Raw genomic sequence first — 135,540 nt, forward strand, 5'->3', positions numbered from 1 at the left:
CCAAAGTTTTCTTGGCGACACCAATCCTTTAGCCAAACATTATTTCTCTTCTTGCTAATTATCATTGTGTTGGGCATTGCAAAGGGCGGGGGAGTGGAGGAAAAGCACTATAAAATTTGGCTTTTACACTGCTCTCTCATGAGTTGAATTCTGGACAATCTTCCATTTGTTCATTCACCCATCTGTAAAGCAAAGGAAAGCTGAAGTAAAATCATAAGCAGATGCAGTCAATTTTTCACTTAGCAACCATTTCACCTAATAGCCAAGTTGCTATTCACCTACTAGCCAATTGTGATCACTAAATGAGGACTACCTGCTTACCTCTGCTTGCTTTTTTCTGGAAGCAAAGTTTTGATAATTGTGTTAAATATTGGAAATCAGGAAGCTTGAGATTATTCCTAAAATAGGAAGACAATTATATTCTTATGTAACAAAGATTCCTCAAGAAGCTCCAAATTCAGAATCCACTCTACACAAATCCATTGGAGCAAGCACAAGTAAGTCAGTTCTATCAGAATTTACTGATATCTAGGGAAAAATTGACCACAGACTTTCACTTAGGAATCAATGGACAACAGAATATGTTGTTTTTATAGCAATTGTTATGTCTTTCATGTTCAAAGCTGGTTAAATTATCAAGGGGCAGATTTATCTTTGTCCTGACAATTCTATGGCCAAAAATAATTATATATTCAACATTAAAAGTAAATATTTGATAGTGCAATAGTGCCACCTAGTGGGCAAACATCTTATAGGGTTTCTTTTTTAGCAAATATACTTAACTTCTTTGACTGAAAGAACCAGTGGAAGATATTATAAATATCTACAATAGCTGGCTGACATTGCAAAAAATGTGATAATGTATTACAAATAATTAATACAAGCAAAGCATTTCTCATTTTTCATATCACTAGGCCAATCTGATCACTTCTGAATACAATTACATCTTTGTTAAAAAATAGTTCGATTAAATCCAATTTTTCATAAGGGTATTATTAAGATCTGGATTTAACTGGAAAAGGGCAACACTACGAAAACATTCTATCACAGTGCTGTTGTGAAGGCAAATAGAAAAGAGCACTATGGATATTGCCTTGAGTTCTTTAATGCAAGATGGAATATAAAACTAAAACATAAACAGCTAATAATACAACCAAGTATTTTGGACATACAGTGGAGATTCTTAATGTATTTAAAACTCTTGATGCATTTGATGCTAGATCAAAAATCAGTCTTTAAATTTAAATCTGGAACTGAGTCTTGAAAGTGCTAAAAGACCAGCTTTAAAACTCCAAGTGTCAAGCTACAAACCCTCCCGTCTTAGGACCCCTACATGCTTCTAACTTGCCAACAGTGCAGGAGGGAGAGAGGGGAGAATTTTGAATCCACAGGTCCTTATCAATGTGAGAGCCAGAGCTGTTGAAAAGTTGTTTTGGCCAACTAAAGTTTCTTCTCATAATAATTACTGAATGATGTATTGGACAATGTGACCCGAATCTTTCAGAGAGTAAGAGGGAAAGCTCCATCCTTTTAATTAACTGCTTCCTGCCATTTACTCAGAGCTAGCTTTCCTTTAACCCTGCCGGTTTGTATTTGCTCAATAAAGTATACATTAGAGAACGCAATGGCTCTGCTGTTTTGCTTTGGTTCAGCTTTTCAGCCAGAGGTTGACACTAAGCTAGCTCTCTAAACAATTTAATTCCATTGAGGGGTCCTGAGCCCCTGCACCCCACTGGAAGCCTCCAGGGGGGTGGTGAAGACTCAGGAGGAGATGCCTGAATTGGAGAAGCCAGCTGGAACCAGCTTGGGGTCAATCAGTGGAACTCAAGCTGGAGCTGAGTTCTGGTAACTCCACCAGCCTCAACCTGACCCAAGGAGCAAGTTGAATGGAGGGAGCCAACCCCAGAGTAGATGGGGGAAGTGGCGACATTCAACTGGCCTGATTTGGAGAGGTGGAGAGAGGAATTGTGAAGGGCCATTGAAGTTGAGTTCTGATTGTACTGCCTCCAGCCTGAAGGAACCAAGGGATTGGAGTGGTAGAAATACCCAGGGAGCACCATCTACCAAGGTGCAGCAGCCAGTGGAGCACCTGAGGCAGCAGTGCAGAAGACTGGAGGTCCATGGAGGAGGGTCAGTCCCACAACTGAATACCAGACCTTAATGCCAATCCCTTCATCCCAGAACTTGGTGGGAGTGGCAGCTGCGATGATGGTGGGGAACAGTTAGCCTGCTGCCCAGGCTGCCTTCCCCACTGGGACCCAGTCTGGGATGGAGTGCCTGCATCCCACCACCAGCGCCTGCTCCTGAGCTTGGGGGAGTGGGGTGGCAACCCTTGCTGAAGCACAGTATGGAGCACAGCCAGGGATGTACCCAGACCACAGAGCAAGGAGGCAGTGGCCACAGCTGGAGCCGGCACCCAGGTCACCTCCACCCCCTCACTGAGAGCAACATTCAATGGGAGACCAGAAAAGCTGGCATTTTTCCTCAATCAAGTATGGACCCACCTAAATCAGCACAGAGATGATTACCCTGACAATGTGGCCCAGGTGGATGTCATCGTGGCTAACCACAAAGGGGAGGCAGCAGAGTGGGTGACCATCCTCCATGATGAATGTGCCCCTCAGCTGGTAGATCCAGACACTTTCCTCTGTGGACTCAGAGCCCGGTTTGGGGACCCCACACAGACCCAGCAGGTGGAGCTGGAAATCTGGAGGGTGAATCAGGAAATGAGACCCATGGTTGAGTATATTCGAGAGTTCAGACAGATCACGGGATGGCTGAGACACTGGCCAGAATAGCTCCTGACTCACTACTTTTTAGAGTGATTAAGCCAAGACCTATTCCATATGTGTCTAGCCCAAACGATCCTGAATCGGCCTAGTGACTGGTACCAACTAGTTACTACCATGGAGATGGACCTGACAGAGTATAGGGGCAGTGGGAGTGTCAGCCCATATCTGAAGAAGGTCCAGGAAAAGACAGCCTTGGGGAGAAAACAATCGGCCACAGCAACCCCTACACTGGTCAAATTGTCCAAGTGCATACCCATCATGTGCTTTCGAGTTGGTCAAGAAGGCCACCGAGCCACAATGTGCCCAGTGCTGACACCCCAAATGGCTCCCATGACACCGACCCTTTCAAAGCCAAAGAAGCCACCCCAAAAGGGGAAGAAGTCACAGGCTGCAACTCAGGTAATTGAGCATTCCCCTCAATGGAACTCCGACTGAAGAGGAACTGATGGTCCTTTTTAACAGCGAGAGCGGGAAGAAGATGACCCAATGATGAGTGGACCAGTTAACCACCTTGAGGTTAGCATGAGCATCAAGGCATCCCATTCAGAGATGAGGTGAGCGGTTAAAGCCGTCGTGGACTCAAGTTGCCTAATTAGTGAGGCAGTGGTGCAGAAGTTGGGGTTGCATGTGAGGAAGCTTAACAAACCTGCGAAGTTCGAACAGTTTGATGGCTCTCTGATAGGGGGCAGGGCCACTTCCCATCTGACTGAGACGCTGCAAGTGGAATTAGGGGAGCAATAGGAAACCATTCACTTCATGGTCACCCCAAACTGCCCTGAGTCCTACGGGAATAGGGCGGTATATAAATGTAAATGTAATAAATAAATAAAGATGGCAGTGGACATGAACCTGGGCCTAGCTTAGCTAGTCAAGTGGGGGCCCTGAATCTACTGTGAGAGAGGCATGAGGCAGATGATCATGGGGAAGCAGGTCCCAAGCCCCCAACAAAAAAAGAGATCAGCCCAAGAAGGTGGGAGGGGGGGAAGAGAACTCCTGAGTGCAGCAAGCGACCATCAGAGTAAGGGGAGGGATTGCAATCCATCCAAGAACTTCTGGAAGCATTCAGCGAGAAGGAATGTGACATTATGCCTCCCCCAATCACCGCACGGATTGTGCCATAGAGATCCTGCCTGGGGCAAAAGTCTCCAAACCAAAGATGTATTCCATGACTCTAAAGGAGATGAAGGAGCTGAGGGAGCACATTGACAAGAACTTAGCAAGGGGGTTTATTCAAGCTGCGAAATGTCAAGTCGTAGCCCCAGTACTCTTTAAAGAAAAGAAAGATGGGTCGCTTAGATTGACCATGGATTTTTGTTGAATTAACAGAGATGCATGGAGAACATGTACCCTCTCCCCCTCATGAAGGACATGCTAGGTGTTCTGAACCAGCCCTCTTCTCGCAACCCCTAATTAAAAGAAGAGTCTGGAAAGCGTCCAAGGCTAAAAGGCTTCTGCCAAGATTTAATTACGCAGTTAACAAAAACACAAGAGCTTGTCTTCTCAAGCGGAAAAGTTGCTTTCAGCAACCAGCCCCTCCCCAAACACTTCTTTTATAGAGAGCTCAGGGCGTGGTCTCCCTGTGCCTCCTCCCGAGGAGTCCCATAGTCTTTCTTTGTTTGTCCCTGCTCGTCTGCCTCCTGCGTCGGGCGTCCTTGAACAGGGCCAGCTGTGGGTCATCATCCTCCGCACTCTCGGGCTCACACAGCTGAGAAGAGGTCCCCGGCTGAGGACTCTGCAAAGCCTCCAAATCATCATCAGCCGGTTCGTTTCCCTCCTCCCCCACATCTGAGTCCTCCGATACATCGGAGCCGGCTGTCGGACCCACAGGCTGGCCCTGAGTCACAACACTATCCCGCACCGCAGGGCCCTTCCCCCGGGTCTGCCGATCCGGATGCGGTCGGGATGGGAACTGTTCGTGAAAAGCAGTCACCAACGCAGGGGCATGAACGGCGGTCGCGTCTTCCCATGTGAAGTCCTCCGGCCCGTACCCTTTCCACTCGATCAGGTACTGGAAGCGACCTTTCAGCCAGCGGGAATCCCTGATGCTGGCGACCTCGTACTCGGGGGTGCTGCCTCCATCACGAGTTCCTGATGGTGGAGGTTCCGCCTGGCGAAGTGGACAGGCCGGTCGTTCGGGGACCAGCAAGGACCGATGGAAGACGGGGTGCACGCGCAGGGAACGTGGCAGAGTTAAACGATAGGCGACCGGGTTGATGACGGCCTCGACTGGGAACGGTCCAAGGTAACGGTGGTCCAGCTTCCTCGCCGGCCGAGTGGATGGCAGGTTCCTGGTGGACAGCCAGACCCGATCCCCCACCGATAGTGGAGGCGTATCCCTTCTCGACCGATCGGCGAACCTCTTGTAGTCGGCCTTGGCCTTCTCCAGCTGCCGTCGCACCAACCGATGGATTGCCTGTAACTCCGCCATGAATTCGTTCGCTGCCGGCTCCGGTGAGTCCACGGGAGAAAGGGGGAAAAACCGGGGGTGATAACCCACGTTGGCCACGAACGGTGTCATCTGCGTGGAGGTGTGCTGCGAGTTGTTAAAGGCAAACTCGGCTATGGCCAAGTAGTCCACCCAATTGTCCTGCTGCAGGTTAACGTAGCAGCGCAGATACTGCTCTAAAATGCCGATGACCTTCTCGGTACCCCCGTCGGTCTGAGGATGATGCGCGGACGAGAGGCAAACCTTAACGTCCAACGCCCGCATCAACTCCTGCCAGAAGCGGGCTGTAAACTGGGCCCCCCTATCGGAGACGACTCTATTGGGAAGGCCGTGCAGCCGGAACACCTGTTGGATGAACATGCGACTAGTGGCGCGAGCTGACGGTAAGCCGCGACAGGGGATGAAGTGCGCCATCTTGGTCAACATGTCCACCACCACAAACACTGTCGTGAAGCCGGAGGATGGGGGTAGATCCGTCAGAAAGTCCATGGACACAGCCCCCCAGGGTCTCTTGGGCGTTGGCAAAGGCTGCAGTAAACCAGGCGGGGCCCCTGTCGCTGACTTGGCCTGCCTGCATGGGACGCAGGAGGTGACATAAGACTGGACATCGTGTCGGACTCGGGGCCACCAGAAGGTACGGGAGACCAGGTTCAGAGTCTTGAACAGGCCAAAATGCCCCGCAGCCGGGTTATCATGACATTGGCTGAGGACGAGTCCCCTGAGTGGCCCTCCTGGAACATAGAGCCGGTCACGATAATACAGGAGTCCATCCGTGACCGACCAAGGCGAATCTGGCCCCACCTCTTCCTTCCGCTGAGCCACCCACGCCTCCTGCTGCTGCGCCTCCCGGATCCGAGCCCGTATATCCACCGGCTCCCGTACCGCAGCAAAAGACTCGACGGGGATCACTGTCCTGGGCGGAAGCTTGTCTTCCACTCGGGTGTACTCGGGCTTCCTGGACAGAGCATCCGCTCTCTGGTTGTGCCCGCTTGGTATGTACCGCACCCGGAAGTCAAACCTCGCAAAGAAGAGGGACCACCGGATCTGGCGTTGGTTCAAATTCCGAGCGGTCTGCAGGCTTTCCAGATTCTTGTGGTCCGTCCGGACCTCGATCTGATGCCGCGCCCCCTCCAAATGATGCCTCCAAGCCTCGAACGCTGCCTTGATGGCCAGCAGCTCCTTCTCCCAGATGGTATAGTTGCGCTCCGAGGGGTTCAATTTCCGAGAGTGATACGCGCAAGGGAAATGGGTACCGTTGGGCGTCGCTGCCTGGAGTAACACGGCCCCAATGGCAATGTCGGAGGCGTCCGCCTCCACGACAAACGGCCGTTGCGGGTCAGGATGCTTCAAGATGGGCTCCTTCATGAAGGCGTCCTTCAAAGCTTGGAACGCCTGTTGTTCGGGGGCGTTCCACTGGAACCGAGTCTTCTTCTGCAGGAGCCGGGTGAGGGGGGCTGTCAAGGCAGCAAAGCCAGGGATGAATGTCCGATAGTAGTTGGCAAATCCAAGAAGTCGCTGAACATCCTTCACGCGACGCGGGGGTTGCCAACTCTGCAACGACTCAACTTTACTTGGATCCATGGCGATGCCCTCAGGAGAAATGCGGTGGCCCAAGAAATCAATGGTCACCTGGTAGAACTGGCACTTCTCCAACTTGGCAAACAGCCGATGTTTCCGGAGGCGCTGCAGGACCTGACGGAGATGCTGATGATGCGCTTCACGCGACGGGGAGTAAATCAGGATGTCGTCCAGGTAAATCACAACAAACTGGTCCAACAGATCCCGAAAGATGTCGTTCATAAAATGCTGAAACACAGCGGGGGCGTTGGTCAGGCCAAACGGCATCACCGTGTACTCGAAATGTCCATAGCGAGTACCAAACGCTGTCTTCCACTCATCACCCGGCCGAACCCTGACGAGGTTGTAAGCTCCACGCAGGTCCAGTTTCGTGAAGATCTTAGCCTCCCGGAGTCGGTCCAAGAGCTCGGGGATGAGGGGCAGCGGGTAGCGGTTACGCACCGTGATAGCGTTGAGTTTCCGGTAGTCACAGCAAAGCCGTAACTCGCCCGACTTCTTTTTGACGAAGAGCACGGGCGCAGACACTGGCGAGGACGAGGGCCGGATGAATCCACGAGCCAAGTTCTTTGTCAGGAAGTCCCGCAATGCAGCCAACTCGGGCTCCGACATGGAGTACAAACGCCCCACTGGGAGAGGCGCATCAGGGACTAGGTCAATGGAGCAGTCGTAGGGCCTGTGCGGGGGTAATTGGTCCGCCTCTGACTCGCTGAACACGTCAGCAAAGTCGGACAGTACGGGAGGCAAGGAAACCCCTGAGGAACCCTCCACCTGGCCGGCACAGATATGGCGGGTGTGGTCCACGCACTGCAAACTTGGGAAGGTGACCAAGTTCTGAGACCAATAGATCTGTGGATCATGCGCCCGGAGCCACGCCAGTCCCAAGACCACGGGGAAGTGCAGATCCGAAGTGACGTAAAACTGAATGGCCTCCACATGAGTACTGATGGCCATACACACGGGTTGCGTGGCGGCCGTGATAGGCCCGGACAGGAGCACTCGACCATCGATGGTCTCCACAAGCATGGGCGGATCCACCGGACACTGGGGAACAGCCCATTTGGCCACAAAGGCCGAATCCATAAAGTTAGTGGTAGCCCCAGAGTCAATTAAGGCATGGACCGGAATCCCCTCTGGCTTGCCAGGAAGGATCAGTCGTGCCTCCAAAATCAAATGCCGTGGAGGTTCACAGGCACCGTCGGAACGGCGTCGCTCGGCGTGATCGTTGTGGGTCGCCCGATCTTTCACACCGTCTAGATCGGGCTCGGGCCGTTTCCCGATAGCAAAGCAGGGGACTTTCTCGGGGCAGGCTTGGTCACTGACGCCCGCTGACGCTTCTTCGGGCAAGAAGCAGCCAAATGTCCAGGGTCCCCACAGTAAAAACACAACCCCTCCGATCGTCGTCTGTCCATTTCCGTCACCGATAGACGGGACCTGGCGGCACCCAGCTCCATTGGCTCCTCCCTCTGGACTGGGGGCTCACGCACAACAGGGGCGGCAGGGGTCTGTGGGGTGGCACGGCGACTCTTACGCTGCTGCAGCCGGGCATCGATCCGCAGACAAAGATGGATCAGCCCATTCAGGTCTGAGGGAATGTCCACGCGGGCCAGCTCATCCAACATCTCCTCTGACAAGCCATCCTGAAAGGCATCCACGAGCGCAGCCTCATTCCAGGCGGAATCCTGGCTAAGCAGCCGGAAATCGCTGATATAGGCCTGTAGGGGGCGCAGACCCTGCCTCAAAGCTTTCAGACGTCGGGTGGCGGTCTGCGCCTTAATCGGGTCCTCGTACATGAGGCGCATATGGTCACAAAACCCCCCAAAGTTATCCAACAAAGGGCTAGGCTGTGCCAACAGAGGCGTGCCCCAACGAGCTGCATCTCCCGACAGAAGGCTCAACACGAATCCCACCTTATCTCGGTCAGTGGGGAAATCAGCTGCTCTCACGCTGATATAAAGCTGGCATTGTCCCAGGAAGGCAGGAAACAGTTCTGGTTTACCAGCAAATTTATCCGGCATAGCTATCTGACATTTCCTCCTGGGTGGGGGGGCAGCATGTACCTGAGCCTGCAGTTGTGCCACCTGAGTGGCCAGCAAGGTGAGTTGCTGGTTGAGCTGGGCATTCTCGGCAAGAAGCTGCTCCATCGTAGTATTAAGGGGTGGGTGGCTGAAAGCAAACTGTTCTGTACCAGCCCTCTTCTCGCAACCCCTAATTAAAAGAAGAGTCTGGAAAGCGTCCAAGGCTAAAAGGCTTCTGCCAAGATTTAATTACGCAGTTAACAAAAACACAAGAGCTTGTCTTCTCAAGCGGAAAAGTTGCTTTCAGCAACCAGCCCCTCCCCAAACACTTCTTTTATAGAGAGCTCAGGGCGTGGTCTCCCTGTGCCTCCTCCCGAGGAGTCCCATAGTCTTTCTTTGTTTGTCCCTGCTCGTCTGCCTCCTGCGTCGGGCGTCCTTGAACAGGGCCAGCTGTGGGTCATCATCCTCCGCACTCTCGGGCTCACACAGCTGAGAAGAGGTCCCCGGCTGAGGACTCTGCAAAGCCTCCAAATCATCATCAGCCGGTTCGTTTCCCTCCTCCCCCACATCTGAGTCCTCCGATACATCGGAGCCGGCTGTCGGACCCACAGGCTGGCCCTGAGTCACAACACTAGGCCACATGCTAGACCTGAGGGAGGCGTACTACCGAGTGAAAATTAGAGAAGGTGATGAGTGGAAGATGGCTTTCAATTGCCCCCTGGGAGCTACCAGTTCAATGTGATGCCATTTGGACTATACCCCCCCCCGCAGTCTTCATGCAACTCATAAATGAGGTGCTGCATGAGCATCTTTACAAGGAGACCTTAGTATACCTTGGCAACATCCTCATTTATACTGAGACCACAAATGAGCAGCAGGTGCTAAAAAAGCTATTGGATGCTAAGCTATATGCCAAGCTGTCAAAATGCAAATTTCACAAATCTAAACTGGACTACTTGGGCTACTGTGTGTCGTGCGATGGAATAGAGATGGACCCTGGGAAGGTGAAATCTGTCTTGGAGTGGCAAGCCCCTCGCACCCACAAAGTTTCCTGGGTTTTGCAAACTTCTACAATTAATCCAAGATTGCTGTGCTGATCACTGACCTGTTAAAGACTGGGAAGGGGGGAGCAAAGCCTCGGCTGAATCAGCCCTTGAACTGGACAGTGGAATGCCAAGCAGCATTTGAAAAATTGAAGGGGCTATTCTCCACTGAACCAGTGCTAAAGCACCCTAACCCACAGGAACCTTTTGTGATTCAGGCAGATGCCAGCGATGTGGCTGTGGGAGCCATCCTCCCCCAGCGCATGAGGGGAGGACTTGCAGCTGTGCGCATACACCTCCCGAAAGCTTAACGAAATGGAGCAGAGATGGGCAGTGTGGGAGAAAGAGGCTGTTACCCTGTGCTGGGTGCTACTAACCTGGAAGCAATTCTTGGAAGGGAGCAAAACCCCCTTTGAAGTGTGGACTGATCACAAAAACGTAGAGGCCCTGAAAACCCCCCGCAAGTTTTCTCCTAAGTAGGTCAGGCGGGCACACTATTTCAAGAGGTTTGACTTTGAACTGAAATACATCCCCAGAGGAAAGAACTTCCTGGCTGGTGCCCTGTCCCACATGCCCCAGTACAAAAGCACTCGGCAAGAGATGGTGAGTTCCGTAGTTCCTGATAGGCAGCAAGCAGTGCAAGCCACAACCCAGTGACAGGTGAGAAAAAGCTTGCTCTCCACTGATGCATTTGCCCAGCAACTGAAGCAGGAGCTGCAAACTGACACGTTTGGGGATCATCAGGCCGAATTGACCATGAGGGAAGGGTTGGCATGGAAGGGGGACAACCTGTATGTCCCAGACTGCCTGCAGCTTCAGGTCCTACAATGCAGCCATGATGCCAAGCAGGCAGGTCACTTTAATTTCTTGAAAACACTATACCTGGTAAATCATCAGTTCTGGTGGCCAAAGATGAAGGACATTGAGAATTACGTGGGGAGCTGTGCTGTTTGCTGCTAGCAAAAGACTGGCAGGGAAAAGTCCGGGACTTCTACAGCGGGTGGCTGACCCAGCTAGACTGTGAGAGGAGATAGCCATGGTGTCATGGTTCTGATAGATGAAACCAGTAAAAGAACTTCAAGGCAAGAATTCTTCCTTAAAGAACATTTTATTTGGAATAAAATTATCGGCACTCACATAGTTGAACCCAAAACTGAGATTCCCTGCCCCCAGATACAAAGTAATAAGTTGCAATTCCCATCCCACAAATGCAGTCATAAGTCACATTCCCCAATTAATGCAAAACGCAGGCTTTTCTCACAGGCCTCTCAGCCTGCCAAATCTTATGAGACCATGTCCTTGAGTTCCCCCACTTCTACCTTGTTATGGCTAGCTAAACCCTCAAGCATTCATCCCATCCCCCTTCTACATCTGAACTCTAAAAGAATAGAAAAGGCACATTACAAGCAAAAGTAAAAATGGCTGCTGATTCTCATGTGTCAGAGCGATGACATCCATTGTCAGTGTTGACACATGGACTATAATAGAGCTACCAGAGAGTGATAGACCTGTTTTCCAAACAAGCCGTTTTCATCACCTGTACCCGTCTCCCCTCAGCCCAGAAGCTGGCGAAGATGTTCTTGCAACACATCTACCGATTGCACGGAGCTCCGAGGTGAATCATTTCAGATCAGGAGGTCCAGTATACAGCCAAGTTCTGGAGAGTGTTTGTGAGGATGATTGGATCCTCCCAGGGGCTCAGTTCTGCATTTCATCCGAGTATGAATGGATCTGCAGAAAGAGCCAATGGTATAGTGGAGCAGTACCTGCGTTGCTGCCAACTACCAGCAAACTGTGATGAGTTGTTGCCAGTTGAGGAAGTGGTATATAATAATGCAGTGCACAGTAGCACTGGGTTCACCCCTTTTAAGTTAGCATCAGGGCAGATTTCATGCCAATATACCGGAGTGCCCACAGGAGCCTCCCTCCTCAAGTACCCTGAGTGATTGGGTAGGTTCGTTCCAGCAAGTGTGGAGTGATGAGAAGAAAGCTTTAGTCAGAGCAGCCAAGAGTCAGAAAAGAAAGGCAGATAAGAATGTAGGGGATAAAGTGTATTTGTCTACAAAGTATCTTAAGCTGAGACAAAGTTGAAAGAAGTTAAAGCCAAAGTACATAGGCCCTTTCCCCATAGTGAACGTCATTAATCCACAGTCCCCTCCAAGCTGGCAAGCACAAATCTTCACCACTGATGCTCCTGAAACATTAACCCAGTCACTGCCCCTACAGGCTGCTTGCCATATCCACCAAGAGTTCATCAGTGCATTATTTTGAGGTGGTCACACAGCTATGCTCTCTTCCAACCCACAGTCACTCCATGAGGGCTGGCAATATTGGAGCTTTCACTTATTTATAGGGAGCCTTGGTGGAGCAGTGGGCTAATGCCTCCTTAAGTAACACCAGCTGCCTGCAATTAGTGCAGGTTCGCATCCCACCAGGCTCAAGGTTGACTCAGCCTTCCATCCTTCCGAGGTAGGTAAAATGAGGACCCAGATTGTTGGGGGCAATTAAGCTGACTTTGTAATAATGCTGCTTGGGGTGTGTGTGAAAGCCCTAACAAGCAGGCATATACATAGAATGAAGGCTACTGCTAAGCTTGTAAGCCGCCCTGAGTCTTCGGAGAAGGGCAGGATATAAATGTAATAAAAATAAAATAAAAATAAAATAATCCGGTGACAGTAGAACTAAAATTGTCATGGTGACTGCGTAAAGTGCACCAGGTGTTCCATTGTAGCTTATTGAAGCCATACAACGAATCCACACTGAGGCCACTAGGTACAGCAGCTCCCACCCCAATAGTGGTAGAAGGGAAGACACATTACAAAGTGAAGCGAATCCTCAATTCCAGAATCCACAAGGGGATGTTGCAGTACTTAATCCAATGGGAGGGTTATCTGATGTCGGAATCTAGGTGGGTGAAAGCAGAAGATGTAAGCACAGATTGTTTGGTAAAACAATTCCACAAAAAGTACCCCCGGAAACCAGGACAGGCAAAGGGAAAGATTAGTAAGCATTAATGTGTATTCTTTCTGTTTTTCAGGTTCCCTTTCCTTCCTTGGGGGGGGAGGGCGACCTGTCAAGCTACGAATCCAAGTCTTTAGGACCACTACATGCTTCTAACTTGCCAACAGTGCAGGTCAGTGTGTGTGTGGGGGAGAATTTTGAATCCACAGGTGTCCTTATCAGTGTGAGAGCTGGAGCTGTTGTAGAGTTGTTTTGGCAAACTAAAGTTTCTTCTCATAATAATTACTGAATGATGTATTGGACAATGTGACCTGAACCTGTCAGAGTGGAGGGAAAGTTCCATCCTTTTAATTAACTGCTTCCTGCCATTTCCTCAGTGCTAGCTTTAACCCTGCCGGTTTGTACTCAATAAAGTATACAATGACTCTGGTGTTTTGTTTTGTTTGGGCTTTTCAGCCGGAGGTTGATACCAAGGTTTCAAATTTTTTCTACTTGCCACAAAGAAGAGGGGCTGCCACAAAGAAAAGGGAGTCAAACTATTCTCCAAAGCACCTGAAAGCAGGACAAGAAGCAACGGATGGAAACTAGTCAAGGAGAGAAGCAACCTAGAACTAAGGAGAAACTTCCTGACAGTTAGAATAATTAACCAGTGGAACAACCTGTCTCCAGAAGCTGTGAATGCTCCAACACTGGAAGTTTTTAAGAAGAGACTGGACAGCCATTTGTCTGAAATGGTATAGGGTTTCCTGCCTGAGCAGGGGGTTGGACTAGATGACCTCCAAAGTCCCTTCCAACTTATTATTATTATTATTATTATTATTATTATTATTATTATTATTATTATTATTATTATTATTATTATTATTATTATTATTATTATTATTATTATTATTATTATCCCAGAAAGTGCTATGAAAGGAGGATAGAGAGCAGATTATGTCCTGGAGAAGTTCCCCTCCTACTGAAGCAGCCTAACTGAATTTAATAAATTCGGAGAAATTCTTAATAGGATTTAGTGGCTAGATATACTAATAGGAAAAGAAGTTCAAGATAAATCAGAGTTCCTATAAAAGCGTTGCTAGACATTACACCCAGGGTACCTTGCTGATGAAATGTCAGAATATTTATCTTTCATCTTTTAAAAAAAAATCTTGAAAATGAATAACATGCATGGGAATGAAAGTAGCTATATGTGCTTCAGAAAGATTCTGGGAAATTCAAGCCAGATCTGAATACCAGAGAAAAAAGATTAGTAGTTTGTGTGAGGCAGAGGAAATCAGGAACCAGGGTTGTTCAAATGAGTAAAAGTTTATTCCATGCTATCACTCTAGATTGTCCAACAGAGGGTGCAGAAGTCTTCTTCATAAGTCTGGCAATGTTTGATGTACTCATTTTTCAGCCAACAGTCTTAGAGTAAAATCCAAAATGTAAAAAGGAGCCAGCTGCTTTAGGCCAAATCCACCTCCAGTCGAATCTCCAATGTAAAGTGTTCACTGTCTCCAAATAGTTCGTTTAGTTATAGCCAAAGTCAACAAATATAGTTATGAGAAGTCTTTTCCCTTGTAGACTCACGCCAAGGCACTTTGTTTATAGCAGGTGTTGTTCAAGGTCAAATATTTCCAAAGATTTTTTTTAGTGTTAGTACTGTCGTTTCTTATTTCACCAATAGATGTCCTCATACACTCATTTATCCATGTCTGATTTTAGAAAATTTTCACAAGGTTTTTCTTCTAAAGTTCTTTATAGGTTATTTACCCTTAAGTTTATATATAAAAGATTTTCACCTCTGTAGATTAAATAGTCAGTCCTTCTTTGAATCAATCTAAATTAAATTTTTTAAGTTTTTCTTATATTCCTTAAGTATTTTCCCCTTTTGTAGTTGCTCTCCGCTTTAGGATTTAATCCTTCTGGGGTCTTTGCTTTTTAGCTCTTCCCCATCAGGGGCTCAACGTCTTATAATCCAAGAGGAAAAGGAAAAAGCACTGGCTCATCCAGCTTCAGTACGCTGTTGACAATAAGCTGTTTAGCGGAGCGCTGCGGCTCCTCGCTTTCCTTCTAGCTGGGGACTTGGGCTGCTTCGGCTCACCCTGCAGCCTTTCCTCCATCCTTTCAGAGGATTTCTTCAGTCTGCTTTGATCGACTGCCACCTGATCCGAGCTCCTGGAGTGTCCCTCCTTCTTTGTTGCTCCTCCAGGGCAACTTTCCAACCCTTTAAGGGTCTCTGGGCAAAGCAAAATTGGACTGGGAAGCCGGAGCCCCAGCTTCTTCCATCCGTCTCGTCGGCCACCAAATGACACACCTTGAATAATCTCCTAATTTTAATGTACATGTGATGTATGATTTAGAATGCAGCAGGAAATATGTAGGAGGCAGTTAGAGTGTAACCTCACAGCACCTCAGCCAATGGGGAAAGAGGGATGTGGCGGCTGAGATAGGATTGTATAAAGAGAATATTTTGGGTTCAAACTTTGGAGACAGCCAAGTTTTGATAGCTTCTCTCCCTACTTATTGTAATAAACAAAACAAAAGGCCTTCACTGTGTCTTGGCTGGTTATTGGTCAGGCAAGCTTGCTTCTGGTCATGAAGGAAAATAGCCAGGAGCATATAACATGCTGAATGTGGGGTTGCCAATTAATATTGAGCAAAAGATTCCTTTAGATACAATTAACAATTTTTAAAGAAAATTTTATCCATGTTATGTTTCTCATCAATACATCACCATTAATGCATCACAACAAGATTATGAAATTTGGATTTTATTATGTAGAAAAATGAAACATGTAGGTTAGTGATTCTTATTTTTTTTCTTTTTAGCAGAGTTCTAAATCATCATATGTAAGCCCACAATCAGAAACATGATGCCAGTGAGCACCTTGGCTCATGCAAGTCATTCAGAGGACGTTCACAGGACCCCAAATCTCAAGATTAAAATTCTTAGCAAAGCATGGTGTGCTCGCTCAAATGTTTACAAGATTTCCTGCAAGGAAGCCAGTATCTTGGTAATCTTGAGATTTGGGCTGTTAAAATAATTGGTACTACAGAAACTATCTACAATAGTATGCATAAGATCTCCAAATTTTAAAAAATTAAATGGCCAATATTTGTTGCTGAAAATTTAAGTGATATTTTACAATTTGATTAAAAAGAACCAATCTAACAGAGAAAATGTTGGGTTATGGTTTATAAACTTTTATATTCAGAAATCTTTATGACTAAAGAAAATTTATAAATATATGTCCATTTGTAAGTTACTATTATTATCTGATGAAAGCAAATTCAAGTTTGCATCTCTCAATTCTATTCAGGTAAGAAAATATTAAAATAATGGAAAGCAGAAAATAGTCATTTGACAATTCTTCAACAGAGATTTGTAAGCTCTACTACAGTTCTTGCAATTAGCAGGCTACTCCATATTTTTAGATCAAGAAAATGATGTAAAATAATTAGAATTACAATATCAAAAAAGTCCAGTTAATTGAGCAATTTTTTCTTCTCTGGATGATATATAGCTGTTCACTGTCCTGACCATATTTTCATGGTATTTCTCCAAACCAACCCTCAGGCTGAGGTAGATCTCCTTAAAGAGGCAGAAGAAAAGATCAGCAGACATTATTTTTTTTATAAGAGACATGAGATCTAGGCATATTAATATACATTCCCTTAAGTGATGTATTTTTCATTTTTAAGAAGTATAAAGAAAAGACATTTGCTAAACCTATCAAACCTCTTTTATTTTTTTAAAAAAAACATTTTGGATGAAAGTGTTCAGAGTCTCTTACCCTTACAACTTCTCAAGAGCCGAGCTGTTTAATTTCTTTAGGCTTAAGAGTTCAACCTTATCAAGGACAACTATACCCAGGGTACATTTTGGCTAGGGGCTACCAAAGAGTTTTAAGTGGCAAAATGGGTTTGATAAGCAATTCCAAGTCATACTGCACATATTTGCTCCTTTCAAACTTTCCCAGCTACATAAAAAATGCAAAAAGAACTGTGCCCCAAGTGTTTGACTCCTATTTTATCTGTGCCTCCAGGGCAAAGAAATAGAATGCTGGTGCCACATGAAGTCTTGTGCAACACTTTATCTTTGTTCTAGAGCCATTTAAGGGCTGGCTGTACATGTATTGCGAAACTTTAAAAACACCAGCCATTCGGGCATTATGCTATGCTAAGCACTCAGCAAATGAATGGCCGGATAAGGCCGGCCAATGTTACTCAGATGATACTTGCCCCCTGGAAGGATTGGCGCACTCAGTCTTGATGTCTGCAGAGAGTGAAGCCAATGAATATACAGCCCTATGCATAAAGGCTTTCCTCCCTGCAGATGACATTAGCAGGCTGGATGACATCATGCCTGGAGGAGCTTTAACAAAAGCCACGTCAGCATGAGTGTCTGCTGCATTCACTCACCTTCTCTTTTACCTTCTCTTTCCCAACTTTGTCACTGAGCTGTTGAATTAAACCTTTGAGTTGCATGATTTCTGTCTCTGTTGTTGTCAGTTTTTCACAGACAGCTCCTCTTTTCTCTTGAAATTTATTGCAGTATCTAGAAAATAATATTTTTACTATTTAAAAGCATCACCTGCAAATTAAGATTTAATTAATCTTTTCTATGCAGAAAAAAGTAGGTCATAAACATTAAAAAAACTGGGATCCTATGGTTTATTATTTAATGGTTAAAGGCAATCCTAGTAAGTTCCATTTCTTCTATGAAATTTGGGATAGGAAAACATCAACCATCCCTAATTCTCAAAAGTAGACAGGACTGGAAAATGGTCCGAGTTCCTTCCACTTCACTCTGTACAGTAGGGTGAGTGGAACAAAAAAAGAGAGAATGGTACCAAATATTTCTGGATAACAAATCTGTATCTTACTGATCAACTCCATGAAGTATCAATGGCAATAGAGGATAGCTTTTCAGTCTCTTAGGAATGTTATCTGAATACAGTAGTATCTTCTGTTGTAAATATTGTCATGTGCCTCTATTAATGGCAAAACTATCTAGGATCAAGCATAATTTTCCATTTGTTTGCATTCCTTTGGGATCCAAATCCTAATTTTGAGTTTTTTGATGAGAAAAACTACAGTGGAATTGTGAATGATTCGGAAATGACAAATGGATTTTACTAAAGTCGTTGCCATTATTAGTTACTTTTCCCAGGGAGCTAAAGGACGGAAAAGCAGCATGAAGTTCTTCAAGAATATACCTATTTTCCAGAAAGCAGTATATTTTAGTATGTTCTTTCCAGATTGCTAATTTTGAACTGCATTGAAGATGCTAGCAAAATAAGCAGAATTAAACAATCTAACAATATTCATACTCAGTTATTGCCTGTTTCTGCAGTTCAGTATTCTCATATATCTTTTTAAGTTTGATTTCAACAGCAGCAAGTTTTTCACGTTTAACTGTGACTAATCTCTTCAATGACATTTCTTCCGTCTTAGCATTCTTGAATCCACTTGTGCTATTCTCAATCTGATCCTCTAACGTTCTGATCTGAAAAACAAGTTTTAGAATGCAAGTAGTAGACATATCACTAATTAGCGAAAATACTACTTCAAATGCTAAACAAGAGCTAAACAAATGCAACATCTGAGCAAGCCACATTTAGTAAACCAGTTTATTTTGCAAGAAGAGCTTTTGAAAGAGGTGTAATATTTACATATTCTTGCAAAGAGAAAAAAATAGACTAAACAGAGATATACGCTATTGTTTTCCCAAGGTTTCAAAGACTGATTTTCAAATGTTTTTAAAGTTTTTCTATTATGGGTTCATAAAGAATGTGCTGTTCTGCTCAGAGTAGATTGGCTCGACATTAAATGAGCTTTTTATGCAATATGAAAATTCATGACAATGTGGAAAACTTGTTAGCAGTTTGTTTGCATAAGTTGCTGCTAGTAAAATTGGGGGTCTCAGGCAAAATCTGTGAAAAACCCCTTCAATGATTCTTTTCACTTTCTAGTGGGAGGTTTTCCTCTGCTGAGAGGGGGGCTTGTGGCAGTACTTCCTGTGCTTTGTTCTTCAACTTTGATGTGTATCTTTGTGTGAAAAGGAGAATGGAATGTGCCAGGGTCCATATGCCTTATCTCCACCCCTTTGTGAAATCTGGAGAAGCACCTGGGAACCACCCCTTATCAGCTCTGGTTCCCATTACAACTTTGCATCTGTGGATTGGCTGGATGCAACTGGGCAGTTGGGCTCTGGGGTGGAGTTTTGTGAAACAAGTTTTAATGTAGCAATTAGTGCAGGAAAACTTTAGATCTTGCTTTGCTCTCTTGCTATCACTATCTCTCAATAAAAGTTCCTTTTGAAACAATTCCTGTTTCAAGAGTTCTGCTTTCTTGGGTGTAGTCGAGCCAGAACCTTACAAAATCTTACTCTGCCTCAATGTATCTTAAATATAATTTTGCCTTCCAATCCATTTCCTGCAGGAATATAATTTTCCCAGTTCAAACTTAAATTGAGAAAAATGGGGCTAGGTAATGGGTTTCCATTACTTTCCTCTAATTTGAAGAGGAATTGGCAAACTTCAGTAAAGAATATGTGTCTTTATGAGCTCTCTGCTAACGCTGTGCTGAATCCATGATTTATTTTGGACTACATTCTACCAAGAATAAGTACCTCAAAATATTTTATCAACAATAGATATTATATTTGAATAGCACAAACCTGGGCCAATATATTTGATAGCTTATCCATATTTGCTCCTTGTGTTTGCATTTTCTTTCGGTACAATTGGACCTCCAGTTGACATGATGGAAACATCTCTACCAAGTCTCTATAAGCTTCATACTTCTCAATTACTTCTTGCTTTATAATTAAAAAAATCAGAATTGAGATGGTGTGGGTAAAGCTGCAACATTCATAATATACCTATATCCACATGAAACTGTCTAATTAGTCTTGTGTTCTAAATCTGAAATACTATTGCTGTCAGCAATTCCTTTCTTTCAATCTTTTATTTTGTAATTTAGTTTTCTACTGTGTTACAGATTATCTTACATTTGATATAATAAATTTTCAGATACCAAACAATATTTCACATCTCAATCATTGATATTTTATAATCCTTTTTTCAATTTAGTTAGGATAAAAATGGTCTGGGGAAAAAACACCAGATTTTTCCTGTGTTTTTCTCTATAGATTCACTAATATCTGAGCTGGAAATAAATTGATTCAAGTAATGAAGAGCTAAATATTTGGAACCATGGTTAGGGAACAATACTAATCCTGAAGTACAGCTGAGTGACAGGGAGGACATGGATTTAAATATTTTTGTAGACATAGAAAAGGTAGAACAGTTGAGACACTTGTCAAATTTTGCAGTTCTGATACATATTAACTGGCTTTCATTATTACAACATATATGTAAGATACAGTTAACTGTATTAATTTTGAAAAATGTACGTATATTCTTATGAAACTATGGGAGGCAAATCTGACAAATACTGACTTTATCAATTTTAATTGCTATGATAAGGCAACTAAAGTGCCTTTAATATTAAGATTCACCTTGTCTTTTTTAATCTTCTGCAGTGTCTGCTTCATCCGTTCCCTGCAAGTAGTGAGTTTCTCTGGAGACTCTGTAATCCTGGACTTCAACTGCTCTTGTTCTTGTTTTAGGTAACAGATTGTCAGTTTCAGATCGTTCTGTTTATTGAGAATACATTTTTTTTAATCCTAATGCTTTCAGAAGTTTAAAATCATTTGATTATCAAATAAATCTTAAGCAGCTAAATTTTCAGTGTTAGTGTATACATTTTGGAGAAAAAGAATAAGAGCACAACACATAGTCCATTTCTTTTAACATGAATGAATTGCAGGACTGGTAATTTTCCTATAAGAAATACACAAAAAACATACATAAAATAGATAGCAAGGCATTCTTAAATATAAAGTTCTCTATTTGACCAGATTTAAGATTGCATTTCACTGTTTAATACTTAAGATATTTTGTCAATAAATATTTTCTCTCCAGATTTAGAGGCTGGAAAATGTTGTTGCCAAAATCAGTTACTTATTTATCCTTGTACTCTGCATCATTGCAGTTTCCTGTATCTTTTTGTTAATGGACTTGGAGATTGCAGCACACATTCCCAAATGCATAAAAGATTCTATTGAGATTGGCCTCCAAGAAATGGATTAGGCAACTGTAAGGACAGTTGCAATATTCTATGATGCTGCTGTCAATAGTATATTTTGTCTGTAATGGTTTGACGTGTTTGCTGCAGGTTTTATTTCTTTCAAGGGTTACAGGAAGATTTGTTGTTGGCTGAAAGAATATGAATTTGATTCTGCTCATGATTACTCTTTTTCTGATATGTATACTAAATAGTAGTTACGATAAAGTTAATTTACATTTAGGAAAAATGTGGTTCCTAAGGCAAGTTACTCAGTCTGATAGAACGTAAATAGCTTTTTTTGACAGTCACCCCAGCATCAGGCTGCTGAAAAGGAAAAGAAAGCAACCCATTTCTTTCAATACAGGGGTAGATGTTTGAAAGAACATGATTCCTCTCCAGTGATCATTAGATGGCACCAAAGAGACAGGATATTTTGTTATGTCTTTGCTGGGGATCTCTGGGAATTTTGCAGTTTCAAAATTCTGCTGTTGCAATATCCGGGACTTCCAAAACTGTTCTGGAAAACATGGAAGAGACAGTAATGGATACTGCTCTATTTCAAAACCAGTAAGTTCGAGGTCAGGACAAATACGTTGACCCTGCCCCTCCCTGTCATACGTAGAGAATAAGTGAGGCTATGCATACTGATTTAGGAATAAGACCCACTAAAGTTACTTCAGAGTAAGAGCATGTATATTAATTCTGTCAATATTAAATGTTTTTGTCCTTGCCTTGCACTTCTTTGTTCTTACACATGGAGGGGGTGGGGGGTGAAATGCAGTTTGGTTACTCCAACTCACAAGACAGGGAAACCAGGCAACAGTCAGAATAAACTTGCTTCTCATTCATTTTCATGATGGGGAAGGAAATATCATTTTACATTCAGAGCTGACTTCATTTCTGATAAATACCATACTGGGGGTCTTTTTGTTGAAAATTTTAGGCCAAGTCTGGATGATACTGGTGGGCTTCATGTATCACTGCCATTTTTAATACAATGTAGCTTGTGTTGAAAGAGTACTGTTTCCATACCTGGTGTGGAATTATAGACCATGCTATTTATAAAGCACACCAATACTAATATAGTATGCAGTGTATAACATCCCTCATCACAAAGAGAAAAAAATGCCTACATTAGAACAAATCAAGTCTATCAGTGATGTAAATGAAGATGACAGATTTTATCACAACTTAAAAGTCCTTTTTTATCAGCATTGCACTGCCGGTCTTTTTCTTGTGTTTGGTCTAGGACTGTCAATAGATTGAAATTGATTGATGGCAGATAAAATAGAACAAAAAAAGATAGATGGAAAGGAAATTGGTCTACCTCTGTCCATGCACTATTTTTGAACTGTGCATTATGCAGAGGGAGAAGTTATTTTTCAAAAGATTAAAACACCTCCGCACGCTTATTAAAAAGATGTGCAGTAATTTCAATTCAAAGGGGGTTCTTAGGATCATACAGGGATGTACATGTTAGTACATGTCAGCAAATTGTTAAACCAAATGCATATCTTGCCAAGAATGCAAAGCAGCTGCATGATCTTGATATAAGACTTGACCGTTTCAAAAAGTTGCAAACTGGTATTACATGCACACCCGTACATGCTTTCAACTATCTTTTTGCCTTTGAATCCAAAGTGCTGATTTCTGATGTATGACTCAAAGAGCTGATGTGTTCCAATCTTCAAAAAGCAAAAAAAAAAGTGTTTTGCTTGATGCACAATGCAAATCCATTCTATCTGGAAGCTTACGTGGACCACTTTAGAGAGGACACAGTCTCACTTATGCAAAATGGGTGGAAATAGGTTTCAATCAAGAAAAATAAAAGGTGGCTTAAGGGATAAATAGGGCAATGCTGGTATAACATGTTTTTCCCCTCCTTCTCCCCATCTCTACATAGCTAGCTTTCCTTCCCTCTGACCCTAAAATACCTCTGTTACAACAGACTCTGGGCCTGAGACCAGCTTGCACATCCCTAATGTAAAAAAAATCTCACTTCAAAAGTAATAAACATAAAGTGATATAAAATTTGACAGCCTTGAGCACTGGGCCCTAGCTAACAAAATGCAGTTCAGTGGTAGGAAAAGTAAGGTCCTGCAAAGAGGCAGGAAAAAGTCAAATGCACAGGTATAGAATAGGTTGTACCTGGTTCAACAATAGGGCGGTATACAAATCAAATCAAATCAAATCAAATCAAATAAATAAATAAATAAATAAATAAATAAATAAATAATAGTAACTATGAGAGGTATCTAGGTGTCCTAGTGGATCATCACTTAAGTATCAACCAGCAGTAATCAAAAAAGTCAATATAGTCTTGGGCTGCATCAACAGAGGGGTATCATCAAGTTCACAAGAAGTGATAGTACTGCTTTATACTGCATTACTAAGGCCATGCTTGGGATATTGCATCCAGTTCTGGTCACCACAAAACACAAAAAGATGCTGAGACTTAGAAAGAGTGCAGAGAACAGCAACACAAATATCAAAGGGTTTGGAGGCTAAACTGTAAGATGAATGGTTAAGGGAACTAGGTATGTCTAGCCTATTGAAGAAAAGGACCAGGGATGAACATGATAGTTGTCTTCCAGTGCTTGAGGGACTGTCACAGAAAAGAGGGCTTGACTTATTCTCCAAAGCACCTGAGGACAGGACAAGGAGTAATGGATAGAAGATCATTAAAGAGAGATCCAAACTGGAACCAAGAAGAAATGTCTTGATAGTGTGAACAATTAACCAATGGAACAGTTTGCCTCTCAGAATTGTGGGTGAACCATCACTGGAGGTTTCAAGAAAAGATTGGACAACCATTTATCTGGGATGATATAAGGTCTCCTGCTATGGGCAGGGGGTTGAACTAGAAGACCTCCAAAGTCCCTTCCAGCCCTTTGATTCTATGATTTTAAAATAAAGCATCTCTGAAATATTTTTCAAAGATACTCACATTATACAGTATGTAAACTATTATGGATAAGCATACTGAATCTTACCAGTTTTTGTACAATTACTGAACTTTGCATGAATGCTACTTACTAAATTTTTATTCTTTTCTGCAATTTCCATTCTTTTTTGGTGGATCACTTCTTGCAAAACATTCTACAAAAAAATTGCATAACAATTAAGAAAACCTATTTCCAACGCTTATAATTTGTCCCAATCCCAGAAGATTTTAAGTGGCAAATAGCAATACACAAAATAAAAATATTGAATTATAACATCAAAACTTTAAATATAAAGGATAAATACTCCGATGATCTATGGACCAAAAGGTTGCTAAAACAATATAGCCTCAGCTTGCTTACAGAATATTAACAAGGTATAATGTGGAAAGACAGAATTTCAGAAAATGTGGCTGCTACGGGCATGGAAAATCTAGATGACTCAAATGAATGGACAGTTTCAATCCTGCCAAAGTGTTGTATAATATGTCATGGTGCTACACCATATACATCTTTAACGATAATGACCACTACATGGTCATAAAATGGGTCAGTCACATGACCAACACAATTTTACCATTTTTTTGGACCAGCCATTAATAGAAACACCACAAGTCATTAAGCAAACCAATGGTTCACTAGGGCAGGGCTTTTCAACCTTTTCATAGATTGTACCACTTTTAAGACATGACAATATTTGAGTACCGCCAGTGCTTAGGTGTCAAAAACTTGATGACTAAAAAAAAAGGGGGGGGGGGATTTTGGGTTTTACTGATTCATTTGTTGTTATAGAAATGGCTAGCTACACTTCTCTAGACAGTCGCGTACCACCTGCCACATGCCAAAGTACCACAAAAGGTACGTGTACCACCAGTTGAAAAGCCCTGCACTAGGGTCACAGTTTTGTTGAAAACCAAAAGTAAATGTCACGTTTTGGCAAAAGCTTTGTGGCCACAAAACGCTACAAACGACTATAAATGCAATCAGGGCGTGTGTGTGTATATGTGGGGGGAGTTGCAACCATTGTTACTTCGAATCCAGGTCATAAGTAGCCCCCTGGTCGGTCCGACATCATTTCCAATAGTCTTGTCATAAGTCCAATAGACTTGTCATAAGTCAAGGTCTACCTGTATATATTTTACAACTTCCCTTAAGCCAGGGCTGTCAAACTCAATTTCACTGAGGGCCACATCAGCATTGCGGTTGCCCTCAAGGGGCCGGGTGGGTATGGCCAGGGTGGGCATGGCCTACTGGGTGGGCGTGGCTAGAGTGCGTATGGCCTACTGGGTGGGCATGGCCAGCTCTACATCATTCGCATCAAGGGTGCCTATGGGGGCCTGGGCAGGAGTGGGACAGATCTGGGGGTCTCTGGCAGAAGGAGGGTCTCTGGGCCAAGGGCCAAGGCAGTGGGGGCCATTCTCTCACTGTTTCCAGGATGGCTTCATGGGCCACATGAAACCAGTTTGCGGGCCGCATCTGGCCCCCGGGCCTTGTGGTTGACATGTCTGCCTTAAGCTGTTGTGTAATGGACAGCTAAACACAGCATAGCTTGTGGACATCACATGAACTTTAGTAAGAAGAACACATACTGTTTTCTGCTGATATTCTTGACTGAGTTTATTCTGTAGTTCTTGAATTTCTTGAGACAGCTCCTTGAACTCTACTTGTTGGTCTAAAGGAATAATACTGAGTATATAGAAATAGTGCTCAGTTTAGAGAAAAATGAATTTGACATATAAATATAACATACAAAAAAGCTGCTTCTTTTTGATAAAGCTACTTGGCAATCTTAAGTTCTGCAATATATTTAATGTAAAATTTTAGATATGTATATAAAACATTTTTCTATAGATATTTGCTTAGACAATTTCAATTCAATACACAAGATTTTAAAAAATCTTAATTTGGAGAGGACGAAATTTAAAGCTCTTGCATGAAAATGGCACGGGAGGTAAACCAATATGATAGACACAAAGAAACACATGACCCCTTATCAATCCAAGCCACATCTAGGCAAGGAACTCAATTGTTATTTGCACCTAAAATGGTGACTGGAGCTCCAAGAACGTGGCCCAAGAAAAGCACAATCTCATTCCTTTTTTAACTGAAATCAAATCCCTGTAATGTTGAGGCTATATTATAGAAACGGAACCAATTTGGTTCCAATAAGCCATTGGGAGAATGTGTCCTTCCAAAAACATTTCAACCATGCTTTCCATTGGGAATCAAACACACACACACACACACACACACACACACACACACACAAAATAAGCTATTTTTTTCCTTATCCATTAAGAGGCATGAGCAAAAGAGGATAGGTATATGTAATGGAAAAACTGGAGAAGGAATCTTAGTGACTTTCTCCTTGGGAGAAATAAGTTAAATTTGAGAAAACATAGAAAGAAATCACTATTTCCTTCCTCTGACCGTGTCCTGACTCGTCATGTCATGCAGGCTTTAATTTCATATTATAACACTTGCTCCCATAAGTGACAAGAAGTAATAAAGAACAAACCTATTGAAGGACTGTCCCCAAAATTTCCTTATGAGACATACTTCAAAAGAGCTCCCTTGCAGCACCTGTTTATCAACAGTCTTAAGCACTGAACATCCTGAGCCAGTTTACAACACTCCCAGTAACAACGTGCTATGGCAAATCTTTGATTCAAATGCCATTAACAAGAGAATCCATGGGAAAAGCATGTTAAGCGGAATTCAGACATGCATTCTTCAAAATATTGCTACAAATTCTATGCCCAGTAGAAGGTTCTTCAGTCCTATGAACTGATTCTTAATAATTTTAATAGGGGGAACTTATTGAAGTTATCTTACTCCATCTTTTCAAGCTTCCGTGTTGCCTCCTGGATTGCCACCTGAAGTTGTTGCTCTTTATCCATTGATGTTTTCTTTGAAAAAGAATTTACATTACATGCAATTCAACATATTATAGAAAAATTGCAACTGACTATAAAGTGAAATTATACTGGTCAGAGTATATCCTTATTTAATACATTTATGCTGAGCTACAACTCAGGCAGTAAAAGCTCCAGGTTTTGCTACAAAGTCTGAATGGACAATATTGGCTACAGACACATGAAAGCAAGATATAGTGGCTCCATGATTAATTAAACTAGAGAGAAAAGGGAGAGAAATGTCACTTTCTTAATAGCAGCAGATCCACATCTCAAAAAGCTTTTTTCTTCAGCAGGTCAGAGTATTAAGCAGGTGAATGTTCTTTAAACCTAAGGATAGGAGGACTTTCAGCAAAGTAATTTAACTTTTAGAGAATATTTGTAGCTCAGGATTGAAGTGAGGGGTCCTTGATGCTCTTTCAGCTTGGTTGTTTTCTTGCAGACATTTCTTTACCCAAACTAGGTAATATCATCAGTGCCAGTAGTTTGCTCTTGTTTTGTATTCTAGTGGCATGCCCTGTCAGTACTGGTGAGTGGTCTTGATGGTTATTTTCTTGGGCTGTTTATTGTTAGCTTGTTTAGCAGTTCCTGGATTTGGGGTACAGATTGCTTCTTGATCATTAGTCTAATGTTAATCTTGGTGTTCTCTATTCCTCTGGATGTTGATTCCTGGTGAGAAGAAATGTTTTGGTCTTTTTGTTCCCTTTTTGTCTCATTGTCTCTTTTGAATGGTATATGAATAATTCTTCTAAAAAGTGGTATTATCTTTGCTTGCGTACCTGATGCCTAGATGATTGATGAATTCCAAGTGGTAATCTAGTTGAGGAGTCCTTGCTGGTCTCTAAGCTTGCTTGTTTTCATGCAGATATTTCATTACCCCTTACAAGGTAACATCATCAGTGCTACTAAGGAATGCTGTTTGCTGTCAGTTTATATTCTCGTGTCTTGCCTGTCTGTGTGGGTGAGGGCAGTCTTAGGAATTTTTTTGGTTGGGCTGTTTACTAATGGCTCTTTGGCAGTTTCTTGCTTGGGGTATTGCTTACTTGATTGTTGGTCTGAAGATGACCTTGGAGTTAATCTGTGCTGATCTGAGTGCTGATTACAGGTGGAGAGGTGCTGGAATCTTTTTTCTCTTTTGGGCTGGTTAATGGTCTATTTTGCATAGCCTATTAGATGTTGTTAATGTCTATATGTCTATTGATGGCTGATTTGTCAGAGTGCCAGGCTTCTACATATTCCCTAGCATTTTTGGATTTGGCCTGGTCAAGGTCAAGTAAGCAATACCCCAATCAAGAAACTGCCCAAGAGCCATTAGTAAACAGCCCAATCAAAAAATCCCTAAGACCACCCCCACTCACACAGATAGGCAAGACACCAGAATATGAACTGACAGCGACAGCACCCCTTACTAGCACTAATAATGTTACCTAGTTAGGGTAATGAAACTTCTTCAAGAAAACAAGCAAGCTCAGAGAGCATCAAGAACCCCTCTTTTCAACCCCAAGCTACAAATGGTTCTCCTTCATTAATAATCTAGTTATACAATTTTTTAGTTTTAAGAATAAACATAACTGATATTATAGGCAACATGAGACAGCAGCAGCTTTGCAATGTAAGATAGTTTTACTACTGAGAAAAAAAGGAATGGATCCAGATTTTACTTGGCCCTTTTTCTTGCAGATTTATATATCCTTTCACCAAAAAGCTACATAAGACTCTTCTACTTTCTTTTGCACTTTTATCTGTCAGGAAGGTTGCAGAACAAGTTAAAGGTTAGCTCAAGATCATCAAATAAGTTTAACATTATTTAGGTAAAGGTAAAGGTTCCCCCGCACATGCGTGCTAGTTGTTTCCGACTCTAAGGGCCGGTGCTCATCTCCATTTCAAAGCCAAAGAGCCAGCGCTTGGCCGGCATGACTAGACGCGAAAGGCGCACGGAACGCTGTTACCTTCCCACCGGAGTGGTCCCTATTTTTCTACTTGCATTTTTACGTGCTTTCGAACTGCTAGGTTGGCAGAAGCTGGGACGAGTAACAGGCGCTCACTCTGCTACACGGCAGTTGGGATTCGACCCGCCAAACTGCCGACCTTCTGATCGACAAGCTCAGCATCTTAACCCACTGAGCCACTGCGTCCCTAGTAACATTATTTAGAATTTGACAAATACTAAAGTTTGGCTTTTTGTTGAACTGGCTGAATTTGTAAACAGCCCAACTAGTATATATTGTTTCTTTTAAAAAATACTATTGAAGTTTTTATTTAATATAATAAAAACTAATAGAAATGAAACTAGAAGCAAAAAGTAATCTCATGCACATTCTAGACAAGGGTAGCTAAACTGTTTACTAAAGTGGCACCAAAAAAAATCATTAAATGCATTTAATCACACATGATGTATAACAGATTAACATCTAGAAAGGTAACAATGTGAAACAAAAGATGCAAGAAACTGGAAGAAACTTTCTGCAATACACTATTCTCAATTTGTCAGAATTATCATTTCTGAAGATCTGACAAGGAAAAAAACAAAAATTAATCTTACATGTGCACTCTGGATTTCCAAGTAGACTTCACGCCGTGAGTTACAGAATAATAGAAAATTAAGAATACCACTCAAAAACCGGCTTGTCTTCTTTGCTTCTACAAAATGAAACAGTTAAAAGACACCCATAGTTTAATAATTTTTTCAGAGAATTATAAGATTTAAACTCTTATCTGTCTGAGAACAAATCAACCAAGAGATGACATCTGGCAACTAAGGAATCAATGAAAATGTTGAGTGTTTATTGAACTGTGTACCAGAAATGTACTTTAAATTATTTCAGATAAGTTGTATTGGGAGCTGATCACATCTGAATGCAAGTCTCATGCATATGAACAAAGGCAGGTACTGCAGAATGCTGACATTCTTCTTTGGTATTCATAATGAAACATATAATTGAATTTGTAACCTTTGCATTTAAAAATCCATTCCAGATTTCTATTTTTATATCTAATTTAATACTTTAAGACTTTTTAAAGAGGAAGGTGGCTTGAGTGGCTATTATACAATTAAGGATCTAATTCATTATCAAACCACTGCAAAACATCCAGATGTTTACAGCAAAGAATCTCATTCAAATCTATTTTGGAATTCATTTCTAAGAACAGTTGTTTCCAATTCTGAAATTGAACATAGGTGAGGCTAGGATTCTGAAAGTTTCATACAAGTGTTTGTTCTGATATTTTATACAAATTAGAAACTTTGTCAACTCTTTCATATGATTTTACTAACCATTGCTCTTGAGAAAATTAATACTGAAATGTAAACCTAACTATAAAAAATAAAATCTAGCGAGCCAGTTTCGGGTAAGTAAAAATATATGACCCTTTGAGCTATGAAGCATACACAAACCAAAAAATTTTGTAATGCTTACTTGGATTTATAAGGTCTGAAATGTAGAAGTCATTGATAAGACAGATCGGGAAAAACCGCTGCCTGTCAAAAAATTTACATATTCTTTAATTAGATTAGTTACACTATTTACTTCACCACTATAATTCACAATGTAGTTGTTTCCTTGGTATTATATTGTATAGGAAAATAATAAAGGAAACAACTATAACCAGAGTTTTAAATGTTACAGAATAGTGCTGCAGAGTCCTACTATTTTAATATTCCCTTTGAATTAAATGAGTTATTCATTTTTTAAAATTTTTAAAAGCAGAAAGTCTAGGAAAAATATGTTAATTACACTGTAATACTACATGACAACTTACATGTTAAAAATATAGATTCTTTTTCTGTTAGTACTTATATTTATTGAAGTCTTCCATCAGTTCTCAGGTGTTTGCTTGAACAAAGTTACCTTTGCAAAGCAGTACAGCACCAAAAAGAATATGAATCTTTGGAGTCATTAAGTTCTATCAGTATGTATAATTACAGAACAGAAAGGCAATGCTGCATTTCAGACCAGTTAAAACAATCACATGATTCCAGAAATATTCATTTGGTTTAAGGTGTACCAGGGAAATACTGTTGCATAATCTGGGATACATTTTTACTTTAAAATCTAAAGCAGTATAGTATATACTATATAGCTCTAAAAATAATATAATCAATTTCACTGAACACAAAATGAATTCTTTATACTTTTATTGCCACAATAAAAGAACCATCTAATCTAGTTAAGTTTTTTAATAGCAGAGAAACACACTCCCACATTCAAATTCATACAAACGAAACTAAGCCACAAAGAAAACCAAATATAAAACATGATTTCAGGATACTTACATATTAATAAATAGATTTCCTATGGGTAGAAAGCCTTCAAAAATCTGAGGATATGCTGTTTCAAATGCCACTGGCATCTAATTGAAGAAAATCAATAAGGAGTAACTAATGAAATATATATTTTTTTCATCCAGTTCCTCTGATAATATAACATTCATTTATAGCAAGCTATCCATGTATAGTGGGGTATCACAGTCCACATTTTCACAGGACTGTGTACCCCTCCAATAAGTTTCAGGACTATACATTTAATTCCAGAACACTGTAATTTTACAATAATCAACTGCATAGGTACTGCTTTAATCCATCTTCAGAAGGGTATAGAACTAGAGTTTGATCATTATTCCATTTCTAGTAAATTATGATACAAATCTTCACCTACTCATGAGGAATCTAAAAAGTCACCACATTGTCTAGATTCTTCATTTATATGTTAACTATATATCTATAGATTAATTAGATATCCCTATATTAACTGGTGAACATTCTATGCTCTAAATATAAAATTTTAACAGACAAAATTATATGTAGAAACAGCATATTCTTAAAGGAACCAAACTTTGGAAAACACTCTGGAAAAATTCTGGGAAGTTGTTACTAGTCAGGCTATACACCTACTCATGCTTTTTATTTGCTTTCAGTTTAGTGTCATGTATAAACTAGATTACAACAATGGGCTTAAAACCATCTTTAAGAAATTCTTGGGTTCCTGTGATGTTTAAACCCAGCATAAAGCTGTCATTACTCCAGAACAGCATGCAAAACAATTTCATGTTGAATAATCCAATGAAGTGCTTTAGCTCTCTCATTTACTATGAAAAAAAGAACCATCAGGCAGAGAGAAGGCACATGGAACCACATTTATCTTGGATAACTAAGCCAGGGAAAACTTGTATAATTATTTGCCAGCCATCTTGTGACTTAGGAGACCATATGTTTTTTCCCATCTCCACAAACTGTAAAGATCATGATTGCCAGATATGGAGCTATTAATTTATTGCAATAAACAAAATTCATGGTAGCAGCTTAAAGACCAAAGATTTTGTGTACTGTCAATCTTAAGACAATAAATATAATAAATCTGTTAGTCTTCAAAGGCAAAGTAAAACAATATAGGGAACTACTAAAATTCCACCTCATTCCAGTTTCAATGCATTCCCCCCATGACTTAATATATTCTTACCATGTAAAAATGTTCCACACGGATTCCATACACACTTTGCAAAACTCTTATGAAAATCATATGCAATATCTCAGGCTAAAAAGAGAAGTACAATTTAACATAATTTACAATAATATATGAATTTTATTTTACATAGAACCTATTTAGTTTGCTTACACTACCAGAGTGAGAACTCTGCAAAGTTCAAGATACGTTCAAGGCAAAAATTTAAAATACGTTAATGTATATTAAGAGTGCATTTTTATATCATTCCTGGTTACAAAATTAACCCTGTGGGCAAATAAAATATTCCTAAATCTTCTTCACGTCTAATTGTGTAGCTGATGGAAAAAATACTTAAATTTACAGCAAATGTAAATATAACATTCCACATTTTTTTAACAGACTGGAATATGCTTTCACTTAAGAGGCTGAAAATTACTTGTCTACAGTAGTGGCCAAAATTGTGGAAACCTTTTGGGAAAAGTGTACAGTGGAAATGCTACCTTTGGTTAAGTTTCCACCAATTTTTCTTCTAATTTCTTTATAACTGTAGCCTTGTTCACTTAATAATACTATTTTACCTCGCTTTCTGGGCAACCAGTCAACTCTTTGCATCATTACTTTAATTTTATTACGTTTTACAAGCTCACTAAATGAAAGAACACAAAAAACCCCAACCATCTTAATAGCAATCACATAACACACTGATAAATGTCCTCCTCTCAGCTTCAATACATGACATCAATAACTGAATCCTACTGTGATCTGATTGGCTCGCTGCCAAACCAAGATGACACATGATTGGCTCTCTAAACACTCATGCTCATTGGCCACAGTCAGATGAAGGAAAGCTACCTGATATCAACCTAAGCAAGTTGTGCTTCCTTTTTCTGGTTATGTGGCTATAACTTTTCATAGAATACAGTACAGATAATTGAACAGACTTTGTCGCATTCCATTCCATTGATATATAATTTTATGGAACTACTCCAAAAAAAAGTGGTATTAGCCATCAAACCTCAAAAATACACTTTTCCCAAAAGGTTTCCACAATTTTGGCCATTACTGTATCAAGTCAAGTTTAGGCATTGTACTGTATTTAGAATGTAAGACACAGCATTGTGAAGACCCATTCAAAGCCATCCCTCAATATTGCAAGCTCAGTTGATGACTCAGTCATTCTTAGTTCAACCTACTGCACAAGATTATTGTTGTGAGAAATGCCATTTTAACACAAGGAAGAAAGGAGAATGTCTGGCAACTCTAAGTTCTAAGGTTCAACTGTTCAGGAAAGGACATATTCTAAATAACTGCTGATTGCCCACTGCAAGTCACTGAGTAACTGTTTTCTTTAATTAGAAAATTAATTAGTAAAAATTAATTATTTTAATAACATTCCTCCTACAGGCAGGTTCCAGAGAGTGGGCTCATTGGACAAAAGAACATGGAGAACAAAAGGATGTTTGCCAATGAAGTTTGGTAAAGGAATTCTCTAACAAATTTTCCTTCTAAGTGAAGAGTATGGATTTCTGAGAAGTGAACAAGAAAAAAATTAAAGCTTTGATTGCTAGAGCCAATGAAGAAAAGTAAGATCATTGGAGAGAAATCTATAGTCATAATATGTCACACTTGTGATTCTTGGAGGGAAAAACTGATGACTCATTAGCAGTACTTCATTAATGAAAGATGAAGATTTACCATATAAAAAAAGGAGGGAGTACCATATGAGAGGGGTGTTAATATATATGAACAATAAATACAGACGTAACTTGGAAGTCAGGAGGAAAGAATTGGAGAATGAAATTAAGGAAAAAGAAAAGGCCCTAATTTTGAATCCATCGGATGTGAAGATTAAAGAGGTTATTAATTTGTTAAGAGGACAATTTGATAAGTTGATGGCTGATCAGGTGGCAACTAACCTACGGTTTGCTAGGCATAATACTTTTTGTAATGCCAATAAACCAGGTAGATGGTTGGCCTACAGGTTAAGGAAAAAGCAAAGGGCTTCTAACATAGATAAAATAGAACATAAAGGTAAGGTTGTGTATCAACAGGATCTTATTAAGGAAGCCTTTGTGGACTTTTATTCCAAATTATATGCTAAAGATAAGATTAATGAAACAGACATTGACGTATATCTGAAGAATGCCAACATCCCGGTTCTTACACAAGAACAAAAGGAAGAGATTAATCAATTGATAACAGAAGAAGAAATTCTTTTAGCAATTAAGCAATTGAAGGTGGATAAAGCGCCAGGTACTGACGGACTGACTGCGGTCTATTACAAAAATTTACAATCGGAGGTGATAAAGCCATTAAGGGAATTGTTTCAGACAATTCAAAGGGGAGGAGGGGTGCCTCCGTCCTGGAGAACTGCTTTTATTTCCCTGATTCCGAAGGAAGATCAGGATGTTACTCAAGTAAGAAATTACAGACCAATATCACTTTTGAATACGGACTACAAGATATTTGCTAAGGTTTTAGCTAATAGACTGATGAGGGTTTTGCAACAGATGATTCATGGGGACCAAACTGGGTTTATTAGTGGTAGACAAATGAAAAATAATGTGAGGCATATAGTTGACTTGATGGAGTTTTTGGAAAGGAACAACCAGATCCCTGCAGCGTTGATCTTTTTAGATGCTGAAAAAGCTTTTGATCAATTGGATTGGTAATTTTTGATAAAAGTTTTAGATAAAATGAATTTTGGGGATAAATTTTTACAACCAGAGCATTATATCAAAAACAAACTGCCCGAATAATAGTAAATAATAGTTTGACTGCAGTATGCAATATTGAAAAGGGCACAAGACAAGGGTGTCCGTTATCACCTTTATTATTTGTTTTAACATTGGAGATATTATTGATTAAAATACGGAATTCGGAAAAAATTAAGGGTATTCAAATTAGAGATCAGGATTACAGACTGAGGGCGTTTGCAGACGATCTGGTTGTTACGGTGACCCAGCCAGAAAATTCTGTTGTGGACCTGATGGAGATAATAATGCAATATGGGAAGGTTTCTGGATTTAAGGTCAATGTACAAAAAACTAAAATACTAGCCAAAAATATGACAGCATCGCAAAAGGCCCTTTTAGAAGGGTTAACTGGATTTGAGATTGTTAAAAGAGTTAAATATTTGGGGGTGTATTTGTCACCCTCAAACGCAAAGTTATATAAAAATAATTATGAAAAGCTATGGGGAAAAATTCAAAAAGAATTGGAGAGTTGGGAAAAATTGCAATTGTCTCTATTGGGAAGAATTGCAGCAGTGAAAATGAATGTCTTGCCTAAATTTTTATTTTTATTTCAAATGATACCTATTCTTAAAAAAGATTCAAATTTGGAGGAATGGCAACGGGGTATCAATAAATTTGTATGGGCAGGGAAAAGGCCACGAGTTAAACTTAAGATTATGCAGGATACGCGTGAAAGAGGTGGTCTTAAAATGCCCAACTTTAAATTATATTATGAAGCTGCTGCATTGTCAAGGATAAGTGACTGGATTAATCTGACACAAGGGAGATTATTAAATCTTGAGGGCCACGACTTGTTATTTGGCTGGCATGCATATTTATTGTATGATAAGAAGGTAGATAATGTGTTTAAAGTGCATATTTTAAGACAGGCATTGCTGAGAGTTTGGAAAAAATATAGACATAAGTTAGATTACAAGATACCGTTGTGGGCAATCCCGAAACATGCAATAGAAAATATAAACGTTGGCTTCAAACATGATGTGACTACATACAAGGAGATCTTAAGTTTGGAGAGGAACGTATGGTGTTTGAAGCCGTATAATCTTTTATGAGATGAGAAGATTGTTCAAACTTGGTTTCAATATGGTCAATTACGGGCCAGGTGGAAAGAAGATCAGAAAATTGGTTTTTCAATGACTGATGACAATTTGGTAAAGCAAATTAGAAATCAGGGTCCAGCACATATCAAACGGATATATCTTGCATTGATAGAAATTGATTCAGAAACAGAACTTGTTAAAGATTGTATGATAAAGTGGGCTCAGAATATTCAAGAAGTTATCACAATGGACACGTGGGAAAAGATTTGGGTGAGGAACGTAAAATTTACACAAGCTCAAAACTTAAGAGAGAACTTTTATAAAATGTTTTATAGGTGGCATTTAGATCCTAAAAAGCTTGCAAGTATGTATCCGAATTATCAACCTAAATGTTGGAGATGTGGTGGCGAAGATGCAACGTATTTTCACATATGGTGGACCTGTAAAAAGGTTAAGGCTTTTTGGATTAAAATCTGGTGGAATATGCAGAAGATATTTAAGCAAAGGATAAAGTTTTGTCCGCAATTGTTCTTATTGGGCATAATTACAGATACTACTGTTGTGGACACTAAGTTGATGTTGAACTTAATTACAGCAGCAAGACTTTTAATAGGTCAATATTGGAAAAAGGAGGAACTTCCGACTATAGAAGAATGGACTCTAAAAGTTTCTGACCTGGCGGAAATGGCAAAGATTTCGGCTTATTTGAAAGATCATTCGCAACAACGTTATATTATGGAGTGGAAAAAGTGGATTGATTATATCCAGAACAAATATGGGACTAAAAAGTTTCATTTAGCATTTGAATAAGTTTCTTTTTTCTTTTTTTTAGGTTATATTAGTATTGCTTGTAGTCATTTCATATGAGCTAGAGTGCGATAGACTTAATGGTTTATGGTTGTTAGCATATGGTTGTTTATGACTGATTTTACTTTTATACCTTGTATTTAGCTCTGGGAAGTCGGGGAGGGGGGAAGGGGAGGGGGGAGGGTTAGGGAGGGCTAGGAAGGGTTGGGTGGGGGGTGGGGGGAGGGATTGTTAAAGATAAAATGTATTGAAAAACTTTTCAATAAAAAAAAGGAGGTAGTACTAAAAAGCGTACAGAGGAAGCAACTGGCTATAAGTATACAAAAAAAGAGCAAATACAGTAAATGGAACTGACAATCAAAAGCAAGAGATGTAGAATTCTGTACTCAAAACTGAGGAAAGGTTTTCAAGCCTTTGTGACAAAAACAGGTTTTGGCTGTCCACGAGAAAAGACATTGCAAAAAAAAAAAAGGAGATAAAGTAGATTCATGAAGAGCAGAAGGGATGACAAAGAAAACTTACATTGGATCCAGTAGCCTAAACTCCCTTTTCATCTCATATAATCATAACTCATATCAAGTTTTAACATCTGGTGGCTAGACTGTTAAACTGATGAATAATGCAGTTCTCTGGCACTGTCCTCCACCGCAGGTAGACAGGATCTATTAGATTGGTCCACCCCAGGCAACTGATGTACACCTTTGGGCTCCAGAGTAAGCTTGGGATTGTGTCTGAGGATATGCTGCTAAATCCAACTGAGGAATGAGAGGGTTGCAGAATATCTTGATTGGATCACACCTGGGGCCTCCCCTAACTCAAGGATCTTGGAAGTCTTCCTGACTTATAGAATAGTTGAGGGAGATGAAGCAGGTGAAGCAAAGCCTGAATTGCTGGAGATGATGCAGTGCGAATCTTACTGAACATCTGTTAAGGACTATGTTATGGTGATAAAGCAGAAATCGTTCAACCCAATGGATGTAAAAAAAATGTCCTTTTTCCTTGTGACCAAAAGGCTTCTGATTTTTTAAATCCACTGACAGCTACCCCTTTCTAATAATCCATATGAAAATAAAGGGATAATTGTCACTGGACCTAAAAAGTCAGACCTAAGTTTCCCAGTGATTCTTTAGAAATGCATGGTGTATGGGAAGAAGCAGGAAGTGAAAGTTTTAATGCAGGAGGGAAATATGATTTAAGTCACTGAAATTTGGTGGGTTGAAATGCAAGACTAGCATGCAAGGATTGAAGGGTATAACAAATAGACCAGACATAGGGGAGATATGGTGATATATGTGAAATACATACACATGTTTAAAGATCCAGGAATCTTAACACAATGGTTCAATGAAGAGCATTTGGATAAGAAAGAGAAATAAAAATTCTATTACTAGGGGTGACGTAGGCAAATTACAGAATGCTAAACCAAGATTTGTTAATAGATACCATTCCCTCCTAAATTAGATTGTAGAACTTTCTTGGAGACAGCATTAGAGATTTCATTAATATCTGTTAACACATCTGTTGAATCTCAAAAATTAGTCTTTCTAGTGTTTCATTTCTCCAGAAGATTGAAGAAACAAGACCATAAGTTTTAGACACAAAGCCAAGAGGGCCAGTCTCTTTCTCTCATCCTAGGCAGCAGGCAATGGCAAACAACCCCCCAAAAACCTTGCCAATAAAACTTCAGGGACTAGTCTAGGCAGTTGTCAGAAGTCAAAAACTGACTTGAAGACATAAAAAAACCCCTTACATGAGTTCCAATTCCACTGAATATAAAAACTCTTACCTTCACGTTTGGAAATAAATCACTTTTTGAAAAGTTTTTAGCCTCATTTCCACTCAGTAAAGAGTTGCGAATGTGTACCACAATGTCATTGTCACTGTATCTTGGAAAAGTACAATTATCCATCCTGCAAAACATTAAAATATTATGTAAATGTAAAAAATTGCATAAGCAAACAAATCCTTGTGTGTAGCAACACTTGGCCAATCTTGCCTGAAAAACAAAAGGGACAAGTACAAAAAATGGAAAGAGGGACACATAACTAAGGCAGAGTATCAGCAGATAGCCCAAATCTGCAAAGATGAAGTCGGGAAAGCAAAGGCTCAGAATGAAAGAAGCTTGCAATAAAAGTCAAAGATACTTGGGAAAAGATTTGGGTGAGAAATGTAAAATTTACACAGGCCCAAAATTTAAGAGAGAACTTTTACAAAATGTTTTATAGGTGGCATTTAGATCCTAAAAAATTAGCAAGTATGTATCCGAACTGCCAGCCCAAATGTTGGAGGTGTGGTTGTGAGGATGCAACGTATTTTCATATATAGTGGACTTGTAAAAAGGTTAAAGCTTTTTCGATTAAAATTTGGTGGAATATGCAAAAGATATTCAAGAAAAGGATAAAGTTTTCTCCGCAATTGTTTTTATTGGGTATTATCACAGATACCACCGTTGTAGATATTAAATTGATGTTGAATTTAATTACGGCAGCAAGACTTTTAGTAGCGCAATATTGGAAGAAGGAAGAACTGCCGACTATAGAAGAATGGACTTTAAAAGTTTCCAGCTTGGTGGAGATGGCAAAGATTTAAGCGTATTTGAAAGAATAATCGCAACAGAGATATACCGTGGAGTGGAAGAGATGGATAGATTATATTCAGAATAAATATGGGACTAAAAAGTTTCACTTAGCATTTGAATAAGTAGCGGATTTATATGATGTATAGTTAGCTTGTAGTTATTTTATTAAGAGTTAAAGTGTGATAGAATTTAATATCTTATTGTTGTTTGCATATTTTAGATTATGTTTGTTTGTATTTTTATACCCTGTATTTAGCTCTGGGAAGTAGGGGAGGGGGGAGGGGAGGGGAGAGTTGGGGAGGTTTGGGGAGAGGGAGGGGAGGGGTTTTGTATTCAAAAATGTACTGTAAAACTTTTCAATAAAAAAGTCAAAGATAATAAAAAAATGAGTTAAGCAGTTCTGCTTTCTCTCTGCTGCCTGTTACTTCCTTACCATCTTCTCTCTTAAGTGGACTTACTGTTTCCTTGACTTTTTTTGTTATTTATATTATTTCAACATATAAATAATAGGCAGCAGAGAGAAAGCAGAACTGCTTAACTCATTCTTTGCATCAATCTTCATGCAGAAACTATAGCCCAACCTACCAAAAACCTAACTGTAAAAGACAGACTAGAAATAAAAATTAAAATAAACAAGAAAATGGTTAGAGAATACCTATCTGATCTTAATGAATATAAATCGCCAGGACCTGGTGGATTACATCCCAAAGTTCTGAAGGAGCTGGCAGATGTTATCTCAGAAGTCAGAACCATTGTACCATATCTTTTAAAAATCCTGGAATACCAGGGAATTACCTGAGGATTGGAAAAGAGCTGATGTGGTTCCCATTGTCAAAAAAAGAGACCCAAGAAACTACAGACCAATCAGCCTAACATCAATACCTGGGAAGATACTGGAAAATAAAATTAAAAACAGATCTGCAAACATGTAGAAATAAATAAAAGTTATAACTAAAAGCCAGTGCAGATTTGTTAAAAACAAATCATGCCAAACCAGCGTCATTTCATTCTTTGTCAAAGTAACTGTATTAGTAGATCAGCAAAATAGTGTGAAAATAGTATACTTAGACGCAGTGGCGTAGCGTGGGGGGGTGTAGGGGGGGCCGGCCGCACCGGGCGCAACATCTGGGGGGGCGTGCTCGCACTCGCAGCTCTCTGCCCCTGCCTGGCTCACTCACTCTCTCTCACTGCAGTGCTGGCTGTGCGAATCCGATCCGAGCCGCCGGGTCGCCGCCCTCTGTGGAGGGGGGGGTGCAAATTACTTGCCTTGCCCTGGGTGCTGACAACCCACGCTACGCCACTGCTTAGACGTCAGCAAGGCATGCAACAAAGTAGATCACAGCCTGCTTCTTGGTAAGCTAGAAAAATGTGGAATAGACAGCATAACCAACCAGACAGATTTGTAATTGGCTGACAAACCACACTCAAGAAGTCCTTAATGGTGCTATGTCTACATGAAGGGCAGTAAGCAGTGGCATACCACAAGATTCTATCTTAGGCCCAGTACTCTTCAATATCTTCATAATTTAGATGAGTTAGATGAGGGAATAGAAGGGGAACTCATCAAATTTGCAAATGACACTAAGCTGGCAGGAATAGCCAACACCCCAGAAGTCAAGCTCAGGATCAAAAAAGATCTTGACAGACTTGAACAATGGATCCTATCCAACAACATGAAATTTAATCTAATTTAATTTAAGCACAAAGAAGAGCAACTAAGATAATTAAAGGCCTGGAGACTAAAACATATGAAGAACGGTTGCAGGATTTGTATTTGGCTAGCCTAGAAAAAAGGACTTAGGGTGGACATGATAGCAGTATTCCAATATTTGAGAGGTTGCCACAAAGAGTAACAGGTCAACTTATTTTCCAAAGCACCAGAGGGCAAGACAAGAAACAACGAATGGAAACTAATCAAGGAGAAAAGGAACCTGGAATTAAGGAGAAACTTCATAACAGTGAGGACAATTAGCCAGCAGAGCAGCTTACCTTCAGAGGTTGTGAGTCCTTCATCACTAGAGGTTTTGAAGAAGAGACTAGACAGCCACTTGTGTGAAATAGTATAGGTCTCCTGCTTGAGCAGCAGGTTGGACTAGAACAGGACTTTTCAACCTGTGGTATGCAGCACCTGGCTGGTGGTACACAAGCCCTAGCTAATTGTTGTGGGCGCTACAGCTGATACAGCCACCCAGAAGCACAGATCAGCTGTAGCCCAGCACTGATCCTAGAGCTTCAGTTAGCAAGCAGCATGTTTTCCAGAAGTGCAAGTGAGCTGGGCAGGAGCCCAGGATTGGTGTGTAGCTACAGCTGAGCCGCACTTCTGCGGAGCCACCCAGAAGCACGGATCAGCTGTAGCTGCACACACCGATCCTGGGCTCCTGCCCAGCTCACTTGCTTAAGGAAAACATGCTGCTTGCAAGTTGCACTGTCCTGGGAGGATCACGTGATCCCCTTTTGCAACCTTCTGAGAAGCAAAGTCAAGCCGGATTCAATTAAACAACTCTGGGACTAACAACTGCAGGGATTCACCGAACAAACATGGCAAGAGAAATTCATGAAATGGAGCAAAACGAGGCTGCGAGCATGCGTGCAAGGCTCTCAGCGACGGCGGCTTTTGTGTGAAGCTTGTGGTGCCGCCACTGCCAGGCTCGCGGCAATGCTACCACCAGCGCTAGGATCGTGCCATGGTCCACAGCAATGTCGCCCAGGTGCAAGGATCGTGCCACTGCCCCCACGCAAGGATCACGCCGCAGCCCGCAGTGATACTGCCCCGGCAGGAGGCTCACACCACTGCCTCTGTGTGAGGATTGCTCCGCGGCCCACCTGCCGCTGACACCACCTGCACAAGGTTTGCGGCAATACTGCCACCCTTGTGATATTAGTGGCACTGCTGCCGCCCACACAACACTTGCAGCAACGATGGCACAACGGGTGAATACACATGCACATCCGCACTTCTGGGCGGCTGTATCAGCTGTAGCCCGGCACTGATCCTGGGCTCCTGCCCAGCTCACTTGCTTGCAGAAAACATGTTGCTCGCTAAGTGAAGCCCCAGGATCAGCGTCAGGCTATAACTGATCCTGGGGCTTCACTTAGCAAACAGTATGTTTTCTGCAAGCAAGTGAGCTGGGCAGGAGCCTAGGATCAGTGCTGGGCTACAGCCGCCCTTCTTTCCTTCCATCCCTCCCTCCCGCTGTCCTGCGCTACGCCACCCAGACCCCAGCCTGGTTTTGGCAGGCAGTGATGCATTCTCACCACATGGAGTGGCCAGGCGAAGTGAACCAAAGGCATCACGGCCCTGCCTGTGCGCGCACAGAGGAGAGCGCATGCTTGAAGGTGGCTGCGCGCGCACCCCTCCTTTGCCCGGGGTTGTCGCCCTAACAGAATACATCAAGAAAACATCTCAATCAAATGCAATGCAGATTATACAGCTCCAGACAAAATAACAGATACTGTCAAATTTGTGTACCTTTTGAAGATATATATACAAGGGATTTCTCTCAATCTAATTTATGAGCCAAAATAGAGGAATTAAATTGGAAAATCAGAATTCATGGAACGAGTCCACTATCTTTTATCGTGCAAAGTTACAAGAGTTGTGAGTTTTCTTGGGAAAAGATTTTGGAAATTGTTCTTAAATCAATTTAAATCTTATAAGTTTTGTGGGAAGTCAGCCCCCATCTTAAAGAGGCAGAAAAGCATGCCCAGTTTTTTCTTAATAGCCCCAAGACTTCCTCTCCCAAGCAGAAACCAGCTCTGTAGAAAAGCAGATGTAAACCATTCAGGAAGGTTGACACTAGAAGATTAAGAAGACAAAGACACCTAAAATATACATACCCCACCCAAACTCTAAGACAGGACACAATAGGATTAACCCACAGATGCCAAAGGGCACACTCAGACTCATGTCAAAATACATGACACAGGAAATACAAAGCCTCAAACAGGAACAGGAAACAACCTCAAGAGCCCCAGGGGGTATAAAAACCCACTCTCTACATGTGCTCTCTCTCTTTCTTCCAAAGCCATCTTTTCTGTCTGGCACTCTTCAATAAACTACAACCTTCTTTCTAAAGCAGTCTCCATGTTGTTTATTCCCAGCTTGGAATGAACCATGAAGAAGACTTTTCCTTCAACAGTTTACTTATAAGTTTAAATTACTAAGTAAAAAATTGCTTTAACATTGTATAGATGCCATTTATTTCCGCTTACGAAGCCGCCAGTTGACATATTTGATGATATGAGAATGGAGAACATTATATTAGTCCATGGAAAATGCTACTTTGAATTAGATGTAACGGCCAAGTAAATTCAAAGCTTTATTTCAAAGTTACTTATTTAAGCACTTTATGCTTTCCCCTTGGCTTTATGATGATTTCATAAAAAATAACCAACCCAGAATGCAATAGACTTAGAAAAGCCTATTTTGAAAAGACAATCCAAGTTTTATTACATTAAAAAAGAAAACTCAACATGCTATTCCTACTAATCGTAATCCCAATGCTATATCCCTGTATGCTGTATAACAGCTGCTTGATAATCACCAAAAGGTTACTCAGTTAGTAGAGGAAATTCTTAAGTTGCCTCAGCAAGTTCAGATAGCATTATCATCCCTCAGGAGTCTCAGGGGAAAAAAATAGCATTGGGGCACAGGGGCTTGTTTCTAAAAACTTCAAAGCCTCTTGCAGTTCCTATGCCAGACAAAAAGAAACTAGAGCAGACATGTCAAACACAAGGCCCGGGGGCCAGATCCGGCCCGCGAAGTGGTTTCATGTGGCCCGCGAAGCCATCCTGGAAACAGTGAGGGAACGGCCCCCACTGCTTTGGCCCTGGCCCAGAGACCCTCCTTCTGCCAGAGACCCTCAGATCTGTCCCACTCCTGCCCAGGCCCCCATAGGCACCCTTGATGCGAACGATGTAGAGCTGGCCACGCCCACCCAGTAGGCCATACGCACTCTAGCCATGCCCACCCAGTAGGCCACGCCCACCCTGGCCATACCCACCCGGCCCCCTGAGGGCAACCGCAATGCTGATGTGGCCCTCAATGAAATTGAGTTTGACACCCCTGAACTAGAGAGTCAGTGTGGTGTAGTGGTGAAGCTGGACTAGAAAGCAGCAGATTGTGAGCTCGTCCTCCCTTGACCAAGAGAGTTGGCTGGGTGACTTTGCCGTAGTCATTGTCTCACCGTCAAACACACCTCAAAGGGTTGTTGTTATTGTTGTCACTGCAGTATTTATTTATTTTATTTTAATTCCATTTATATCCCGCCCTTCTCCGAAGACTTAGGGCGGCTTACAAGCTTAGCAGTAGCCTTCATTCTATGTATAGGTGAGAGTATTAAAGTATATTTGCCCCCTTGAATTATATATTAAAAAGTTGAGGTGAAAAACCCACCTGTGAGGAAAATAGGAGGCAGAAGTATGTTTGCCACCTTGAGCTGTTCCAAATTAATGTTACATTTAATAACAGCAGCTAGACTTTTGGTGGCACAACATTGGAAGAAAGATGATTTACCTACAATAGAACAATGGACACTTAAAAGTAATGGATGTGGCTGAAATGGCAAAAGTTTCAGCATATTTGAAAGAACAATCACAAGAAAAATATATTTTGGAATGGAAAAGATGGATTGATTATATTCAAAACAAATATGGGACTAAAAATTTCAAATAGCTTATGAATATTTTTTTAACAATTATAGATGTGTTATTATAATTATCTTAGTTTTGTTATAAGGGAGTTAAAGAGTGGAAGGTTTGTTCATGTTTTAATAGATATTTCGCATATGTTTGCATAAGATTGTTATATATAATACCCTGTATTCTGCTTTGGGAAGTCTGGGTGGGGGGAGGGAAGGGGGAGGAGGGGGGGGTTATTATTAAATTTTGTAAAACTTTTCGATAAAAAAGGGGAAAAAATAATAAAGGCGGGGTAAAAATTAAGTAAACAATAACAGTTGCGGGTTACGGTTGTCGAAAGAAAATGCGTATTTTGAGTTTACGTAAAAGAGCGACTTCTTCACTTTCCATCAACCACCAGACGACCCCCATCGTTAGAAGCGCTACTGCTTGTCCTCCACCAACCTCACCCCCCACCCCCATCCCGCAACCCCAAGCCGGATCCTCCCAAGCAAGTTTAGGAAAATACAGCCATCCTCTTCAAGGCACGGACGCCCATTTGAAGGGCGAAGGCTGTTCTCTACCCCTTTTCGCAGGTCACGAAAGCCTGGCCTCCCTGCCGGAGTTGCTCTTACGTGGAGGCAGCCTCTCTTCCTTCCCCGGAGAGAGCTACGCTGATAAAAACCACGGACGACGGTCGAGCAGAAGGAGGAAGCTCTCAGCAATCCCCCCCGTTACCCCAGCAAACGGAATGCGCCTTTCGAATTTGGCGGGAGCTCCACCCCCTTCCCGTACGTAACGTTGCGTTGCGGCGAAAAGGCTGGTGGAGAGGTTAGGAGTCTCTTGGCTTTCGGCCATTTCGTTGGACTGACGAAAGCCTTACGCTACCGGGGACCGTGGAGGGAGCAGAAAGCCGCCTGCCGGCTGCTCCTCTTCTTCTTCTTCTTCTTCTTCTTCTTCTTCTTCTTCTTCTTCTTCTTCTTCTTCTTCTTCTTCTTCTTCTTCTTCTTCTTCTTCTTCTTCTTCTTCTTCTTCTTCTTCTTCTTCTTCTTCTTCTTCTTCTTCTTCTTCTTCTTCTTCTTCTTCTTCTTCTTCTTCTTCTTCTTCTTCTTCTTCTTCTTCTTCTTCTTCTTCTTCTTCTTCTTCTTCTTCTTCTTCTTCTTCTTCTTCTTCTTCTTCTTCTTCTTCTTCTTCTTCTTCTTCTTCTTCTTCTTCTTCTTCTTCTTCTTCTTCTTCTTCTTCTTCTTCTTCTTCTTCTTCTTCTTCTTCTTCTTCTTCTTCTTCTTCTTCTTCTTCTTCTTCTTCTTCTTCTTCTTCTTCTTCTTCTTCTTCTTCTTCTTCTTCTTCTTCTTCTTCTCCTTCTCCTTCTCCTTCTCCTTCTCCTTCTCCTTCTCCTTCTCCTTCTCCTTCTCCTTCTCCTTCTCCTTCTCCTTCTCCTTCTCCTTCTCCTTCTCCTTCTCCTTCTCCTTCTCCTTCTCCTTCTCCTTCTCCTTCTCCTTCTCCTCCTCCTCCTCCTCCTCCTCCTCCTCCTCCTCCTCCTCCTCCTCCTCCTCCTCCTCCTCCTCCTCCTCCTCCTCCTCCTCCTCCTCCTCCTCCTCCTCCTCCTCCTCCTCCTCCTCCTCCTCCTCCTCCTCCTCCTCCTCCTCCTCCTTCTTCTTCTCCTTCTTCTCCTTCTTCTTCTTCTTCTTTTGTTGTTGTGTCCGACAACGTTCCTCCTCTTAATGTATACCGACTGCTTTTCTTGAAGCGCGGAGCAAGGCTTGGATAGACGGCTTCCACCCACCCATGTAAAGCAAGAAGAAAATCGGCATAGTAACTTCCTATAGCCAATGGCTGAAGTCCAAAAATTGGAGAACCGGAGATCTCTAATGTCCCCCCCGCCATCCCGTAAATCAGGGGGTCTTCAAGCTGGGCCCTTTTGCGACTTGTGGACTTCAACTCCCAGAATTCCTCAGCCAGCGTGCCTGGCTGAGGAATTCTGGGAGTTGAAGTCCACAAGTCGCAAAAGGGCCAAATTTGAAGACCTGCGGTAAATCCTCCGTGTCTTCACATCCCAGTGCTGCTTCCAGCTTTGAGTTAGCAGCTGGGTGGTTCCCAGTGCCGCCACTTAATTTACCTCGACTCGTGTCTTCCACTTAACCCTGACATGTGAAAAAACTAGGGCTCTTAAACTGTGATGTTGCCATTCTGGAGATTAAAAAGGGATCAATAAAAATGAATATATTTTAAAAAATATTAGCCCCCTTTTCTTATATTGTACAGGCAGATCACCAGACTTTTCAGCCTATCTTTTTCTCCTTGGAGAATAGGTCGGTCTTGTCAGAGATTTTTAAAAAACAGTTATTAGGAAAGAAAAGCAAAATCAGCTGGATAAAACCTTCTTAAACTTTATCCAAAACGCAAAACTAGAAGAGGCCACAAGATGGTGCTAATCTGCTACAAATAGAGAACCCTGCGCTAAAGTCTCTGTAACAATGAATAATTTTAAATATATTAATAAATGATTTCCATAAAGAAAAAAAAATCTGGAATATGGTAGAACCTGAAATAGGAATTCAGCATTCAGTTTCATATACTGTATTATAAAAAAATATACAGTTGAACATTGAACATTCAAGAATATCACCTAGGTTCATGACTAGACTTTTAGTAAAATTAACTATTAAAATTCCCATTAAACAGTTGTCCAATTATTTTGGCATCCCCGATTCCAGGCAAGTTCAAATTTTAAGTTTTAAATTCCAATTTCCAATTTAGCTCAGTGCTTGCAACTCTAGTTCCCATTTTCTTCCTCTGTTTCCCGCTCCAATTCTGCTTTTATTTAAAATGATTCTAAAATATCTTTTCATGGACAAAGTCAAAAGTTGCTCATGTTATCTGCCATAATCCCAGGACTTCCCACATTTTGAGAATGGATGGGTGGGTGGATGCATGGATGGATTTCTGGCATAAGGCTGACAGATTGCAGTATTGTGAATGCAGACTGATATTCATAATACTTCTGTAAAAAAGACAAGAGAATCAGTGGGGACTTGGGATCACTTATAACATCCAGGAATGCCTGCATGCAAATGCTGAGATTTTATTTTAACATGTTATAAAGAACATGCAAATAGGACAACATATGCACTAGATATCAATGCTGCTAACATCGGATGTTTTTGCTTTGACAACATAGGAAGATGCTGTCTTTTTCTTTCTTAGCTTTACTCTTAGAATGTGATGGGAGTTAATTAGACATAATTCTGGAGCTTTTGAAATAAGAGATGATAAGAAATGGTGGGTTGGAAACAGGAGGGAAAGCTTGCATTTCAAACTAATTGGAGAATGTGATTTATGACTGTAAATTAGGGGAGTGAATTGTGCTTGATACTATGTGTTTAGGGGAGGGGAATTCAGATTTCAGCTTCAACCATGTATGTGCCGAAGCTATGCTTTTCTATTAAAGATTCTTTAAGGTAAACAATGCCTTGAAATTCTTTGAAGAGTTTCATTTGTCAGAACCATGAGATTAGATTTACTTCCATCCATATAAGAAACTTCATCAAAATTCTTAGTGACCGTCTTAGATGCATGTTTCAGCGTACTTCAGTTGCCTATGAGCTGTGAAGCAGTGCACCACAAAGTGGCACAATGAAGATGTCAGCCACAACCGCTGGCAAACTAGCAGAACAAAATACAACTAGACCACAGCTATTCAGCCACAGTTCATGACTGTTTCATTATGAGGCTATGCCTTTTACAAAATCAGCAAGGCATCTTCATGATGCAGTTGGCAGAATGAGCCCTTAGTTTTTGTCTTTCTATGAAACAGGAAGACAGTGGCATCTGCCAATAAAAATAACATCATGGTTCAGTATGATTCAACCCAAAATGAAGCAAAAATTGACATTTTTTTTAAAAAACGTAAATTATATTTTAAAGATCTCTTGTGAAACCATAAAGTTATAGACCCCTAGGAAGAAAAAGAAATAAAAAATAGCAATGGCTTTGAAATTGTACTTTATGATTTATAACTATTGTTCATTCTTCCTAACAAGCATACCAAATGGACTTAAAAGTTCAGATCGCAGATTTCGTAAAAAAAAATCATGTTTTTATATATTTCTCTTTTTTTTAGTTTCATAGTTTTTAATGTGAAAAACCTGTCCTTTTATTCCTCTCTTGTTCACATGAGAGAAATCTTCCAAATGGGGAAGCCAGCAGGAAATCAGAAGTTGGTCCTGCTCTTATTTATTTATTTATTTTATTTATTGATGGGATTTATATCCCGCCCTATCTCCCGAAGGACTCAGGGCGGCTAACAATAAAACATATAATAAGTACATAGCTCACTAGTGTTGGCCAGCAGCACCCCCCACACCCTACCAGGGCACAGGGAGCGCCCGCACAACTGCCCACACTTAATAACACCTGTGCACAGCAACTCCCTCGGTCACTATTTACAAATATTGCATTGCAGGGAAAGTGAAATTTCTAGAGAAGTTCCAAGCAACATTATTTGTATAAGTTACACTTAGGCAGATTATTTTGCTTTACACTTAAGAAAATGCATTGTCATCTAGCAAAACTGACTCACATGAATAGAAGGACAACAGAAATATACGATAGACAGAACTTTATTTTGATCATTGACCAATAAAAGTAAGAAAATGCATTCTCATCCAGCAAAACTGACTCACATGAATAGAAGGATAACAGAAGTATACGATAGACAGAACTTTATTTTGATCATTGACCAATAAAAGTACAATCAATAAAATGAATAACACAAAACTGTTCCCTAACAAGAAATGTTAACAATCATTTGCGGGCAAAGCATACACATAATATAGTAAAATTTTGCTTCTTTTCAGAAAATAAAGTCTACCTGTTTATATGTGCAAACTTAATAGGTAAGTTATTAAAGGCACAAGGATGAAGTCATAATGCCAGTATCTATGTAGATTGGGATTGGATTAGGAGGATAGGACTTTTGTGGACTTAAAAACAAGCCCAAATTGCAGCAAACAGAACAAGAAGGCCAACCAACTTAAACAAAATGGGCACTGAGGCATTGTCTGATTGGGTAACTGGCCTGGTTCTCAAGGGTTTCAAAATCCGTTCATGCTGGGTCAGGATAGCTTTCCTGGCTCCCTCCCATTTTCCTGGTCCTTGCAAGCGATATTGATATGGAGTACATGGCCCAAAAAAAAGCTCCCGGGCCAGCTTAGGATCTGTGATAAACCGGGACCACACGTTGGGCTTGATCCCAATCAGAGAAGCTAGTTCATCCATATAGTCTATGTAGTCCACCTGGATGGTGTGGCGTTGACTTTTCACATACCTGAAAAAGACAAGCAAGTGGACGAATGATTAACAAAGCAGCCCAGCTCTACGATGATTGGATGACTTATAGTAAATACAACGACAAAATACAGTCTAAAAAGCCCAAACATCAGAAGAAAGAACAACCAATGAAAAACAGTACAGCACAGAAAACCCAAGGTTTGGAGAAAGAGACAGGTTTTCAAGGCTCTTTTAAACATGGGAGTGGGGGCAGATGTACCTTAGGGCAGATGTTCCAGAAGACAGGTACTGCAAGGAAGAAGATACCTAGAAGGTGCCTGGCCTAGACATTAAGAGCTGTTCTGAGTGTGAGACAGATGAAGGGGAAGGAAGCCTAGTTTTATCAGAGCTGCATTTCTAAGCATAGTTACTTTAGATAATAATGTAATCAGAAAATACAAACCTTACAAGGAGCACCTAAGCTAGCAAAAAGTTTTCATAACCATGATTTTCAGTATTTCCTGAAGTGAAATCCCATTTCAATCTGTTTTCAAGGACCACCCATCCCTTGGCTGCACCCTTGGCTGATGGTTTTTATGTGATCTCTGGCTTTGTGATTGGCTAGGGCCTTGGTGGCAAAGCTATGGCACGCGTGCCACAGGTGGCATGCAGAGCCTTCTCTGTGGGCACACGTGCCATCGCCCCAGTCCTAGGCCTTCAGCTGGGTTTTATAAAAGCTTTTCACTTGAGGCCTCCGCTACCATGTGCAAAAAAAAAGGTTCAATCATACTTCTCGCAGGGGGAAAAAAGATCTCACAAAGTTGGAATTGATTGATTGAACTTTTTAGTCCCACCCAGTCTGCCGTTACCACCGCAGCCATGCCCACCCAATGGGCCACACCCACCCAATGGGCCACACCCACCCAATGGGCCACGCCCACCCGGCACCTGACAATACATAAGTGGGTTTGGGGTTGCAGTTTGGGCACTCGGTCTCTAAAAGGTTTGCCGTCACTGGGCTAGAGGGTCTTCGAAGAGCTTCTGAAGTGCAGCCATGAGACGGTTGAAGTTTCTCAGCTCTGGGGCATCATTGTTGTGGAGGGTGACCGTCCATTCAGCTGCAGCCCCCTCTAATGGTCATGCACTACTCCTTAACCCCTTTAGTGGCTATTTCTGGACCATATGCTTGCTTGTATGTCCAAACTTGTGTCAGGAAGAACCCCAATTGCTTGGGGTCTCTGTTGAACTTTACTCCCAGGGCTGGTGTTTTGCATCTTCTCCACCTTGCTGGCATTGCTCCTGCAACTGATGCAAGCTGGGCTGCAGGGCCAGGCACTGGGGTGGTTACGGTTGCCGAGGGGCTGACTGCTGCCATTGTGGTGGCAGAGGTCGTTGGCCCCCTGCTTGCCATGGCTAGAGTTGGCTGCTTAGTGGGATGTGCTGCCCTTCTCAAGCTTTGAGATTACCAACCACCCCCACCCCCAGGAACTTTGTGGCTTGCTGCACCACTAGTCTTCTCATTCTGGCTCACCTGCACTAGGTTTTTTCCTCTAGTTCCTTCAGTTCTGGCTGGTGTCTCACCTGTGGCTGCTATGGCCCCTATGGGTGAATGTCAACCCCATGGGATTCTCTTCCCATTCCTCCTTTTTCCTGACTCAAAGGGACCACCTTGGTGGGTTGTCCTCTCCCAGCCATCCGGATAGATCCAGCCCTCCAGGAGGGGTGGTAAAGATGCTTCCCCCCAGGCCTCGATCTGTTCCTGGTCACTCCTTTGAGCCGACATCGTTTGCATAGTCCTCATGGTAGAGGCAGTTTCCTCGCTGGGTTGACCACAACTGCTGAGCTAGCCTAAGGTCAGATCAGCCCCAATCCAATCCCTTAGAAAAGAAAAGCCTTCAATTCAATTTGCTTAAAGCAAAGGGTTCTTTTACTAAGGATGTTAGTTGCAGTAAAGTCAAGCCAGCTCTGAAATCTGCACTCACTAGATACAAAAACAAGGTGTGGGTTTGCCCCAGCCCATCCCTCCCCCTGTGACCAGTCTGTTTCCAGAAAACTGGAGCTTGCCAAGATGTTTTGAGAACTCTGAGATGTTTGGAGGTAATCTGCATATTTCTCAGGGCCAGACATTCCTGGCCACGGGATGCTGCTACAATCAGGATCTGGCTGCTCTGGTCCTTATCACCTGTCATTCCCCCCTCCCAATTTGCTATCACATTTATTGCCCTTTCATCCTTTCCCCTCTGTTCCCCTTTTCATCCTTCCCCCTTCTTCTTTTAGTGGCAGGGTGCCTGTGAGGCACCAAGCTGAACCAAGCTGAGCTGACAAAGGGTGCCATTTCTGTTATGTATTGGGCTCAGTTGTAACACCACGTGGTAAGCTGGAGTAGCTAACGGCTCTCCAGCAACCCAAACTCCAGGTCTCCAGTGCTGCTACTGGCTGTCCCTAGGCGGCAATGGCTTGCTTTAAACCTATTGGCTGCTGCCTAGGAGCCAGGCTATAAATTGCTGCAAGCTGCAGCCCAATTCTCAGTTCAGATCCTGCAAGCAATAAACCATGAGCTTTGTTGAACTCACTTGCCTTGTCTCCTTTCCTGCACGAAGAACTCACTACACAACACTGGCGACGAAGGTGGGATCCTGCTTCTCCAAAAGAGCTGAAGTTCACTAGGGGAGAGGCAGCTCACGCCTGGAGGGAAAAGGCATTTCCCCCACCCCTATGGTCAGCTAGCAAGCCACGCTAGCGACTACATGCTCAGCGGATTCAGTCCCTGGACCTTGGAGAAGCAGGATCGAAAACCACAGGAACCAGCCGAAGACAGAATGCCAAAGATCGGAAGACTTCGCGAATTCGATGTCAAGCATCCAGAGGGATGGCCTTCCTACAGTACTTGTCCCAGGTAGAAAACTACCTCCAGGCAAACCAAATCACAGAAGTTGGGCTGAAGGCCGCAACGCTGCTTTGCATGTGCGGCCCAGCCACTTTCGACCTGGCCGAAAACCTCTTCGCTCTGACACCGCTAGAATCGATTTCCTACGCGGACCTCAAGAAGAAGTTGGGAGAGCATTTTCAGCCAAAGATGTCAGAGATTGCCTGGTGCTTCACGTTTGATCAGCGAGTGCAGCAACCCGGCAAAACAGCATCAGAATTCATCGCGGCCTTGAGGCAGGCCACACACTTCTGTAAATTCTCGAACCTTGAAGAGTGACTGTGAGACCGGCTCGTCTGCCGCCTGCGGAACCGAACACTCCAACAAAGACTTTTTGCCAGACCGAACTTAACATTTTCAGAAGCTCAAGACGAAGTTATGGCAGATGAGGCCACTGGGGATGCAGTCCAAACAGTCCAGCCCACCAAAACGACGAAACATGAAGAAACAGTCTACCACAAGGATGCCAAACGCTTAGAGGAATCTTCGGAGGAAGAATATCCTGATGTCAACAAGCTTCACAAGCAAACCGATGCACAGCAAGAGAACACTTACAAAGCAGTTCTCTTACCTAGATGTAAAGGGTGCAGCGGCAACCATTTTCACGCCGATTGCAGATTCTGGACAGCCACGTGCAGGGCCTGTGGCAAAACATGCCACATCACAGCAATCTGCAGAGCTCACCAGAGGGACCGGCCACCCAAACAACAGTCGGAAGATCTGACCAGGAAAGGTACCAGGGCCCAGGGTCCATTCAGTGTGGGGTTTTATAAAAGCCGTAGAAGCGTATGCTGCACAGGGGCCCATCACCCCCTCAAACCTAAACTCAAACTGCAGGTAGAGCTACAAGGAGTCCCTTGTAAAATGGAGTTGGACTCTGGCTCTGCTGTCTCCATTATTTCCCAGGACACCTTCAATTTTGTGTGCAGGTGAAGTAATAAATGGGCCAAGCTGAGGCCCTCAGACGTAATTTTAACTGACTTTCAAAATGCTCAAGTCAAAGTTAAGGGACAAGCCACCTTGGCTGTAAAATTTAAGGGGTTTTATGGGCACCTGGATGTCATAGTAGTAGTGGGCCAGAGAACGAGTCTCATAGGAGTCAATTGGTTTGATGCCTTAGGCATTCAGATAACTGGTATCAACTGGACACAAGCTGCAAACCTTTCATCAGTTTGTGAGGACTTTGCAGACATTTTTGATTCAGCCCTAGGAACATACACAGGACTGCCTATCTCATTCAAGCTAGACCCCAACGTAGTTCCCATTAGGGTTAAGCCACGAAGGGTCCCTTTTGCCCTCAAACATAAAATTGACTCAGAAATAGACAAGCTTGTAAAACAGGGTGTTTTACAACCAGTTGATGATGGGGAGTGGGAAACTCCTATAGTCACCCCCCTTAAGGCCAACGGGGAAATTAGGATATGTGCAGACTATAAATGTACAATTAATAAAGCCCTTAAGCAACATGCTTACCCTGTCCCAGTGGTCAACCACATTTTAGCTTCCTTGCAAGGGGGTACTATTTTCGTTAAATTAGATTTAGCACAGGCCTATCAGCAATTGCCGGTTGATGAGGCCACAGCCGAGGCTCAGACGATTGTGACTCACAGGGGGCTTTCAAAGTTAAGCGTTTACAATTTGGAGTCAGCGTAGCTCCAGACATTTTCCAGGGGATCATGGAGCGCACACTTAAAGGCATTCAGGGCATCTGCCCTTATTTTGATGATGTTCTTATTGCTGGGGAATCTACAGAAGTGTTAGCCAACAGGCTCAGGGCTGTGCTACAGAGGCTTCACGAAGCAGGCCTCAAACTAAAAAAGAGTAAATGTAGTATTGGGGTCCCTTCAACAGAATTTCTGGGATTTCAAATTGATGCTAACGGTATTCACCCTGCTGAATCCAAAGTGAAGGCCATTAAAATGGCTCCCAGTCCTAAATCCAAAGGAGAGCTACAAGCATTCTTGGGCATCCTCAACTTCTACCATGCCTTTTTGCCTAACAAGGCTGCATTGGCGGAGCCTCTTCACAGGCTCTTAGATAAGAAAGCTCCATGGAAATGGACCAGCATTCATGAAAAAAGCTTCCAGGACTTAAAGGCACTGTTGTCAGTTAAATCCACTGTAACTCATTTTAGGGAGTCTAAACCAGTCTGTTTAGCATGTGATGCATCTCCTTATGGGGTGGGAGCAGTCTTGAGTCATTTAGAAAAGAATAGAACACAAGTCCCTATTGCATTTCATTCTAGGACACTGTTCTCTGCTGAGCATAACTACGATCAAATTGACAAAGAGGCCCTAGCCATTGTTGCTGGAATAAAAAAAATCCATGACTATTTATATGGCAGGGACTTCACAGTCTTTACAGACCACAAACCACTGTTGGGACTTTTCACAACAGACAAACAAATCCCCCACATACTTTCTCCAAGAATGTTGAGATGGTCTATTTTCTTATCTGCATACACGTTTAAATTGGTTCACAAACCTGGTAAAGAAATGGACCATGCTGATGGCCTCTGCAGACTCCCACTGCCACTAACGGAACCAGACCCGGCCCCTGCAGCCAGAATTCTGCCAATTCAGGACCTGCCAGAATTTCCCCTCCATGCTGGGGACATAGCTGCAGAAACAGCTACACTTAGTAGAGTGCTTTCATGGGTACACACATGGTGGTTGGATAAAAGCCCAGGCTCTGAGTTTCAGAGTTATTTTGTCAGAAGACATGAGCTATCAGCTCACAGGGGGTGCATCCTATGGGGAAACAGAGTCATAATCCCCTCTTCACTGAGAGACAGGGTTTTACAGTCATTACATGAGGGCCATCCAGGCATTGTCAGAATGAAAGCTTTATCAAGAAGCTACCTTTGGTGGCCTGGCCTTGACAAAGACATTGAGGCACAAGTACATGGTTGTTATACATGCCAGCAATCTAGGCCTGAGATGCCACATGCCCCAGTTCACAGGTGGGAAGAAACGCACACTCTCTGGTCTAGAATTCACATAGACTACGCTGGGCCCTTTCAGGGACAGCTCTTCCTCATAGTGGTGGACAGCCACTCCAAATGGCTGGAAGTAATCCCAGTTGCAAACATGACTACTGCTAGGACCATCCAGGTGCTGAGAAAACTCTTTGCCACACATGGGTTGCCAGATGTTTTAGTTTCAAACATTGGGGCTCAATTCACTGCTGCTGAATTTCAGGCCTTCCTAAAAGCAAATCTTATCAGGCATGCAACATCTGCCCCTTTTCACCCATCCTCTAATGGTCAAGCTGAACAAATGGTGAGGACCATGAAGGAATCACTCAAACGCATAGAAACAGGTGACTGGCATCACAGACTGGCAGATTTTTTACTCTGCCAACATTCTACACTGCTACAGGCAAAAGTCTTGCAGAACTTCATTGGGGGAGGCGACTGATCACTAAACTGGACAGGTTGCATCCAGATAGAGTGGCAGCAGAAGCCTATTGACCAAAAGCCCCAAGGGGGTTGCAAGTGGGCAATTGGGTATGGGCCAGAAACTATGGATCTGGGAATCTGGTCCCCTTTCTTATGAAGTGGGGCTGGAGGGAGAGCGAGTTGTCAGACACCACATTGATCAACTCAGAAAATGGTTTCCAGAATGGCCACTTAGTGAGGACTGCGTCATAAGTCTCTCCCAAAGTCCCCAAACTTGCAGCCAAGCCAGCCCATAAATGGACTCTCAAGCCTCTTCCTTCTTAAGCAATGAGGAACTGGGCATAGAGGAGGGGAGTCCAGAAGTGCAACATGGATCCCCTGAAGGAGCAAGCCAACCAGACTTTATCAAACGCTTTGCCAACTCTGCTGGTCAGTATGACTCTGGGATGGGCCAACCTGGAGAGGCCAGCCAGAGAGCATCTAATTCCTTTTGACTCAGGTGCATCAAGGGACATTGGTCTACCTGGACCGATGGGTAAGTTGGTAGACCAGAAAGTGACTGGAACCCCAAGGCGTTCCACAAGGGCACGCAAGCCTCCTTCTTATCTAACTGATTATGTTGTAAAATAAAGGAACTATAATGTTGCCTGTACTGTAACTTGTCACTGTACTGAAACAGTATTGGAGCTATGATGTTAACTGTCTCGTGTGTTATAATGGAAGTCTATTCATTCAGGCTAACTGATGCTATAATGTAACTTGTATTGTTTTACAAAAGTTGCTATGATGTTAAGTCTTGTAACTTGTACTGTTTGCCAGTTATTGCTATGATGTTGTCTGATCTAAGAGGGGAGGGGTGTTATGTATTGGGCTCAATTGTAGCACCACGTGGTAAGCTGGAGCAGCTAACGGCTCTCCAGCAACCCAGACTCCAGGTCTCCAGTGCTGCTATTGGCTGTCCCTAGGCAGCAATGGGTTGCTTTAAACCTATTGGCTGCCGCCTAGGGGCCAGGCTATAAATTGCTGCAAGCTGCAGCCCAATTCTCAATTTAGATCCTGCAAGCAATAAACCATGAGCTTTGTTGAACTCACTTGCCTCGTCTACTTTCCTGCACGAAGAACTCACTACACCACAATTTCAATTTATTTTCTTCCCATTTTGATCATTTTCTTTTACATTTTTCACTGCATTTTCTTTTTCAGTATGAGTCCTCAGATTGTGATGATGGTACTGTAGCTGCATTCAATCAATTAAATGATGAACTGATCTAGCAAACTCATTATAGCTATGAAAAGAAAATCTGGCATGACTGACAGCAATGGAGATATTAATTTGCACTATATTTTTTCTCAGATGGTGATAACTTGATTTTCTGACATGTATAATTGAGGGAATCAGTCAAAGCTTTGGCAGATTTTGGTCCAGAACAAGCTCTGCTTCTCTCCCTCAGCTCACAATTATGACTCTCTGTTTTTCTCATTGTTATTTACTTTTCATGTAGTCTGAACCCAATTTAGATTTGCAGATTTCAGATTTGCATAATAGCTATAATAACTTTGCTATGGCATTGTTGCTGAATTTCTTGGGACTAGCAGCACATTGCCCACATGAGAGTTGATTCCCACACAATCTCTGCAACTAATGTGGAATTGATATGTTTCACTAAACACTAAACACTAAACATGACATGAATTGCAATCACCTCTGCTGTCACTTTGGCCTCTAGATCATTCAGACTCTCTACAATTAGCATCTTTGGTTTTATCTGGACTAAATATAAATTTATTTGCCTTCATCTGTCTTAAAAATATGAGTATTTCCAGATAGCTCAACAATTCCCAATCTCCATGAAATAAAATGAGTGGAAAGCAAAAGTAAAACAGCATTCTGCCGACACCACAATTGCAACTTATACATAATTTCAGCCACCAGTTTCTGTAAATGATAAAAATGGAGAGCTTTTTCAAGGAAAATCCTAAGGAAAAAAATATCCTTGGCAGATCATAAAGAAACAGCCCTTTAGCTTTGTATATCCCAATAAAGAATTATGTGCCATGATTTTTTAATTATAACTTTGTCCCATTAAAGAATGCACTAATACCAAATTGCCTGATCATACCAGAGTGAGTGCCTGTTACTCGTCCCAGCTTCTGCCAACCTAGCAGTTCGAAAGCACGTAAAAATGCAAATAGAAAAATAGGGACCACTATGGTGGGAAGGTAACAGCATTTGGCGTCTAGTCATGCCGGCCACATGACCACGGAGACATCCTTGGACAAACGCTGGCTCTTTGGCTTTGAAACGGAGATGAGCACCGGCCCCTAGAGTTGGAAATGATTAGCACGCATGTGCAGGGGAACCTTTACCTTTACTAAAATGTACTTTTGGTTAAACAATGGCCCAGGAGTCTTTCTTTACTAGCTAAACAGTTGACATTAAGCCACCTGTCATAGAAACAACCTACTTGGACCCCACCGGAGAGGATGAGCAACAATGTCAGCTCCAGAGAGGGATCAGGAGCAAAAGAAGAAATTGGGGAAAACCTTGACCTGGAAGCCACGAGTCCCTCCTAGGGGAAGCAGACATTCAAGCTGCTGGAGTGCATTTGAAAACTAAAGCTGAGAAACTGGAATAGCAATCTCTGACTTTGAAAGAGCAAAGGGACAACACCACCGCACAGGGTGGTTGTGGGGGGTGGGGAAAAGCAGCAGATGCTAAAGACCCCACCACATAGGTCAACATGGTTGTGGGAAGCCACTGGGCTTCCACTGGGAAACAGAATGGGATGACCCCACCAAGTGGAAATTCCAGGCCATCAACCCAGGCCCAGCTGTGGAACTGTTGAGGGAGAAGTTTAAAGGAATGGAAGGTTGCACCTTGGCAACACCAAGAAACACTGCCCCAGTACTGGGACCTATCAACACCCTTTGTAGCGCATCTGCTGCTGCTATTCACCAACCAGCAGGTCAACCAGGTGGCTGGTGGGGCCCCGGCTCTGGGATTTTATCTGGTTGCCCATTATGTGGGTGTCTGAAATGCTTAGCCCATTTCTTAGCCCAGGCCTGGCACCACATGGAGTGCTATGGAACATTATATCCAGATGATATAGCCTACATCGATGCCATTGCTGTCAACCTGGAGAAAGATGCCTCAAAGTGGCTGGTGTCACCGCACAATAAGGACACCCTAAAGTTACTTGACCTTGATGCTTTTATGCGAGCCATGTGAGAGCTTTTTGAAGACTCTCCTGCAGCCCAGTGCACAGAAATCCACATCAGGACCATTAAGCAGGGGAAATGGCCAGTAACAGAGTACATTCAAGACTTCCACCAGCTGGCCAGCTACCTGGGAGACTGGCTTGAATACCTGTTGATCTCCTATTTCTGAGAAGGGCTGAGAAAGGAGGTGTACCACACCTGCCTATCCCAGGGGATGCCATGAACCCTACAGGCATGGTATTGTCTCACTAATGAAGTGGAAATCAATTTGATGGATTTCCATGAGCATGCAGAACAAGAGAGCTGGGATCATCATTCACCCGAGAAGCGAGTGGCCCCAAGAGGAGGAAGAGGAGGCACAGCCCCTGCCAGGATGGGCAAAACACGCCAAGACCCTATCAGGTGTTTCCACTGCAGCTAAGAAGGACACATTACACCTGATGACTGCTCCCCAGCTCCAGGGCCAACCAAGGAAGGGGAAGAGCTTACCAAAACTGAAAGAAAGTGGTTGCAAAGGAATGGAGGTTGTAGAGTTCAAAAACTATGTGGCCACTTGTCCAGTGTGTGCCTCGACCAAAAGGCAGCCAGGGAATGGAATGTCTCTCCCTTATCTGAGAGAGCCAGAAGAAATTAAAAGTGAGAAAAACCTTGAGGAACCCACCGAAAAGCCCAGCTACCAAAACACCATGCCACTTGTGGATTGGCTGGAATTCAAATGAACACTGAGACTCTGGGGGGGAGGACTATTGAATGTGGCATTTAATATGCTGCTTTGCGGGTTTTTCTCTCAGACCTTGCCTTAATTCCCTGCTGTCACTAGCCCCTAATAAAAGTTCCTTTTGAGACAATGCCTGTTTCTAGAGTTCAACGTCTTTTTTCTATTGCAGTAATCAAAACTGGATGCAGATTCCAAGTGTAGTCTTACTAGTGCAGTATAAAGTAGTATTGACACTATTTCCTTGATCTATAATTTAATTAGTTTGTCAAAGAAGGTAAAGTTTTATCTGGCACGATCTGTTTTTAACAAACCCACACTGGCTTCATCTAATTGCTTTGCTTGTTTCTACTTGCTCACATATCTGCTGCTTATATTTTCCTATCCTCTTATAGTTCCCCTATGCTCCAGGAGCTCTGAAAGATTTTGAACTGTGGTTCCAAGATCACATCTGCCAACTTGTTCAGAACCCTGGAATGCAATCCATCTGGTCTAGGCAATTTGAATTTGTTTAGACTTGATTGGTACTTTCTTACTATTTTCATGCCTATATTGACTTGCACTCCGGTTCTGTCTTCTATGGTGCTGCTGTTGATAGGTTATATTGTTGTTTTTTCTTTAGCATGAAGACAGATGTAAAGAATGAATTAAGCAGTTTTTTTCTCTCTGCAACCCATTCACCATCTTGCTGCCTTCTTCCATTAGTGGACTGATCATTTCCTTGAATGTTTTCTTGTTCTTTACATATTGAAAGAAACTTGTTATTATTATTCTTGGCCTTTGTTGCAAGTCTTTTGAGCCTCAGCTTTTCTGACTCCATCCTGATAGATTTGGGGCTATTTGCTGGTATCCTGTTTTAGATATGTCTTCCTCTTTGCACATACATACAAATATATATATACATAGCAATCACCTACCCAATCTATATGTTTACCAATTATTATGCTTAAAGTATGAATATGCATATTACAATTGAAATTACATACCTTTTTGCCATGGAAAACTTCTTAACAACAATATCAGATATCATCTCGCTTGTTGATGGCAGCTCAGCCAGCCCTAAAAAAGTGGGGCAAAGATGAAGAGAAAACACTTTAATGGACCGAAAGGAAGGAAAGTTTCTAAAAAAGGGAAATGAAAATAAAGAATTTCTGGAAACACTTTCATCTAAATTAAATCATTCTATCAAGAATGGATGGAATAATAAGACTGTATCAGCAGAGTCTTATTAAGAAGACTTTTGTTGATTTTTATTCTAAGTTATATGCTAGAGATAAGATTAGTGAGGCAGATATTGATGTATATTTGATGAATGCTAATATTCCTGTTCTTACACAAGAACAAAAGGAAGAGATGAATCACTTGATAACTGAGGAAGAAATTTTTTCAGCAATTAAACAATTGAAAGTGGGTAAGGCGCCAGGTACGGATGGATTGACTGCTGTGTATTATAAAAATTTACAGCTAGAGATGGTAAAGCCATTAAGGGAATTGTTTCAGACAATTCAAATGGGAGGAGGGGTGCCCCCGTCCTGGAAAACTGCTTTTATTTCTTTGATTCCGAAGGAAGACCAGGATGTCAACCAAGCAAAAAATTATAGGCCAATATCACTTTTGAATACAGACTACAAGTTATTTGTTAAGGTTCTAGCTAACAGATTAATGAGGGTATTGCAACAAGTAATTCATGGTGACCAAACTGGGTTTATAAGTGGTAGACAAATGAAGAACAATGTGAGGCATATAGTTAATTTGTTGGAATTTTTGGAAAGAAACAATCAGATCCCTGCAGCATTGATCTTTTTGGATGCTGAAAAAGCCTTTGATCAATTGGACTGGCAATTTTTGTTGAAAGTATTAGATAAAATGAATTTTGGGGATAAATTTTTACAACCAATTAGGGCACTATATCAAAAGCAAACAACCCGTATAATTGTTAATAATAGTTTGACGGAAGTGTGTAACATTGAAAAGGGTACAAGGCAGGGGTGCCCGTTGTCACCTTTACTATTTGTTTTAACATTGGAGATATTATTGATTAAAATACGGGACTCGGAAAGAATTAGGGGAATTCAAATAAGAGATCAGGATTACAGACTGAGGACGTTTGCAGATGATTTGGTTGTTACGGTAACTCAACCTGAAGATTCAGTTGTAGAACTGATGGAGATAATAATGCAATATGGGAAAGTTTCTGGATTTAAGGTTAACATACAAAAAACTAAAATGTTGTCTAAGAATATGACAGTATCACAAAAGGCTGTTTTAGAAGAGCTAACGGGATTTGAAATTGTTAAAAGGGTTAAATATTTGGGGATATATTTGTCACCCTCAAATGTTAAGCTATATAAAAATAATTATGTAAAGTTATGGGGAAAAGTTCAAAAAGAACTGGATAGTTGGAAAAAACTACAATTATCTTTATTGGGAAGAATTGCAGCAGTGAAAATGAATGTTTTGCCGAAATTTTTATTTTTATTTCAAATGATACCTATTCTTAAAAAGGATTCAAACTTGGAGGAATGGCAAAAGGGTATTAATAAATTTGTCTGGGCAGGGAAAAGGCCACGAGTTAAATTTAAGATTATGCAGGATACGCGGGAGAGAGGTGGTCTTAAAATGCCTAATCTTAAACTATACTATGAAGCTGCTGCTTTGTCAGCGATAAGTGATTGGATTAATTTAACACAAGTGAGATTATTAAATCTTGAAGGTCATGATTTGTTATTTGGTTGGCATGCATATTTATTGTATGATAAGAAGGTGGATAATGTGTTCAAGGTACATATTTTAAGACATGCTCTGTTGCGAGTTTGGAAAAAGTATAGACATAAGTTAAATTATAAGATACCTATATGGGCAATACCAAAACACGCAATAGAAAGTATAAGTGTTGGGTTTAAACATGATGTGATTACATATAAGGAAATGTTAAGATTGGAAAGGAATGTATGGCATTTGAAGCCGTATAATATCGTAAGAGAAGAAAAGATTGTACAAACCTGGTTTCAGTATGGGCAATTAAAGGCCAGGTGGAAAGAAGACCAGAAAATTGGTTTTTCAATGACTGATGAAAATTTGGTTAAGCAAATTAGAGATCAAGGTCAAGCACATATTAAAAGGATATATCTTGCATTGATAGAAATTGATTCAGAGACAGAACTTGTTAAAGACTGTATGATAAAGTGGGCTCAGAATTTTCAAGAAGTTATTACAATGGATATTTGGGAAAAGATTTGGGTGAGAAATGTAAAATTTACGCAAGCTCAAAACTTAAGAGAGAATTTTTATAAAATGTTTTATAGGTGGCACTTAGATCCTAAAAAATTAGCAAGTATGTATCCAAACTGCCAGCCTAAATGTTGGAGGTGTGGTGGTGAAGATGCAACGTATTTTCATATATGGTGGACCTGTAAAAAGGTTAAAGCTTTTTGGATTAAAATCTGGTGGAACATGCAAAAGATATTTAAGAAAAGGATAAAGTTTTGTCTGCAATTGTTTTTACTGGGCATTATTACTGATACTACTGTTGTGGACACTAAGTTGATGTTGAATTTAATTATGGCAGCAAGACTTTTAGTAGGGCAATATTGGAAGAAGGAAGAACTGCCGACTATAGAAGAATGGACTTTAAAAGTTTCCAACCAGGCGGAAATGGCAAAGATTTCAGCGTACTTGAAAAACCATTCGCAACAGAGATATATTGTGGAGTGGAAAAAATGGATTGATTATATCCAGAATAAATATGGGATTAAAAGGTTTCACCTAGCATTTGAATAAGTATTGATGTGATATTTATATTGCTTGTAGTTATTTTATAAGAGTTAAAGTGTGATAGATTTAATAGTTTATTGTTGTTTACATAAGGTAGATTATGATTGTTTGTATTTTTATACCTTGTATTTAGCTCTGGGAAGTTGGGGAGGGGGGAGGGGGAAGGGAGGGAGGTGTTGGGGAGGGTTGGGGAGGGGGGAGGGGGTTGGGAGGGGTTTTGTTTAGTTATAAAAATGTATTGTAAAACTTTTCAATAAAAAAAAGAATGGATGGAATCATCTTTTATTCTGTGATGTTCTATGCATAATTAAGCCTGGCTAGTCAAATGGAAAGGTTTCTGAAGATAGTCCATATAAGGAGGTTGCTCCAATGGCAGCTCTCATTAGATAAATATTTTAATGCCAGAAAATAAATGCCCAGTACCATCTAAGTATCCATTTCTAAGCATGGTTTGTAATTTTCATTCTAAAAGTACAGCTGATTTCAGTTGATGTATTGTTCAGACTGTTATAATTCAGCTGGCATAGTTGCTTATCATTTGGCATGTTGTATAAACACAGGCAATTGGATTATTAATAAATTATTATTAATAAATTATTATTAATAAATTATTAATAAATAAACCTGCAATCAGTGCAGGTTCGAGTCCCACCAGGCTCAAGGTTGACTCAGCCTTCCATCCTTCCGAGGTAGGTAAAATGAGGACCCAGATTGTTGGGGGCAATAAGCTGACTTTGTAATAATGCCGCTTGGGGGTGTGTGTGTGAAAGCCCTAATAAGCAGGCATATACATAGAATGAAGGCTACTGCTAAGCTTGTAAGCCGCCCTGAGTCTTCGGAGAAGGGCGGGATATAAATGGAATTAAAATAAAATAAATAAATAAATTTCAGTACATTTCAGTTAACTAAGATATAGTGTAAATCCACTGTCCAAAATTAGTACATCAATATCCAGACAAACTTTGAAAGACCTTACCCTTAAAGACACGTGTGGCCCAGCGAGCTTGCATTTCTGCAATGGGCATGATGGCCCCCAGTGGCTGCACAAGACCAATGATTGCTAGTGTGGGTTTCTCCAGATGAGGTGAGAAGACAAACTTATATAAGGAGATCTGATTTTCAACAACCCTCATAAAGTTCTCAAGGAAAGGAAATGAGAAACTGTATCCTGTAGCAAAGATAACACAATCTATATCCTCTTCCTTAGAGCCATCTTCAAAGATGGCAGCAGTATCAGTAAACTCAGTGATGTTTGTTTTTATGACAACTTTCCCTGAAATAATGCAATTTGCGAGGTCATCATTGATGGTTGGATGCTGGCTGTGAAATCTGTAAAAGCAAAAACAAAATGTTGATAGTGATGCAAAGGAGCTAGAACAATATTAATAGAAACCTTGCCAAAAGCAAAATTAGAAAGGGTGATCAGAGAAAATACAACTAGCTAACCTATCAAAGCACAGGTTAGCAGAACTACTACAGGGACACCTATATTGTCCATAGGACAAGTCTTTCTATGTAGGGTTTACTCATGGTTTGTTATGGGTCAGCTGAATATTCCACTGATCTCTGGCATCTCATTCTCTTAACTCTTAGGTTATCTGGGACAATATATTCCGTCACTGAAAAAGGTTGCTGGGCAAAACTTACAGAGGGATAACTTATTTTGCAACTTTATCTAAGAGAAAAATAAAGCTGAGAAGGGCACACACAAAGCTTCAGAGACTAAAATAAAACACCAAGGTCATGAAAGGGCAAGGTACTGCCATATAGGAAAGGTATGCTAAATATTGAAGACTTTGGCACAATGACTGGATACTGGTGAGATCTCATCCACTATGTGAGTGTGCAGCCACTCAATAAATTAAATAGCTAACACTGTTCTCAGAATAGCTTGAGGCAGATTATATGCCACCTTACATGCTACCTTGGGCACTTATAAAAAGATTCTGTGCCTTTCATAAAATTTTCATATTATCATTAAGATGGGATATCATGGCACCATGGTGAGAAGGGTTTAAAATGCTTTAATTGTTTTACTGATTTTGTGGTGAGTCATGTAGGATTATTGTATAAGATAGGCAGCCATATCAAACTTAAATAAATACTTTAAAAACCCACTTGTATAAATTTGTAGTCCTAGAATCAGTGAGAGCTAAAATGAACTTGAGTGTTATTAAAACTATCACTGTAAAGCTGCCAGAACTAGTACTCTGAAAAGCAGCATCCATTTTTTCAATCAGGAAATGAGATTTAAAATAATTACTAGATATGTTAATACCTGTCAATTAAATTCTAGATAAGGAAAATGCAGCGTTTTGGCTTCAAGGACAACACAAATTACTTATTGGTGTCTTGAGAGCCAGTCCTCCATCATACATTGTCCACCCTCCCCACTCCAACCTATCTAAGGTTTCTATTCCTCCAGTAACATTATTTCTGTTTGCTGATTTTCCACTGCACCCTGACAGCAAGAATACAATAATTCTGAGTTGCACAAAAAAGGGAATTGGTTTCTTCTTTGCGCTGCTACTTCAAATAATTGCAAGGGATGAGAAAACTGTATCTGAAATTCTGCTTCCGACTCTGGGTTCCAAAAAGATGGGTTTTTATCAGAGAATTTATCCAAATATTAGGATCCAGTTATTTCAGGGCAAGCAAGAGCTCCGGGCTTCTTTCAGAGGTTTGCAGTCCAGTCCAGAACTGTTAGGTAGCTGAGGCCCTGATGACTTGGATTAGGCAAACTGAAAGCAGCACTTCTCAGCCCTACAAGGTAGACCAGACCAAAAAACAATTGCCATGTAGGCCTAAATCTATTTTTATAAATATGCTTCCTCTCCTCTCTCTTTTACATTTTAATTCTTCCATTCAATCCTATCTACCCCATGGAGACTGCCTGGACAAGTCCCTGCATTTTCCTTGGCAAGATTTCTTTAAAAAACGGTTTGCCCTCACTTCCTTTCTACACAGGAGAAAAAAGTAACTGGTCCTAAGTTACCGAGCTGCATTTACCTTAAGGTGGACTAGAATTCACAGACTCCCAGTTTCCAGCTTTAACCACTATACCAAACCCCCTCTTTTATACATTAGAGGAAATGCCTGTCTGAGATATTTTTGTAGCCTTTCCTCCTAGTCTGGGCTTAAGCAATATCGCTTTACTCTTTACACCACCACAGAGAATGTGGGTTATTGAGGGTTCATGCTCAGTGACAAAGCATTGAGCAAATAGGCGCCCTAATAAATAAAGTTTTCTCAAAAATCTAAGGAGCCATTCTTTGCCCATAGCTGCTGAGCATCATACCTATTTGGACATTCCTGGCCTCAGAAAAAGTCAACCTCAGAGTTGGTAGTGAAGAAAGAAAAACTGATTCCCAGCTCTAACATATCCTGTGTAAACAGAAGAGGTAGCTAGTATCCAAGAATTTATGACAGATATTGTAGCCACCTATTTAACTAAGGCTAAATAATGGACTGGTTGGTATTTAGTTGGCATCAATGTACAGCATCTTGATCTATATGTTGAAAGAAATGTGAGACACACTTTTTTTTTGAATTAAGAAGGTAAAATAGCATATTACTGTAGAATACCTGTGTTTAGGTTTCAAGCCATAATGAGAATGATCGAATCTGCTATTTAATTTGTTCTGTATAAATTGTTCAACCATGGACAAGGGAAAACATTGCTTCAGGAATAAATGAGCTCGACTACTTAATACAGTGTCAAGTGGATAGCCTTTATCACCAACACGGCCTAATATCCATGCTCCTCGGCGAGTGCTGAGGAAAACCTGAACAACATAGAGAAAGACAGTATCTTAAACTAATAAATCCACTAACAGTTTTTTTTCTTGCTAGCATTTTTTTGCCATTCCCCAAATCATTATTAAAGTATTTGCTAGATGCCTATGTACATAAAGTGAACACCGTGTTTCCCCCAAAATAAGAGCTGGCCTTATTTTTTTTTCGGCCTCCAAAAGTGGCACTGTGTCTTATTATTGGGGGATGTCTTATTTTTTTCATGTACAGGAGGCAGAGAGTGTGGGGACTGATGGGAGTGGGAGCGCTGCTACACCAGCCTTGCCCTCTCCATCCCACAGTCTGCTTGCCTGCAGCCGCAACGAACCAACCCCTTGGTGCGCCCTGGCCTCCGCCTGCCCTGCCTGCTGCCCCTGCTGCCTCTGGAACACTTATCGGCCGCGGCATGCAGGGAAACAAAAAAAAGTTTGTGGGACTAAAAAAAAAGTTCAACCAGACCTTCCAACTTTGTGAGATCTAATTTTTTGGGGGAGAAGTTGGAAGGTCTGACTGGACTTTTTTTTCTTTAGTCCCACAAATTTGTTTTCTTTCCCTGCATGCGATGGCAGAGAAATGCAATGGAGAAATGAGATGAAGCTGGAAATTAGGTTAGTGAAGAAACACTTGGGAGAAGCAAGGGCATATGGGGGTGGGGGTGGTGCAAGATCTCCAGCTCAGCATCCAGGCTCAGCAGCCCAAAGGCAGAGGTGCAGATGGCGTGGTTCCACCAGCAGTCACTGGCGAGGGGGCCCTGGCAGGCTGATAGTGGGGGAGGTGCTCTGGAGATTGTATGGTAGATCTGGGTCGACTTGCCCAGTGCCTGGCAGGGTGGCTCAGAGCAGTGCGGCCAAGAGGGCGAAAAGCCCCCAGAAGGCCAGAAGCAACACGGGCAGCCAGTTGGCACTCACCACACCTGATAAGTGTCCCAGGACCAGAAGGGCCAGCAGGCAGTGAGGGTGGAGATCAGCATGCACCAAGAGCTTGGCCCACAGGTGCCATGAGTGGTGACCAGAGCCAAGGTCAGGCAGGGCAGCAGCAGATTGTGCAGCAGCTGCATGGCCAGTGCAAGGAGTTGTTCCTACCGCAGCCCATCGGCCTGGCAGAAGAGCAGCCTAGTGTGGGTGCCATTGGCTCAGAGCAGCAGCAGGTGCAGCAGGCCCAGCAGCCCAGCCTTGGGGCCAGCCAGGCGGCAGCGCAGCAGCTTCTGAAATTGATCCAGGGAAGAACGGACAGCTGAGGAGGCGCTTTCTTCCCTTTCAGCCCCTTCTGCAGTCCCTTAAAGAGCCATGCGGCAATTGCTCAAGGAGAAAAGAAGGTGAGGGGGGGGGTATGAAGAAATATTCCTCACACACACACACACACACACACAGGTGCTCCTGACCCAAGCAACATCAGCTGGCCATGCTGCAATTGCTCAAGGAGAAAAGAAGGTGAGGGAGGGTATGAAGAAATATTCCTCACACACACACACACACACACACACACACACAGGTGCTCCTGACACAAGCAACCTCAGCTGGCCATGCTGCATTTGCTCAAGGAGAAAAGAAGGTGAGGGGGGGTATGAAGAAATATTCCTCCCCCCCCATACACACAGGTGCTCCTGACACAAGCAATGTCAGCTGGCCATGCCCCCATCTGCCTGATGATCTTACTGTAGCTTGGGCTTATTTTTGGGGTAGGCCCACCCCCAAAAACCATGCTAGGGCTTATTTTCAGAATAGGTCATATTTTGGGGGGAAACACGGTAGAGATGGAAAAGAGAGTATTCTTTGACCCTGGATAAATTGTTGTAGAAATGATTTCCAATACTTTTCCTGTTTTATTTTCAGTTTTACAATATTTAATTCTAATCAAGAATACAAAGATGATCTAATTGAAGATAATGCAAGTTTGGGTTACTTTTATTGTTTTTCTGTCTCTTTGCTAGTTATGTCTGATGATTGCCACATCAGCTGCACATTCCCCACTAAAGAAATATGTACATTTATATTTCCTGCTTTTTACCCTTCAGTGTCTTGATAGATTTTCTAATGAATCTCGTTTACATCACATACACTAAAAATCCACATCAAATTTTTCTTCCACTGAACCAAAAAGTGGGAGGGAGGGTAAGGAAGAAAGGGGGAGGGATAGATGCTATTCCGAATTTAGGGTATCCAATGGGAATCTGGATGTATTTTCAGTACTGGAATGGGACAACTCACCATGGCCAACTTGCCGGGGCCAACTCACCACTGCCAATTCATCATGGCCAATTCACCGTGGTGAGCTCACTATGGCCAACTTGCTATGTACACTTCACTGTGGACACTTCACCATGGAACAACTCAGCGCAGGACAATTCAATAGTTTTATTTAATTATTTAAAATAATTGAAATTATTTTAATATTTGTCATTCACATTTCATTTTGTCCCTCCTTTTGCACTCTTTGTTTAATGATTCTATTTCATCATTTCTTCAATATTATGTAGAAGTCAGATCTGCTATCTTCAGCTTCTATGCTTTGCTGGCCTCCTGCCATAAAATGGAAGGAAGAAGGGGGAGAAAGGAATTTAGAGTAATAAAGTTGGGGCATGGGAACGTGAAGACAAACTGTGGGAGGGAGAGACAGCCTTGACAGAAACCAGAAGTGCCAAGCCAGAGTAAAAATGTACTTTTTGACTGTTTAGTCCCATAGACTCTCCACTGAATTATATGTAATAATCCTAATTTTAGTGAACATTTAATTAATTCTTGAATTATAACATTTATCAAAAACATTGTCCCCAAAATTTCATTATTTTTCATTTGTCCATCAAAATGGAGGAATGTCCCTTTCTATTTATAACCCTTCCAACATTTTGCTGGATAATTATATTTGCCTCACCTCTTAATTTTAAAAAAAAAACCCATCAAAATATTTCATTAAACCTTCTTTACTAAAAATCCAGTAAGGACAACCACATATATTCAATTTTTTATCTCTCTCTCTCTCTCTCTCTCTCTCTCTCTCTCTCTCTCTCTCTCTCTCTCTCTCTCTCTCTCTCTCTCTCTCTCTCTCTCTCTCTCTCTCTCTCTCTCCCTCCCTCCCTCCCTCCCTCCCCCTCTCTCTCTCTTTCTCCCTCTCTCTCTTTCTGTCCTTGGTCTGCCAGTCCTCTTCCCCCACTCATTGTGTATGTGTGTTGTGTTTGTGAGTGTGTGTGTGTGAGAGAGAGACAGAGACAGAGAAAGGCACTTGCACTTCCCTTCTCTCTCTCTTTGTCTCTCTCTCGCTCCCCCCCCCAATCTTCTGCTCACCTCACATTCTTCTCCAAAAAGCTGATTGGCCTGGCTTTAAATTGGCTCTCATCTCCTGCCCTTTGCTGTGTCTCCCTCTTCCTTCCTGGCAGCTGGGACTCTGGTGCACCTTCCCGGCCAGCAGGGTCAACAGTAGCACCAGCTGGGGATCTCAGGGGCTGTGTTCCCTCAGGGCTGCGGCTTGTGGGAGGGCTGGCCCACTCAGCACAGGCTCTGGTGGGCTGCTCCCAGGGGGGATCCCAGGGCTGCCCTGCACGGCTCACCAGCCACATGCACCTCGGATGGGCCAGCCTGGGAAAGGGACTACCTGGCTGTGCTTCTCCCAGGGCATGGGGCACCAGGCTGCAGGGCCAATCAGGAGCCCTGCAAGGGGGCAAGTCCGCATGCAGAGAGAGAGAGAAGGGAAGCACAAGTGCCTCTCTCTGTCTCTGTCTCTCTCTCTGTGCAAATGGCAGAAGAGGACTGGGAGTTGCTGAAGGCTGAAAGAGCTGCATGCGGCTCCAGAGCCATGGGTTGCCGACCCGTGGTCTAGCCTAAGCTGCAAGCAACTGAAGTCAAAAGTACTATTTAAAGCTGATTGTAAACAGCGCGTTTGAAACTGGTAAGAACATTGATTTTCTCTATCCTACTTATCAACTTTCCTGAGGGAAAAAAAAATCCCAAGAAGCAAAAAACCTCAGAAAGTGATGGAGAGGGATTTTTGCCTCACCCTTTTACTAATGGAGGTGGTGAATTAAACCTTTTATGGAGGACCAAAACATATTGAAATGAAATGAAATGACTATAAAACCTAAATTTGGATAAGTTTGAAGTTACTGAATGGTTAAGATTCTCATTTTAAAGGCAATTTGTTCATTTTGAAAATTTGAAAAGTAAACCAGTGCTGACATCTAGTGGTGGATGAAGACTACGACAGCTATGGCTTTCATGCAGGACTTGGCAAAATCTGGAAAAAGCTAATCTCTACTTGTGACCTTCAAAGCTCTAACAATAGAGAACAGCTGTGACAAAAAAGAAAACAATCTGGGCTGCAGACAGAGTGAAACTTACAAACTTCAGGGAACAAAAAAAAACTTTTTTGAACTTTCTGGATTACAAGTATCTAACTCTGACCCCAAAGCTATTTGCAGAGAAAAGAAAAATTGGATTCTTGGTCATCATGGAAAATCAGAGATTTAAAGAAAGAACCTATCAAGAAAAAAACCTTTTCAAGAGGAGACATATGATATGTTGCGACTAATTCAAATAACAATGATTTCAAACCACAAAGATATCCAGAATAACTTTGGAAATATAAACCAATTCATCTCCAATTTAACTTTACAACAACAACAACAAAAATCTCAGGAAACAACAACAGAGAAGGAACAGATAAAACAGACAAATGAATACAAATTTGAAGATACAGACTTAAAGATGGAACCTAACAAAACAAAGAAGTATGATTTAACCCAAGTGGGGAAAAATTACAAGAAATACTGGATTTGGAAAAGACAACTTATACTTTAACACCACAAAAAAAAATTGAGGATAAGAAAAAAGATTGGATAAAATGGACTGCAGAGTTGCCAGGAAAAACACTAGAACCGGAGAGTCAAAAAATGATAAGAGAAGCAGAAAAAGAAAGAAAAAGATTTTCAACAACATTGAATGGGCAAATGCCTCTCACAAAGATATTGTACTTGACTTACCTTTTATATCTATAGTAACACCTACAAGAATGTGGAAAAATTCTTTCACTCAGCAGAACATATTGATTAAGAAAGATGCTTGGCAAAAAAAAGGCTGAAGTGAAAATTAAGAAAATAGACGATGGGGCCTATCAGAGAGAATATTTTAAAAAGAAACACCTGTTCAAATATGGTTAAAGAAATAGAAAATTTTTGGATGTGAATTTAACGTTAAGAGGGAAGAGCCCCTTAAGTAACATAGTACTTTCTTTTTCTTTTTTCTTTTCTTTTTTGATATGAGTAATATAACAGAGTTGGAATGTCTTATATAAAGGAAATGTTTTAGATAGCTAAAGTTGAGTGACTTTAAGAAAATTACAATAGATTAAAAAAGTGTTTTGAATAAGAGTTAAAAGACTAGATGACTAGATTTATTAAATGGAATATTTAAAGATTAAATATACTTTTAATTATGGTAAAAAAAGAATGAATTTTTTTTTGGAAATAAATATGTATTAGCTTATAGGAAATAGAGATTTTAAGTAGCATACTATCTTTTTATTTTTTTATTCTTATTCTTTTTTCTTTTTTTAGTCTTATTTATTCCTTAAGAAGGGTAAAAGTATTGGGTTGGCCTACATGAGAAAAAATAGACTTAAATATTTAAATGTAATTAACTTTGAGAAAATCTTAACCAGTAAGAATGTTTTGAACATTGTGGGAAAAACAAATGTAAACAAGAACTGTAAGCAGGATCTATGATAGGCAACCAGAATAACAACGTAGATAGAAAAGAAATATTATATTGATGTGATTATTATCTGTAGAAATATTAGAAAACTTTTATATTCAATCATTATTCATTAAAACAACAAGAACTGTATTAACTTAAGGTTGGTAAAAGAGAACATTATGGGAAAAAGAGGAAATCAAGTAAAGTTATTATGTGGATTATAGATTATAGAAATCAACTGTTAGTGAATGTTTCTTAAATGTAAACCCAGACAACACACTGTTTACCTAATATTAAGATGATTATGTTAAAAAAATAATAAAACATTATTATTATTATTTTTAAAAAAGAGAGATTTCACAAAATCAGTGTACATTCACAATTTTCAGAATAGGGTCCTAATTCCTTGACCTTCAGTAATAAAAAGCAAGACATGTAGTTCAAAACCTGTTGTGCTGTGTGGCTTATCTCCACCGCAAGGTCCACTCCTGAGTTCCCAATACCAATCACAATGACTCTTTTTCCTGTAAATGCATCAGGACTCTTGTAATCACGGCTGTGTAAGTAGCAGCCCTTGAAAGTGGTGATCCCTGTAACAAAGAGTAACATTGTTCAAGTTGCGTGTGTATGGCTGTTTTCACACTGGGCTTATATGCATTTTTCTGTTAGGGCAGGGATCTCCAACCCCCCGATCTGTGGACCGGCACGGACATGCCAGAAACTGGGCCACACAAACAAGCAAAACCCCATCTGTGGGATGCAGTCAGCACTACACCCCTTCTGGTCCACGGAAAAACCTCTATTCACAGAATTGGTCCCTGGTGCCCAAAAGGATGGGGGCCACTGTGTCAGGGTAAAAATTATAAGTTCAGGAGCACAGCACAAATTGTATCCTAGATTGGGAGCACCAGTCAATCAGCAAAAAGCTTGCTCTTTTTTTCCCATATCCATGGGGGTGTGCCTCTGAGGGGTTTTTTGTGCATTCTTGTGTCTTTCAATCCATCCTGTGCTAGGGAATTGGTGGCAATGATGTCTTGCTGTTTTACTGGGGTTGAGCAAGAGATAATTCTTTCAATTCTAATTGAAGAAACTTTCTGATGATAGAAATCTACAGTATGATTGTGACTTTTTCTTCTCTAAAGGGGAAAACAAAAAAGGGTGCCTTCGGATGGAGTTAGCTATTTGTTTCATGTAATGATAATGAATTGATTTGTGGCCACCATCTCACAAGAAGTGATTCTTCACTAAGTAACCTCTTAATGCAGGAGACAGGAAGTGAGTTGTCTGATGAAGAATTATGTTAAGAATTTTATTCTGGGGGAAAAAAGTCAGTCAAAGTGGTCACTTAAAATCCACACTGATTTAATAGCATATTATAAATCAGTCGATTGATTATTTTATGTGAAGTACGTTAACCCAAAATGGAGGTTAAATTTATTCATTAATTATTTGCTGATCTTTATATTTTCTTTTGGCCACATGGGTGAAAACGTGTTCAAAATTCTGGAAAACTACTGCAGGTAATTTCCAATTTAATTTGCCCCTAACATGCTCTTAGTCAATCCTTAGATCCATGGTATACATGTATACTACTCAGTATAATGAAGAAGAAGAGCAACAACAAAAGAGCATGATTCCCTGTAAGAGAAGATGATTTTATGCAATAGCCATTGTTGTTTTATGAAGTGGAAAAGAGCACGGCTGCAAATGCTACACAAGCATATTTGTTACCTGTCTAATTTTGATCTATGTCAGTTATCCACATGGAATATATTAGTTTGCTTCGCCCCATTGGTCACCCATTGAAATGGCAAACTAATTGTCACTTTAACCTACATCAAAAGCATCACTGGGCTACAGTTAATTCCATAAGAGTAAGAGTGGTCCTGCCAGCTCTTAAAGAAAAAGTGGTGCACTCTCTTCTCAAAGGACCATTTGTCAGAGGCCTGCCCCAACTTGGTCCCTTAGTAAAGAAAGACCCTAGACTCCATTTGTAGTGAAAGATATACTTTTACTAAAAGCCAAAAGGATTACAGTGTAGCAAAACCAGAACTAAAAAGTCAGGTACCAAATTTCCCCAGTTACCTTTCGCTGTCCACCTCCTCCCCAGTTCCTCCCCCTTGATAGTCCCTTATTGTCCAATTATATTTGAATAGGTTGTTTTGGTAACTGTTTCTTCAATGATAGGCTGGCTGGTTAGCTGTTGCATTCTATTCCCAGGGCTTTGACCTTGAGACGGTGTTTCTGGAAGGCACAATGAGTAGTTACTCCCCCACTTCCATCTGGCTCCCTCTTCCCATGTCTATGGGAGACTGGCAACTAGCAAATGCACAGCTCAGGATATGATGCCAGTTCTGACACCATTGTTTGGCCCAGCTAGACTAGACAACTAAAATCTGGTTTCCAATCTCCCCTTTCTAGGGAAGGTGGTGGAGAGAATGGTCACATGGCAGCTTTGATGAGGCAGATTATCTAGACCCATTTCAATCAGTGTTCAGACCAGGGTTTGGGACGCAGACCACATTGATCATGCTTATATAAATATTGTTGTGTATTGGGTTCTTTTCTTGAAGCAAGAGACGAGGCGAGTGAGTTCAGGCAGGAACATGCTTTTATTGAAAGGCTGGAACTGAACTGGGAAAGAGGGCTGCAATGTAGCTATTTATACTCTGGCCTCTAGGCGGCGGCCAATAGGTTTAAAGCAACCTATTGCCGCCCTAGAGCTAACCAATGGCAGTCCTGGAGACGGACTGTCTGAGGAGCTGGTGACCGTTAGCCAGCTCCTTGCTTAAACAGACTTCCCTCATTCAAACCCACATGGTACACTCAAGTTAAACAAGGTCCAATACATTACACATATCACGACCTCTGGTGAGTGGAGGTAGTGCATCCATCCTGGCTCTTCTTAAATTCTCAGTCCCACTTGATATTATTTATCAGGTAGCCTTCTGGGCCAGTTTTAAGAATTAGAGGTGAGTGGCATTGTACAATGCTGGTTCTCCTCCTTTCCCAGGACTGGTTCCAGTCAGTGAGGATAGAGGAAGAGAGATCCAGCTGACATCCCCTACTTTGTGGAAAACCTTAGGATTCTGTTTTTTCTCCCCCTCTATTTAACATTTACAAGATGCCCCTGGGTGAGGTGATCTATCAATATGGAATGAGATATCATCAGAAGACACCCAATGTAATGATCTCCCTGGATACTGGCTTAGACGAAGAGCTGACTCCAGGGACTTTGAAGGGGGGCATGGAGGAGCAGTGGGAAAATGCTGAGGTCTCTGTGCTAGGTTTGAACGGGCCAGAGGAAAAAGACCAAGAACCTTGGGAGGCCATTGGGGCTATAACCTGATGAGAACCTGACTGAAGAGGAAAGGGGAGAGAAACAACTGCAATTGGGGAGCTTGGAGACCCAGTCAGAAGTGTGTCGTGGAGAAGGATCACCCTGCTTAGCAGAGACGAGGAGGAAGTGCCTCCTCCACTGGATCCCAGGACATGCAGGACTGAGTGGAGGGAGGCACAATGGAGGTCAGCAAGGCTACTTGCCCCTCCTAATGAGTTACATTGGTGCATGCCTACTTACCCCGACACATGGAGCAAAGTGATGTTGGAAACAGCCACCTGCTTTTCCTACTGAGCATATACTCCAACTTTGTGACTCCTGTTTCCTTAACTCCAGACCTCTGCTTCATTTGTTCACATATTTGAACCTTGGACTTGCTTGTTGGATTCTGGACTTGAACCTTGGCTTAATTACCATTACTGTTCCTGGATTTCAGACTTTGTCTTTGTGGATTTGTGGACTTGTGTCTTTGCTCTTGGACTTAGTGAACTTGTGCCTAAGCTGACTAATACTGAGCTCAATAGAATTTTGCATTGGATGCAAGTATACTCACCTGGGGAATAACACTAGGGTTATTATATTGCCTCAGTATAAAGTCCTTAAACTCCTCAAATGTATGCCCATGGGGGACTGGAACAGGACACCCAGCTTTCTATCTCTATTCCAGGCCATTTGAGTGATGCTGTGGATGTCCTATCCCAATGACTGGAGGCTGTTGGGGACTAGATGTGCGAAACAGCTCTTATTCAAGCCTAGCAAGGCAGAGCGCCTGTGTATATTTGGACCTCCCTGGAGACAAGGGTATCCTGGTCTCTTGTTCCATTTGGTGCAACTCTGTATTTGAAAAAGGAGTGTCATTCTCCTAATATTTCAAATCATACCTGGGAAGGAGTCCAGGGGTAGATATGCATTGGTGTGGTGACCAGTGCAGACCAAAACTGCATCAAAAACCGATGATTCCTGCTTCCCATCTGACTCTGTGGTAACATCCCACTGGCCGCTGGTAGAGAAATCTGAGCGTTTTGTTATGCTGCAGACTTTAGTCTAAAAGCACAAAGTCAGGAAAAGAGTAAACCAACACATGGTTATTTCTTTGCTGAAAAAAACTTTCACCTGGCAGGTTGTATGCATACGACTTGAAAAGCACTGTTAAAAAAAACTATAAAAAAAAGTGTAGCAGGGGATGAGCTAAAGAGGCAGCAGCACCGCACAGGTCTGTAGGAAAGTCAGCTGGAGCTGCGGTGTTGCCGGGGCTCTGCTGAGCACCCAGGATCTATGTGGGGCTCCAGCTGATTGGCGCTTCCAGGAACAAAGTGCAGCCTGTGACAGAGGAATCAGCTGGAGTTGCACCAAAGAGAAGGGGAGAGGAGAGGAGAGGAGAGGAGAGGAGAGGAGAGGAGAGGAGAGGAGAGGAGAGGAGAGGAGAGGAGAGGAGAGAAGGGGAGAGGAGAGGAGAGGAGAGGAGAGGAGAGGAGAGGAGAGAAGGGGAGAGGAGAGGAGAGGAGAGGAGAGGAGAGGAGAGGAGAGGAGAGGAGAGGAGAGGAGAGGAGAGGAGAGGAGAGGAGAGTGGTGTGATTCGGCCAGTTCGCAGCAGTTCAGCAGAATTGGTAGCTAATTTTTTGTTGCCCAGGCCCAGAACGGACCTCCGGAAGCGGCATCCACACAGAGAACCGGTTGTTCACATATTTGAATCCCACCACTGGGAGAGGATATAAAAGGAGGAGGTTTCGGTGGGAAAGGGAGAGAAAAAAAACACAATGGGGAAAGAGAAGGGGACGGAGAAAGAGAGAGAGAGGAAAGCCTTCTTTGAGACAAGCAGAGGAAGAGAAAGGGATAGAACAGTGCAAAGATTAATGTCAGAGAAACAGGCACAAGTTTCCCATTAAAAATGTGATACGTGGGTGTACAGATAGTCCTCAACCTACAACCACAATTGAACCCAAAATTTATGTTGCTAAGTGAGAAATTTGTTAAATAAGTTTTGTCCCATTTTACAACTTCTCTTGCCACATTTGTTAAATGAATTACTGCAGTTGTTAAATTAGTAACATGGTTGTTAAGTGAATCTGGTTTCCTCATTGACTTTACAAAAGGGGATCACATGACCCTGAAACATTGTTACCATCATAAATATGAATCAGTTGCCAAGTAGCTGAATGTAATTCATGTGACCCTGGGGATGCTGCAACAGTCATAAGTGTGAAAAATGGTCATATGTCACTTTTTAGTGCCATTGCAACAGTCACTAAGCAAACTGTTGTAAGTCAAGGACTTCCTATACTTTATCACTTTTTTCCTTTTTTTTCGTCATCAAGTTTTGGACACCTTGCTAGGCAACTGGTGTTACTTGAATATTGCCATATCCTTAATGTGGTACAATCTGTGAAAAGGTTGAAAAGCTCTGCTCTAGAAAGCTGTAGATATAATAAGATTTATTAGAGATGGGAATGGGGATTTACTTTCCAGTAAAAAGGCAACCCTAAATTAAACCCTAGGATCAAATGCTCTCTTTTTTTTTTCAAAAGGAGTCTGCTAAATAAATAGGTTAAAGCAGGGGTGTCAAACTCAATTTCATTGAGGGCTGCATCAGCATTGCGGTTGCCCTCAGGGGGCCGGGTGGGTATGGCCTGGGTGGGCGTAGCCTACTGGGTGGGCGTGGCTAGAGTGCGTATGGCCTACTGGGTGGGCATGGCCAGCTCTACATGGTTCGCATCAAGGGTGCCTATGGGGGCCTGGGCAGGAGTGGGACAGATCTGAGGGTCTCTGGCAGAAGGAGGGTCTCTGGGCCAGGGCCAAGGCAGTGGGGGCCGTTCCCTCACTGTTTCCAGGATGGCTTCGCGGGCCGCATAAAACCACTTCGCGGGCCGGATCTGGGCCCTGGGCCTTGTGTTTGACATGTCTGGGTTAAAGGGTTAGAAAGATAGGTCCCAACATTTTTTGTCCTAAAATCCAAGGAGAGTAGACTACAGTATTTCTGATGGAAACATATCCTGCAGTTTGGAAATGACACAGCACAAAGCACTTTTACTGCACCTGAAAAACAGGTCTCTGCATGTATCAGTTTCATCCTACATACTTTAATAACTGAACAAAATATTCAGAAAGACAATCTCTAATAAATTTCTGGATCTCCTGCATGAGATTTACATGAAGATGTGGGTGTGCTTTAGATACAATTTAGGTTGGAATTTTCCATGCACCTTGGCTAAGCAAGCAAGCAGGTTACACACAGACAGGAACCACCTATTTTGCTTGTACTCAGTAGCAGTATGTGACCGCTCTAACTTCCTACAATGGTTGTGAGAGAAATCTGAAGACATTTAGAATGAAAACTATGCCTAATCCCAAGGTATGACAAGAATCAGTGCATTAAAAAATGATAAGGAAGTGGTTCAGTCTAGACATTAAGCAGAACTTCCTGATTTTATTTATTCAATCAATAAATATTCTACAAATGCATTATTTCTCATTTTAATACAGTAAAAATGGATAAATATAACCCACACAAATAAAAGTTATTTTGGGTTCTTCAATAATTTTTAATGTGGGAAAGAGTTTGGAGAGCAAAACATTTAAGATATACTTAGTGGATCCTGAACAGATCAATGGGATGGCCTAGATCAGTGCTTTTCAACTTTTTCACAGCTTGTATCACTTTTAGGATATGGCAATATTCAAGTACCACCAGTCGTCTAGCAAGGTGTCAAAAACCTAATAACCCCTTCTCTTTCTCTGTTGTCTTTTTTTTCTCCCCCTTTCCCGCCAAAACCTCCTCCTTTTATATCCTCTCCTCTTTCTCCCCCTCCTCCTCCTTTTCTCTTTGGTGCAAATCCAGCTGACTCCTCTCCCCCAGGCTGCACTTTTCTCCTGGAAGTGCCAATCAGCTGGACCCCGTGTTGATCCTGGGCACGCAACAGAGCCCTAGCAACACCACAGGTCCAGCTGACTTTCCCACAGGCCTGTGCAGCGCTGCTCCCACTGAAACCCCGCTACACTTTTTTTTACAGTGCTTTTCAACCCATCATACACATGCCACCTGCCAGGCCCGAAGTACCACCAGTGGTATGCATACCATGGGTTGAAAAGCACTGGTCTAGATGACTTCAATGGTCATTTCCAACTCAATGATATGATATTTATGATATTTCTGCAGTTGTGTAAGTGGAAGGATTAAAATCAGTTCCTAAAACACTAAAATCCCATCTATATGTGAACATATTGTGTTTCCCCAAAAGTAAGACCTACCCCCAAAATAAGCCCTAGTTTGGGGGCGAGGTGCATGCCTAAAAATCAAGCTAGGGTAGAGGTGGAGGGGTGGAGGGGTGGAGCTGCCCCACGCGCCCCTTACCCACTTACCTTGCAGCCAGGCCTCTCCTCGCCGGTCCACTTTTTCTGTGGTGTCCCCATTCTGCGAGGCCTCTGCAGCCAAGAACTGAGCTATGGATTGAATCCACAGCTCGGTTCTCAGCTGCAGAGGCCTTCTGGAAAGGCCTTTGACTATGAAATGCAGGCCAGAGCTCCATTTTCAGGGGCAGAATGAAGCTGCTCCTTCAGCCACAGAAGAAGTGGGCCAGCTGGGCAGGGTGGTCGGTGCTGGAGGTGAATGGAAAAGACACCCACCCCCAAAAAATAAGGCCTGGTGCCTCTTTTGGAGGCAAAAAAATAAATAAGAACAGGTCTTATTTTCATGGAAACATGGTAGAATTGTGCTGTCACCAAACATGCTAATTTCAGGTAGTTCTCAGCTTATGACCACAACTGGGATCAGAATTTCCATTGCTAGCAAGGCAGACATTAATTATGCCAGATTTTACAACCTTTTTTGCCATGGATGTTAAATGAATCATTAAGTTGTTAAGTGAATCCAGCTTCCCACTTGACTTTGCCTGTTGGAACCCAGCTCAGAAAGTCACAAATGATGATCACATGACCCTGGGATACTGCCTGGATTTTATTCATGAGGATGCTATGATGATTGTAAACACTTGTTTCAGTGCCTTCCTTCAATGCAGTGTCCAGAAACATGTAGTATATTCTAGGTGCAGTGTAGCCAAAGTAAAATAAACAGCCAAATGATTTCTCTTAATTAGGACACAATGCTTTGTTAATGCATTTGCAGTTTGTCACTATCAGAAAAGGAGATCAGGTTTGGCATGATTTACTCTCCTGCCCAGTAATGCATTTTTTTAAAAAAATGCTCACAAATAATCTCTTCCAGAGTTTTGCCTAGTGTTCATCTTACCTTGAAGTGAATATATTTCAGAAGATCAAAGTGTTTGGCATACGTTCGGAAATAGTCCATGATCTTTGAGTTGTGCATGTAGTTGGGAAAATCATCTGGGATGGGGAAGTCACTGAAGCACATCATTTCTTTGGAGGTGTTGATGATCACAGATTTGTAAATACTAGCCCGGTCTTCCTCAGGATTCTCCTGCAACAAATAAAAAAAAATAGTTTTTGTTGCATACTATTTTTGTTATATATATTATTTGAAATGTATTCCTGTTTCTCCAGTCATTGGAAATTCAGTTCAGACTTTACTGCTCATTTCCTGTGTTTGAGATGATTCTAATGGTTTAATACCCACAAATAAAAGTACCAAGTTTAAATATCAGTATAGGAGCACAGAAATAGGACATACACAGCTATAAACCTAAATTCACAATGCCCTGTGTATCCAGCTGTCTTATGCTCAGAAAATTGTCTGCCTATTCTGTAAGCTGCACTCCATAATGGTTTTCATGGAAAGCTGTAAATTTTGACAAAATTAGCTGCACAGAATCTATGCTGCATCTTTTCCTTCTCTTCATTCTGACATGCATATTTCTATAATCTTCAGGATGCTTTTTGAGGCAAAAATATATTCTCCCTATTTCTAACTATGAAAAATGTAGACCAAGTGGCTCATGAAACAGGGCTGAAGGTTGAGAGAACTGTCACCATTTCCTCAGAAATAAAGCTTCAATGTTATTGCTATGTATTGGAGTTACAGCGTATAGAACATAGATCAACAGATACCACCAGGTGGCACTGTAACACGACTGCCGCAGGCTGGGTTAGTTTCAGCGGGGAAGTCCAGTTTGAATTGATTGGCTGGCAGCACACCTGGCCAGGTATAAAAAGGGCACAGGTAACCCTATTCCCCTGTTGAATCTACCTCCTAATAAAGAGCTGAACTACCTGCCTAGTGTCGACTGTTTCTTTTTTTTTTTTTTTTTTTTTTATTGAAAAGTTTTAAAATACAATTTTCCTTTAAAAAACCCCCCTTCCCCCTCCCTCCTCCCCCCCTACCTCCCCTCCTCCCCCCTCCCTCCCCCCCCCTACCTCCCCCCTCCCCCCCCCTACTTCCCAGAGCTGAATACAAGGTATATATATATATAAAAAAAAAGCAAACCTAAGCAACCATATACTAACAACTATAAATTCTAAAATCCATCACTCTCTAGCTTATATAGGATAAAACAAACCTTAACAATATTAAATATATATATATAAAAAAAAAAAACTAGAATAAGAAAAGGACACTCTCTAGCTTATATAGAATGAAACAAACCTTAATAGTATTAAACATATATAGTATTAATAGTATTAAACATAAGGAAAAAAAAGAAAAGAAAAAAAAAAACCCTTCTCAACCCTATACTTATCCTAAGTAAACTCCATTGCAAACAAAACTTGAACTTTAATCCAAAAAAGCTCACCCTTTCCACAAAACCACCAAATATAAAAATATATTGCGTCTACACCCAAATCTTTTCCCCCCTCCCCTACTTGACTACTTGACTATATCGTAAAAGTTCCAAAGACTTCTGCAATTCCTGCTACTTTCTCTTCTTAGATCGTTTTGCAGCAGCACGCGTCACCCTCTGTTTTATAGATTCATCCGACGAGGTTGTATCTTGATCTCCTCCAACACCGTTGTCTTCTATCTGACCATCTTCGGCCTCTTGATGCACTCCTTCTCCAGATCCCTTTCCAGCTTCCAAAAGTGTTAATGGCGTTGCATTTAAAACATTATTGTAGAAATCACGCGCTTGCATCACAGTAACCAAACGGTACTTTTTACCTTCGTGCGTCACCATCAACCCCACTGGAATCTCCCATCTGAACCTTATATCTCGCTGCTTGAGCTCTTGCACAAGAAATGTAAAATCCTTCCTTCTCCTTAGAATCTTTGGAGGAATTTCTTTTAAGACCAAAACTTCTTGATTAGCAATCATAACTTTAGTATCATAAGCAGCTTGTATAACTTCATCTCTAGTTTCCCTTTTTGCAAAGTATACCACCACATCTCTAGGCAGCTTCCTCTGTCTGGCAATCCATGAATTCACACGAAACACTTTGTCCATGCCTCCTTTTATCTCAGATGCTGGCTGTTTCAACACTATTTCAAAAGCCTCAGAAACCAGCTGCTTTAGATCTTCCTTAGTATTCTCCTTTAAGCCTCTAATTCTAATGGCAAACTGCATCTGAAAATATTGAGCAAGACACAGTTCCTTTTCCATTTTATTTTCATTCTCCAATACTTTTGTTTCTAATATAGCATTCTTTTGAGTCAAGTCTTCTAGCTTTTCCTCCAATTCTTCCACACACTGAGCCACTTTACACACTGAAGTCAAGATGTCTACCCTCATTGCTTTGAGCTTCTGTTCCATCCTCTCCTCCATTCTCTCCTCCAATTTCTCCAATTTCTCCTCCATCTGTGCAAATCTAATATTAATTGATTCCAAAATTACCTGGGTATGTTTTTCAAGAGCATCTTGTAAGTCCTTTGATGTCAATACATCAGGAGGCTGCAGCGCCTGCAATAATGATTGTTGCACGGGAGAAGTTCCAGCACTCCGAAGAGTTTTAGGGGGTGGTTTAGCCGCCATCTTTTACCAAATATGACGCACTTTCACTTCAAATTTGTAATCCAAAAAAGTCCATCAAGCTGGAGAGTAAAACATAATAATCCTCTTTACCATTTCCTCTTGTATCGCTCTGCCTGCTCCTTTAAATCATAGTCATTCCTTCAGGCAGGGGTGGTCGCAGACGGCTGGCTCTGCTCCAAGAACAGGAGCAGAGGCGACGGCCAGCTGGGAGCAGCCCAGGCTACGGGGGAGTTCAATCCTTCAGCCGCCCAAGCCATAAGCTCAGGCGGCCCTGGAGAACTCTACCCCTACCTGGGAGCTCGCCCCCTCCTCTTCTCCCGAGGAGGGGGCTTCAGATTCGCCCGAACAGCTGATCGGCGCTGTTTCGGGCGAAAAAACAACAGCTGAGCCGCGGGCAGCCCGGGAAGGCTCCCTTCGTCGTCCGCGGAGCCACCGGAAGTCACTGTTTCTTTTTTTTTTTTTTTTTTTTTTAATTGTTTCTTGAACCTACAACATTGCACTCCTTGGGCCAGTGCCCCCGTGTCTGATCTTGTAACTGGTTCATTGTGACCACCTTGGGTCAGTTGTTGGCTGGGTTGAATAGGCTTTTCTGACAGCAGGTCCGGGTCCTCCTCTGTGTCAGTTTGGTTGTCCCACAGGCTCGTGGGTACTGAAGGCTGTTCCACTTGTTCATTGCTGGACGGTGATCTTTCAGGAGCTCGTCGCCTGACCTGATCGATGTGTCTTTGGATCTGTCGACCCCCTTCCACCCCAATAATGTATGACAAGGGTCCCATCCAGTCAACCACCACCCCCGGGATCCATATATGTCCAGACCTATAATTCCTGGCCCAAACACGGTCGCCAGTGTGAAGTTCTCTCGGGGGGTTGGTTTGCTCCTTTTCCACAGCCACTCTGTCAGGGTGAAGTCTGTCCAGCTTAGTGATAAGCCTTCTACCCCAACGAAGTTCCACTGGGCTCTTTCCTGTAGCCATGCAAGGTGTGGTGTGTTGGTTTAGTAGGAATTGAGCTAACTTTTTGTGCCAGTCTCCGCTGATGATGCATTTCAATGCATCCTTTGTTGTGCACACCATGCGTTCTGCCAATCTGTTGGTGGCTGGGTGGAAGGGCGCTGACTTGACGTGTCTAATCGCATAGCTCCTCATAAAAACCTGGAATTCAGCGGATGTGAATTGAGGGCCATTATCCGATACCAACACATCCAGGAGGCCATGTGTGGCGAAAAGTCCCCTGAGCACCTGGATTGTCCTTGGTGTGGTCATGCTAGATACTGAGACCACCTCCAACCATTTGGAATGACTATCTACTACCACTAAGAACAACTGTCCCTGGAATGGCCCCACGTAATCAATATGGATGCGGGACCATGGTGTGTGTGTGGCCTCCCACTTGTGAACAGATGCATGGGGCATCTCTGGTCTGGACCTTTGGCAGACATAGCACCTATTCACCTGCTCCTCAATGGCCTTGTCTAAAGCCGGCCATCAGAGGTAGCTCCTCGCTAGGGCCTTCATCCTTACTATTCCCGGGTGTCCTTTGTGTAGTGATTGTATGACCCTGTCCCTTAGCTTCTCCAGAATGACTACCCTACTACCCCACAATAAACAACCCCTGTGCGTGGATAGTTCATTCCTGCGTGTGAAATATGCCTGGAATTCTGGGCCTGGGCTTTTCCCTTGCCACCCAGTTTCTACCCATGTTTGCACTCTGCTCAGGATTTTGTCTGCAGTAGTTCCTGCAGCAATATCCTTAGCATTTAGTGGGCATTCTGGCAGGTCCTGGATGGCCAGTATTTGAGCTGCCGGTGCAGGGTCCGGCTCCACCTGAGTTAGTGGCAGCCTACTTAATCCATCTGCATGACCCATATCCCTCCCTGGCCTGTATACCAGTTTACAGTTATAGGCCAATAGGAAAATGGACCACCTGAGCATCCTTGGGGATAGAATCTGAGGAGTTTGCCTGTCCATTGTGAACAACCCCAGCAGTGGCTTATGGTCAGTGAATATGGTGAATTCCTGGCCATACAGATAATCGTGAAACTTTTTTACTCCCGCCACTATTGCCAGGGCCTCCTTATCTATTTGAGCATAATTCCTTTCCACTCCTGACAGTGTCCTGGAGTAATAGGCGATGGGTCTTTGGGTCCCGTCCCCCTCCAAGTGACTCAGGACTGCACCCACTCTATATGGGGACGCATCACATGCGATGCAAATGGGTTTAGATTCTATAAAGTGAGTCACGATGGACTCACTTGACAGTATTTTTTTAAAATTCCTGAAACTCCTGTCATGACTCTGGTTCCACCTCCACATTGCCTGCTTGTCCAGCAGTCTGAAGTGGCTCAGCAATTGCTACTTTGTTTGGGAGAAATGAATGATAGAAATTCAGTAGTCCCAGGAACGCCTGCAGCTCTGCCTTATTCTTGGGGGTGGGGGCCATCTTGATGGCCCTTACCTTTGAGTCTGCATGGTGGATGCCCTTGGCATCAATCCTGAATCCCAGGAATTCTGTGGCCTTAACACCTATGCTGCATTTGTCCTTTTTTAATTTAAGTCCTGCAGCATGAAATCTTCCTAACACTGCCTGCAATCTGTCAGCTAATACCTCTTCCGTGTCTCCAGCGATGAGGACATCATCATAGACACACTCCTGGGATTCCCTTCAGAGTTCTCTCCATTATTTCCTGAAAAATTCCTGGAGCCACAGTCACACCGAATTGCAATCAGTTGACCCTAAAAGCTCCTCTGTGAGTTACAATAGTTTGCGCATCAGCTGTCACCTGCGCCAAATCAAGCTTAGCGAAAATGGCGCTGCCTTGGAGGGCAGCAAGAACGTGGCTGACAGTTGGAACTGGGTAAGCATGCGGATTAAGTGCTCGATTAATCGTGCACTTAAAATCTGCACAAATTCTAACCTCCGCATTTGATTTGAGGGGGGTAACTATTGGGGTTTCCCACTCTCCCCCCTCTACAGGCTCTAATACCCCTTGTTCCACTAATTTATCCAGTTCGCTCTCAATCTTTGGCTTGAGAGCGAAGGGAACTCTCCGGGGCTTTAATCTAATTGGCCTAACGTTGGGGTCTAATTTAAACGAAATGGGTGGCTCCGTGTATTTTCCTAATCGGTCATCGAACACATCTGCAAACATTTTGCAGACAGCTTTGATGCTGTTGGCCTGGGTTTTGTGAATTCCTGAGATATCGATGCCCAGGGCCTTGAACCAATCCAACGCCACTAAACTAGTCCTCTGGCCTTCAACCACAAGGACATCCAAATGCCCGTGGAACCCCCCTGAACCCCACGGACAATGTGGCCTCCCGCTTGATTTTAACTGAGGTGTGTTGAAAATCGGTCAATTTGATATTGGAGGGCCTCAATTTGACCCACCTTTGGTTCTGGTTGCACACGTGTTTAAAAGTCTCATGTGAAATCACTGAGATCACTGAACCAGAGTCCGGTTCCATCTGGCAGGGAATCCCCTGCAGACGGATGTCCAGTTTAATTTTGGGGACGAGTAACCGGTGAACCCTGGTGTTACAAATTTTAAAATAGTCTATGGCAGAATGTTGGGGTGCCCAGTACCTGATAATGCTTTGTCCTTGGACTGGATCTCATGTAGGCCGTCTCTGGAGCGATTCCGGCAGACTGTGGCAATGTGGCCTGCTTTTCCGCAGGCCCGACACTTGGCCATGCAGAATTTGCAGGCCACTCTGGTGTGATTTCCCCCACAGCCTGCACACTTGGGCTGGGCTGCACTGCATCCGCAGCTGGAGCACTTGCGTTGCATCATTGGTGTCGTTGGCCTCTTCTGGGTTCCCTTGCTGTTGTTTTGCCCTGACCGTTGTTGTGGAACTTGGTTTCTGGTGAACTGCGTTGATGTCGGTGGACTCATCCGTGAGCCCGCTCATGCCGTACGCAGCGTTCGAGTGGTGCATGCCCTCTCCTATGCTGCTAGGTCAGGGGTTGCTTGGGTCCACTCCGTCGTCCATGTCTCTGGCTAAGACCTTGTCCTGGACCTCCTGGAAGGTCAGGTTCGGCCTGGCACAAAGCTTCTGCCGCAACCATTTGTCGCGGAGGCCAAAGATGATCGGGTCGCGAAGCCTCTCGTCTAGATTTGTGAATTTGCAGAGGTGGGCAGCCTGTCGCATGCCTGCTATGAAATCTGCCGCTGATTCGCCTGGCCGCTGCTCCCTTTTTTTGAAATGGAATCGCCAGGTCAGCTCAGACATTTTCCAGTTGAAGTGTCTGTTCAGCTTTTCCATGAGGTCGTTGTATGTAACGGCTCCAATGACTGTCGGTGCACACAAGCCAACGGCCAGATCGTGAACAGCGGGGCCACTTGTGAACATTAGAGCCGCGACCTTCATACCATCCTCCATGATCCAATTTACCCGTAGGTAAAATTCGACCTGGCTCAGGTGTGATTCCCAATGCTCGGGGCACCTGGGGTCGAAAGGCTGGATCTGGCTGATCTGTGCCATGCTGCGTCTGATCCTGCAGGTCCTGCTTCGTGTAGACCTCTAGCGCAGTGGCTAGCCGATTGATGTAGAAGGGAGAGAGGTGAAAAAATGCCTCTTTCCACCCAGCGAACGATGCTGTCCCTTCGTGATTTCAGCTCTTTTTGAAGCAGGATCCCATCCTTGTCGCCAGTGCAATGTTGTGGGTTCAGGAAACAGTTGACGCTAGGCAGGTAGTTCAGCTCTTTATTAGGAGGTAGATTCAACAGGGGAATAGGGTTACCTGTGCCCTTTTTATACCTGGCCAGGTGTGCTGCCAGCCAATCAATTCAAACTGGACTTCCCCGCCGAAACTAACCCAGCCTGCGGCAGTTGCGTTACAGTGCCACCTGGTGGTATCAGTCGATCTGCGTTCTATACGCTGTAACTCCAATACATAGCAGTTATGGAGCATTTGCACTTACCTTGAACCTCCAGAGTCCCCCAATATCATCACTACTTTCAAAGCACACAGGATCCAGACCTTCTTCCAAGCAGCATTTGATGTTACAAAGTCCACTGGGGCCAGCTCCAATAATTGCCACTCTTTTCTTTTCCATCTCCTGTTTCCCAAAAAGCAGATGTGTTAGGGCCAGTTTATTTCTTTATTGTGTATTTTATAGTAATAACACCTGGAAAAATCAATAATCCAAAATATTTGGAACTAAGAGGGAAAGGATAATTAATCCAATCAATAGTTGTATAAGGCCCTGCCTCAGCTGGTTCCCTCAAGAAAGCAGAACTGTTGAAACTGGCAGCATTTCAAAAGGAACTTTTATTGTGAGATAGTGAAAGCAGAAAAAGCAGGCAGGATCTGAAGTTCCCATTTGAAAATGTTAGGTTACATCCCATTGTTCAAAACCCCTTCCCAACTGCCCAGTCTATAGGAACCAATCCAGAGGTGCAAAGGCATTGTGGGTGGCAAAGGTGATACAATCTCATTTCCAGGCATCTTCCCGAGCTTCCCAGGCTTGATACCCTTGGGTCTCCAGAGCAGAGATAAAACAGATGGCCCTAGGCACATCCCTCCCCCCCTTCCATTCCCCAGGAAGGTACATTAAAGCAGAAAGAAAGTAAACAAAGCTAAGCTAAGTAAATCACAAGAGAGCTCCAAAGATTCCCCCTCCCATCAGAATAGCAGAATCCCAAAAGGGATCTATAGGGACCTGACATACTGCCCTCCTAAAAGGAGGAGAAATCCACCTGGAACAGAGCAAAATAACAAAGGGGAGAGAACAAAATAACACAGTTAATTAGGTTTATCTGGGTAAAGAGCATGGGATTGTTTGAGCAGTCTAGGGGCTGTAATATGTTTTTTGTGAACCCACTCATTTTGGGATGTGGGGAGGTCTTTCTATGGTATAAGGTATTGTGTTGTTCCATGGTGTTTACGAGAATCAAGGAACTCTTTAATTTCAAAATGTTGTTCACCTTCTACCATGATGGGTGACAGGTTTTAGAAGGCTGCAATGAAACACAAGATTGACTTGTCTTACAGCTTTTGGCAACTCTAATTCTACTGTGATGAGGTTTATGATGCATGTGATGGGGAGATCCCACAAATTTTGGGCCTAACTTGTTTGAGAGTTGTAGGAACTGGAGATATCAAGTAGATAGGTAGACTTGATCTCCAATGTGGAATGGTTTAGGTTCCACTCTTTTGTTGTCTGCTTGTGCCTTGTAGGCTGCTCTGGTTTCATCTTTGCAAATGATTGACCAGATATTTTTCAGTTGGTCAATCCATTCCTTTAATGAGAGAATGGTAGACTCATTGGTTGGCAGCTCAGGCATTGGGTTAAAGCCTTGCCCAGTAGCAACAATGAAAGGGGTGAAGCCGGTGCTGGTTATAAGCAACCTCAGCAAAAGGCAAGAGGTCAGTCCAGTTACCTTGTTGATAGTTAATAAAGCATCTCAAGTACTGTTCTAGAACCAAGTCTGTTCGTTCTGTCCCATTAGTTTGAGGATGATGACTAGAACTCAGGCCCTGATCTGTTCCCAAAAGGTCAAAAAAGGTTCTCCAGAACTTTGAAGTGAATTGGAAAATTCAGAAAATTATTAAATGTGGGGTCCTATGTAAGTATATATGTGATGAAGGAACAGCTTTGTCAGGGTCTTAGTTGTGGGGATCTTCTGGCATAGGATGAAGTAGACCTGTTTTGAAAATAGGTCAGTCACTACCCAAATCACTGTATTTTCCATGCTTTCTGGCAACTCTACAATAAAATCCATAGAAATCTGTCTCCAGGGTGCTGAAGGATCAGCAACTGTTTGCAGGAGGTCTGGTGTTTTGCCTTGCCTCCTTTTGGCTGCTGCACAGATGGGGCAGCTAGCTACATAGCTCTCAGTCCTTCTTTAGGGATGGCCACCAAAACTGTCTCTTTAAAAGGTGCAGGGTTTTTACGAATCCAAAGTGCCCCGCCAGTTTCGAATCGTGGCAAGTTTGCATAGTCTTTAGTCTCCGACTGGCAGGGACATACAACTTCCCTCTTACCCAGGCTAGCCCCTTCCACATGGAGCAAAGGTTCTTGTGGCTCAGGAACCACTCATCTTTCTCCAGGGCTTGCTTGAAAGCAAGGGTGGTAGTGTCACTTAGTGGCTGAGTTCTTTTGTTTCCAATCTCATGGTCACTGGGGCCACCAGTTGTTTTGCTGGGAGTAAGAGCTTGACAATCTCTGGTTTTGGCACTGTTATACTGGGGCAGTCTCACCAAAGCATCAGCCAGGAACTTCTCAAACACCCCCCCAGTAAGTAGTGGAATGTAAAGTTAATAATAATAAGTCTTTATTGATTAGCCCTTGGGCCATATCAAAGTGCAAAGTTCCAGCAACAAATTGTTACTAAAATTTGATAAAGGCAATTTAAAATGGAATTTGATAAAATACAATTTAAAATGGAATTAAAATAAAATACAATTTAAGATGAAATAGTAATAAAATACAATCTAAAATGAAATTGTAATAATGTACAATAATTTAAAGATATAGATAAAATATGATAACATTACAGTATTTCAGAGTCGCCCTTGCAATCTACCCGAATCAGTCCCACATATGCAGATCTCAACCGGATTATTTTGTTTAAGTACTGTGCTACGTTAAATGTTATTTTCAAGTTCTGGCCAGACATAAGGTAAGTTATTTTGATATCCCCTTCATGGATTACTGCCTTGTCGTGGCGAAGGGGCTTGCGTAATTCAATGAAGCTATGAGCTATGCCGTGCAGGGCCACCCAAGACGGACAGGTCATAGCAGAGAGTTCTGACAAAACGTGATCCACTGGAGAAGGAAATGGCAACCCACTCCAGTATCTTTGCCATGAAAACCCTATGGACAGTACCAAAAGGCAAAACGATATGACGCTGGAAGATGAGCCCCTCAGGTCGGAAGGCGTCCAATATGCTACTGGGGAAGAGCAGAGGGCTAGTACTAGTAGCGCCAGAAAGAATGAAGCGACTGGGCCAAAGCCGAAAGGACGCTCAGCTGTGGATGTGTCTGGTGGTGAAAGGAAAGTCCGATGCTGTAAAGATTTTTTCTCCATAGGAACCTGGAATGTAAGATCCATGAATCAAGGCAAGCTGGACGTGGTCAAACAAGAGATGACAAGACTGAACATCGACATCTTAGGTATCAGCGAACTAAAATGGACAGGAATGGGTGAATTTAATTCAGATGACCACCAGGTATACTACTGCGGGCAAGAATCCCTCAGAAGAAATGGAGTAGCCTTCATAGTCAATAAAAGAGTAGGAAAAGCAATACTGGGATACAATCCTCAAAATGACAGAATGATCTCAGTTCGAATCCAAGGCAAACCATTCAATATCACAGTAGTCCAAGTCTATGCCCCAACCACCAGTGCTGAAGAGGATGAAATTGACCGGTTCTATGAAGCCCTACAGCACCTTATAGAACTAACACCAAAAAATGATGTCCTTATCATCATGGGGGATTGGAATGCTAAAGTAGGAAGCCAAAAGATAACCGGAATAACAGGCAAGTTTGGCCTTGGAGTACAAAATGAAGCAGGGCACAGGCTGATAGAATTTTGTCAAGAGAATACGATGGTCATAGCAAACACTCTTTTCCAACAACCCAAGAGACGGCTCTACACATGGACATCACCAGACGGTCATCACAGAAATCAGATTGACTATATGCTCTGCAGCCAAAGATGGAGAAGCTCTATACAGTCAGTAAAAACAAGACCAGGAGCTGACTGTGGCTCAGACCATGAGCTTCTCCTTGCAAAGTTTAAGCTTAAACTGAAGAAAGTAGGGAAAAGCACTAGGCCACTCAGGTATGAATTAAATCATATCCCTGTTGAATATACAGTAGAGGTGACAAATAGATTTAAGGAATTAGATCTGATAGACAGAGTGCCTGAAGAACTATGGACAGAGGTTCGCGACATTGTACAACAGGTAGCAACCAAAACCATCCCAAAGAAAAAGAAATGCAAGAAAGCAAAATGGCTGTCTGAGGAAGCTTTGCAAATAGCTGAGGAAAGGAGGGAAGCGAAAGGCAAGGGAGAAAAAGAAAGATACACCCAATTGAATGCAGAATTCCAGAGAATAGCTAGAAGAGATAAGAATGCCTTCTTAAACAAACAGTGCAAAGAAATAGAAGAAAACAATAGAATAGGGAGGACCAGAGATCTTTTCAAGAAAATTGGAGAGATGAAGGGAACGTTTAATGCAAAAATGGGCATGATAAAGGACCAAAATGGCAGGGACCTAACAGAGGCAGAAGAGATTAAGAAGAGGTGGCAAAATTACACAGAAGAACTATACAAGAATGAGCTTAATGTCCCTGATAATCACAATGAGGTGGTCACTGACCTCGAGCCAGACATCCTAGAATGTGAAGTGAAGTGGGCCTTAGAAAAGCTGAGCAACAACAAAGCTAGTGGAGGTGACAGTATTCCAGCTGAGCTATTCAAAATCTTAAAAGACAGTGCAGTAAAAGTGCTACACTCAATTTGCCAGCAAATTTGGAAAACTCAACAGTGGCCACAGGATTGGAAAAGATCAGTTTACATTCCAATTCCAAAGAAAGGCAGTGCCAAAGAATGTTCAAACTATCGCACCATTGCACTCATTTCTCATGCTAGTAAAGTCATGCTTAAAATCCTACAAGCTAGACTTCAGCAGTATGTGGATCGAGAACTACCAGAAGTACAGGCAGGATTTCGAAGAGGCAGAGGAACTAGAGATCAAATTGCCAACATACGCTGGATCATGGAGAAAGCTAGGGAGTTCCAGAAAAACATCTACTTCTGCTTCATTGACTATGCTAAAGCCTTTGATTGTGTGGATCATAACAAACTGTGGCAAGTTCTTAAAGAGATGGGAGTACCAGACCATCTTATTTGTCTCTTGAGAAACCTATATGCGGGTCAAGAAGCAACAGTGAGAACTGGACATGGAACCACTGATTGGTTCAAAATTGGGAAAGGAGTCCGGCAAGGCTGTATACTGTCGCCCTGCCTATTTAACTTATATGCAGAGCACATCATGAGAAAGGCAGGGCTAGATGAATCAAAAGTTGGAATTAAGATTGCCGGAAGAAATATCAACAACCTAAGATACGCAGATGATACCACTCTAATGGCAGAAAGTGAAGAAGAACTAAAGAGCCTCTTGTTGCGGGTGAAGAAGGAGAGTGCAAAACTTGGGTTGAAACTTAACATTAAGAAAACCAAGATCATGGCATCTGGCCCTCTCAATTCCTGGCAAATAGATGGGGAAGAAATGGAGGTAGTGACAGATTTTATTTTCCTGGGCTCCAAGATCACTGCAGATGGGGACTGTAGCCAAGAAATTAAAAGACGCTTGCTCCTGGGGAGGAAAGCCATGACAAATCTAGACAGCACACTAAAAAGCAGAGACATCACCCTGTCAACAAAAGTGCGTATAGTCAAGGCTATGGTCTTCCCAGTTGCAATGTATGGCAGTGAAAGTTGGACCATAAGAAAGGCTGAGCGCCAAAGAATTGAGGCCTTTGAACTATGGTGCTGGAGAAGACTCCTGCGAGTCCCTTGGACTGCAAGGCGATCAAACCGGTCAGTCCTAGAGGAGATCAATCCTGACTGCTCTTTAGAAGGCCAGATCCTGAAGCTAAAACTCAAATACTTTGGCCACCTAATGAGAAGGAAGGACTCACTGGAGAAAAGCCTAATGCTGGGAAAGATCGAGGGCAATAGAAGAAGGGGACGACAGAGAATGAGGTGGCTGGATGGAGTCACTGAAGCAGTAGGCGTGAGCTTAAATGGACTCCAGAAGATGGTAGAGGACAGAAAGGCCTGGAGGAATGTTGTCCATAGGGTCGTGATGGGTCGGACACGACTTCGCAGCTAACAACAACAACAACAACAACAACATTTTGATATGGGGATCCCAATGGGTCATTCGTTTGGTATATAGACCAAGATACCTGTCTCTTACCCTCTTATACAGGCAACAGTCAAATAGGATGTGAGCCAGGTCCTCTACCTCTGCCGCTCCACAAATGCAGAGACGCTCATTGTACGGTATAGCATGAAATCTCCCATATCTGACCATTGTGTCAAGCTGTTTGAATCTCGCTCTCGTAAATATCTCCTTAAGATGTTTTGGGAGTTGTAACTTCAAATAACTGTCTACTTGAAAAGTACGTTTGTATTTACTCAGCCATTTCAAGTTACTCACCTTACTAAGGATAGCTATATCAGTTTGTGCTTCTATATCCTTAATTCTTTGGGCAACTCTTTTTTTGGATTGTTCTCCTGTTACACAAGAGACAGGAAGGCCACAGCTTCTTACAAAATTTGTTAGTTTGGTGATCCAGGAGATTTGTGATTGTAGTTTTATTTGCTCTAGTAGGCATAATTTGGGGAGTCTATCAGTCTCCATTTCATTAACTTTGCACCAGTAGTTATAAGCTCTAATTTTAGATAATTCCTGAATTGTATGAATTCCCAATTCAGCTCTAACTGCTGCAGCAGATGTTCTTGGATCTACACCCAAAATACATCTCGAATGCTGAGACTGTGTTTGTTCTAGGACTGTGGTTGAGTAAAGACCCCAAATTTCTGCTCCATACAAGAGCATTGTGGTAACCTTAGCCTTATAAACCTTGATTAATGGTGCTAGGGACCCTGGTTAACTATGGTTCTTTAGTTTGAGCAATAAATTCAAATGGGCTTTTGCTCTAAATGTACTCCATTGATGATGACAGGTCCAAGATCCAGTCTTGGAAAAAGTTACGCCCAAATATTGGTTCACCATCTAATTGCCACTTATGTTTCTGATGGTTTCTTCTAAACACAATTATTTTTTATTTAGATTTGCTAATGATTAGGGAGTTATCCTGGCAATAAGAGCTGAATCTTCTTAATAGCCTACATAATCCTACTTGTGAGTATGATAATAATATCATATCATCAGCATAAAGCAAGCTGTTACAGTAAGTATTTAGGATCATTGGCATATGTACCATGGTATCCTTCATTAACCCTGGCAAGTCATTGATGTATAAATTAAATAATAATGGGGCCAGGATACACCCTTGCCTTATCTCTTTATTTGTGTAAATCCTGTTAGTCAGGGCCCCATTAACCCCATATCGCACCCTCAAACAGGTACTTGTGTAAAGGGCTTTAATCAAAGCCAGGAGCCTAGGTTCTATTTTAAGAGATGTCAATTTACTCCACAGTACTTCTCTATTTACCATATCAAATGCTGCTGTAAGGTCTATGAAAGCAGCAAACAGGGGTCTCCTCTTATAGGCATATTTGGCAATTAGATGGTTCTAGACAAAGCAGTTATCAATAGTAGATCTGTTTTGTCTAAAACCTGCTTGTTCTTCTGTGAGGATGTTGTTTTCCTCTACCCAGATTTCAATTCTGTTCAAAAGGTACCTAGCATATATTTTTGCTACAATGTCAATCAGGCTGATGGGCCTATAATTACTAGGATCCTTTTTATTCCCTTTTTTTATATATGGGGACAACTATTGCCATCTTCCACTCATCTGGTATATGGCAGGTGTTATTTATGTGTGTAAAAAGATCTGCTAATACAGGGCCCCACCATTTGGGAAATTTCTTAAATAATTCTGCTGGTAAAAAATCCTCACCTGGGGCTTTATTTCTCTTTAAGCTTTTAATGATGGACTGTATCTTCTTTTCTGAGACTGGTGGCTAAGGGGGGGAGTTCTAGGGTTTACTAAATCACTGTTTAAAAATAATTTCTTTACCGGTTTGGTGGGGGCAAACAAGCACTGATAATAATTCTCCCAGTCCTCAGCAGAGATTGGTATGTCAAACGCAAATCTCCGTTCCTTCAGGATACCTGCTACAGAGTGCCAAAATAATACTGAGTTATGACTTCTGGCAGCCAACTCAAGTTCTGACCAGATTGAAATGGCAAAACTTTTTTTCTTTAATGTTATAGGTTTTTTTATATTCCCTTCTTGTGTTCTCATGGCTGCCTTCAATTTCTTTTTCAGTTGCTGGCAATCAGGATCAAACCAGCGAGGTCTACCCACTCAGGCTCTTTTTGTAGCAGGTTTAGCTGTTAGGTGTTTCTTCAGTATGTTACAAAGATTGGAGAATGCATTGAAGGCTCACATCCAGTCAGTAATAGGTGACTGGATTGTTCTAGCCCACTTAGTAGCATTCTCTGTTTTAAGGCATTCTAATATTGCCTTAGTATCAACTTTGGCCCAAATTAACCTTTTATTTTGGGTCACCTCTATCTTTTTGGTGAGCCATCTGTCAGCCATGTTATATGGTCTTAAATCTGAGCGGCCTTGCAATGTCACACTTACAGGCTGATGGTCGCTATTGTCACTAAGGTGTACTGTGACCTCTGAAAAGAGGTCAGCCTTATCTCTAGACACACAAAAGATATCCAGTACACTACTTGAATTGGCTGAGTGGTATGTATAAGGGTATGTGTAATTCTTGTCCTTACCTCCCAAAATTTGGAGGTTACCCTTAAAAATTAAGGAGACTAGGAGCAGGCCAGCAGCATTACTTTTACAGTCTCTCGAGAGCCACTGAGGATGGTTATCAAAGAACTCCCCTGGGATTCACTTCTTCTGGGCAAGCTCATACAGAGAGGGACCCAGTCTAGCGTTCAGATATCCTAATAATACCACTACGGACTGAGGGTACAGTATAGATATATCTTCTAGGATAACTTCCAAGCCCATCCAATATTCGAAATTATAGTGCTGGGATGTGCTTGGAGGAATATACACATTTACCAATATTAACTCAAACTGGTCATATTCAAATTTGACAGCTAGACAGTATGGATACTTATCTTTGTTATATAATTTCTCTCCCTGCCATTGCAACTCTTGCTTTATAAGAATGCATAGCCCACCAGAGGGTCTCCCTTTGTTCTTTGTTTTTTGGGCTGGGAAGGCCCATCCCTGAAAGCCTGGCAGTTGTACTGGTTTGTCCACTTCAGTTAGCCAGGTTTCTTAAAAGGCTATTACATCAAATCTAGAGAGGAAGCTCATTAGTCCACTATCAACCATCCCTTTCCAGCCAGCTATGTTCCAGGTCATTAACTGTATGGGGTTCTCAGAGGCAAGGTGGTCTGGCTTGGTTGATTGGCTAGATGGTAAAAATGCCATATGTCAACTTGACATTGGAGCCGGGTCAATATCATCTATGCTTCCCATATAAACACAGTTGTTGTGAGGTTCAATATGTCTCCTCATGGGTTGCAGAACTTGTTGTTGCACCTCTATATCTCGATTTCCAGTGTGCCTCTGCTCTTGCTCCAAGAATGATTTTTTTTCCAATGGGCAGGTACTCTAGCTTAAGTCTATAAATGTAAATTTATGTCCATTTTTGGAGGGGCATAGCTGAGGATTCATCTTGTGGAAAGATGTTGTGGGAACTTCTAAATCAAATGAGGATGGAAGCTGGATTATATCCTTAGTGTTTGTCAGTTTAGGGGGCACTGTGTGATGAAGCCCTTTGTCTTTCAGTTGTTTCTCAGAGGCTGGGTCAGTCAGTGCAGTTACCCCTCTGTCAGCCTATGTGACAGTACCTTTTTTACTGTTGAGGTAAAGGCAGATTGTTGATTAAATGTATTGTAACAAAGTTACGTGGTTAGTGGAGCCAAATTAAATAGAGGCTTTGCTGTAGATTGAGTTGTTGTCAGTGCCTCTTTTAGGTCATCCAATCTTTGAATGATGTTAACTTGCTCAGGTTCTGGCAATGCACTGAATAGGTCAATCAACATCTCTTCTGGCACATCCTCAGCAGTTCCTGCAGCTGTGGGTAACACAGTTTGTATATTGCTTCTTTGCTTTCTCAGGGTCAGTTCAGTTGCAGCAGCCTCAGGCTTAGCAGTGTGAGGGCTGTTGCAGCCTGGATTTAAAGTGACAGTTCCCTCTTGGTGACGCTGTTTCAGGAGTGGGCACACTTTTTCTGAGCAAAAGACCCTTATTGGAAATATTGAGAAGGTGCTCAGAAAGGGCTTCATTCTGAAGTGCATGGAGGGAATTGTGGGCTGCTTGAATGATAGGAGAATTCTCATACATTGCGTTCTTGATGGCAGCCACTTTGCATGTACTAGATCTATCAGAGTGAATTCACAGCAGAGCAGCTGGCTCAGGGACAGCCTAATAGCTTCTCTATTACTCCAACACCCTCTATTTACTCTCTTGTCATAAATTTGCAAAGTAACCTGGTTAGTTTGCAGACTGTAGTTATATTGGTCATCTCTTAGGCCTTTACCTGATTGAGTGTTTTCTCTATGTGTGTTCAATTTTTTGGAAGGAAAACAAGGTTCTTCTCTAGTTTCATTTTCTGAGTTAGCCATCCCATGTCTATCTATGGTTATCCTCCCAAATCCTTCTACAATATTTGGGTGGCTCCTAACAAACTTTGTGAAAGATTCTTTCAGGCAGTCAACCTTATTTATGACAATTGACAAAAGATCATATATTGCGTTTACAGTTTGAGCTGTAAGCAAACATTGTGTGGAGAGGAAGTCTGTCACATTTTCTCCCTTTAAATTTGTAATGGTTTGTATGGAAAATATTCAGATCTTGCCATGCCTTTCTGCTTTCACTGTCTCTCAATAAAAGTTCCTTTTGAAACAATGCCAGTTTCAAGAGTTCTGCTTTCTTGGGACTACTAGCTGTGGCAGGACCTTATGTTAGGCAAGATCTGAAAAGTGGTCAACGCAGAGGGATCACAGCCCTACTGTGGGGACCGTGCTCACAATGTCCCACCAAAAAAGAAGTTGAGAGTTTGGAAAAAATTCAGAGAAGAGCAACTAAGATGATCAAAGGCCTGGAGGCTAAAACATATGAACGGCTGCAGTTGTTATGTACTGGGCTTTTGGAATATCACCACATGCATTGCTGGAGAACTAACAGTTCTCCAGCAACCCAGACAGGACGTCTCCGGTCCTGCCATTGGTCAACTTTGGATGGCAAGTATAGCTACAATCTGATTGGTTAATACCATAGGGCCTGGCTATATATTGAAGCAGGGTGACTCCAATCTCTCAGTACAGTTTCTGCTTAAATAAAGTATGAGTTTGTCTGTACTCATCTGCATGTTCTCGTTCCTGCTCATCAGAGCCCACGACATAATAGTGGCGATGAAGGTGGGATCCTGCTCCTCTTCCTGAGGGCTGAAGTCATGAGGGGATGGCATTACTCACTGGAGGGAAGAGGCATCCTCCCCCCCTCTAGCCGGCTAGTAAACTATGCTAGCAGCCGCATGCTCAGAGGAAGCGTTCCCTGAGACTAGAAGCAGGATTCAACAGCAGCGCAGGAATTGAGGAAAAATGCCAAACGTCAGCAAACTCAGAGAATTTGACATTAAACACCCAGAAGATTGGCCGTCTTACCTCTCAGAGGTAGAAAATTACCTATGAGCTAACCAGATAGCAGAGGAAGGCCTTAAAGCTGCAACGTTGCTGTGTGTATGTGGGACAGCAACTTTCAATCTAGCTGAGAACCTCTTTGCGCCAACGCCCATCAAAGCAGTATCTTTTGCTGACCTGAAGAAGAAGCTGACCGGGCATTTCCAGCCAAAAATGTCGAAGATGGCCTGGCGGTTTACATTCGACCAACGAGTGCAGCTTCCCGGTGAGACAGCATCCGAGTTTATCGTGGGCCTAAGGCAGGCCACACGTCTCTGTAAATTTTTGAATTTAGAGGAGCGCCTGAGAGACCAACTCGTCTGTGGACTGAGAGACAGAACCTTGCAGCAGAGATTATTTGCCAGACCAAATCTCACATTTGCCGAAGCACAAGATGAGGTCATGGCTGACAAAGCAGCTGGAGGTGCAATACAAATGGTACAGCCCACCAAAGCCCCAAAGACAGTAGATTCCATCCACCATGAAGTCGCCATTTGCGGCGGAGAATCGTCAGAAGAAGAGGAACCCGAAATCAACAAACTCCAGAGACAGTCAAGCACACAAAACTGTGGAAATCAACAAAGAGAGAACAATTACAAGGCAGTTCTCTTACCTAGATGTAAAGGGTGTGGAGGCAACCGCTCCCTCGCAAACTGCAGATTCCGTTCGGCCATGTGTAGAGCTTGCAGTAGGACTGGGCACATTGCGGTGGTATGCAGAGCTCGCCAGAGAGACAGGCCACCTAAGCACCAGTCAGAGGAATCGACTAGGAAAGGTACTGGGGCCCTGGGTCCAGTCAGTGTGGGGTTCTTCAGGAGCTGGAGAAGCATTTGTCACACCGGGGCTTATCATCCCCTTAAGCCTAAACTTAAGCTCTCAGTAGAGCTACAAGGAATTCCATGCAAAATGGAATTGGACTCCGGCTCGGTGGTCTCAATTATCTCACACAACACATTCAACCTTGTATGCAGACGCAGCAGACAGTGGGCCACATTAAGACCGTCAGACATTATTTTAACAGATTTTCAGAATGCTCAGGTTAAAGTTAGCCCAAAATCAAAAGCAGAGCTGCAAGCATTTTTGGGCCTCCTGAAGTTTCCTGAGTTTTCCCGTGTGAATTGATAGGTTAAAGTGTTGGAAGCAAAACCCCACCCCAAAGTTCATCTGGTCGGTTCATCTTGGCCAATCCCCAGGTGTTAAGTCCATCATGGGAAAGGGGAGATAACATCAGGCCAGCTCTGGTTGTAACAGTGATGTTTAGGTGGCTCTTCACACCTTCTCCTGAGAGTGTAGAGAGAGAAGAGAATGGAATCTGGGTCAGGGAAAAATAGGACCTGTAGGAAATATAGGAGATGCAGGCAAACAAAAAATATATGGGTTCTGACATCCTGCCCCCCCTAAAAATAGGAGAGATCCACCAGGGGCTCGTCCTGGGAGTTGTCGTCTGATGAGTTGGAGGATCCTGCAGTGTAGGCCAGAGTTCCCTTCCCGTGTTGGGCTTCAATGCCTTTCATGGCTGGCTCTCACAGTTTGGTTGGTGACTTCCCCAATTTTCCGGCTGGTGCTCAATCTGCCTTCTCCTGGGGATTCTTCGAGCGGCATTCTGCAGTGCAATGTCCCTCCTTCCTGCATTTGAAGCAACCGGTGGTCTTCTAGGCAGTGGGTTGTGGCTTCACTGGGTCTCATGATGGTTCAGATGGTGATTGGCTCCATGGCGTCCCTCTGCGATGTGTCTTGAGCAGGTCAATTTTGGCTTCTTCCACCAGGTCATACCAGTCGTGCAGGCTGTGTAGGTCTCCCCAAGGAAGACAGGCTTCGTAGAGGTCGTAATTCAGGCTGTCCATAAAATGGCTGAGCAGGATGTCCTCGGGCCAATTCAACTTGCTTGTGACAGCTCAGAACTCCTGGGTGTATTCAGCTACTGGGCACCTGCCTTGCTTCATGGTCTTCATTCTCTTGTGGGCTTTCCAGTCTGCCAATGGGTCCTCGAAACATCATCTAAGGGAGAAATGAACTGGTTGAAATTCTGCAGCTGCAGAGCATCAGAGTCATGTAGGTCCACCACCCAGTAAGCTGCTATGCCGTCCAGGGCCACCTGCACAATGTAAATCCGGGCCTTATTGGTTGGGATGTCCTGGCCATATTCCTCCATGTAGCTGAGTACTTGAGTCAGGAAAAAACCCAGGCGTCGTGATTCTCCCCAGAATTTCACATCCAGTGGTGAGAATTTTTGGATAGATCAGTGTCTTCATCATCAGTGATGTCTCCCATCTCAATCGGCAGCTGCGGGCCGGCGGGGAGTGGGAAATGCCAAAGTGATGGCTGCTGTCTCGGCGGCCTCAGTGGAGGTCCCCAGGATCTCAGCTTTAGACTCCCCCTCGGTGTCTCTTTTGCTGCTACCCAAGGTAATGGTGTCGCCACGGGGTTCAGGTTTCTCATCCTTAAGGGTACCGAGGCTTGTTTTCATCAGATCAATAGCTTTCTTCAAGATCCAGCTCAAGTGCTCTGCACGATCTCCTTCATCTTCACTAAGGTGAAGAGATCTTTCCATTTCTTGCTTCTACCCGGGTTGGTGGCTGCCTTGTCTCAGGGTTACCTTTCTTGACCTCTTTTTCCACTCGTTTCTTTCCAATGCCCATCGACCACCGAGGTTTGTGTCTGCATGTCTCCACCACTTCTTCCTCCGATGTGTAGGATGTCTCAGATTGTTACAGCTGGCAGGATTCTGACCGGAGGGAGGGCTCCCCATTTGCAGTGGGTTCTTCTTTCCCTGCACCATTGTCTGACATCGTGAATTTTGCAAAGTCCCCCGGTAAGGGTCTTCCTTCTGGGTTGACTATTACTGCAGATCCTGTCTAATGTCAGGGCCCACTTCAAAACCTCATCCCAAAAAAGCAGAACTTATGGAAGCAAACTCTTCCAAAAGGAACTTTTATTAGGAGAAGCTGATAGCAGGCTGATAGCACCATAACAGGTGTCATGGTTCTGATTAATGAGACAGATCAAAGAATATTCAGGCATTGTTTTTCTAAAAAGTCTATAATAATGAGAACGAAGCATCAGCACTCATGGATGGATGCCAGAATCTGAATTCTCCTCCCCTGAACACATCGGATCATACACAATTCCCTCCCTTAATTGCACATCATTAATCACATTCTCCAATTAGTTTAACATGCCAAGTTTCACTTCCTATCTGTAGCTAGCACCATACCTTATCTTGTTTAAAACAACCAGGTTAGCCTTCATTTTAATCAGAGGAAACAGTTTAAAGAAAAAGGCTGCCTCTTATATTGTCAGAGCAAAAACATCCAATGTTTGCAGCGTTGACAACAGGATCTGGTTTTCCTGTGCAAATCGATAGGTTAAAGTGTCGCAAGCAAAAATTCTTAAGCTGTGGACCATTTGACTTAGAATAGTGATGCTCTCCCCTCCTTAGGAAGATTTCAGACAGGGACTGGATGGCCAGTTGGCCACTTGTTGAACATGGTTTAATGCATTCCTGTTGTAAACAGGCAGTTGGGCTAATTAACCTACAGAGTTCTCCTTTGAACTCATACTTTCTATGATGCTTTGGCCAAAGAGTAGGGCTCTGAGGGATATGGATTCAAAGGGCAAAATCAAATTCAGAGGGCATGCATGTGTGTATTTAGTTGTTTACAAGCTGAAGACACAGCCAAGTCCCCCCACCTCACCCAAAAAGCCATAGAAGGGGAGCACAAGGATCTGTCAGAAGGACTTCAAATTAATTGATGGACATTAAAATTAAACACTTGTGGGAAGTCAGCCCCCCTCCAGAGAAATAAATATTTTGGGGAATATTAAAAGGCACAATATTATATTTCCCCAAAGAATCTTAAAGGCAGAAACACCCCCCCCCCACACCCACTATGTATTAATTTATTACGGGCATTGTAGTTTAATTACTTTTCAATTTTTGTATCCTGGTTTTTATTATGTATTGCCCTGTTCACCGCCCTGAGTCCTTCGGGAGAAGCGCGGTATACAAATTAAATTATTAAATTAAATTAAATTAAATTAAATTAAGTCTCTCTATGCCAAACAGAAACCAGGTCTGCAGAAATGCAGATGTGATAATCTTGTCAGAAAGATTGGAGCCAGGAAGCTTGGATTAGAAAGACAAAGATCCGTAGAATCAACAATCTCTCACACCAAAAAAATCCAACACAGGACATAGCCATCAGCCACACCCCCAGGGAATCAGGATATGACCTTTGGGATATAATAGTATTAACCCACCACCATCAGAATACCAGAAAGGCACACTCAGACTCAGATCAAAGTTCATGCCACAGGAACTACTCCTAACAAAATCTCAAGAAGGTATAAAAACTCGCCACTCCCCACTACACGTGGTCAGCTTTCCCAGATTCATCTTTCTGTATGGCTCTCCTCTTCAGTAAACTACAACCTTCTTTCTAAAGCAGTCTCCATTTTGATTATTCACGGCTTGGACTGGGTTGGGAGTGGGAGGCACCGTTCTACGGTGGTTCTTCTCCTACCTCTCGGGCCGCTCGCAGACGGTGTTGACAGGAGGGCAGAGGTCAACCCCTAGGCCCCTTAGTTGTGGGGTGCCTCAGGGGTCGGTACTCTCGCCCCTCCTGTTCAACATCTATATGAAGCCACTGGGTGAGATCATCCGTGGTTTTGGGGTGAGGTATCATCAATATGCCGATGATACCCAGCTCTTTATCTCCACCCTGAACCAAGCCAGTGATGTCCTCGATGTGATGTCCCATTGCAGAAATGCAGATGTGATAATCTTGTCAGCAAGATTGGAGCAAGGAAGCTTGGATTAGAAAGACAAAGATCCCTAGAATCAACAATCCCTCACACCAAAAAAATCCAACACAGGACATAGCCATCAGTCACATAGCCATAAGGGAAGCAGGATATGACCTTTGGGACATAATAGGATTAACCCACCATCATCAGAATATCAGAAAAGCACACTCAAACTCAGGTCAACGTTCATGCCAGAAGAAAAAACTCTAAACAAAAATGCAAGAAGGTATAAAAACCCAAGACTCCCTACTTCACGTGGTCAATGTCAATGCTGCTAACGTCGGATGTTTTTGCATTGACAATAGATAGAAATGTAGCCATTTTTTCCGTTTCAGTTTTAGAGTTAGATGATGCTGGAAGGGGGGAACCATGACATTAAGCCAAAAACTCAATTTTTTTCTTAACTACCTTGGGGTCCCAAGCCCCAGTCACTGTCCCTAGAATCGAGGAATAAGCCTACAAAGATTCAGGGAAGATCTCAGCATGGAGAAAGACAAGACACGTGAAACCTGCACACCGGCAGTGGCTGCTACCCCAAAGTGGGGAGCAACAGCCAGCAAGCTGGTGGAGAAGGATCTTTTTCAGGCCTCCCAGCTGGGAGCAAAGCCCAAGCTGCAAGGACAGCTGATCTGGTTGTCGGAATGGACCCTACCCAGCAAAGACTCCAGACATCTCGAGACGGCCTTGCCACCCTCAAGTGCTTCAAAGGCAGGAGAGGTGGAGCTGCTAGGAAGGGATTCCTGCACATCGCATTTCCCAGACTGGTGGAGAACCACAAAATTGTTTACCCCTGAGAACTCAGGTGAGTGGAAGTACCTGGCTGCAGCCTGTAGTCAGTCAGTGGAGAAGTTGGTGGAAAGATTTGAGGAGCTAGAGATGAGAAGTGGAGAGCAACCTTCCCATTCCCCATACGCTAGCGATTATGATAATCAGCGAGGCAGCCACCAATTCCTGACAAGGGGAAACCCCAGTCCCACCTGTGTAGACCAGGCAGCCTCCCCACCCTCGAAACCATCTACCAGGGCCTCCAGTCCCATGGAGAGAGATAGCTCCAATTGTCGCCCCTCCAAAACCCCAGATCACTGCTGACGAGATAAGAGCCCAAGCCTTTGCTGGCATAGTTAATCCCCAGATCGACACACTTACCGACCACCCACATAGCAATGGGGGATGCCGCAGCCCCCAAATATGCAGCAGCAGATGGGGACTTTGGAATAACCAGGAGTGATGCAGCCGCCAACAGGTCAGCAACTGCTGGAAGTACAGCAGCAGCAGTGGGGATGGCCACTGCCCCTGAATGTACAGCAACCGCTGAGGGGCCTGCAACCAATGGGGATCCAGCAACAACCCCCTACAGGACTGCAGGGGGGTGTACATCACTGGGGATGCCATAACCCCCCACAACCCATCAGCAGTGGGGATGGCAGCAGCCCCCACCAATGCAGCAACCATTGGGAGGCCTACAGCAACTGGGGGGGGGCACCACAGCCATCGCTTAGACTGGTGGGAGTCATACAGAAATTGGGGATGCTACAGCTGCCGGCAATGCAGCAACAGCCATGGGGGTGGCAACAGCCCCTGAGAGTGCAGCAACTTTTGGGAGGCTTGCAGCTACTAGGGATGTAGCAACTGCCTTGGGAGGGGGCAGTAACATCTGGGGGTGCAACAGCCACAGTGGGGAGGTCAGCAAACATTGATGGCGTCACCTCTCAGGGCAGCTTTTGATGGGGACCCCGAGAAGCTGATCTTCTTCCTCAACCAGGTGCACTCTCACTTGAAGCATTGTGCCTATTTCTATCTGAACCCAGCCGCTATGGTTGACATCATTGCATCCAGCTTGGAAGGGGAAGCATTCGAGTGGCTGAACAAATTTTATAACAAGCAAGTACCTGAGTTGGAGGACCCCCATCTCTTCCTCCTAGGACTGAGATCAAGGTTCGAGGACCCATCCATTGCCTTCAAAGCGGAGGAACAAGTCCACAAGATAAAGCAAGCCAGCAGGCCTGCACTGGAATGCATATGAGAGTTTTGCAAGATAGCTGGTCGAATAGTGAGGTGGCCCGAGCAATCCCTAGTCCATCCCTTCAAAGACGGACTAGATGATCACCTCTCCCAGGCCTGTATCTATCAAGCAGGACCTGATCAGCTGCAAGAATGATATCAGGCAGCAGTAAGACTAGACGTTCAGCTCTCCCACTATAAGAAACCTCCCCCCACCTGAAGCCGAATTGAGGTCAAACGGCAGCCACCCCCCAAAAAAACAACCTCCAACTGCTACAGCTACTGAAAATCCCAGGCCACCTGTAGGTCCACCGATCAAGTGTTTCCAATGTGGACAACAGGAACATCGAGCAGCAAATTGCCCAGTCCCTTACCCTTAGTAGCAGAGTAAACCAAGACCAGCAGCGAGAAAGAAATCTGCCCGGCAGCCAACAAAAGAGAAATCCAACTGGATCACACAGGAACCTGTTGCCCAAGTCACGTCCCCCATGCAGGAGAGTGCTGAGACCCAAGCTGGACCTGCTGCCACACTACCCTCCTACGACAGCTACGACAGAGAAAACTACCCAACGGTGAGTCGACACGTCCCACCTTTCTCACTATCTGCCAAACTCATAATCCCTCAGATAGAAGCACAGTTAGATTTAAAAGTGCTAGTTGACTCTGGTACTCCTGGTGCGTTGTTAGCTCGTCATTTGCCATGAAAATGGGCATACACGCAAGGCTGCTCTCCGAACCCATGAGATTTGAGCAAGCCGACTGCTCCCTAATGGGAGGAACTTTAGTCACACAATTTACTGAACCCCTACATTTAGAAATAGGTGAGCACTGGGAGTTCATTCGTTTCCTGGTGGCTCCAAAAATGACTGAGGTTGTAATCCTAGGATTAGTCTGGTTGGACAAATGGAAGCCGTTTATCTGGTGGGAGAAGAGAATGAGGACTGTGAGGTTACCTATAGGACCCCCCTTAATTCAACGGACATTACAGGAGACTTTAGCCCACCCAATGAGCTAGCACACATGGCTGCCTTATCGCAACCAGGCAAGCCACTCATCCCGAGCAAGTACCAGGACCTAGCGGAGGCATTTAGTGAGAAAGAATGCAATGCCCTACCTCCCCACTGACCCAGTGATTACTCCATCGAACTGTTACCGGAAGTCAACCTCCATGACTGAATATGTACGCTATGTGCCACCGTGAAAAGAATTCCAGGGAAACCCCCTGGGTTATTGCAACTGGTGGCAGACTCTTCTCAACCATGGGAAGAAATTGATATGGCTTTTATAGTAGATCTACCTGAAAGTAGAGGAAATACAGTCATCTGGACTGTGATAGTTCTGTTTTTAAAGCAGGCTCACTTCATCACCTGCAAAGGGCTCCCGTCCACCCAATGACTGACCAAAATGTTCTTGAAACACATCTACCAGCTGCATGGCACACCTAAATGAATAACTTCAGACAGAGGGATGCAGTTCACAGCTACATTTTGGAGATGATTTCTTAAACTAATTGGATCATCTCAAGGTCTATCATCTGCTTTTCACCCGTCTACTAAGGAGGCAGCTGAATCCGCGAACTCAATATCTCAGATGCTATGTTAGCTACCAACAAACATACTGAACTGACCTCCTCCCTTTCGCAGAGGTGGCTTACAGTAACTCTGTTCAGAGCACCACCGGCTTCATGCCTTTTAATGTAGCCACAGGAAAAGAGTTCAGCCTGATACCTGAGTACCCCCAGGCGCCCTCCACTTCTCAGACCCTTGATCAATGGGTGAGGGGTTGGGAGGAAGTTTGGAAAACCACGAAAACTGCTTTAAAAAAGGCTTCCGAGACCTATAAAAAGCAGGCAGATTTTAAAAAAGGGCTCCTCAAAGAACATTCCAAGTTGGGGGAAAAGTTTATCTGTCAACTAAATATTTACAGCTCAAATTACCTAATAAGAAACTAGGACCAAAGTTCTTGAGACCTTTTCCCATAGTAAAGATCATTAACCCGGTCACAGTGGAATTGAAACTCCATAAGCTCTTAGGAAAACGTCATCCTGTTTTCCATTGCAGCCTGTTAAAACATTATCGGGGTTCCACTTTAAGATCTCTTCTAAGAAGGCACCCGGACCCCTTGTAGTGGCAGGAAGACTCACTATGAAGTAAAGCATATTCTTGACTAGAATTTTTAAAGGGAAATTGCAGTACTTAGTACAATGGAAGGGATATTCATTGTCTGAAGCCACTTGGGTACATTCTGAGCTGACAGACTTATTAATAGGTTCTATAAGAAACACCCTAATAAACCGAAAGGCAATCCCTAACCTGTGCTTTTGTTTACATTACAGGATTTGTCCTTTTTGTAAGGCAGGCTGGATGTCAATGCTGCTAACATTGGATGTTTTTGCATTGATAACAGATGGCAATGTAGCCATTTTTCCCCTTTCCCTTTAGAGTTAGATGCTGCTGCTAGAGGGGATGTGAATGAGAGTCCAACTAAACATAACAAGAGTAAACGTAGTGTGAGGATCAAAGTTATAGAATTTAGAGCTGATAAAGAATTGGTGGGCTGGAGAGCTGGAGAGGAAACCCGTTCTTCAAGCTAATTGGGGAATGTGATTTATGACTGTTAATTGGAGGACAGAATTGCACTGATACTATGTGCCCAGGGGAGGGGAACTCAGTTTTTGGCTTTGATTATGCTACTTGAATAAAAGATCCTTTAAGGTAAACAATTTCTCAAAATTCTTTTGAAGAGTTTCATCTGTTGGAACCATGACATTCAGCCTTCCCAGAGCCATCTTTCTGTCTGGCTCTCCTCTTCAATAAACTACAACCTTCTTTCTAAAGCCGTCTCCATTTTGATTATTCCTGGCTTGGACTGGACCCTGATGAAGATCTTTCTTTCAACACACTGAAGAACTGCCAGGTCTTACCTGTATTTCCAAAAAGCAATCAATTTCTTTTTCTCCTGAATCATCATTTAGAGCAAGTGAGCTTTACTTTTTTCACTTCTTATGCAAGGTATCAATATTTTACGGAAATGCGTTAGGATTCACTTCAATCAAGTGGTCAAAAAGTTGTTTGAAAGGGGATTTTAACACATATTGTATGCCACATATTTTAACTTTTACAGCCTCTAGTACTTTTCAATGACTGAAAGGGTGACAAACAATACACTAGTTCATGCATATGAAAGGGAAGAACAGCAATTTTCTCAGGAGCAAGCGTGAAGGATCCTCTAGGCTTGTGTAGGATTATCAAAATGCAAAAGAGAGAAGGAAAAAGCAATGCGGGCTTTGTTCTGAACTGAAGGTAAAGCTTTTTGCCTTTCTTACTTTCTAAGCCTAAAGAAATTATGGAGGAGGAGGAGGGGGAACTAGTTGAGCAACTTCGCTAACAAAATATCCTTTAAAATTGCTAGTTTGGCTTCTCTTCAAACAAATCAGAATAAAATAAGCAGCCTTGCCTAGTCATTCCAAGATGGTCTCACAAACTTTACTCTTTGTCAACCATATTTGCTATTATTTATTAACACAAAAGAAACCTGAACTCTTTTCCTGTTTCTCCTTCTTTCAATGTTATTTTGTAACCTTAGTTTAGACCCAAAAAGAAGCTTTAAGGAACAGATTGTGCTACCTGAATAAGCTTCATCCATTAGACTGAAGGGGACAAAAAAACATGACCAGATCTCTATTTTCCTGTCTTGACTGTCCTATTTGCCCCTTTTTCCAGCCCCACTGCCACAATGCACAGCAAGCATATGGGAACAGGTTAATATAAACAAATGGCAACGAACCTGGGAAGGGTGCAGATGAACAGTCAACCGCAGAGGAAATGAATGTATGTATTCTCTTCTTCGCTTCTTTCAGCATAAATGTCTCTCAACAGGAGAAAGCATTTTCCCAAAAACATTATTAAGCAATTGCTCCTCCCATTTTGGCAGAGGCAGGATCTGATTAGATGTTATGGTGCTGGCATTATCAAGTATCTTTGGCAAGCTATTTGTATATGAAGAAATAGTTGATTAATTATTATCCTTTGCATACCTGAATGTGAGTTAAAATTCATGTTTCAAAATTCTGCAGCCTGTGAAATGTGGGAAAGCTATAAGAGCAGCACAGCAGTCCAGCAGGATGTTTAACTCAGTTGCTTAATATGGCTGATGTTGGGAATTTAGCTGCAAAAAGTTGATAGTCTGAATATTCATATATACATGCCAGACCAGGGGTAGGCAACCTTGGCTCTTTTATGACTCGTGGACTTCAACTCCCAGAATTCTGAGCCAGCCAATTCTGGGAGTTGAAGTCCACGAGTCATAAAAGAGCCAAGGTTGCCTACCCCTGTGCTAGACTAATTGATGAAATAGATCCTTTAACAATGCATCAACAGGTACAAAAATGGACAGATAGAAATGCCTGGAAAGACACTGCTGCAAACTTTATTACCTAAATAAAAAAGCAATTGTGATTGCCAAAACTCCAACAGTGACAATGGGAACATAAGATTATACAAGTAGTCCTCAACTTATTACCATAATTGAGCCTGGAATTTTGGTCATAAGTCATTATGGTCAGTGACACCCCCATGTGGTTGCTTCACTCAGTGACCATCATCCCAACTCTTCCTGTTGCAGTAGTTCAGCGACCATATACATCATTAAGCAACTGCATGGAGGAGGTTTTGGGAGACCTGGCACCCACTGGTACACAGAAACCTGGGCCAGAAGGCCTCTTCCAATTAGACACAGTGCCACATGGGCCTTCTGCCTTCTCCCCCATTCCCAAGAGGCCTGGCATTTTCCTCATCCCCCACCCACTCCTGGAAGACCTCAGCCAGCTAGGTCCAACAGCACATAGGCCTTTTAAACCCCCCCCATCTCCACTTTTGAGAAGCCTGGCCTTCTACTTCCCCCACCCACCCACTGAAGGCCTCAGCTGCCAGAAGGCCTTGGGCCTTGAGAAGTCTGGCCTTCTCCTGTAAGATGAGAGGAAATTTGTCTATTTTTTATTAGTTTATTAATCATTAGAGACTTTTGTACGCTATGAATTAATTTTAGCCAGAATTATTGTGCCTTTCCCTACAAAAGGGACGCGGTGGCTCAGTGAGTTAGGATGCTGAGCTTGCCGATCAGAAGGTTGGCAGTTTGGCGGGTTGAATCCCGAGTGCCGCGTAGCAGAGTGAGTGCCTGTTACTCGTCCCAGCTTCTGCCAACCTAGCAGTTCGAAAGCATGTAAAAATGCAAGTAGAAAAATAGGGACCACTGCGGTGGGAAGGTAACAGCGTTCCGTGCGCCTTTGGCATCTAGTCATGCCAGCCACATGACCACGGACACGTCCTTGGACAAGCGCTGGCTCTTCGGCCTTTTTCCTCCCCTCTCCCTGCTGGCCTTCTCCTTCCTCCTGCCCCCCCCCACTGCTCCCTCTCTGCCCCACCATGCCTGTGTCCACATGGCTTTCTCTTTATCTGCAGTACTGAAAGGTGCGACTCAGCTAGAAATGTAGCACAGGCAATCTTCCTCAAGCCTAGAGAAGCAATTTTTCTCAAGGCTGGCCAGGAACAGGAACTCGATGGCTTTCACCTCTGACATCAGTCTGTAGGTTGTGCTCTCAGAAATAAACCTCACCTCTGGTTCAAGCACTTGCCTGTGCATTTTATTCCCAGCTTGGAAATGAGGTAAGATTTCCTTCATGAGAGTATTTTGAGATATATCCATAAAAACAAATCTGTAGGCTTACAGATAGTAAAGTTCCTCCTAGTTTTCTTCTCAATGGAGTTCTGATATACAACAGCTGATGTAGTTCTCCATTTATTTGTTTTTTATTTTTTTATTTTAATCCCATTTATATCCCGCCCTTCTCCGAAGACTCAGGGCGGCTTACAATTTAAAGCACAAATCAATGTGCTTAGCAATTGCCTTCATTCTATGTATATACCGCCCCCCCAAGCGGCATTATTACAAAGTCAGCTTATTGCCCCCAACAATCTGGGTCCTCATTTTACCTACCTCGGAAGGATGGAAGGCTGAGTCAACCTTGAGCCTGATGGGATGCAAACCTGCACTAATTGCAGGCAGCTGGTGTTACTTAAGGAGGCATTAGCCCACTGCTCCACCAAGCCATTCATTCAGCAGCCATTCAAAATTACTACTATGCTGAATGAAGGGACTAATGATCCCTACCTGAAGATCCAACTGCTGCACCATCCCTGCAGCCACATGATCAAAATTTGGGTGCTTGGTGACTATCCTTACAACTATAGGAGTGCAGCAATTCCCAGATACACTGACCCTGGGCTGAGAGGCCTTGACCAGCTATGCCTAGCAGCAGAGGGAACCCCGACGCCTTCCCAAGAAGCCTGGCCTTCTCCCTTCCTCCTACTGCTGGAAGGCCTACATTGATTAGCCCCCCCCCCCCCGCAGGCAAAAACCTGCCACACACCAGAAGACCTGGGCCAACTGGACCAGCAGTGAAGAGGCCTTCAACTTCTCCACCATCACTCTTGTGAAGCCTAACCCTCTCCCCACCGCCGCCACCATTGTGTCAGTTAATGAGTTTCAAATGAATTAATTTGCAATTAAGAGAGCTTAAAACAGAACCGTGAGAAGACATGCTAGCCTGTGAAGCAAATACACTGTATATATTTTAATCTCATGAGCCTAGCTTGAAGCTTGAGAATTGTATATAGCAAGGTCTCTGCTACGCTGAAAATTGGTCTTAACCAGAATTTACTGATATGATATCAACTTTAGAGACAACCCCTAGGTGTATGTGCAATGTCGCGTGGTTGAACGGAGAGACGGACACTTGAGCTGGGTATTGATTCTTTATTAAGGCAGAAAATGAAGCTGGAGCAAAGGGGTTACCTGGCGTCTCTTTATACCTGCCCAGGTGAATGGTGACCAATAGATTTAAACCTGGGCTTCCCGCCAGTGCAGGTGGACAATGGATTTAAACCCTGGCTTCCCGCCAGAGCTGACCATGCCCTGGGGCTGTCAACAACTCGCTCTATTCAGGCTTTCCCGCCAAAGCGGTTATAGCCTGGAGCTGTCCAGCCCCCTGCTGTGCTGACATCTCCGTGTATGCTTTAAAGGCATACACTACACCCCTTCCCCCATAGTGAGGAATTACCCTGTCATTCTGTCTCCATAACTCTATACACTTATTTACACTATACACAAAATTTACATATACAAGAGTGTACAATTGTTATTCTTCGGTTGCTCCTCCACCCCCCTAAGAACGCACATAGTCCTCGAGGTAGCTTGGAGCCTTGTGTGGCCTGCTTGATCTTCTTGGGACTGGTTCACCTGGTGGTGTGCTGCTATGTCTAGGCTCTCTCCCTTGTTGTGAATGTTGTGGTGGATTGTGGTGTGTGTGTGTGTGTGTGTTGCGTTGCCCAGGTTTTGTGTTCTGCTGGGTTCTGGTGACTGCCTGGTTTCTCTGTCAGTTTCCTGCCTGGGGTGGGGTTGCCACTGTGCCCCTCTGGTAACCCTCCTGGGTGTTTGCATTTGTGTTTGTGTTGGCTCTTCCTCCTCCGCCCCCAGTGTGTCCTCCATAACCCTTTCAGGAGCCGTTTTCCTCAGCTGATCCAGGTGCCTTTTCCAAAGGAGTCCCCCCTCCACCCATACTCTGTAGGAAAGGGGTCCTGTTTGCTCTAATATCTCCCCTGGCACCCATGGATGACCTGTGCTATAGTTCCTCGCCCAGACGGGGTCTCCTGTGTTGAAGCTTGTTTTGATGTTGGGGGTCCCGGCGTCTGCTGCTACCCTGTCTGGGTGAAGCCTGTCCAAAGTTGTTATGAGGCGTCTGCCCCATCTGAGTTCCGCTGGGCTTTTGCCTGTGGCGGTGCAGGGTGTTGCATGTTGGTGTAGGAGGAATGTGGCTAGTCTTTGTTTCCAATTTCCCTGTACTATGCGCTTGAGGGCATCCTTTGTCGTCCGCACAAATTGTTCTGCCAATCTGTTACTGGCAGGGTGGAAGGGAGCCGAGGTGGCGTGCCTAATCCCCAAGGTCCTCAGGAACACCTGGAAATCCGAGGAGGTAAATTGTGTTCCATTATCTGACACGATTACATCAGGCAGACCATGTGTAGCAAACATCCCCCTCAATGCTTGAATAGTTCCTGCCGAGGTCATGTTACCCACAGGCACCACCTCCAGCCATTTAGAATGGCTGTCTACTGCAACCAGGAATGTGTGGCCCTGGAATGGGCCTGCATAGTCTATATGCACTCTGGACCATGGTGAGTGTGTCTCCTCCCACTTGTGGACTGGTGCATGTGGTTGTTCTGGCCGTGTCCTCTGGCATGTGTAACACCCTGCTACTAGTCCTTCTATTTCCTTGTCTAATCCTGGCCACCACAGGTAGCTCCTTGCCAGGGCTTTCATCCTTACTATTCCTGGGTGGCCTTCGTGTAATGACTGGAGAACTCTTTCTCTGAGCCTCGTGGGAATGATGACTCTACTTCCCCACAATAGGCATCCCTTGTGTGTGGACAGTTCATGCCTTCTGGAGAAGTAAGCAGTGAACTCTTGCCCTGGTGAATGGTGACCAATAGATTTAAACCTGGGCTTCCCGCCAGTGCAGGTGGCCAATGGATTTAAACCCTGGCTTCCCACCAGAGCTGACCATGCCCTGGGGCTGTCAACGACTCGCTCTATTCAGGCTTTCCCGCCAAAGCGGTTATAGCCTGGAGCTGTCCAGCCCCCTGCTGTGCTGACATCTCCGTGTATGCTTTAAAGGCATACACTACAGTATCTCTCTCTCTCTCTGTGTGTGTGTGTGTGTGCGTGCAGTTTTTTTAAAAAAAATTCTGCCTTCTCTGTTGCCAGCTGTTACTTTTTTTCTTCTCTCTTTCTGCTTTGGAAGAGCGAGAGAGGTAGAAAAAGAGAGGCGTGGTTTCTTTCTGATTCTTTTAACAATTTTTTTTCTCTGTTTACTTTCTGCTGAGCTCTGGTCTAGGAGACAGAGAAAGGGCGGCAATGTGAAAACTAACGCCTACCTTTGTAGCTTTCGCTTGCAATTTTTTTTTTACTCAGAGCAGGGAGGCAGTAGAGATAATTGTACTGTTGAACACTGGAAATCTTTGCAGAAAAGAAATGACTCTGAATTGGTTTCTTTAAAAGTTTAATGCATAGTTTCAGCCTTTGCAATGGCTAGTGGCTTACTTGCATAGCCACATATATTTTAGTTAACTCAGAATACCTCATTAAGCTTGTTTGTTTGTTTTGTGAAGTTTTTTTTTTGCTTATTTTTTTATGTCTTTATGTTTGTGTGCAGGACACACTGATTTATTGATTAGTGAAAGAAGTAGAAGAATAACACCTGAGAGAATTGAAGGAATAGCTTTGGGGATTTTGACCCAGAAGTGGGGAGGAAAGATGCAGCCAGTGGCATTTTTGTCAAAAATGTTAGTTAGATCCTGTATGTCAAGGATGGCCGGATTGTGTTCAAGTGGTGGCGGCCACAGCAGTGTTAGGAAAGAAAAGCAGAAAACTGACGTTTTGGGGGGAGCTGTGGTGGTTAGCACCCCCCATCAAGTGAGGGCAATCTTGAACCAAAAAGCCAGCCAATGGCTGACAGACTTGAGGATTTTAAAATATGAGAGTATACTTATGGAACAAAATGACCTAGTAGTGACTACTGACGTTAGTTTGAATCTAGCTCAATTTTTAAGTTAGAAGAAGGAATGAATATTGAACATTATTGTGTTGAAGTAATTAAATTACAGACTAGAGTTAGATCTGACTTAACCAATATTGCTCTGGGAAAAAGAGCTAATATATTTATAGATGGGTCCTCCAGAATGGTAGAAGGGAAGAAGGACAAATGGATATGCAATAGTAGAAGGAAGAGAAGAAGTTTTGGTAGAAGTAGGAAAATTGCCTTTTTGGTCTGCACAGACTTGTGAATTGTATACATTAAATCAAGCTTTAAAACTGTTGGAGAAACAGAGAGGGACTATATAAACTGATTCAAAGTATGCTTTTGGAATAGTGCACACTTTTGGAAAGATTTGGGAAGAATGAGGGTTGATTAATAGCAAAGGGAAGGATTCAGTTCATGGGGAACTGATTGCACAGGTATTGGACAATTTGATGTTGCCTGAAGAGATTGCTATAGTACATGTGGAAGGGCATCAGAAAAGAAATTATTTTGAAGCTCGGGGCAATAATCTAGCTGACTTGGAAGCCAAGATGGCAGCTGCAGAAGGAACTGAATGTTTAATGTTAACCCCTATAGTGGAAAAACCAAGGAATAATCCAATGTTCACTATAGGTGAGGAGACAGCGTTGGAGAAAGTAGGGGCAGTGAAAACAGAAAAAGGATAATGGTTATTACCTGATGGAAGGCAAATGCTGAATGAATTGATAACTAGGGAAATTTTGGAAGTACTACATCAGGGTTGTCATTGGGGAACTAAGGCATTATGTGATTTGTTTTTGGAAGAATATGGGTTCTGTGGGTTGTATACAGTGGCTAAGTAAGTTTGTGACAAATGTATGGTATGTAAATGAGTGAATAAAAAGTTCTACGATATAAAGAAAGAAGAGGGCGACATGTAGCTGTGAGACCATTTCAAAGCATTCAAGTTGATTTTACTGAATTACCTCAAGTGTGGGAAATTCCACCATATGAAACTAAGGATATGTTTATAAAGAACTACATATTGGGGCTGTCCTCTTTATCTTACCTCAGGAACAAAGGACTCCTAGCTCAAACCCCACCTTTGGACTTTGCAGTGCATTCTTATAAAGCTGGAGACTGGGTCCTAATCAAAACGTGGAAAGAGGAAAAGTTACAGCCAAACTGGGAGGAACCATTCAAAGTGCTGTTAACCACTGAACCTGCTGTGAGAACCCTAGAAAAGGGCTGGACACATTATACCCGAGGAAAGGGACCAGTGGAAGAAACAAACATCAGCAAACTGAAGATCCTCTACAAATCAAACTGAAGCTGATGATAGTCTCTTGGCATTTTGGGGTAACTTGGGGTTTGTCAACTGCAGTTGGGATTCTAATTCTCTACTGTTTCAGGAAAGAAATACCTTGTGTGTTTGGAAGAAAGAAGTCAGAAGAAATATCAGTTCCTGAAGTGTGTTCTTTTGCAGTTGTAATTGTATCACTGATTATTATTGCTGTTATCATCTTGTTGGTTGTTGTAATATTCCTTGCTTAGAGAAAGATGTGGATATTGCTGTTGTTATTTTGTGGCCTCCTTTTCAATCCAGTCCTGACACTTCCGGCGAGTTCTGGAACACAATGCAAATGTGGCTCAGAAGTTAAAGGTAAAGTACCAATTTCTACAGTTTTCAGTCAACAATTAGTTAATAAACTGAGAAAATAGTGGCCCCCTCCGTGTGTATTGTGATTATTACTACCAGCAATAAATTGAATCAGCAGGTTAAAGTCTGCATTTGGATGAAGGGTGGAGATGGCAACAAATTAAAAAGTGCTTTGCAAGCCATTCCTGCTCCTTCTGCTGTACCTGTTACTGACATTATAAAAAATATTGAATCATTTTATGATGTGGATATGGAAATTATGGATACCAAACCAACCAATGCTTGGCTAGCTTTGAAATATCTTTATGCTAGGAAATCAGGACACTCCAGTTGTTGGGTGTGTTCTCATTTGAATGAGAAGACAATGAAGATGCCAATTGTAATGTAGTGGGTCTGATGCAAGGAAGAGACGCCAGCCGGAGTACGTATTCAGCTCTTTATTGGGGGGGGTAGCGTACTTAGGAACGAGGGTTACCTGGCCTTCTTAAATACCTAGCCAGGTAGGCGTCCAGCCAATGGAGTTGGCCCTAGGTTTCCTGCCGAAACTAGGTTTCCCACCAAAACCGTTCAGGCCAACGCCCCCTGGTGGCTGTTGCTATGCAGATGCCTGCATTGGATACATAACACCCCTCCCCCCTTAGAGAAGAACCACATGACAACTATAGAACCAACATTACAACTATATACATAACTATGTACAATGTGTGCTAATACATATGCAGCTGTGAGGTGGTCACTTGCACACATAGTCCGCTAAGTATGCCGGTGCCCTGTGGGGCCTGGTGAACCGTCTGGGTGTGGCTTGGCCCTGGACCTGGACCGCGGGCTCGAGATGCCTTTGTGCTGGGTTGAGCAGCATTGGTTGCAGGAGGCCATCCTCCTCTAGTTCTGGTTCTGAGTTGTTTTCGGTTGGCCTGACCTCCCTTGGGGTGTGGCTATCCCATTGGCCGTGGATGGCGCACTCAGGGACCCTTCCTCTGAATTGGTCGATATGTCGCCTTATGTGTCAATCCCCCTCCACCCCCACGATGTAAGAGAGAGGCCCAGTTTTTTCAACCACGGTCCCCAGAATCCATGGATGCCCTGCCCCATAGTTCCTTGCCCAAACCAGGTCCCCCACGTTGAGTACCCTGTGTGATGAGGGCCTATCTGACTCTGCTGCCACATGGTCAGGGTGCAAACGGCCAAGCTTGGTGATGAGGCGCCATCCCCATCGTAGTTCTGCTGGGCTCTTTCCGGTGGCCACGCATGGTGTGGTGTGTTGGGCAAGCAGAAATTTTGCCAGTCTGTGATGCCAGTCCCCGCTGATGATGCGCCAGAGTGCGTCCTTGGTCGTCCTTACCATCCGTTCAGCTTGTCCTTTAGTCAACGGGTGGAAGGGCATGGAGGTGGCGTGCCTAATCCAATTCGCCTTCAAGAACGCCTGGAAATCAGTAGCAGTAAACTGAGGCCCGTTATCAGACACAATTACATCGGAGAGACCATGTGTGGCAAAGAGGGCTCTGAGCACCTGGATTGTCCTTGCTGAGGTCATGTTGGGGACAGGGACTACCTCCAACCACTTAGAGTGGCTGTCCACTACCACTAAGAACAGTTGGCCCTGGAACGGCCCCGCATAGTTGATGTGAATGCGGGACCAGGGCGTGTGTGTGGCTTCCCACCTGTGCACTGGGGCGTGAGGCATTTCTGGCCTGGATCTCTGGCATGTGTAACAGGCCTTGACCCGTTCCTCAATGTCCTTGTCCAGCCCTGGCCACCAGAGGTAGCTTCGGGCCAGTGCCTTCATCCTAACCACCCCCGGATGTCCCTCATGTAAGGATTCCAATACCCTGCCCCGGACTGCGGTGGGAATGACGACCCTGCTTCCCTAAAGGAGGCAACCCCGGTGCGTGGAGAGCTCGTGTCGCCTGGTGAAATAGGCCTGGAACTCAGGCCCCGGAGACTTATCCTGCCACCCCGTGCAAACCCATGAGTGTACCCTGCTCATGATGTTGTCAGCGGCTGTGCTGGTTGTGATGTCCTTGACATGTACTGGGCATTCTGATAGTTCCTGCAGGGCTAGGATTTGTGTTGCTGGTGCCAGGTCTGGTTCAGTGGTGTCTATGGGTAGCCTACTTAGGCCATCTGCGTGGCCCATCTCCTTCCCTGGCTTGTGCACCAGCTTGCAATTGTAAGCTGCAAGGAAGATGGACCACCGGAGCATTCTGGGGGACAGTATTTGGGGGGGTCTGCTTGTCCGTTGTGAACAGGCCTAGCAGGGGTTTGTGGTCTGTGTAGACAGTGAACTCTGCCATACAGATAATCGTGGAACTTCTTGATTCCTGCCACGATTGTCAGGGCTTCCCTATCTATTTGGGCGTAGTTTCTCTCTGCTCTAGACAGCGTCCTGGAATAGTAGGCTATAGGGATTTGAGCCCCATTAGGCTCGAGGTGGCTTAGTACCACGCCCACACTGTAAGGGGATGCATCGTACGCGATGCATATGGGCTTTGTTTCGATGAAATTGGTTACTGTGGACTTATCAGACAGTAGTGCCTTTAAGGCCCTGAAACTTTGGTCGTGGACGGAAGTCCAGACCCATGCTGCCTTCTTGTCCAGTAACCTGTGAAGTGGCTCTGCAATGGCTGCCTGGTGTGGAAGGTGTCGCGGAACAATTAACAGTCCGACCAGAGGTGGATGGACCGTGGTTCATCTGCATGGTCAATATCAAAGAAAAGAAATCCAAGGCATATTCTATAGTAAAACTTTTAATGAGAAAACAAAAGACCTAGACTGACCACATTCTTTCATCAGGCAGAAGAAGAAGGTAAAACTGAAACTGAACTTTTCTAGGCCTGCGCACAAAACAGTTTAAAACCAAAACATTGGCTGGACATAGCTGGAGTCACTATGGTTACAAGATAAGATAAGGTGCAGAGCAGAAAGAGATGTACACTTAGGAATGAACGAAGCTGGCAAAACTAAAAAAACACGCAGTGACATCACCTTCTTTTGTCAGCGAAGCAGAAAATCAGATAAGGCACATCTTCTTGCGCAGGTACTCGTGTTGGGCTGTAGGAAGTGGTTTGTTCAGCATATCAGCAATTTGGTCATGTGTAGGCACATACTGCAATTTGACAAAACCTTGTTTAACTGCTTGTCTTATATTTTGGTAACGGATGTCAATGTGTCTAGACCTGGAACCTGTAAAGCGATTCTCAGATATATAGACCACAGATTCGTTGTCCTCCATCACAGTGATTGGTCGAATCGGAGGTGTCCAGATATCTGTGATTAAGGCATCAAACCACGTTAGAGAATTACATGCATCTGAAACACAAGCATACTCAGCTTCTGTAGAAGAACAAGAAACAAAATTCTGTTTACGCACATGCCAGTAAACAGGACATCCATTCAAAAACATCATATAACCTGAAGTGCTTTTACGTGATTTCTTGTCACTTGCCCAATCTGAATCTGCATAACAACATAACTCTGCATAGTCAGTATGTGTGGGTTCTAACAATAACTTCATGTCTTTGGTGTGTTTTAGATATCTCAATAATTTCTTAACACATGTCCAATGAAACTGTTTTGCCTTTCCTACGTGTCGTGATAGGAGATTAACACTAAGTGCAATGTCAGGTCTAATCCAACTACTAACATATAGCAGGGACCCAATGACTGAGCGATAAAGTGTTTGATCCTCGAACTCAGGACTCGGTTCATGTGTCAAGTTGTGAAAATCAGTTTGCATGGGTATACTCACAGGTTTAGCATCCTTCATGTTGCAATGATGCAATAGTTGTTCAATCTTATCTTCCTGTGTAAGACTGAACCCCTTCTGAGTTTTGGTAACTTGAACACCTAAATAAGTGTTAATATGTCCTAAAGACCTCAATGTGAAAAACTGTTGTAAAGCTTTAGCAAAACATTCACTCATCTGCTTATTTGGACCTATATAAACAATATCATCAACATAAACAAGAATTATCTCATACCTATTATCAGATCTTTTTGTAAACACGCATTCATCTGTTTCGGACTTAATAAAGCCCATTGAATTTAGTTTGTCAGAAAGACATAAGTACCACATTAAACCAGACTGTTTCAGACCATAAAGACCTTTGTGTAGAAACCAAGTATCCCCTTCTTGCTGTCGGAAACCTGGAGGACCTTTGACATAAATTTCTTCATCAAGATCAGCGTGTAGATAAGCTGTTTCAACATCAAACTGGAAAACGTCTAGGCCAAGGATAGTTGCAGTGGCTAAGGCGATTTTCACACTCTCAGCCCGCACTGTGGGTGAATAGGTATTTGTATAGTCCTCAGGATAACGTTGAGCGAAACCCTGGGCTACAAGTCTGGCCTTGTACAATGACTCACCATTTGGCTTCTTTTTAATTCTGTAGACACATCGAGTGCCAATGACTTTCTTGTTTGCTGGAGAGCTTGCAGGCGTAAACACCTGAAGTTTCTTTAGACTGTCCATTTCAGCCTGCATTGCCTCAAACCATTTATCTTGCTCTGCTTCAGGAAGATGTTTGATTTGTGTGAATGTCTCAGGAGGAAGTGTAACATTACAAATCAAAGGTAAAGGTGCTTTGGTTACTTGCCACGAATACCGTTTTGGTGGAATTCCCTTTGTGGTCCTCTTGGAACGTCTCGGAACAACTGTCCATTCTTCTTCCATTTTGTCCTCGTCTTCATCGCCAGCAGCATTGGCGGCTTGCGGAGACGGAACAGTGGGTTGAGAAGAACTCATGGAAGGAACATTCGCCTGTGCATCTCGACCATCAGGCTGCGTGCCATCAGCAGTATCATCTCTAGGAAAATAAACTCCAGGATCGTTAGAATGAATCCTGGACCAGTCAGCATCTTCCTCAAAAACAGCAGATTGTGAAATGACTACGACATGATGAGAGTCAATGTATTTGCTCCATTTTGAATTATCATCAATGCCCATATATCTCATCCTTTTTGCTGCAGGACCCCCTTTCTTTCTTTGGGCTAAAGGAATATTGACCATAGCATAGGAACCAAAAATATGGAGACGTGAGAGGTCAGGCTTGTGTCCATATAACATGAAATAAGGGGTCTGATTTATCACACTACTCCAAGTGCGGTTGATGATATGGTTAGCATATTTGATAGCTTCACCCCAGTATGGAAGACTGAGGTTAGCATCTTCAAGAAGACAACGCATCATGGTTTGCAGAACTCCATTTCTGCGTTCTGCCACTCCATTTTGAGCCGGAGTGTAAGGAGCTGAGGTCTGGTGTAGTATCCCACTCTTACTCATCCAGTCCTGGAAACGCTGAGACATGAATTCAGCACCACGATCACTCTGAATTCTGGCAATGCTGACTTCGAATTGGGTATAGACAAGATTGGCAAAGTCTTCAAAGATCTGAAAGGTCTCAGATTTTTCTCTCATAGGAAATACATATCCATATCTAGAATAATTATCAACAATTGTCAAGAAATATCTTACCACCAATTGTTGGTGCAAAAGGACCCACTATGTCAGTGTGTACCAAATCAAAAATGCGTGTTGACAGGCGTGTAGCGCGTTTTGGAATTGCTGCTGCTTTGGATTTGGCTTTCTTGCAGACAGCACAGTCCAAAAACACCTTACACCCCTTTAGATCCAAACCTCTTGCGAACTCTGGCATCTTCTTCAGAACACGGAAACTGACATGACCCAATCTTCTATGCCACTTATGGATACACCTGGAATGCAAAGGTTTACCTGTTAGTGAATTCTCAACATTAGCATTTTTATTAGGAACCTCAGGCTTGCTATGAGCAACCTGTGTCTTATTTGTCCTTTTATTGGCTTTAGGAGCCTTTGAAGTAGTAACAGGATCTCTCTCTGGGACATCTCTCACTGGGCCTGTGCTCTCCCTTTTTGGAGCTTGTATACTTGCCTGCTCTTGCGGCTTAGACTTTGGTTTTAAGTAATAAACACCACCAATCAACATGGTTTCAGCAACAATATCTCCATCTTTAACTACATAACTTGCTTTTTCGAGATGGTGTACCTGGAATTTTGACACCCTAGACAAGTGACTCTGACTTAGCAAACTATTATTGGCAGACGGAACGTAGTAAACATCTGGAATGAATGCACCGAGCTCTTCAATATAAACAGTTCCTTTTCCCATGACCTGAACAGGATGATTTGAAAAAGAGTACAGTTCACGAAGTTCAGGTTCAGGCTCGTGCATCTCTGTGTAAAGCTCTTTTCTATAGGTAACATGTAATGCTGCTCCGCTGTCCAAAGTCCAAAGTAGGCATCTGTCGTACTCTGGTTGAGGCTGTGGATCGTTGGTTACAACCAATGTGGCAAGTGGAGCTTGAGGATCACGCCTGGGACCACGACCATGACCTTGTCGTCCGCCTCTACCTCTGCCTCCTCTGGAATCTGTTTCTCTGGGCAGGTACATGGCGGGCGCTGGAAACCGTTGGGGACAATCCCGGGTGGCATGTCCCACACGATTGCAGATGTAGCATCTTGGCATCCTTGGAACGTAGGCCCTTCCACGGAGGGAATGCCTCGCTGAAGCTTTTGATGCAGGTGGTTCCCTTAAATGTGGCGCGGCTTGCATAAGTGCCTCTTCTTCGGTTAAAATTCTGCATACATGATCCACTGTGCGTTGAGCAATAGGCACTTGATTAATCTTAGAAATAGCATCTTTCCATTCATAATTCAAAGAGTTAATGATAATGCTGATCATTTGAAAGTCATTAATAGGATAGCCTCTTTCACCCAGTTCTTTTCTTATTCCTTTCATTTTAGTTAAGTGTTCTCCAATATGCTCACCAGGTTTTAACCTAGAACCATGGAACTCAGACAAAAGTAAACATGTAGACTCAATGGACGTAGGCCGGTAACATGCCTCTAATTGAGCCCAAATTTGTTGGGCAGTTGCATCTTGTGAAAATGTGAGCTGCAATTCAGTGTCCATGGACATCAATAACGTTGTGCATGCTCTATTATTCAAGTCCCTTATGTCAGGAGGCCATGGCTGGGCAGGAGGATTAAACACCATCACATGGGTACCTTCTCTACGAAGCAAAATCCAACTTCACTGACCCATTCCCTGTAATTCTGTCCTGACCGCTTCAGTTTTGAATCACCAGCCAGTGGTACAATAGAGGGTGCCTGTTGAGGAACATGCAATTGGGGTACTGGCTGTGCAGGTTGTGCAATTGGGACTTGGCCTGCAGGAGGCGCTGGTTGTGCAGGCTGTGCCATCCGGACATAACCAGCAGGGGGCACCAGTGGCGCCTGTGCCAGGGCCTGCGGCAGTTGCACTGAAGCTGCTACAGGTACTGGTGCTGGGGGTGGCTGTACTTGAGCTGCAATGCCACCCTGGCCAGCAGAAGGTGCTGGTGCTTGAGCTGCTACATTAAGTTGGCCTGCAGTTAGCACTGGCTTTTGTATTTGAGGAACCAGTGGAGGCTGCACTTGGGGTGAAGGCTGCTGTGCTCCATCTGAGACAGGAACTTTAATAGTAGCAGTATTAATAGGCATTCTAGCTGAAGCTCCCAATGAATGAGGTGTGGCAGCTCGAAGCGATGCCTGCTGAAGGGATATCTGTGAAACTGCATTCTGCATTCTTTGAAATGCACCTTGTAAAACAGATTCACAATCAGATGGTGCTATAACATTGGATTCAGGCACCATTGTATCCTCATGTGTCATTTGACACAGAAGGCAGTCAGGCTCCCATTCGTCTGACACAAGATTCCACTGTGGGCGTGCCTCTGTCTTTGAGGGAGAAGGCCAAATGGCGATCCCTTGTGGGTGTCGCTTTGCTTGTGAAGAGGGAGGCAAAATGGCCGATTCTGAAAACTGAATGCCAGCAGAGGCTCTCCCATGCTTTTCATACCATGCTGCACACAACTTTGCGTTTAGCAGATCCTTCTCTAAAAATTTAATTTGTTCATAATAACTTTGCAAAGTCTTCTCCTGCAAAGTTTGCTCAGGGATTGGAGAATAATAGCTCACTTCCTTCCCTAGTGAAGCCTTAGGTCTAGCACCAAACCTCTCATAATCAGCCTGATCCCCATGAGCAGAGGTTACAACTGGGGAATCAGCTTGAGAGTCTGTAGAAACAGAAAATGGTGAAACTGACCTTGGCTCAGAGGCTGCTTCTCCAAGACGTGTAGCCGATGCCAACGGAGTCTGTAAACTTGAAGAAAGATCTCTCTGTGGAACGGCTGCCTCCTCCTCAGCAGAGAAATAACTGGCCTTCTTCTTTCTCCCTTTCCTCGGCATATTAATCACAGCCTCCTCACTAACTGCCTGGCTAATTGCCTATCAATAAATCTTGAAAATAAAAATAAACCATCCTCTGCTACCAAATGTCACGGAACAATTAACAGTCCGACCAGAGGTGGATGGACCGTGGTTCATCTGCACGGTCAATATCAAAGAAAAGAAATCCAAGGCATATTCTATAGTAAAACTTTTAATGAGAAAACAAAAGACCTAGACTGACCACATTCTTTCATCAGGCAGAAGAAGAAGGTAAAACTGAAACTGAACTTTTCTAGGCCTGCGCACAAAACAGTTTAAAACCAAAACATTGGCTGGACATAGCTGGAGTCACTATGGTTACAAGATAAGATAAGGTGCAGAGCAGAAAGAGATGTACACTTAGGAATGAACAAAGCTGGCAAAACTAAAAAAACACGCAGTGACAGAAGGAATGTGTGATAGAAGTTAAGCAGGCCCAGGAAAGCCTGTAGCTCTGCCTTGTTCTTAGGTGTGGGTGCCAGTTTGATTACCCTCACCTTGGACTCTGTGGGGTGGATTCCCTTGGCATCTACCCTGAATCCCAGAAATTCAGTGGATTGGACCCCAATGCTGCACTTCTCCCTCTTCCGTTTGAATCCAGCAGTGCACAGCCTGGTTAATACCTCCTTCAGCCTACCTGCCAGTTCTTCAGCTGATGCTCCTGCGATCAGGACGTCATCAAAATAAGGGAAAACCCCTGGAATGCCCCTGAGCATCTTCTCCATGATCTCCTGGAAAATGCCAGGAGCTATGCTGATCCCAAACTGAAGCCTGTTTACTCTGAACGCTCCCCTGTGAGTCACTATTGTCTGGGCCTCAGCTGTTGCCTGGGTAACCGTGAGTTGCTGGTACGCCTGCACAAGATCGAGCCTTGCAAAGATGGCGCTGCCTTGGAGGGAAGCAAGAACGTGGCTGACCGTGGGGACCGGATAAGCGTGCGGGTTCACCGAACACTTGTAGTCGGTGCAGATCCTTACCTCCTCGTTGGCTTTAAGTGGGGTGACTATCGGGGTCTCCCACTCCCCCCATCTACGGGCTCTAAGATTCCCTGGGCCACCAGCTTATCCAGTTCGCACTCGATCTTGTGATTGAGCGCGAAGGGAACTCGCCGCGGCCTGACCCTAATGGGGGGAACATTCGGGTTTAGCTTGAATGAGATGGGGGGCCCTGTGTACCTGCCCAGTGTCCCATTGAAGACGTCTGCGAACTCTTTGCAGACGGCCTTGATGGATTCTCCCTGGATCCGGTGGATCCCAGAGACGGTGATTCCCAGGGCCTCAAACCAGTCTAGGCTGACTAGGCTGGCTCTCTGGCCCTCTACCACTACAACCTCCAGGTGCTCTTCGCGACTCTTAAACCCCACAGAAACGGTGGCCTCCCCCTTTACCTTGACCGGCGAGTTTTGGAAGTCGGTCAGGGCTAAATTTGAAGGCCGTAATTTAATCAACTGCTTTCTCCGGCCATTGATGTAGTTAAGGGTCTCGTCCGAAATGACGGAGACCGCTGATCCGGAGTCAAGCTCCATGCTGCAAGGAATGCCTTGCAAGCGGATTGTTAGTTTAATTTTTGGTTTGAGCAGCCGGTGGCTACTCATGTGGTGGATGGCCAGCTGGCTCTCAACATAGCCAATTCGTAATTTGGTCAGGGCCCCAGTACCTTTGAACAGAGATTCCTCCGGGCGCAGCTCATGGATCTCTTCTTGGGGGCGGCGGCTATGACAGACCACGGCTATGTGGCCTGTTTTCTTGCAGGCCCGACACGTGGCCGACCAGAACTTGCAGAGGCTGCGCACGTGGTTTCCGCCACAGCCTGCGCACTTCTGCAAATTGTTGCTTGTTGGCCTGGGCTTATCCGGGCGTCTGCCTCGATGGTCGGGGGTCGACCTCCGCCGGAGGAGGTCGATGCTCTGTTCATTCTCCTCATCCTCGGCTGAGGCGGCCTGCTGGTGGATGCTGGCTGCCTGGCTGCTGGTTTTGGATTCCTGGACCGCCTGGACGGCCCCGCAGGCCGCTTCGTGGGCCAGGATGGCATCCTGGGCTTCCTGGAGCAAAACCTCCTCCTTTTCGAACAGGTGCTCCTGCAGCCTCGTGTCCCATAGGCCGCAAACCAGCCTGTCTCATAGCCGCTCCTCCAAGTTCGAAAACTTGCAGGCAACGGCGGCTTCTCGCAAGGCGGCGATGAAGTCGGCCCCGGACTCGTCGGGACGCTGGTCCCTCTTCTCGAACTGGGATCTCGCAGCCAGTTTGGACCTGCGGGGCCGGAAATTGGCATTCAGCTTTGTGACGAGGTCCCAGTACGAGACGGTATCAATGGCCTCCGGGGTGAACAGGTTGGTGGCGACCTTGAGGAGTGCAGGTTCACCTATGCAGAGCAGGGCTGCTGCTTTTGAGCCGTCTTCCGAGATTTGGTTAAACCTCATCTACAGCTCGGCGTGCGACAGGTACCGGGCCCATTTCTCCAGGTGGCAGATGTCGAACTCGCGGGGTTGCCCGGCTCGTGCCATTGTCCCGTCGGTCATTGTGGCGTGTGGTTCCGTTGCTTAGCACGGCGGCCTGAGCCGGTGTGTCGCGGTGGCCGGTTGCGGTGGCTGGCGGTCGTGTTGGGGAGAAAGGAGAAGATTCCTCTTTTCCTTCAGCATGCGGTGCGTTCCCCTAGTGACTTCAGCTCTTCTGTCGGCAGGATCCCACCTTCGTTGCCACTGTAATGTAGTGGGTCCGACGCAAGAAAGAGACGCCAGCCGGAGTACGTGTTCAGCTCTTTATTGGGCGGGTAGCGTACTCAGGAATGAGGGTTACCTGGCCTTCTTACATACCTAGCCAGGTAGGCGTCCAGCCAATGGGGTTGGCCCTAGGTTTCCCGGCAAAACTAGGTTTCCCACCAAAACCGTTCAGGCCAACGCCCCCTGGTGGCTGTTGCTATGCAGATGCCTGCATTGGATACATAACACCAATGGTAGCAGTTCCTATTAATATTTCACAGATTTTAATGAATACTTCAAATATTCATTATGGAAACTTTATGGTGAGAGAGAGGCAGTTAGAACAAATACAGATACAAGAGATAGAGGGAAGCTTATATGTCCCTGATTGGTGCATCAGAGGAATTTTAACCACTGGAGATGCCTGGTGTGTCACCAGAAGCTTCAATCATCTACGAATAAATCCTTGTATGAGGCTTATCTGAAGTGATGATCTATAATGTCAATGGTTCCATGCTTTGGAAATTGTGAATAATGCCATGATGCAGAATCAAAAAGGCACAACAGGCTAATACCTAGTTCTGGAAATAACATTTATTATTGTTGTGAAAACAAATGTTTTCAATATATGAATATGAGGAGAGTCGGATGGTGTTACCTTGCCAAGTTGATGCCAGTAATGTATTCACTCCAGAACATCCCAGGTATTTATTAAATAGAAGGTAAAAAAGATAATTTGTTTCAAGCTGAAGACAGATGGTGGATTTTAGCCCCTTCATTTACAGGATGGGGATGGGAAATGATGAAAAGAATAAATAATTACACCAATATTATAGATGAAATAATAAACATAACTCAAAGTGATATAATGTTACTAAGTGAAGAATTAAAAATAGTAAGGACTACATTGTTAAGACAACAGTTAGAAATAGAGAGTTTAGCAGCTGCTGTGAGTGGACTATGTGCAGAGCGAATTGATTAAAGTTGTTGTACTTGGATACATAACACTAGTGAAGAAGCACCTGATTGTTCTGAACTAATTGAGAAACACCATGGACAAGTAAATAAATTACAAGAGGGATGGTTACAAAGGGAGGGATGGTTGGAATCCCTTGAAAGGATTCAGTGATTGGATTCCCTAACTTGAATGGATGGGTAAAACAATTAATAATGTTGGGAATTTTAATATTGATAACTGGAATGATGGTTTGTTGCTGTATGCAGCTTGGACCATTGATGATGATTTGCTGTAAAGATTGCTTGATCGGATGGAAAATGAAAGATGAGAGTGAAGAGGTTGGAAGAATGTTGACACAATTGGAGAAATATGAGTGTAAAAATCAGTATTGATTGTGAAAAGAAAAAGGAGGGATTGTGGGGAAAAGAGTTTATTGTTTTTACAAACTGTGAGAAGACATGCTAGCCCGTGAAGCAAATAAATTGTATATACCGTATTTTAATCTCATGAGCCTAGCTTGAAGCTTGAGAATTGTATATAGGAAGATCTCTGCTATGCTGAAAACCAGTCCTAACCAGAATTTTCTGATATGATAGCAACTTTAGAGACAACCTCTAGGAATTAACAACCATAAAAGGAAATTTGTAAATAAGGGTGGGGGACAATAAAATTAGAGTATTGGGAGATGTAATCTGGGGTAGAGATAATGTATTCATTTTTGAAGCTTTGGATAGGTTGTGATGATATGATTACAGCATGATTATTAAGCTAATGAAGAAGAGGTAAGAGGTAAATTTGTAATGGCAATGGAAAATAAAAAGAATGAATATTGTAGATTTGGGGTGTGTCCACTGTGTGCTTGCATGCACAAGGAGCACCCACTTTGCAAAGGAGTTCAAATAAATTACCATTGTTTTCTCTTGGAAGTTTTGACTTGTGAATTTTATTTCAACTACACAACGAATCCCACACTTTGAACATAATAAATATTAATTATATAACCTAAAAAGAATTGTTTTTAGGACCTATTCTCAAAGCAAACTACTTGTTTTACACAGTTGCCTTTCCAACAGATGTTTCAAGCCACATTTTTTCTCCTGTTTTATAAAATCAGAAGATAGTAATTCTGTAAACTCTCAATTTCTTTCTGAATAGGATTCCTTACCAAACAATCATTTTCAAAGAGTGCAGTTTTCATCAATGTGGTTCAAAGCAAGGATGGTGCCAACACCTTGGTCTTTGATATGAACAAGGGCTACCAAATGTATTTATACCATGCAGAGCTAAATAAATGGAATTCAACTCTTTTCCCTTAAAAGTTTCTTCCATTTACATAACCTTTATAGTATATAATTAAAATAAGAAAAACAGATTACTTCTTAGTTAGTGAACATAGAAAAGTTAGGAAACTGTGTTTAGCCACCAGATAATTCCTAATTTCTTGATAAGCTGCAGGATCTCAGGGTTGGAGCTCTGCTCTTGATTAGTACAATCCCCCAGATTCTATAAAAGTGAGAACATAACTTCAAAAATAAAATAAGAACAAGGAGGGCTTATAATTATCCAAGCAGATAAACATAGCTCTCTGAAGTGAACCTGAAGATAAGGTAAAACCCAGTATCTTTTTCAGAGTTATATTATAAAATTTAGCTAGGCCCAGTTGTACAGGGACCTCCTGCATCCTGTATTTATTTTATTTATAAATGTTTATATGTGGTATTTTCCATTGTGTGTCCTATTCATTTCTGTTCCTAAGGTCACTTTATTTACATCTCAAGAGTTGCCTGTAGAGATTTAATAAGGTATTGTCTAATAAATTTTCCCCATATAGTTGCTCTTAATATTTCAAGATTGACAATTATTTTATATCATGTAGAATAGAATAGAACAGAATAGAATAAAAACTTTATTGTCACTTTAAATGTACACTAAATCAGCATACATTAGAATGAAATTTCATTGCATTCAGCTCTAAAAAAAACATTATGCATATACCCACATATAGACACATATATGACACAGAGAAACATCAGTCTAGTTCGAATGTATACATATATATGGCGAAAAAAAGAATCCTGCAAATTTACAAGACAGATGGCATAAGGAACAAAGCTTTTACAGAATCTAGTAGTTCTGCCATATTTGGAAACCTTCTCCCAGAGGGGAGCAACAGAAACACACCGTGAAGTGGGTGTGTGGGGTTTCTAACAATGCTTCAAGCTCTAAGTACATAGCACTTATAAGCAGTATCCTGAATAACAGGAAGCAAGCTTCCTATAATCTTCTCAAATGTCCTTACCACTGTCTGTATGGACCTTCTATCTGAGGCACTGCTACCACCAAAGTAAACAGTGATGCAATTTGTTAAAACGCTTTCAATCCTGCCTCTGTAAAAAGTGGCCAGCGCAGAAGGAGAAAGATGTGCTCTCCTCATCCGACGCAAGAAATGCACGCTTCACCAAAATGGTTTGCACATGTCACTAAAGATAATGTATGAAGAGACCAAGTCAGATTGTTAGTTATCTGCACTCCTCCAGGTACTTAATATTATTGACCACCTCCACAGCTGCAATGGAGTATGACTATGCCGTCACTTTCTTAAATCAACAATGATCTCCTTTGTTTCATTAATGTTCAAAACCAGGTCATTTTTATTGCACTAGTCCACCAAAGCCTTCATCTCCTCCCTATAAGAATCTTCGTTATCATCCCAGATAGGATATTTATGTGTTTTCGGCAGGAAGACCAAAAGCAACGTTCTTTCTAGTTTTTCTAGACTTACACTGAAAGTAGAACTCCTTTGTAGAATTTTCCATACCTGCTGGCAACCATAACTATGTGTTTTTTTATTTTTGAGTTCAATTATTGCAAAAACACCATGCAAAATTGGATGCAAAATAGAGATGCGAGAAGATATAATGTAATAAAAAATCATGTAAAAACTAGCACTCAAAAGTGCACCCTACCTCTTCATTTCTTTTCTAATTGCTAACTACTACTAAGATGTTTATACTTTGCTTTAACATTTCACAATGGTTGCTTTTATATATTTAATGTCATTTTTTTTCAGTTGGTTCATTTAAAGATCAACAAATTTGCACTAGAGAGTTCTTGTGGAATGCAAGTAACTACACTTTTTGTAATTATTGTCCACACATTTCAAAATACAGTATCACTTAAAATTCTTAAGAGTTAATCATCGTTGAACGTATGAGTTGCTTTGGAAGAATATGTAACCTGAAAGATGGAATATAATTCTAATAAAAAAGTGCTGAAAGATAAAAGGATTTTTCTATAAGAAATTTTAAAAGTAGAACATACAGATCAAATACTACACTCTGATGTTGAGGGAAAAGTCTTCATCATGGTTCAGTCCAAGCCAGGAATAAACAACATGGTGACTGATTTAGGAAGAAGGTTGTAGTTTCTTCACAAATTTGTTTTGCTCGCTTCCTTTTTCTTACCATCTTACCAAGATGGGCACTCGCCTCTCATCCCACGTTTCGAGCAAATCTCCAATAGGTGATCTAATTCCCACCCTCAAATTACAGCTAACCATGTTTTCCTTACGATGTGGGGTTCAATTGGCTTAGCCAGGTCCCTAACGGCACTTCCCAGCCACTCTTAGCAACACTATCCCTGCCACCCCACCTGTCAGGTTTTGGGTGCACAAAAAAATGCCCAGGAGGACATCCATTCGCTAATGAAGTACAGGCCCTTCCTACCTAGTGTTCTGTCCCAGCCTATGTACATCCTTGTTAAATGCACAAGGACAAAACCCCTTTTGACAAGTAGGCTGGAGACTCAGAAGAAAACAAACCCCTTTTAATATTGGTAACAAACCTGCCAAATGGTCCAAAAACAAAGGCAACAAAACACAATCCAAATGGAGAAAATTGTCCACACGAAACACAATGCAAAACAGAGAATTATTCACCGGCAATAACATGATCCCATGAAGTACGTTGCCTTCAGCAACCAGCACCGCCCACACATTCCCTTTTTGTAATTCAGTCCTCAAGGCGTGGCTTCTCAATGCCCTCTCTCCTTCCCCAGAGTCACCCCATTGCCTCCCTCTGGTCTACTCTCTTGGC

General features: G+C 43.0%; 2 protein-coding genes across 2 annotated transcripts; both read right to left on the reverse strand.

Moving 5' to 3' along the window:
* Positions 1-15,499: 15,499 nt before the first annotated feature.
* NUF2 (NUF2 component of NDC80 kinetochore complex) lies at positions 15,500-46,121 on the reverse strand. The gene is made up of 14 exons (XM_081322766.1): positions 45,690-46,121; positions 38,644-38,767; positions 32,270-32,344; positions 31,087-31,163; positions 30,230-30,291; positions 29,356-29,453; positions 26,734-26,807; positions 25,488-25,584; positions 23,993-24,055; positions 20,346-20,483; positions 19,503-19,643; positions 18,154-18,329; positions 17,243-17,378; positions 15,500-16,412 (listed from the first exon to the last, which is right to left on the reverse strand). The coding sequence occupies exons 2-14, from the start codon at positions 38,764-38,766 to the stop codon at positions 16,293-16,295; spliced, it is 1,380 nt and encodes a 459-aa protein (XP_081178892.1). The 5' UTR covers position 38,767; positions 45,690-46,121; the 3' UTR covers positions 15,500-16,292.
* A 3,631-nt stretch (positions 46,122-49,752) lies between these two features.
* Positions 49,753-112,092, reverse strand: LOC308666831 (flavin-containing monooxygenase 5-like). Its single transcript, XM_081325788.1, has 9 exons — positions 112,017-112,092; positions 89,968-90,105; positions 82,415-82,603; positions 78,054-78,216; positions 74,280-74,422; positions 67,942-68,141; positions 65,333-65,685; positions 61,569-61,641; positions 49,753-50,380 (listed from the first exon to the last, which is right to left on the reverse strand). The coding sequence occupies exons 2-9, from the start codon at positions 90,100-90,102 to the stop codon at positions 50,038-50,040; spliced, it is 1,599 nt and encodes a 532-aa protein (XP_081181914.1). The 5' UTR covers positions 90,103-90,105; positions 112,017-112,092; the 3' UTR covers positions 49,753-50,037.
* Between the last annotated feature and the right edge of the window lie 23,448 nt (positions 112,093-135,540).

Source organism: Vipera berus, assembly GCF_964194415.1.
Source record: "Vipera berus genome assembly, chromosome: 3".
Taxonomy (NCBI): domain Eukaryota; kingdom Metazoa; phylum Chordata; class Lepidosauria; order Squamata; family Viperidae; genus Vipera; species Vipera berus.

Excerpts from the sequence above, each read along its gene's own strand:
- LOC308666831 (XM_081325788.1), bottom strand. The coding sequence starts at position 90,102 with ATGGAAAAGAAAAGAGTGGCAATTATTGGAGCTGGCCCCAGTGGACTT. Across the intron at positions 65,686-67,941 it reads GGCTTGAAACCTAAACACAG|ATTTCACAGCCAGCATCCAA; the intron begins GTATTCTACAGT and ends TTGCTTTTACAG. Across the intron at positions 50,381-61,568 it reads AAGTTTTCCATGGCAAAAAG|GTATGTGAAAAGTCAACGCC; the intron begins GTATGTAATTTC and ends TGTCTTTTTCAG.
- NUF2 (XM_081322766.1), bottom strand. The coding sequence starts at position 38,766 with ATGGATAATTGTACTTTTCCAAGATACAGTGACAATGACATTGTGGTA. Across the intron at positions 18,330-19,502 it reads TATCAAATATATTGGCCCAG|ATCAGAACGTTAGAGGATCA; the intron begins GTTTGTGCTATT and ends CTTGTTTTTCAG. Across the intron at positions 17,379-18,153 it reads CAGAAACAGGCAATAACTGA|ATACTGCAATAAATTTCAAG; the intron begins GTATGAATATTG and ends ATTATTTTCTAG.